General features: G+C 44.4%; 2 protein-coding genes and 1 non-coding gene across 3 annotated transcripts; all 3 read right to left on the bottom strand.

The window, feature by feature from the left end:
- Positions 1 to 6,996: 6,996 nt before the first annotated feature.
- Positions 6,997 to 53,084, bottom strand: DNAJB14 (DnaJ heat shock protein family (Hsp40) member B14). The gene is made up of 8 exons (XM_083179034.1): positions 52,776 to 53,084; positions 33,765 to 33,930; positions 28,087 to 28,232; positions 23,183 to 23,368; positions 21,179 to 21,273; positions 18,352 to 18,461; positions 14,670 to 14,842; positions 6,997 to 7,968 (listed from the first exon to the last, which is right to left on the bottom strand). The coding sequence occupies exons 1-8, from the start codon at positions 52,906 to 52,908 to the stop codon at positions 7,844 to 7,846; spliced, it is 1,134 nt and encodes a 377-aa protein (XP_083035160.1). The 5' UTR covers positions 52,909 to 53,084; the 3' UTR covers positions 6,997 to 7,843.
- A 10,587-nt stretch (positions 53,085 to 63,671) lies between these two features.
- H2AZ1 (H2A.Z variant histone 1) lies at positions 63,672 to 69,038 on the bottom strand. The gene is made up of 5 exons (XM_083179033.1): positions 68,889 to 69,038; positions 68,504 to 68,581; positions 67,824 to 67,937; positions 65,006 to 65,135; positions 63,672 to 63,966 (listed from the first exon to the last, which is right to left on the bottom strand). Exons 1-5 carry the CDS (start codon positions 68,889 to 68,891, stop codon positions 63,905 to 63,907), a joined length of 387 nt encoding a protein of 128 aa, XP_083035159.1. The 5' UTR covers positions 68,892 to 69,038; the 3' UTR covers positions 63,672 to 63,904.
- Positions 65,296 to 65,378, bottom strand: LOC146045573 (small Cajal body-specific RNA 18). Its single transcript, XR_014465477.1, has one exon.
- Positions 69,039 to 128,271: the final 59,233 nt, after the last annotated feature.

Genomic DNA, 128,271 nt, shown 5'->3' with positions numbered 1-128,271 from the left:
CTTGCAATAATCGCAAGATCTCGCACAAGCCCAGTGAGCCAGCTGGTGGTGGAAGAGACTGATGGAGCATGCGCCGATAAAGAAAGCCGAATAGGCAGAACATAACGACTCCCCTTATCGGCTGAAGGGGGTTAATACATCAGGGTGAAGAGGGTGCCTGCTTCTCCTCGTTATGCAGGAGAAGCATGAAATTAAAAATACAAAACTTAAAGACAGATTAGTAAATCTGCCCCACTAGCAGAGCGCACACCACATACACTTGTACATATAGCTATGCCCATGAACTGAAAGGTGTATTTACTTGCCAATCCAAAACATTTTCATAGCTCAGCGATGTTCTATCACTTTGTATATACTCTCCTAGGGAAAACATTATGTGCAAAAAAAAATTCCAGATATTTCATAGATAGATAGATATATCCAGTGGCGTAGCGACAATTTTTGCACCACCCCCCCCCCCCCCCCCCCGGAAAATATCGGCGCCAGCCCTCCCCCTAAATTTAACCCTGCGTCCCCCGCCCTGTCTTATAGTACCTGTCCCGGCCGTCACTCTGTGGCCGCCGGCCGGGAGCCACAGATCTACTAGCAGACCAGCGCTCCTCCTGGCTCCCTATGACAAAATGTCCATCACAAAATGGCCACCCCCTACAGCATCTTAAAAAATCTGTCTTCTTTAAGGGGGCAGCCATTTTGTGATGGACATTTTGTCATAAGGAGCCAGGAGGAGCGCCGGACTAGTAGATCTGCGTCTCCAGGCCGGCGCCCAGAGTGACGGCCGGGACAGGTACCCTGCAGGTAGTGATAGCGTAACAATAGCCCTGCAGACCTCGGTGCCCACACTTACTTGGCGCCTCCCCACCACCGTGGGGTTTGCAGTGCTATTGTTACGCCACTGGATAGATCATATCGCCTGGTAAAGAAAAAAAAACAAAAGATTTCCCAGATACAGACACAATATATGATAGAGGACCACAATTCTTGAATTAAGACTAGTTTGAAATTGAGATTTATTAGTCGGGGGGCGGGGACAAGGCTGCCGTATCAAAGCCCCGCCCCCGATCCACACAAACGCAATTCGCGGGTCCGCTAGGCTAAAATGATGCAAAATAATGCGATTTGTGTCATTTTAGTCCCACCCCCTCCCCCAGACCTGCGGTTTATGGCACGCCGGGGGTTCCACCCCCACACACACACAAAAACACATGAAAAGTTCACGGATTTGTGCATTAAGAGGATGGCAGCTCTGGTTAGACACCTAATTTTGGGATTATTTTCACCTATAAAAAAAAAAAAATCCTTGAAAACTACTGCCGACGGGCTCACTTTTGGGCTAATTGAATAGCTCAGGAGGATCAAATAGCTTGCAGTAAATAAATGTAGCAAACTGAACTCCCACATTTTTCTATCAATGTTTTTATTTAACTGGTTTTAAAATATATGTTATAGTATCCAATCCTTTGATACAGAATTAAAGCGGTTTAGACTTGCCTTACTAGCATGCTACTTGGCCTACTTTCTCTTCATTATGTACAGTATTATTTAGATCTCATGGTTAGTGAATAAGAAGGGGTTTTACTACCATACAACATTTTCATGGCTGTTGTAAGAGAGAAGGGTCCCAGTGTAGTCTTGGTGCAGCCACTAGGCCCTCATATATTGTGCTCTTAAGTCCCACACAATATGTTCAATACCACGACTGAAAATGACTATCATGGTGCACTCTTCATAGTGAAGCATACAATAGTTTAATGTAAGTAGTTGCCATAACGGATTGCTTTTTCATTTTCAAAAAGGCCTACAAAAAACCCAGAAGCTACACATTTTACATATCTTTGGCATGATGGTTATAAGCGAATTTCTTTGGTGCACAAAAAAAATCTTACACATCTATGCCCATGTAGAAAAGGACATACTGTAACACTCCTACTTAAGAGTTGGCGACGATGGAGGGGTGTGCAAGCACTGCGCAAGTACAGTAAAGGAATTTTCACACAAATGCATCCATTGCACACAACAGACACTTGCTCCTGTAAGAGGGAATATCACTTGTGGGTGCTCGACCCTCTGTGCAAACTAAGCATTGAATACAGTGATTAGCAGCTGCTACCGATTGGCTGATTGTATCTAGAGCCAATCAAGTGATATATTGCATTATTATTAGATATTTGTAATCAGTCCATAACACAAGAGCAAACGTGAATAGCAGCGACTATGAAAAGGCCAATTTGCCGGCGTTCACTTTTGGTGAACAGTGATAATTGAATATACGGCGAATGGCATTTTCAGGGGTAAAAAAATTTGCAGTTTCGGCAAAAAACGGCCCTGTTCACCGAAAATAAGCGGTGATTCAAGAGCATTGAATATGGCACTTTGCGTGGCTGTCCCCTTGAATCCCCCTCCTGTTTAAAAGGTACGGGCGATGTGGAACTGCCTGTCAGGCATACATCTACCGTTAAGCCGCTCGGTGGACTTCGCTAGCCCCAGGCCAGTGATGTCATATCCTTAAAGCAGGGGCAACACTGACCCTGCTGCTGGCTCTGGGCTGCTTATGAGATCTTGCAATAATCGCAAGATCTCGCACAAGCCCAGTGAGCCAGCTGGTGGTGGAAGAGACTGATGGAGCATGCGCCAATAAAGAAAGCCGAATAGGCAGAACATAACGGCTCCCCTTATCGGCTGAAGGGGGTTAATACATCAGGGTGAAGAGGGTGCCTGCTTCTCCTCGTTATGCAGGAGAAGCATGAAATTAAAAATACAAAACTTAAAGACAGATTAGTAAATCTGCCCCACTAGCAGAGCGCACACCACATACACTTGTACATATAGCTATGCCCATGAACTGAAAGGTGTATTTACTTGCCAATCCAAAACATTTTCATAGCTCAGCGATGTTCTATCACTTTGTATATACTCTCCTAGGGAAAACATTATGTGCAAAAAAAAATTCCAGATATTTCATAGATAGATAGATATATCCAGTGGCGTAGCGACAATTTTTGCACCACCCCCCCCCCCCCCCCCCCCCGGAAAATATCGGCGCCAGCCCTCCCCCTAAATTTAACCCTGCGTCCCCCGCCCTGTCTTATAGTACCTGTCCCGGCCGTCACTCTGTGGCCGCCGGCCGGGAGCCACAGATCTACTAGCAGACCAGCGCTCCTTGCTGGCTCCCTATGACAAAATGTCCATCACAAAATGGCCACCCCCTACAGCATCTTAAAAAAATCTGTCTTCTTTAAGGGGGCAGCCATTTTGTGATGGACATTTTGTCATAAGGAGCCAGGAGGAGCGCCGGACTAGTAGATCTGCGTCTCCAGGCCGGCGCCCAGAGTGACGGCCGGGACAGGTACCCTGCAGGTAGTGATAGCGTAACAATAGCCCTGCAGACCTCGGTGCCCACACTTACTTGGCGCCTCCTCACCACGTGGGGTTTGCAGTGCTATTGTTACGCCACTGGATAGATCATATCGCCTGGTAAAGAAAAAAAAATGCACAAAGGCCCAAAGGTTCAGTGAAACCTGTGAGTTTTCGCAGCTGCAGCCACGATTCTGCACGAAAATGCTGACAGGTAAACAGTAACCACTTTAATAATAAAGCTGTACCACAATGCTCTAAACACAGGGATGGCCAAAGCGTCGATCGCAATCTACCGGTCAATAAATTGCGCAGCTTCCACCGAAGAACGGAGGGGGGGGGGGGGTGGGGGGTGGTAGGTAATGGGATGGAGCTCCTTTGATGAAGTTTTGCTCCCCACCCCTCATGTTTAAATTAAAGTGTGTGTGGAATGTGTAATATATATATATATATTTTAAGGGGGCACAAAACTCCACGACAGGCAGCAACTTGTATTAACACATGTGAAGAGACTCCCACCCCCTGCATAACAGAATTTTGTGCCATTCTGTGTGGCATAACATTGATTTTGGCTCATTCCTTGTGGTGTAATGTGAATATAGGAGCATTCTCTGTAGCATAATGTGAATTTTGACGCATCCTGTGTGGTGTAATGTGAATTTCGGCACATTCTGTTTGGCATAATGTGAATTTCAGCACATTCCATGTGGAATAATGTGAATTTCGTCTCATTCCATGTGGCATGATGTGAATTTTAGCACATTCTGTGTAGCATAATGTGAATTTTTTGCTCGAACGGTGTCATATAATGTGAATTTTTGGCTTACACTGTGTGGCAGAATGTGAACTTTTTGCTCGTACTGTGTGGCAGAATGTAATGTGAATTTTGGCTCATTCCGTGTGGCCTAAGTGGTAAGGGGCGTATTGCACTGGAAGCGGAATATTTTGCATAGGGTGAGATGCCAGTAAATCACCGTTATGTAGTTGTACAAAAAGTAGATCCCGGGTTACAAAAGCCAGCCACCCCTGCTTTAACAGAACTCCTTTAAAGAAAATATATTGTTTTATTAAATATATTTATTACTCATTTACAGCTGTACTATGACCATCTGTTTCATGGTGTGTTTGCAAGTTAGTTAACGGTTATATTTTGGTCTGCATATCTGTTGGATTACTATACACACACACACACACACACACACACACACACACAGCTCCCAATGCAAATGCTGGCTCACTGGTGACCACTGAGGAATGGATTGGCATGGACCTCCCACCACTGGAAAAAAAAGGGGATTTAGTACAGGTTTTTTTATGGTACAAAGCTGTACGGATTCAATTTAGTCATTCCTTACATTAGTGATTTTTCCTATAGTTTTAGAACGTTGATCAGCTCACCGAAAGCTGCATCACAATCATCATTTACAAAAGTATAAAACAAACAGGACAGCCTTCATTTTTTTTCCCTTAAAGAACAAATGTATACATTATCAAACAGGATGGTACTGAAAGGATACTGGATATAGCTATACTTTATTTAACTTGTGGGTGAAAAGGTCCAGATGATGCTAGATAGAATGGTGTACACCTTAATCAGCAGGATTCTTTTTTTGACAAGTTTCAAAGTGATCATATGAATTTTATTTGCGTTATAAAAAGGGACAAAAAGAAAATAGCCAATTATAATACATAGATATCATACATTGCATCTATGAAGTTATTGCACATCTGTCTTTTAAAACAATTACGTCTAGTCCATTAAATTAAAAAGGACACAAGGAATCTTTAATCTTAAGTCACTACTGGCAAAAAGTTAATTACCTGAAAAAATTATGTTCTAAACGACGGAACGTGTTTAAAAAGCACATAGAATATCTCATGGAAATATTAAACAAGTAAAAGGCAAAGTGATGTATGAACAGAGAGGTAAATACACAGCGAGCGTTATTAGCCAACCTTGACCCAAAGGTGCCAATCTGTACTAAACCTTCATTTACCAATGGCTTTTGTGTAAGCATTGTCTACGTTCAGCAAAATAGGCAACAGCATATTTGAATCTTTCAGCAACATTTGAAAGGAACGTTCAGTATCTGTAAACTAATAGAATTTGTAGATAAAAAGGGTACGTATAGTGGAATGGCGCTATGACTTTATCAACAAGATGCAACATGTGAAAGAGTACTGTGGGGAATACTTAGCTCTGGGGATCTCTGAGGTCCTGGTGTTCCCTGGTGGTATTCCTACTCGTTGGTTCTCTTGTCCCAATTTATGGGTATATGAAAAAAGGATTTATAGGTGTATGAGATTCAAAGGTCAGATTACATCACTTTATAGAACATGCTATTGGTATCTTATATTCCTCACTTTACTAGAAAGTAGGAAAAACATATGATAACGCAGCTCTTCTGTAGCGCACCTAACTCACATCAAGTTAGGTCTAGGTTTCTTTTCAGTGAGTTCAAGTATAGGCGTACCGGTACTCACTGTATTTCATGTGATGCTCCCTCCCATCATGGTATCTTTAATACAGCTCGATCGGCTGTGAAAAGTACCAAGGTTTTCCAAAAAAAAGGGTGGTTGTTACCTTTCGGGATTCAAAGTTCCCTTTACCAAGGTTCACTTTATGGATTGCTTTGATAAAGGGAACTGATTCCCGAAACGCGTTGACCAAAGGGGACCACACAGAAAAAAAGAGGACACCTATTATCACAGGATCCTGGAGAGAAGGTAACATCCACCCTTTTTTGTGGAAAACCTTGGTACCTTTCACAGCCGGATCGACCAGGTTTTATTGATTGTTTGCCGGTTCCTCCAGGATAGCTGTGATCCTCTTTTATAAAATTTTACTTCATGTTTAAAAAATTTTTTTTAAATAAAATATATATTTTTTTATCTACACCAGATCCTATCGTCTGTATTAAAGATACCATGATGGGAGGAGCATCACATGAAATACAGTGAGTACCAGTATGCCAATACTTGACCTCACTGAAAAGAAACCTAGATGCACCTGGAAACAACTAACCTGATGTGAGTTAGGTGCGCTACAGAAGAGCTACCTTCTCATATGTTTTTCCTACTTTCTAGTAAAGTGAGGAATATAAGATACCAATAGCATGTTCTATAAAGTGATGTAATCTGACTTTTTGAATCTCATACACAAATCAATCCTTTTTCCACATACCCATAAATTGGGACGAGAGAACCAGTGAGGAGGAATACCGCCAGGGAACACCAGGTCCTCAGAGATCCCCAGACCTAAGAATTCCCCCACAGTACTTTCACATTTTGCATCTTGTTGATAAAGACGTAGTGCCATTCCACTATACGTACCCTTTTTATCTTTTTGATTCAACTTTGTGGGTGTAAGGGATTCTACCCACAGTATAGTGAGGCAGCTACCCCAAGTGAAGCGCCAAAGTGACCCCCACTACCATTTTTTCATAATAGAATTTGTAATTTAAAAGAAAGGACTTGTGTGGTAAAGCTAAAATCAGACAAGAAAGAACTTTGGGTGCAGTAGTTAAGCACATAACAATAATTGTTGTTACAGTGTATGCCATTGCCTGTTTCTACATATAGTAGCTATTGTGCTGACAAAGTACCAAACAACCCAACTTAAAAAGACTTCACAGATAAAAAATGTAAAATGTTTTTATATTACTTTTAATAAAAAGAACAAATAAAGGAATGTATAGAATTATGGGGTTATTGTCACAGTATATCTTTATCTAGAGACCAACAAATTACACCTAAACTTAGTAAATGTGTATTTTATCCAAATTTCAATCTAATAGGGCAACATCACCATTCAAGGTTTTACTTAGTTCTAGGACTTGGCTTGAGAAGTGAACTACAAATGACATCATGTATATAGAAAGGCAGAACTGCCCATACAGTGGCCATAGCCCATATAAACAATAATATAATATGTAATGGGGTGCAAGGGGACGTGTAGCACTGTAGAGGGGAACCAGCAGCATCATAGTGCTTGTGGGTGCCCTCCAAGATTTACCATGCCAATTATGACATCAATTAAAGTTAGAGACAAAGTAGTAATTAAGCTGCCAATTAGTTTGAAATGATTGAATAAAGTACTTTTATTTTGGTGTTTCTTTCCTATAAATTATGTTCCTAAAGTTAATGGAAGAAAAAGTGACAATTTACATATAAAGCTCTTATATACACAACAATTTTGTGAAAAATTTACATGACACATGAACCCCCAAAAAATCATGGTTCACGGTGCTATATGTACATTTTACACTCCCGCATTAAATTATCATTTAAATGGAATGAAGGCAAAACAAGCAGAAAAATAAATAAACTATAAACTGTGAACTTCAAGTTGCTGCAGGATGTTAATGAGGAGCCATATTAGCTCGAAGGATGATTCAGGTTTTGCACCCCTCATTGATGTTTATGAAAATATGAATAGTTCTTATATTACAGGGACTAAAGTATTTCAATTAAAAGTGAATGGTGTTGGTCATCATCCACCTCGATAGATTGACGTTAGTCGATGAAGTTCTCTGCAGTTTTCCATAGATACTCCCTCTGCTTTCTCTCTCAGTCTTTGATCCCGATACACTTTTGCTGCATGTATTAAATCGGCTTCTAAAAAGAAAATAAACTTTTCTTCAGAATAGTAAAATGCATATCTCTTTTTAGATGAACATTCTTTTCACCTCAAATCATACACAGTAAGACAAGAAAAACACTGCGTGGAGACAACATAAGGAGTTTTAGCAAAATGTATTTGTTTTATGGCTTTTTAGCACAGAAGATGTTACAAAGTATAAAACAATACCTCCTTTCAGGCTATGAGCAAACCAAAGAGAGTTGTGTCTGCCAGATGTTTAGTGGTAACATGGTAGTTTACGTTAAAAGAAGACTTACCGTCCAAAGTCATCCTTTTACAGGACCCGGTAGAAGGTGTTGTCTAGATATTAAATCCCCTTTTGAATTTGATTTCCCTTTGGGATAAACAATGTTTATGGTTTGTACCCCTGGATGTTTTTATCCAATAAATGCTTGTCCAACCTTAATTTAAATGTATTTATTGTATCTGCCGTCACCACTTCTTTTGAAAAAGAGTTCCATACTTTTACTGCTCGGACTGTAAAAATGTATTTCCTTTGGAGGGTAGGAAATCTTCTCTCCTCCAGTCTGAGCATATGCCCAAGTGTCCTAGTTTCTGACCTCAAAGTAAATAAGGTGTCTGACAGTTCATTACATTGCCTGCTGCTAAGCATGTATCCCCCTATAAAAAGACTCTTTTCCAGGGTAAAAATTCCTAATTCGGCTAATCTGTTCTCATAGCTTAATGACTCCAACCCTTTTATTAGCTTGGATGTCCCTAAATTATTAGGTTAGCTTGGCAAGAACAATTTTTTACAAATGATGCTGGTTTCTACAGATTATACTATGACTCCCTAAATAAATCAGGATACAAAAAAAATTCCCTCAAGTAATTTCCTTACTATTGATGTGTAGCTAACAGGTCTAAAATTCGCTGGGTCATCTTTTTTTCCTTTTTTGAATATTGGTACTATTTCCACTATTCTCCACAATTTTATGTTACTATATTTGGACAATATAACACTGCAGACTATGTGTAAAAATAGTATTAGTGTCTAATATATTAATTTTCATGGTATACTGCTACTCTAAAGGAAATGTGCTGGAAGCTCATTAATTATTAGTCATTTTGATTTATTTTATTGATTTTTTTTTAAATCTCACCTAAACTACTTGAATGAATACTAAGAGCCATTGCACTACTATAAAAAAAAAAGCCTATGAATATGGCCAACAATCATTAGCAGTGTATGCCACAGTACTCCATACTGGAATATGCATGATATTTGGAACATTATTTTAGATTTTACGGGACAGTATGGAATGGCAGGCCTTCACTGGCATCCATAACAACTAGGTTCCGGCTAACAGAGTGTGGCTAATCATAATAAAGGACGTTCCAGCAGACCCCGCAACACCATGAGCAATGACAAGATCGGTGGTGTGATAGACAAGGTTTCAGTTAACTTTTTTTTTCTTTTTTTTTTAAACACCATGTACAAATGAAAAGGCCTCAATAACATTGCGAGTCACATGATCAGGACAAAGCTCCTTCTGAATGGGCAGATTACTAATATAACCAACATTTATACTTTAATATGTCTATAGAAATACCTACTGTATAAAACAAAACATGTTCGGCAATCTCAACCTTCTCTGATCAGGTTACCCGGCAGCACCAGATCTGAAGATTTGCTTCTAGTAATGACAGTCATTCCCACACAAACCACTTATTTGCCAGCACAGATCCACAGTGGACACTGAACAGTGCACTATTGATTCCAGCACTGGACTACCATACTACGATAAACAACAATCACTAACACCACTGAACTGAATGTCCATATCTACACATAGAGGGCCTTATTTTGGTTCATTCTTTCTGACAAAATCCTTCTTAGATGGGCAAAACCATGTGCACTGCAGGTGGGGCAGGTGTTACTTGTGCAGAGAGAATTAGATTTGGGTGGGGTTTTACTTCAAAGTGAGATCTATATTGCAGTGTAAAAATAAAGCAGTCAGTATTTTCCCTGCACAGAAACAAAATTACTCACCCAAATCTAATTCTCTCTGCACATGTTACATCTGCCCCCCCCCCTGCAGTGCACATGGTTTTGTCCATCTAAGAAGGATTTTGTCAGAAAGAATGAACCAAAATAAGGCCCAGAGTGACCAGCTCCCTCATAGGAGATCCCAGGGAGATTTAGTAATAATTTCTCTAGAGACATGGTAAAATAACCACCCGTGTATGCACACACAACTGCTATAATCTGCAGTGCATCAGGAAAGTATTCACAGCGCTTCACTTTTTCCACATTGCTATGATACAGTCTTAGTCCAAAATGGAATAAAATTATTTTTTCCCCTCAAAATGTCAACATGAAAAAAATTCACTGGAGATTTTTGCAAATTAAAAATAAAAAACTAAGAAATCACATGTACATTAAGTAATCACAGCCTTTGCCACAATTCTCAGCACCCATGATGGCTCAGATTCCGATATATCTTATGTTCTGCAGGTCCGACGCCGTGATCCGATCCACGCGGGACCGCGCATCAGATCAGATGTCAAACACATGCGATTTTGGTCCGATTTCACCCAATTTATCGGCCCAAAGGGCCGAAATCGGATGAAATCGGCCGAAAATCGCATAGTGTATGGGGGCCTTTAGACATGATTGCATCCAGCCCATTATGCTTGATTGGCACTTATCTTAAATCCTATGTTCTGCTTAAGGGATCAGGGGAAGAATTTCACTAACCAGTCGCAAGAGTGTACACCCTTCTATATTGTTTGGGTGACTGGTGATCAAGTCTGCTGATTTATTGTTTATTTAATTTTTTTTCAGCAGATTTAAAAATCTTTTGACACACTCAGATAGCCAGGATGAAACCAGAGGTTCTGTTATGCTTTCTACTAATGTTGGACCAACTCGTAGATCGGAGGTCAAATTGGTTGAGAGTTGTACAATTGTGTACTGAACTTTAGGCTTGATAGATTACAGTCCTCACATTCTGTTTAGAGATTCACCTACAATGCATCCGGAAAGTATTCACAGCACTTCACTTTTTTTTCTTATTCTGTTATGTTCCAGCCTTATTCCAAAAGGGAATAAATTTATTTTTTTCCCTCCAAAGGTCTACACACACCCCACAATGGCAACATAAAAAACGTGAACGTGGTGTTCAGCAGTTTCCACGTCAGTTAATTACAATAGTGCCATTTGTCCAGTCATGATAGACCATCAGCACCAGATCATGTGAACAATTCAAACACCGCCCTATTTCTGAAATACTGCCATCCATGGCCTGAAATCATCCCTTTTAGCAACTGAAATAAACCACCCTTTTTACCCAGGACAGCAGCAAGAAACGTGTGCAGATAGCCTATCGCTTACTTTAAATACCCACCAAATCAGCACACGACACACGACCTTTGTTATGCGCTGCATAAGCGAAATGTAGGAGGTTGCACACTACAAACCATAGTAGTGATGCCATACTTCCCTACTTTCTGGCTGCCCTTTCTGGGAGAGGGCAGCCAGCTCAGGGGGGCAGAGCCACACGTGTGGCTACTTGTTTATGGGCGTGGTGAGAGCTTGTGCCTATGTGGGAGGGTTGCCCTTCTTTCCGGGGAGCCGGGAGGGGGAACCCGATTTCCAGGACCCTCCCGGCCATTCTGGGAGGGTAGGCAACCCTGGTGATGCATACCTTATTTGATATCCATAGAACTCTGCATTCTAAGAATTTTCTATTTTTGTTGAATCTTGGAAGTTCAGGTTAATTAAATCTTTTTTTTGGAGAAACCGTTATCATCCATGTACTCTATGAGGAGGATTACTCAGAAAATGAAGATTAACCCCTGAAGAAGTCTCTTGGAGACAAAATGCGTCAGTTTTTCACATCCACGGTTTTATATAACATGAACATTAACCATTCTGGATCAAAATGCTTATATTAACTTCAAAGCAAATACAAGATCTATTACTGTTTTTAATAAATATATTATGGTGATACGGTTTTGTTTTATTCTGAACTTTGCATAACACGGTCTATATCTCTAGGCACTAGTTCACTGTTGTTGAGATTATATATATATGATCAGTGCACATTAAGTAGTGATAAGATCACAATACCAGGTCCAGAAAAAAATTATAGAAGACCACTCCCCTTCTTTCAAAGGAAAAATAAAAACCACTCAGGTTTAGCAGTCTTAACTGGCAAAATAAGTCCATGGATAATTATTTTTGTCAACAGTAGTGGCCCAACGGGCATTTCAACCAATGATGACTTGTTAAACTGGCTGTTGTGCGACTCCTGCTGTCACTAGAAGGGAGAGAAGAAATAAGAGTGTCCCCACAGGATTGCTCATTTGAGGTAACGAGATTGGGGAGAGCTGTGCCAATCGCACAGAAATCACAAACTTATTATGCGGGTGGACCCTCTTTGTGCACTATTAGTATTCAATATTTCGATATGGGAGGGTGTGCTACCATAGACACAGAATGAATATATTGGGGAGGACAGAGAAAGGGTGTCTTTGGTTGGTGCACCAAAAGAGAATTTAATAATAAAACATGACTTTTATTGGTTTCATTAGAATAGTTGCGAAGATATAAAAAAACACGAAAAACACATAGGACAACATTGAGTGATTTAAAAAGGATATAATGTATCCTCACCTAGTGGGACCCCACTTCACACTGTCCCTGAATAATTTTATAAAGCACGGTGGTTGAAATTTAAGAGGTAACAAATTTGATATTTAACCAAAATTCCCAATCATAGTAAATATTTTTTACAGTAGTTTAGATGGGTTAGGTGGTGCTCCCAGAGTCAGAAATAAAAACATAACAAAAGAAGGAAGACGACCATTTTTTGGGGCACTACTTCATTAGTTATTCTTAGGAGAGTATAGGTTACAGATTATTGTTAATAAAACATTAGGTAATAAAGATAAGGTTTCCTATGAATAATTCAGTGTTCTGAAAAGCATACAAAACACATGAAAATGATAAAAGGTCCTTCTTTAATCAGCATCATTGAGTGGAGTCTCAAAAATATTCGAATTTATACAATTAGCCCAAATGATAAGGGTAAGTGTTATATAGCAGAAACTAGACAGTCTGGAAACTTACACGGCTGATACAGCTATATTGCTGAAAATGTTTTATGGTTTTAACTTAAATGATTAGCTAAATTGCTGATCTGATCAATTACTGGTCAATCCGTAGACAGATAGCAGCAATATTACATGCATAGGTCAGCTATGCTTTTTAGGAAGGATGTAGCACCAGAATGAAAATACCTTGCCGAGAGGGTATTGTCAATCCGCACAGTAAAGAGTATCTATAGTCCAGTAAGAGAGGAATTAAATAACAGCGCCTATGGATGTTTATGCTACACTAGTAAGCCCGCTCGAAGCAAAAGCTTTGAAAGCTAGTGTGCTACCTTCTGTGCTTGTGCATGTGTGAGAAAGATGTAATTTCACTCTCTGCCAGCAGATGGCAGGATTTCGGAGACTCACGGACACTATATATAAAATTTCCATGTATTGTACTGGCCTAAATAATATGCTCAAAATAAAGTAGCATACTATGTACAAATTACTTTAAAAATTATAATTAACCCACATGCCAGAAGCAATAACTCAATTAAATATTTAGCCAGTACCACAACGCAAGGAGAACAGGCAGAGTTTTCAATAGTATATGTGCACATAATTAGGACAGAGTTTACGATGACTGTGAAATAATCCATCTCCATGGGTATCTTGTGCTTCAGAAACAATAATTAACCCACTAATAGTTCAATTAGTCAGTACCATTTAACGGTCAGAAAAAAGGTATTTCAACAGAATATGTACATATAATTAGGACACCGTTTTTTCGATCAGACTGTTAAATAAAAAATCTCCATAATTGTAATATATGTATTGGAATAGCTTTAATTATTAGAATGAGATATGCAAGATGCCTGCCTGAATCCACATGCATCTACTTTCTTATAATCTTAAACAAGTCAGCAGATGACAGATGAGACTACAGGAAAGGAAAAAGAATGCCCTACAATTACTACTGCTGAGGTTTAAGAAGAGAAACCACCACCCCTGTTGTCCTGGGACATTGCAGGGATGTGGTCTCGTAATATGCCAGTGAGAGTGATTTGAAGTTCCTTTCTACCCCTGCTGCTGTCAGCATGTGTCCCTGCCTCTTAGCGGGACCGCTGAGACCCCGAAGGCAGACCGCCGGCTGCTTGCTGACAATATCAAAGTGCAAAGATCTGTCTGCCGTAGTAAGAGACCGAACTGTCAATATCGGAAAACACGTTTCGAACAGATGGGCTTAATCATTGCTACTTTTGTCACACAATGTGAATGTGCAGGGAAATCTGCATGCATTGTTAATATTCCTGGATGTGGCCACTGACAATATATTTTGCAAGATTGCACAATGAGTATGCTCAATACGGTTTGTCTGAGAGTTCAAGGGAAATCATGGACGACATTGCAAGTCGTCTTAACGTGTACCCAGCTTTAGATTCACTACCTATTATATTAAAATAAGAAGGCAATTAATTGCATAGTTACAAACACTTCTCATAGGAATCGAGAATAAGATGGCTGTATTAAAAATAAACTGGAATTAAAAATACACTAAAAAGGAGTACCTGGCGTTCTGGCAAACAGCCTACTACCAAACCTGTAATAATACGGTGCTGCAGAGTGATACACTTACTCTGTTGTTTCTCTCGCCAGCAGTTATTCCGCACATTAGCCACATAGTCCTCTTCTATGCTCTTTTCCAGCTTCTGCAGTGTCATACCACTATATTCAGATTTGAAGTCCTTGTTGACATAATAAGCTACCTGAAGGTTTTCTGTTACACGTTTTATAGTTTGACCTAAACTCCTGTGAAGAAAGAAACAATACAAACATGACTGACAACAAAGACTGCATTACTTCTTAACAGATACAGAAACACTACAATATCCTACTAAACAGAGACGTGCCTACATGCAGGGGTGTAACTCCCTGGAGGCTCCAGTCTCTGGGCTCCCAAGAAATATACAAAAAAATAGTAGCGCTAGGTCAATGTAAAACAGTATCACATTTAATATATAAAGTGCACAAGTAGGTTAAAAATAGACAAATTCATAAAAACAAATGCACCAGCACCTAGAGAAGTAATTGCCTGGGAGTAGGGTCCATTCCTATAAACGTCGCCTGTTTCCGGAGAGATAATAAGTCTCTTCACATGAAAGGATAAAGGTGATATTTACCGCTGGAATTCCCAAATGTGGTTCTTAATCCTTCTTAGGATGGCATTAGAGCAAAGTCCAACAGTTGGTTTTGAGGGTATCAGCCTCAGGACTCCATTTCAAACGGTCTGTTTGTGGGTGAAGTAATCCGGTGGCGACTGGTCTGGATCCCCAAATGGTGGTAGGTAGCAGAGATGGATTGGCAGTAGGTGGCTGGTGCAAGGTGTCTGACGCGTTTCGCTGCATGAGAGGTGAAGAGACTTATTATCTCTCCGGAAACAGGCGACGTTTATAGGAATGGACCCTACTCCCAGGCAATTACTTCTCTAGGTGCTGGTGCATTTGTTTTTATGAATTTGTCTATTTTTAACCTACTTGTGCACTTTATATATTAAATGTGATACTGTTTTACATTGACCTAGCGCTACTATTTTTTTGTATATTTCTTGTCTTTCCCAGGGGACTCTCAATCCCCCCCTTAGTAGCTGCTCCACATCACAACCCACAACAGCGCCCATTTCGGTTGGCATACAACCACCTGTGTTTCTGGGCTCCCAAGCCCTGAAGGGGCACCATGCATGTAAAGCAGCACCTGTGTGGCGCCCCTGTGGTTAATTGGAGCTGTGCTAACAGCTGCAATAGGGGACAGGGTAGCTCCAATCTGGTACCACTCAGGCTGCGCTGCAGCAAGCAATGCTGCTGGACTCAGATGATACGCACAGGTGAATGTTGACACCAACATATTTGGGGTGGGGGGCACCAGATTCCAAATTGCATCCGGGCGAATGAGATGAAGTTATGCTTTTCACAACTATTATATAAATAATTTCAGTAAAAGGAAAATTGAAACACTTGATGTTTCATTACAAAAGGTATATTGATGCAGTTTGTCATCTGTTACAATAATATTTTCTTGAGAAAAGGACATCATGTAGCAAATGTCTACAAAATAAAGAACATTTTGTAAAAAGTATAAATAGATCTGTAAGGCTGTGCCAGACCCAGGGCCTGATTCAGACCTGAAAATAGATTCCAATTATAAAGGAATCTACAGATCTGTGCATGTGCAGAACAGGCCAAGCGATTTTGTCTGCAATTCCTCTCAGCCGCTGCCTGATTCAAGACTGTTAACCCTTTGAGCAGCAAGTCAATTTGTCAAAACATGTGTAGTGGTCCATACACACTGGGCGATTATGCCCAGCATGTATAGACAGCGATCGTCGCTGTCATCGCTGGGGGAAAGCCACTCAGCTGTCAGCAGGGGGGAGGGGCGAACAGATTAGCATAGCGCAGCGCTATGCTGAGCCGTCCACAAAGCCACTCATCTGCTGGTAATACAAGCAGATGAGCAGCTTTCCCAGCAATGATGCGGGAGCGAGCATCACCGCTCATTCCCGGGCCGTACACACTGGGCGGCTTTGATCTGAAAGCCACTAAAACTTGGTGTTGTGAGCGCCTTTCAGCTCAAAATCGCCCAGTGTGTATGGGCCTGAAAAATTGCCAAGCACCCATTTTTAACTATTATAATGACCTGTAAGTTACCTTATTACCTTATATAGGAAATATAATCTTAAAAAAATATATATATATATATATATATATATATATATATATATATATATATATATATATATATATATATATATATATATATATATATATATATATATATATATATATATATATATATATATATATATATATCAAACAAGTGGGTCGGAGGAGCGCTCAGTTCTCTGCTTTACAGGAAGAAATTCTGAGTTTTAGTCTCTAGAATTAGCCCCTGCAATCCACGGGGTTGTGCACTAGACCTGTTGTTCTGGCCGCAGCTTCTCAAACAGAGGGAATCCCGGGAACCCACGGGATTAGAATTGATCTGGGTGAAGAGATGAAAAGAAGCGCTTCATAGTGCAAATATTGCTTTTTTATTCAAAGACATTCTGTCACTTTTAAAAATCAATAAAATGTACACTGCGTACCCTGCTTTTCAGCAGCGTGGGCTTATTACCACGTGATTTTAATCAATATCAGTGTTACCACGATCACAGTCAGGCACTCCACAGGTCAAGTATGGGGACGGCTGCCGCTTGTGGCGTCTGGCTGGTAGCCAAAGCTTGCTGGCGCACTCTCCTCCTTCCTGCTTTCCTGGTGTGTGTCGGGCACAAAGGGTTTGCGTCTGGTAGGACCCGCCCAGACGCGTTTCGTCGATGACGACGAAACGCGTCTGGGCGGGTCCTACCAGACGCAAACCCTTTGTGCCCGACACACACCAGGAAAGCAGGAAGGAGGAGAGTGCGCCAGCAAGCTTTGGCTACCAGCCAGACGCCACAAGCGGCAGCCGTCCCCATACTTGACCTGTGGAGTGCCTGACTGTGATCGTGGTAACACTGATATTGATTAAAATCACGTGGTAATAAGCCCACGCTGCTGAAAAGCAGGGTACGCAGTGTACATTTTATTGATTTTTAAAAGTGACAGAATGTCTTTGAATAAAAAAGCAATATTTGCACTATGAAGCGCTTCTTTTCATCTCTTCACCCAGATATATATATATATATATATATATATATATATATATATATATATATATATATTTGAATTTATGCAATAAATGTGAGTGACGCTGGAATTTTAGCGGCTATTTTGAACATCTCTCATTGAGATTTTGGCACTCAAAGGGTTAAACTGCAGACATCCCTTCCCCTGTCCAGAGCTAAATGTAAATTCAAACAGTTCTAAAGGAGAGCACACACGGGCTGGAGGATGGGCAATTTTGAGTAAGCATTTTGGCCGACATCCCCAGTAGCAGCCCGCATGTACAGCCGAATAGACACTGCAGGCCTAGTCAAAATATTCTTGCCTGTCTTGTCTTTTTGGTCAGGGGCGATAGAGATGCTGCACATAGATATCACCCGCTGTGTACACAGGGGGCGATTCAGGCAAACTTTGTAAGCGATTTTGATGCTGTAGTAAAAACTCACTTAGCAATGGCCCATGTGTACATGGCTTTAAACACCCTTCTAAATGAGAGTATGAATGAATGATAACAGATATGCAAATTTGTATATACAGTAAATACACCCACGTATAGTAATTAAGTATAGTAAACAATCCTATACATGCATTTAAGAGTTTTAAGGAAATAAATACTATACTTACGATCTGGGATACAAACTATATGGTAGGTTGGAAACCATTAATTGACTAAGCAAAGACACAAGTATCAATAAAATTATAGGCAGCAGTTGGATTAACATGGAGAAACCTCCCTGTGGGGGGAAAAAATAGAAATTACACACATCAATGTATTCCTTAGTCAAAATACTTTAGGGAGGAATTCTATGTAGGCCCAAATTGTAATTCAAATGTATGCTGATGTTTCCGACAGTCAGAAATATTCACTCTCCAACTGTCGGAAATAGTCCGATGGTCAGAAAAAACATGCATCAGAGGAAAACTCACAGATCCACTTTATTTTGCCAAAAATGGACGCAGATTCAACAGTTTAGTGGCCGTTTTCAACAATGCAGATTCAACTTTTTGCAAGTCAATCTAAATGTCAAATGTGGTCAGGTCAGTAAGACTATGGAACTCTCGTCAAGAAGAGGTGGTGAAGGCAGAAACATTGAACACATTTAAATTAAGAAACCCAAATTGGAGCCTAGGGTCACCCACGAGCACTGGTGTATTTATAATTAGGTAATAATTAAATATATTTTAGTAAAACTGTTTTTTATTTATTTTAGTTCAATCTTAATCCTTTGGGTAAACTGCCGCCTCCTATCAGAGGAATTGTGTACCTCTGTTGGTTATATACAATAGAGGGAATGGCAAGTTACTACAAGCTGTTTACCACAAAGACTAATTGGACCATGTATTGTGATATCACTTATTTAAAATATAAATATATCATTACAATGATATTAAAAAAGATACACAAGAAAAACATATAACATAAAAATGACATATTATGCAGAGGTACTGATTCTAATAATCTAATGAGGCTTTTTTAGATAACAATCAGTTCTTATATCAGAGGCATTTGGACATTATTACCAGTCCCATTAGGCTTTCAGCAGAACTCCTTTTATGGAGAATTCAGATGATAAATTGGTGACCTTTATCAGAGCAGTCTGTATGTGGTCCTTTTGTGCAGGGACCGGCTCCAGGTGTAAGTGTTCAATTATTTGTATCCTTATTGGTATCTGCAGAATTCTATCCCCAAGTTCCGGGGTTTAGCCCAACATCAATTGTGGCAGCTTAACAGGGTACTGGCTCCGGGCTGTAACGGGCTCGAAGACGCGTTTCTCCGCCTTGTTAGTAGTCGGCGGCGGCTTCCTCAGCTAGATCCAGCTGAGGAAGCTGCCGACTACTAATTAGATTATTAGAATCAGTACCCCTCTGCATAATATATGCCATTTTTATGTTATATGTCGTTTGTCTTGTGTGTCTTTTTTTAATATCATTGTAATGAATGTAATATGTTTTATATATTAAATAAGTGATATCACAATACATGATCCAATTAGTGTTTGTGGTAAGCAGCGCCACCTTGCGGTAGCTTACTTGTAGTAACTTACCATTCCCTCTATTACATTTAAAATTAAGGTTGGACAAACATTTATTGGAAAAAAAAAAAAACATTCTGGGGTACAACTGATAACCACTATTTAAAAAATGTTATAATAAAGTATATTTTGCAAAGCATCCACTGACAGCCATCAACAAATGGGTGTACACATGGGCTGTAACAGGGAGATTTTGACTAAAGATTTCTGCTTAGTCAAAATCTCCCTGCCACTGCCGGAGATAAGCCCGCTGCTATCTCAAGCAGCAGCCCGTGCGTACAGCCTAATAGACACTGCAGCGTCTAGCAAGAATGTTCTAACCTGCAGCGTCTATTTGGCCATGTGGTAGTGATACTGCTGGGCCACACATCACTACAACCTGCTCTGTACAAATGGGGCAATTCAGGGACACATTCTAAGCAATTTAGATATAAATATAAAAATATGAAAAAAGAAAGCTCAGAGTGCGCTCCAACTGTACCACCTAACATTAATTAGTATGTAACATGATCCCACAATCATTGATTTTCCGTAGTCAGTTAAAGATGTTCGGCAATAAGACGTAAACTTCGTTCAAATTGTATTCTCTTTATTAAAAAACCAACGCGTTTCGTCAACACGACTTCATCAGGGGCCACGCAAAAATATAAATTCAGATATCAGGTTTACAACAATGAGGCATTCCTTATGCCGAGTAAAAGTATATATTCCAGTTCACTAAATGGTGGTGAGGACAAACTCACTGAGGTAAGTTTAACTTCACTTTTGACGAGTAAAAAGAGGCCATATCGATACGGTTCACGCTCATAAGTGGAACCACCCTATTAAGTGTCCACTTTAGAATAATTGTCCCAGCTTGGTCTGAAATTTGATGAAACCACTTATTTAGGTGGTTCTATATATGAACTTTATCCACACGGGCGATTCCCTTATTCTGCTGGGACAATTATTCTAAAGTGGAGATTTTACTCATCTCTAGACATTAACATCAGAAGTCTTTGAATGAGTCATTGTTTTTTAGAATGGGGACTAATGGGACAAAATCTGATTATTCTGCATACTACTTGAAAAAATGTTCAGAGTACTGCAACGTTTATACTAACCAATAAAAGCATGGGGCGATTAATGTGGTGACTATAGCAATGGCAAGCATTTGTGTCCTCACAGTAAAGGGTAGGATCTGTCTCAATGATTAAAAGCTTCAATTATAAAATAATTAGAGGATGGTGATAATTTCTGTGATAAGATTCTTATCTCATTTCAAGTACTGCATGCATCAGACATCTGTTTTCACTATATTCTCTGGAAATGTAATATGGCTAAGTGGCTAGCTAGCTTTTCAATATGCGTTAAATACATAATAATCAGTTTAAACACGTGTTGCCAGAGTAACATTTACAATACAAAGCCATACTTACATCTCCCCTCTCTTCTTCCCTATCTTGATCACTAGGATGTTGGTGATGGTGATGACTGTGTGTAGCTCTTCCATTGGAAAATGTACGAACACTTGCTGGTAAAGAGAGAACACAAAGGTACTTGAAGTTAATATGAAGCACTGTGTGTCAAATCCATAGGCAAAGCCAATACAAGAAGAATCGCCTCATGTTGGTGAGAAGAGCACAGAATGTATAAAAAGGTGCCCATACACGCTACAATTATTGTATACAATATCGCATCTCATCGCATCTCTGTTTTGTGATGAGATGAGATCTAGTACAAAAAGTATGTGCTGCACATACTTTTTGTACTAGATCTCATCGCAAAACAGAGATGCAATGAGATGCGATTTTGTATACAATATCGTATACAATAATTGTAGCGTGCATGGGCACCTGAGACCCCAAAATGATACTATTATCTTTCTGTTGGATTATCTGTTGTCAGTCAGTCACTGAGCATCTGATAGAAGAACATCAAAAACATTCCTAGCAGGTATTGTATTCCACCTGTATTAACACTTAGGTACAATTCCTATTGAAAGAACACTTAAGGGAAAGTGCCAAGTTTATTCACATCTTGTATTTTATGTATTTGTCTATGTTTAGTGGTGAAAAAAACACTTAAGGTGGGCATACATCGAGCCGATTTGGACAGATTTCGGCCGATTGCGATCAATCGGCCCGATAAATCAGACCAAAATCGGTTCTTCATGACATGGGGTCGAGTCCGATGCACGGTCCCGTGCATATCGGACCCGGCCCCAGGGGTCGGACCGGCGGGACATACAATGTTTAATCAGATCAGTCGGGGCAGGCGGCGGTGACAGTCAGTCTTCACTGTCCATCGCCGTAGCGGTGAGAAGCAGTGGGGGCGGGCTGCTGGGGAGGAAGCAATGGGGCAGCAGCGTTACCAGATCAGTCAGGGCGGCGGTGACCATCAGTCTCCACTGTCCAGCACTGTAGCGGGCGGGCAGCCGCGGCAATTACAACTTTAAAATAACATGTCAAATGACTGCCCGGCTAATGATTGGCTGAGAGAGAGCACTCTCAGCCAATCAGTTGCCTCCCTCCGTGGCCGCTGATTGGCTGAGAGTGCCCTATCTCAGCCAATCAAAAGCCGAAGAGTCATTTGACACATTATTTTAAAGATGTAATAGCCGCCGCTGCCCGCTACGGTGCTGGACAGTGGAGACTGATGGTCACCACCGAACGCCCCGACTGATCTGGTACCGCTGCTGCCCCACTGCTTTCTCCTCAGCCGCCCGCCCCCACTGCTCCTCACCGCCCTGCAGCTCCCTGTTATTTTTTTTACATGTGATAAATCACATGCGATTTATCACATGTAAAAAAATGGCACATCAAAGTCCTAATCGTATGTGAGCCTCCCGGGGAGCTGCCGGGCAGCTCGGAGGAGAATTGGGTCCGACTAGTCCTTAGGACAAGTCGGCTCTATGTATGGGGGCCTTAAGTGTTTAGGTATGGCTGCACTTCCTGGTTGCTCTAGTTTTATATAACCTCTGTCTATTATAAATTATACCATCTCCCTTTTACGAATATAGCAGGGGAAACAGCGACCTGCATCACTCTTTCTCCTGCTTAACAGTTATCACACTTTCCTGCATGCATGCAGAGTCTATTAGTATTACTTTCAGTGTTGCACAATAAAAGTTATAATGTTGTGGGGTAACTTTCACCAGTCAACCAACTAAGAGGAATGTGCTCTGCAATGACAGCGATGTCTCATCCGTTTTGGTATGTTTAGAATTTATACAGGCCCCACACTTTGGCTAAACACTTTTTCCACTACGGCACAGGCCACCTCTCTGGGGACTAGTTTCCTACATAGGAAAATTCTAGGGTATGCTTCCCTTTGTTCAATTATCTGTCTGAGCATCGCTCTTTTTGTTGTAACCTGTAGCCTGCATGAGGACTGCTCATCCTCAGAAATATAATACAGACCAAAAATATAATCAACTATACCTGAGGGAAAACCCCCTCCAAAGAACATGTTAAACAGATCCTCAGGTGTTATATCTGCTTCAAATCCTCTGTGGAAGTCAAATCCACCATTTCTTTGTTTGTTCTGACCAGGGTCTTCGCATCCACTTAGGTCATATTGCTTGCGTTTTTCTGGATTACTCAATACTGCATATGCATTTCCGATCTCTGTAGAAAAGAGGAAATACTAAGTAGGTGCAAAGAAATTGAGACCTCTCCAATTAAGCAGCTGTATAATTTTGTAAAACCAATTAATTTGCCATGATGAAACAGCTATGTTAAGTCTAATCAAAACATTTGGTACAATGCTCTGCAAAGAGCATATAGCAATCCATCAAGGTTGTATAGGCAGATGTCCTTACTGTCTAGGATCCATCCCTCTAGATAAGGGGGTATCCAGTCACACATGATCAGGGTTTGATTTAAGTTTGAGCACACCCCACTTCTAAATACTGTAAATCTGGACCTATGTCACAGATTGTATGCAGGACCCGCTTAGCACTTTGCCAAATACATAGTCTTGTTTTATTACTATTTGCAGCAACGTAAGATGCTGGTGATATATAAATACATTTTAAGAAATATTACATTGCTTTGCATGATGCTATTGCCATTTGCCAACATAGCAGGCAGAATATATTACATTAACTTGCTAACCATGCTAACAATTGTATAAAGCCAAGGTCATAGCATACATTAAGCAATTAGACTTAAAATCCTGTGGTAAAAGAGGTACATGTAACTTAAAGACTAGTACATTTCATTGTATTGCCTTATTATATATGTGGGGGTGGGGTGTGCACAACCCAAACTGAAGAGTCTGTGGGCCGTATTCAATTAGAATATTCACGGCGTGCAGCAAATCCTGATTTGCTGCACAGTCGCCACTGCCCGCCGTGTTCCGGAGGCTTGCTGCCCCTGACGGCGAGTGTGAACCCCTGCTGCCTGAGGACAGTGGCAGGCAGGGAGATGGAAGTCTCCCTGCCTGCCCCAGAACGTATGTGGGGGGGAGGTGGGCTCTCCGGGAGCCAGGCAGCACAGGCTTCCCCCCGGGAGAGCCAACAGGGGACCGGGTATTCACTGTACCCGATCGTGCATATGTAATGATCGGGTGCAGTGAATATATGAATATCTAATGAGCGGCTCTCGGCCCCCTGCTGGCTTTTTTTTTTTATTAAATATATATTCATGTGCTATAAGCACGTGAATAAAAATAGCATGCCCCTTCTCAGAATAAAATTCCTGATTTTTTGACACAACAACAACTTTATTTTATTTTAAAAGTTCACTTTCCACTTCACCATGAAAAGATGGCGATTTGCTACACGGCGACACACGGCGAAAATCACTTAGAAAGACGGCGAGAAGTGCACGTTGAATATGGTGATTTGCTTTCTGACACAAAAAAAAAAAAAAATCACCTTCCAACACGAAAATAGCACAAATTTGCGGTGAAATAGGGCGAATTATCCTCATTGAATACTGCCCAATGAATAGAAAGTATTGCTGTTGGTAAACAGATTTGTGGAGACTCTATCCAGTACAGCTCTTTAATGCCTCAGGCATGGACATTCTAACCAGTGTGAAGCTCTCTAACTGGTAAACACCATGTTGAGAGGCACCATTTATTACGCTGTGCATTTTATTTGATGCAAGATCATCAATTGTGGCATAACAATGCATGGAACTCTATTTAATCTTGTTAGTGTAATCTAGCTTTTATAAATTTTAGGAATAAGCAAGTTGAATGTAAAACATGTCATTTCAGTGAAACAGATTGCTATTCTGATGAAACCAAAAAGTCATAAACAATTGTTTCCTACATACTCAAATGAGAATTTGTAAAAAACAACAAGGCAATCATGGCTGGATAAATAGAATGCCAAGGAGAAAAAAATAAAACGAGCTTGTACCACTACAGATAAAGGAGCATGCTTTTGCATTTTCTCAGGGACAGGGTTGGTACTAAAGCAGGGCTGGGCAATTGCGGCCCTCCAGATGTTGATTAACTACACATCCCAACATGCCTTGCATCAGTTTCAGCATGGCCACATAGCAAAACTAATGCAAAGCATCCTGGGATGTGTAGTTCATCAACATCTGGAGGGCCGCAATTGCCCAGCCCTGTACTAAAGCCTTTGCAGGGGTTATGGCAGTATTAGGACATGACAACATGGGCCTATCCACTTCTCTGCACTCTTCTGTGCATACATAGGGGCCAGGATATTGGCAGCGATACCCTGTTGGTTTTGAGACCTGCTCCTGTCCACACAGGCAGGGAATCACTGCACATGTTCCAGTCTATGCTCTAGCTAGGAAGCAGTGATAGCCTCTGGTGGAAATGGTACAAGTACAGAGAGATACAAATTCAATGTAGGAAGCTCCTAAAAAGGAGATCAACATTTTTTTAATGATTGTACCTAGATGCAACATTTGCCTCAATTCTACTAATGGGCTTAATTAAAAAAACAAACAAACAAAAAAAACAGCAGTTTAAACTAAAATGTAGACTAACGGAGATTTTGAATTTTTTTTTGGTTTTAAACAAGTTATATTTCATTAATGTTTTAATGAAAAAAAAAAAATACCATTATACATTAGAAACATTTATCAAGAATGCTTTCAGAGGCATTGGCGCAATTTCCTACGCTGATACCTCTTCTCCCATACAGTATGTATGAACGAGGAAAAGCGTGCTTAGTGACAGGGGTATTGCGGACCGTTCCAACATATGCACATACACTAACAGAGGGACAGAGATGTCCCTGGCTGCTGCAATTGCTGGCTCTGGGGGCTCTACAGAAGATCTTGTACATGACCAGTGATTCAGCCGGAGGGGGGACACAGCACATCAGCACTAACCTGACACACTCTTAGGGCCTAGTAGCAACTGCCAAAGGGGGGAGGTTATAATCCCCGCGATTCATCATCTCAGATGCTAATACATCTTGGCACTGGAGCTAAATGCTTCACCTCAGTAAAGAGGGGAAGCAGGAGATTTTATACTTGTATGCAGGTCCATTTATCAAGCAATATTTACATCTATGTCCCTGAAAACACCCATTTAGAGATTTTAGCCACAAGTATTAAGTATCCCCCATTTATATGATGGAAGCATATGTATTTCATATATTGGTCCCAGCAGCTGACTATGGGCTACAGATTGGGGAACCATGACAAAAATACCTCCCCAATCACTCAACCCAGGATTAAAGAGAACAAACAATAAAATGCACTTAACAGGTAGAACACACAAAGAAAACATAGAAAACACATTTATCAATGAGGTAGACTGTGCCGGTAATGTCTGGGTTTACATAACCAAGAAAAAAGGAAACATTAACAATGGAGTTTAATTAACCAGCGCAATCCATTACACCACAAAAAGCAGTCTTTAAATGGACTATTATACCATCTAACCACGGTACTTGTTTCCTAGCACGGCCACACCGATTTACATCGGGGTGGTCGTGTCGGAAAAATCGGGTCGATCGCATCGCATGCGATTTGGTCGCATGCGATGCGATCGACGCGACCGACCGATTTTAGACCCGATTTTTTGATTGAATGAAATGTAAATCGGGTCCCTGGGACCCGATTTTACATTGGATTCAATGTAAAATATTCCCAACCCCCCCAAATTTAACGGCGTACACCCCACCCCACGATAGACGCCAACCCGAAGCGTGGCGAGCGCAGCGAGCCCGCGAGGGGCGGCGGTGCGCGTCCTCCGACCTTTTCATTCTCCTACTATCCACGTCGGCGTGGAGTTGAGAATAGAATAGTGTGGCGAGCGCAGCGAGCCACCGAGCCCGAAGCGTGGCGAGCGCAGCGAGCCCCGCGAGGGGACGCGTATACCTGTGAAGTTATACGCGTCCCCTCGCCACGCTTCGGGCTCGGTGGCTCGCTGCGCTCGCCACACTATTCTATTCTCAACTCCACGCCGACGTGGATAGTAGGGGAATGAAAAGGTCAGAGGACACGCACCGCCGCCGCTCGCCACGCTTCGGGTTGGCGTCTATCGTGGGGTGACGACAGGGACATCTATAATGTGAAATGGGTCATATTGGCCCATTTCACATTTTTCACATTTTTTCACGATTTCAATGTTAAAAAATATTTTAACATTGAAGCCTATGGAAAAATCGGGGGCATCGCGTCGGGACCAATGTTAATGGTCCCGACCGACGCGATGCCCCCGATATTTTACCTTTCCCGACACGATTTCAATGTTAAAATATTTTTTAACATTGAAGCCTATGGAAATATCGGGGGCATCGCGTCGGTCGCGTCGGGACCAATGTTAATGGTCCCGACCGACGCGATGCCCCCGATATTGTGTCCTAGCCGGCAAAATGGACCTGATTTCAAAGGAAATCGGGTCCATCGTATGGATCGTGTACCTTAACTTAAAGGTACACGATCCATAAGATTGTGGCCGTGCTAGGAAACAAGTACCCTAACCACTTTTCCGGTGCATACAGTATATTAAAGGTAATAAAGGCATATTCCACTCACGTTAAAACCACAATTAAAGTAAAATACTGCTAAATTAGCTGTTTGTACATCAAATTAGACACAAAACTTTACTTTCTCAGTTGGATTAAGATTTTCAAGTCTCATACATACTAGCACAAATTAAGCCCTAAATTCCCTAAATATTCAGATGTGTCCATTTTCCACGGATAGTATTGCCTCGAAAGTCCTTGAAACCAGCCTGTGCAGAATGCCTGCAAATAATATAATACGTTATTTTAAGATCTTGCTGCTAGGGAGAATTTGATGCTCTTGCAGTAGTTCTGCACTGCAGATTTCTCCAAAAATGAATCCTGTGACCTATCACATGACGACGCCTTAACAGACTGGCAACATGTAACTGCACTTACTCTTAAATGCATCTGTGGCCCCAGGAGTATGGTTTTTATCTGGATGAAACTTTAGCGCAAGTTTCCGATAGGCCTTCTTTAAGTCTTCCTCTCCCACATCATTACTCACTCCAAGTACCTCATAAAATGTTTTGCAGTTCTTTAGCCTGCAAATCAAACACACGACAAACATTTTACATATGAGCACAACATTGTAAACATACACATAACACATCTGCAGAATGTTTATGGAGCCCTGTGAACACACTAGAACTGTAAGTCGCTTTTGGAACTTAAATTAACCAATATGTTTAGGTCTTCCGGAGTGCCAACAACTCCTTATTTTAGATTACCCTTTTTTTGTATCACACTTTAAATTTGTGTATACTTTTATCTACAGTACAGCACCCACCTACCCACATTTAAAAAAAGTGTGCTGGAACTCACCTAAAGCTACAAGTTGATCTACTATTTGTACTATAGTAATACCAGCACATTCAAAAAGCAAAAGGCTAGATAATACATACATAAATACAAACCTTTATACACACAAAAAGGTGAGATAAGGGCATTCACAATACTTGGATGGATGAATGGACAAATACTGTGTTGACACTAGAGCAGGGATGGGAAACCCTTGGACCTCCAGCTGTTGAACTACATATCCCAGCATGCCCTGCAACAGTTGTAGCATGGCTACATAGTAAAACTGTAGCAGGGCATGCTAGAATGTGTAGTTCCACAACAGCTGGAGGACCGAAGGTTCCCCATCCCTGCACTAGGGAGCAAGAAATAGGGCATACACACTGACCAATATCATTCATGATATCAGTCATTAACCTTGGGATTAGAGGCTTTGGATAAATGCTGCTTCTTACACATTACTTACTCTGTAATATACAAAATCTTATGTAGGGTACACACCAGGACGACCCGCTCACGATGCATATCGTGAGCGGGTCGTCAGTGTCTCGTCCGACCCGCTCACGGTGACGCGGGGGGGCACGACCCGCTCACGATGTGCACCGTGAGCGGGTCCGATCCGATGGCGACCCGCACCCGGCTGTATGGTTGTCATTGAGATCCTACCTGCAGCAGGTAGGATCTCAATAACAACCGACCCGCGGGACCGCGCATCGGATCGGTATTGGTCCACACCAGGTCAGAAAAGGGCCCAATCAGCACACAATCTACATCCAATTGATCGGAATTGGATCTAGATTGTGGGGATCGGGCCCTAGTCGTCCTGGTGTGTACCCAGCATAAAACTGGGTATACATTTGGAAAATGAAAGGACCATTCATGTGAATGGACTTTTTATTTGTCATATGTCTGACATGTCTGAACGGCATCTGCAGATATATCAGCGCATCTGGCTGTGTGCGTGAGGCGGCGCAATACAAATACCTGTCAGGCTGTGATAGGAGGACTTAGATTTGAAGCGGCCAATTGATGTGTATAGCTTACGTAAATTGCCAGTTAAGCGTAGCATGTCTTTGTCGTTGTAGTACGTGTAGTTTTGATAAAAACAAGCAGAGTACTTTCATTCATCTTCGAAAGCATGACTTCATACAGGCTTACACTGTATAGCATTGTGGTTTCAGCAAATCTTCCCTGTAGCACATCCCTCATCACCAAGTGAAAGCATGTGCAATGCATCTGAAATTCTGCATATTTCTCGCATACTACAATTATTACACCGTTCTTTGTATTTCATATGTGTGAAATGAATAAATCATGGGCAAATCACACCCCAAAAAATAGTAGTCAAAGTTCACATGAAACAACAAGTTAGTAATAAATCTTTTTTTTTGGTTGCAGTTTTTAACAGTGGGTAATTTTACAGATTATAGTGATACATTTACTAAAATGTACTATTAAGAGGTGATTTTGGCCATAGCAACCAATCCGAATCGGTCCATAATTTTTTTTTAACTGCCTTCTAGAAAATGATAGACAGAATCTGAATGGTTGCTATGACCTCTTTAGTAAACTTACTCCTTATTTTTTGTGAACTTTTTTGCCGCATAATTCTCTTAAAACTTTCCTCTGCTTAATCCACTTTAGACTAATATCGCTTTCACAGCAACCAAATTTCCTAGACTATCACTGGGTTAGTGTAAACGGGCCCCTCAAAAATAACCCGAGTCCAAACACCTAGCAATCCAACCTGGGAAGCGGGGCTCCCAGCCGGCGGACTCCCAACGCTTGGAGATGCCATCTCCAAGCGCCAGCATTGAAGACACTGCACCAGTGTGCGGTGTGAATGGTGCCTGGCTTGGCAACACAGTATAAAACGTGGAGAAATCCGGATCTTACCCAGATTGGAGTAGTGTTCCAAACGCCGGGTCAGATCTGACATTTTGTAGTAAAAGGGGTATACATGTCATTAGCGTTTACTTGTTGTTTAAAATCAATTACACAAATATTATTTTCAAGGCTCTATACCTACATTACTATCCCTAGCTTTATAATAATTGTGTGAAGATCTTCACAATGCCTCCCCAAAGCCTACAGTAGGGAGTACATATAAAAAGATCACATTTAATTTAATAATGGAAGTCAAATGTAATGTCATACAGATCACTTCATATGGAATAGCATGAAATATTACAAATATCATACATATTAAGTCAGTCCACTGGAGAAGATCATATAAAAAAAAAAATTACAAATAGGACTTGGCAGAGGCTTCCAATAATTATTGTCATGCTGAGAATTTACATCACGTACTAGAAATATATTTTTCCATACCTAGCTTGGATGTTTGACATCAACCATAGAACAGCAGTTACAACCCAAATTTCACAGCCAAGTGAATAAGTGGAAGGAATTAGCTAGACCTGGAGTGGCACAAGAATCGGGAAGTACTGTAGATGAGCTCTGGAACTGCAAACTATTATTCTGGAGTAGTTCCTCTTTAACGCAGGACGTATAAATTTACCAGCTAAATAATATACCATTTTTTGCTATTATGTTTTCCCTATTAATATTCTCTATTCATTGTATATTAGCACGGAATATTAAGTCACCAATCTGCAGATTTGGGACCTTATTCGGGTCCGTTTGCACGGGGGAGCGATGCTTGGGGTCTGCGCATGTGCAGACGATGGGTGCAGCCGGAGTGTGGCCGGATGGACCAGCCCATGGCAACGCCCAGCATTTCATGGGTGTTCCCATGAAAATGCTGGGCGTACCCATGGAAATGAGGTAGTGACATAGCTGCCGGTGGCGGGCAGCTGACATTACTGGATGTCAGCTGCCAGCCCTGTCCATGCACAGGGTGCACACAAAGTTAAAACACCTAAGAGTGTTAGTTTTGCATGCTCGTTTCACATCAGTCGACGACCATCGATCGTTTCACATCAGTCGACGACCATCGAATGATGTGTTCCCTGCCCACAAGGCTGTGAATGGATGTTTATGCAAAACATCATTTTGCAGCTGTGTGGGCAAATTCGGCAAGCGGGGTGGGGGGGGGGGGTTTACAACCCAGCAATGCGGCCGGCAATGCGAACGGCATTAAAAAAATCACACACAGGGGTGCGAACTTTGCAGTGATGTGTGTGAACCAGAATAACCTCCTTGGCCCAAAGCGCGTCGAGTGCAGCGAGGGGACGCAGAAAACTATCCCAAAGTGTGGCGAGAGCAGCGATCCCCGTGAGGGGACACAAGTATTCCACATCCCCTCGCCACACTTTATAAAATCAACTAGATAGCGGGGTATGAACAAGTCGGGAGGACGCGTACCGCGTCCGCTCGCCACGCTTCGGGCTGACTTGGATAGTGGGGGTGTGCAAGGATGGAATAGCATGCAAATCAGCAGAAAATCGTGGAAAATAGGCCACTAAATCGCATCCGATTTGCGGCCGCTGTGAGAATACACAAGTACCAAATATACATCTTCAACTGCATTTAAAGCAGAAGTATGCACTTGACTTAAGATTTAGTGACACAAGTCACACCAGAGTATACTTGCCTAGTCTACCAGGACAGTACACCAGCTTCCCAGATCCTGCCCACTTCCCCTGTGAAGCGAGCTAATCTTGAGCTAATCATTTAAAAAATACAGTTTTGAAGACTTGCTCCTGATCATTATTGTAAACCCAATGTGCTGTTTGTCGTAATTCTTTAACACTTCCCTACTTGTGAGTTTTATATTGTTTACAGTATAAACTGCTTATGTTTGGAAATACTACACCATAGTGCACCTCAATTTATTTTATCAATTTCAGAATGGGCAGAGGGAAGAGTCCAAAATAAGACCTGGAAACTGACAAGCATTGACTTTTACACCCGAAGGTCGTAGTCATCATCCCCGACACCATAGCATCTTTATTCTTTGCGCTTAACTTGTATCAGAGCATACTGCAACATTGTACTAAAAATACAGAGGAGATTCAGTGCTTTCCACGATACAGGCATTTTTTTGGTTCCAGAAACGAGAACAAATCGGTGAAATCATTTCAGAAATGAATAGGTACTCTTTACCTAGAACGGCGCCCGTCGTGCTGATCGCGGGTACATTTATGTGCGTCCGCGACGCGACCGACGCGATGCCCGCGATTTCCCATTGAAACCAATGTTAAACTTTGAAATCGTGTCGGTCGCGTCGCGGCCGCACATAAATGTACCCGCGATGCCCGCGACGCGATGCTCACGATTTCCCATAGGAATCAATGTTAAAAGGCGCGATGGACCCGATTTTACTGTTAAATGGCTCAATCCACCCGATTTGGCCATAGGAATCAATGTTAAATGGGCCACAGAGCCCATTAACCCTTAAATGCCCCCCCAAATTTTTAACGCCACCCCACGATCCACGCCAACCCGAAGCGTGGCGAGCGCAGCGAGCCCGCGAGGGGCGGCGGTACGCGTCCTCCGACCTTTTCATGCCCTACTATCCACTAGGGCGTGGTGTGAGAATATAATAGTGTGGCGAGCGCAGCGAGCCACCGAGCCCGAAGCGTGGCGAGCGCAGCGAGCCCCGCGAGGGGACGCGGATACCTTCACAGTTATGCGCGTCCCCTCGCGGGCTTCACAGGTGTCCGTGGCGACGCGGACACCTGTGAAGCCCGCGAGGGGACGCGTCTACCTGTGAAGGTATCCGCGTGCGCTCGCCACGCTTCGGGCTCGGTGGCTCGCTGCGCTCGCCACACTATTATATTCTCACACCACGCCCTAGTGGATAGTAGGGCATGAAAAGGTCGGAGGACGCGTACCGCCGACCCTCGCGGGCTCGCTGCGCTCGCCACGCTTCGGGTTGGCGTGGATCGTGGGGTGGCGTTAAAAATTGGGGGGGACATTTAACGGTTAATTGGCCCTATTTGGGCTGTGTGGCCCATTTTACATTGATTTCTATGCCCAAATCGGGTCCATTGAGGCATTTAAGTGTAAAATCGCGGTCAATCAGGCTTTTTAACATTGTTCCCTATGGGAAAATCGCGGTCATCGCGGTCATCCCGATTTACCCGCGATTACCGCGATTTTTACCCACGACGACCGCGATTTCAATCGCTGGCGCCGTTCTAGGTAAAGAGTACCAATGAATAAAATAACTATTCATACTTTTCTAGAGTGTGAAAGCTAATGGAAATATTGCATCAGCTTATAATTATAGGCGATTACCAGCACCGCTTTATCATAATTCACTTAGAAAAAATATTACTTTTTAAAGTAAAATCGTTCAATAAATATACCTTTGTACATCTTCCATCTGTTCTTTAGTAAAACTTTTGTCACCGTCTCCAGAGTCTGTCTCTTTTTTCGCACTAGCCTTATTTCGCTCCATCCCGTTTGACAATTTAGCATTCTGTGGTCCATTTCCTGTTGTGCTCTCATCTTTTTCAAGTGTATCTAACAGCTCTTAAGAAAAATAAAGACAACTAAATCATAAAACATCATCAATGCTTTGAATAAAGGTTACCCAAAAAAACAGCCTTTTTTTGTGTACATAAGTACAGGTTGAGTTTCCCGTATCCGTATATCCGTTATCCGAATTGTTCCGAAAACCATACATTCCACAAAGTGAAAAAAAAAAACGTATTTGCTAAAAACTCACTGGGGACATTTGTAACAGTACTACTGATGACATGATATGTAACTGGCACTATATATGTACAAGAAAATTATTGCTTGGCATTCAAATTCAATATCTGAGATAGTACACAAATTTTGTTTCATGTTTTGAAACCTTGTTTTTTGAACAAATAAAATATATTTGTGTGCATTTCATGTGGTTGATGTGTTTATACAGCATAAATGCAAGATACTTCAAAATACATCATTAAAATATTAAAATATTCCGAAATACGGAATAATCCGTTATCCAAAATTCTCCTGGTCCATAGCATTTTGGATAAGGGATACTCAACCTGTATTGTATACTACTTATCAATCATAATGAAAACAGAAGATCATGTACCAGTGCTATAAGTGCTATGTATACTTCTAAAAGATTATTTTTTTTCTTTAGAGACTGAATAGTTAGAATTTAATAACCAAAAACACAAAAGGTGCAGTCAAGTCCAATGGATAAGCATTTGGTGTAAAAGGGGTAGAAGTGTTTACCCTGGTTGCCTCAGAAGGGGCAGGATTAGAATAACCAACAGGGGAAAACACATGTGGACACCACTGCCTGTGGATCCAGCTCCTCCTCTAGGGATCAGGTTCCAGACTGTGAACATGATACATGTTGCCTCATACTACACAGGGCTATGGTGTATTTTCTACAGTGCATAGCAGTTATTACTCTGGCACTGTACATTATCATACATGTATCAGTGACCCGGTTGGTGGATTTTTGATTGGCTCCAATCAAATATCAATGACATTTTGTTTTCGGAGACACACGATAAGCGTTACCAGAATCTTTGTTAACACTCTCGGTAAGGCCCAAACGGGAGACATGTAAACTGGTAATGGTCTCTTCCCACGTAGAACCTTAAATATCTTCTGTCTCTGATAGGGATATAAAAAAAAATAAGCATCCTTGAGATCTATGGACACCAAGAAATAGTTAAATCCAGCTGGTATCACGTGGTGACTACCTCCAGGACACACTTGTCCAGGATAGTCTGCACCCAAACACTTGCAAACTTCAACAGCCTTCCTGCCACGGGTGCTGGAGGACTGACCGGCAGTCGGTATTCTGCCAGTGATTATCCCGACTGCTAAAAGCCGGACACACGGGCAGCGGCTATACTCCCTCGTGGGTGTCCACAACTCCATAGAGTGAGAAGAAAATAGGTCACGAGTGTGGCGAGCCACTGTGCATGCAGCGTGGCGAGCCGGCAAGGGGCTTTGTTGTGCTCCCCCTGCTGTCTGAGTCCCCGCAGTCGGTATTCCGACGTTGGGCTAATGACTGTCAGAATCCTGACTGTCGGGGTGTTATACCACAACACTGCCACTGGGGTAGACACCACAGGACCCAAACAGTCACTGTCTTTGTGTACCTCTTCTAATGGATTAACGAAAAAAACGCCCTGGATGTACCAGATGCATGTCTTCCTCTATAAGGCCAACCTGGCCTATATGATGTTCTTGCCTGCCTGAGACATACCCCCAATATACAGAGAAGCCTTGACATGGCTTGGGGCATATCATACACCTGCACAGGTATATGTAATCAATATCTCTGAATTGTATCATCATGTAGTGTTCAAGATTGGTTACCAATACTACTCAGTGAGTTGGGGGAAAAAATGTCTTGTATCAAGTCAGTATTAACCCCTCCCTCATGCACCAGAGTAATATTACTGAACTAATTGAGCATCTACCACTATCTGTATGTCTGCCTGAGATATTGTCTTGAAGAATGGCTTCCAAATTTTCCCTTCTTATCTTGCGGCAGTCTAATGCTGGGTACACACCAAAACGATTTGGGCACAATCCCATCAATCTGGATCCAATTCAGACTGATTGGTTGGATCCGATTCCGATCCTACCTGCTGCAGGTAGGATCTGTATAAGATCCATTCATCTGAATACAGATGGGATCGGATCGTATGTAAATCATATGCAAATCGGATTGCATGATTTGCATCCAATCCAAATCGTTTTGGTGTGTACCCAGCATAACAGACTTGCCCCAGACAGCCTCTCGATCACTGAATCCAGCTTTCTCCCAAAAAGGAAGGAGCCTTCATATGACAAAGTAGCAAACCTATTTTTTCGGTGAGAATCAGCCGCCCAAGACCTAAGCCATAAAGCTCTTTTGGCTACTACCCCTGTGGTAATGGACTTAGCTAACTTAGCTGAGAAATCTAGGATATCTAAGAAAGCTTCACAAATATAATCAATGGCCATTTGGATATGAGAAAGGCTTTTATTAATTTGTTCCCTAGAGGTCTTTTCCTGCAAATCTTCCTGCAGTGCAACATAATCTTAATGTCCTGGATACTTAGGCTACGGCAACCCCTGACCTCAGTCACAGATTTGGATAAATGCAACCTCTTAAAAGCGCTCTCCATCTTTTTCTCCATAGAATCCTTAAGTGTAGCCCTATCCTCTAGGGCAGTGGTTCCCCAACTTTTTTGAATCACGGCACCCTAGGAGTATCAGAATTTTTGGTACTTATGTACTAACTGGGCTGCCGATTTTGAAATCGGGTCCATCGCATCGCATCCGACCATATCGCATGCGATGCGATGGACCCGATTTTTCCATAGGATTCAATGTTAAAATGGACTGAGTACATTTTAACATGGAATTCAATGGGAAAAGGGGTCCTTTTCATACCCCTACTATCCAAGTGGGCATGGAGTTGGATATAAACCTGTGGCGAGCGTAGCGAGCCACCGAGCCCGAAGCGTGGCGAGCCCCGCGAGGGGACACAGAATACCGTTCGCTCGCCACAGGTTTATATCCAACTCCATGCCCACTTGGATAGTAGGGGTATGAAAAGGACCCCTTTTTCCCATTGAATTCCATGTTAAAATGGACTCAGTCCATTTTAACATTGAATCCTATGGAAAAATCAGGTCATCGCATCGCATCTGATTGTATGCCTTAAGTTAAGGCATACAATCAAAAAATCGGCAGCCCAGATAATACATAAGTACCGAATTTTTTTTTATGGCACACTTAGGCCATAAGTTTGTTACTGAGAATTTCAGAAAAAAATATTCAATTAAATAAGTTACACTTGTAGGTCATCCTTAGGTCCAGTTATGTGATAAGGAATAGGAGTCATTTCTGTTTATCCACATATGTCATAATTGGAAGTCACAAGCACTAATTTTCCTTATTACATTGACCATAAATAATTTTAATTGCTCCTTCACCACCAACCCAGGGCACAGTTTGGGAACCACTGCTGTAGGGGAATAGTTGTTCTATTCGTAAATTCGGCAACAGTCGCATCTACCTTGGGAATGCCACACCATTTCAAGTGCCACACCATTTCAAGAATTCCTCATCATCAATAGGGTACATGCTGTCTATTCTTTTGAAAGTACCCACCCCCTTATCTGTGTTAAGCCCCTCTTTAAGAAAAATTTATTTTACCACCTTGTGGACCAGGAAACATCTGCCTTTTTTGGACCTGTCCTCAAACAATGAATCGTATTCAGACTTTGAAATTTATATACATTTTTCAAAATCAATTCAACTAACTTCAAATTAAATAAACGCTAGTCCCCAATTAATTCTCCAGACGCTGTGCTTGAGAGAAAAGAGCCTTAATCCTCAGAAAAAATACCCTGAGATCCCACATCTAAATCATAATCAAGACTTGTTTGAGACCTAGCCCTGTTGTTACTAAGAAACTCTTTCTTAGAAATAAAGGTCTTTTTTTATCCAATTCATTAAGTCACTTTTTTTTTTTTTTTTTTAAATGTGTTCTTTATTTGATTTTACACAACAAGTAAACATAGGGATTCATGTCTTAGGAATAAATAACATTTCATGACTTGATACTATTCCAATAATTACCATAACATGAATAAATAATAAATACATACATATATCCCACCCATCCCCCCCCTACCTAGAGTATCCTCCTAGTTACTTATATTGTGATCTACATTTTATTTTGCCTCCCCTTTTAATGTAGCCATTAAGGCTTTATTCGCTGGGTGTTCCTAAGGCCCTACCGTACCTGCCTATTTCTCACCTTAGCCACAAGATATATAGTCCCCTCCCAGTCCCCTTTTTTTTTTTTTTTTTTTCCCCTCCCTCCTCCCCTATTTTGCTAATATTAAATCAATGAATCAATAATATTACCACCCAATATTCCAAGTACAGTAGTTTAATTTCTAATGCTACAATAACCCAATAGTAATTTGTGAGACAGTGCATTATATATTCTTACTTTTGTGTATTTTTTTTTTTTTTTAAACTAGTTTATCTTAATGAATTTTTTACCGTGAACTGGTGGCTTGGTTTACCTCAGTGCTACCGCCCCTTCATCAGTGCTTACCACCCCTTCTATTTTCAACTTTAATATCAATATTAGTGAATTCTATCAACAATATCTTAGTGCGTGTTTCTCCCAAAAATTCTACCAAAGGTCGGGAGAGCTTCTATATGTGTATGCCTACTGCGCTGCCTCATAAATTTTAACAGTAATAAAGGGCATAGTGGTAAGGGATCTTAGCCACTACTTTAATCAGAAAGGAGGGTGGGGAAAATGGGACAGGGGAAATGGGAGGTAGGCAAAAGGGGGGGGTATGGGGAAGGGGGGGGAAGGAGAGGATCTATAGATCACCTCCAAAATGTTCTATCCAGCGGTGCCAATTTTTTTTATACTTATACAGGGCATTCCTGTTAAAATAGAGCTGTTTTTCTTGCCTCGCAGTATAGTTCACTAACTGCTTCCAGCACATCGGATTGGGAGCTTTTTTTGCTAACCAACTTCTGGCTATTATAATCTTTGCCAATGAGCACGTATTCTTGACATATTGTCGGTCTCCTATTTCTGTTTGTCTAGTATCAGAGATGTTAAGGAGGCAGCTTCTATCCGTCAGGAATTCCCTCGGAATGCCAGTATCTACCAATATTTGTATAATTTCCTCCCAAAATTTGGTCACTGACTGACATTGCCAGAGAAGATGGAAGAAGGTGCCTTCATGAATGTTACATTTGGGACATAGGGCATTAGTACGACTCTTAAATCTGACAAGACGGGTGGTAGATAGATACGCTCTGTGTATAATAAAAAACTGCACCTGTTGCACCCTAAGTGAATTAGTGGAGGTACTGACTGAGTTCAGTGCATTGCGCCATTCTTCCTCATCTATGGATCCTAAATCTTGTTCCCACTTCTTCCTTAGTATGTCCATTACATCCTTCCCTTTATCTCGATTTAGTTGCTTATATAGTCGACTTGTCAAGTTATTTTTCCCTCCAGTCCTCATTACTGTTCTAAGCGGGGATTCCTGTATAATAGGCTGCCCCCCCCATAAACTGGGTGTCGAGGGCGGCCTTCAGCTGAAAATATCTAAAAAGGTAGGTACTAGGCAATCCGAATTCGGCTTTGAGTTCTAGAAAAGTTTTAATACGTCCTTTGGAGTATATCTGCCCAATAGTTGTAATAGAATATCTATTCCACACCTCCCTAACCTGTATTGCCCCGAGTTCGTTAAAGATCAATGTATCACCTATGGGATGCATAGGATCCAGCCCCCTCATGCCTACCATCCTGTCTGCCTCCTGCCAAACTTTAATGGCCTGCCGTACCAAAGGGATGTCCTTCGGGTGAATAGAGGTTTGCAGGATTCTGCTAGCTGGTGTGCAGAAGGGCATGGTCAGGGCGACCACCGCCTGGGCCATATCATTATCCTGGTCCTCGAAAAACCAAGAACGGACTTGCGCTAATTGAGCAGCCAAGTAATAAAGGCGAAAGTCTGGGAGCCCCATACCCCCTGCCTTCCTATCCATCATTAATTTATTGAGCTGTACTTTGGGCCGTTTATTATGCCAAATGAACGAAGACAATTTACTATTTAACTTCCGAAATATTATTTTAGGAATAAAAATAGGGGAGTGTTGAATTATGTATAATAACTGTGGGAGTACCGTCATTTTAATTAAATTAATCCGACCGGTAACTGTGAGAGGTAACCTACTCCAGGTTTTAAATTTGTTTTCCAGTTTAACTAATAATGGGACCAGGTTATATATAATAAAATCCTCTGTGTTTCTGGTGATCTGGATTCCGAGGTATTTAAATTTAGTGGACCAGACTAGGGGCGTAGGTGAGGGAAGTGAATGTGTGGGTGTATTCCCCAGGTATAAAATATTCGATTTGCTCCAATTAATTTGAAGACTTGAAAACTTTCCAAAACTAGAAATTAATTCTATAGTGGCAGGAAGTGATTTCCGGTAGTCAAAAAGGTAGATTAACATATCATCAGCGTATAATGAAATTACGTCAGATTCATTGGCCATACGTAGTCCCATTATCATGCTATGTGTTCTAAATAGGCATGCAAGAGGCTCGATTGCCAAAGAGAACAGCAGGGGAGAAAGGGGGCACCCCTGTCTAGTTCCCCTGGCTAGGCTAAAAGCCGCAGAGGTCCAACCATTCAGAGAGACCCTGGCTATGGGTCCATCATATAGTAGTTTTACCCACTTAATGTACTTGGGCCCAAAGCCATAGGCCTCCAGAACTGCCCAGAGATATGGCCACTCCACCATATCAAATGCTTTCGTGGCATCAAGGGACAGGATAGCAGGTTGGCTGTCTGGCTCGAGAGGAAGTTGTAGATGTGTATGTAGCCTGCGTATATTCATCGAGGTAGATTTTCCTGGCATAAAGCCGGACTGGTTGGGGTGTATTATTTGAAGGATACATTTTTTTAACCTATTAGCCAAGATTTTTGCCAAAATCTTGGCTTCATTTGACAGTAAGGAAATTGGGCGGTATGAATCAAGGGCACTAGGCTCCTTACCTGGCTTAAGTATGAGCACCAATTTAGCCTCAACCATTGATCTAGGGATCTCTCCCTCCTCAAAGCAATTGATTAGGGAAGTGTGGAATAGCGGGGCTAGAGTATCAACATATTTCTTAAAGACCTTGACGGGGATACCGTCAAGACCGGGGGCCTTATTGCTAGGAAGATCCTTTATTGCCTGAACCACCTCTTCAAGTTCAATTGGTCTGTCAAGCTGTTGACATTCCAACCGAGAGAGTAGGGGGAGGTTGACTTGATTAACAAAAGCACGGTCTTCTTCCGGGGTAGTTTTGAGTTCCGAGGTATATAAGTCTTTAAAATAATTACAGAACATCTTCCCTATCAAGGGGGTATCATATATCAACTGACCCAGTGGGTCTTTTATGGGGCCAATGCAAGAAGAGGGAGTTTCAGCCCTTGCCAAAAAGGCGAGGAATCTCCCTGCCTTATCGGCAGTCTGGTACATTTTATTGGTTCGATGGCTCAGCATTTTAATATTTTCTTCCTGAATTGCCCTCAGCCAAGATTGTTGGGCTGCCTGCCATTTGTCTTGTGATGCTGCCAACTTATCTTTAAGATATTTTAACTCCAGAGCCATACATTCGTCTTCCTTCTCCTGTAGCTTAACCTTGCCGGCCTTCTTTATTTCAGAGATTTGTTTTTTGAATGTACCGCGCATAAAAGCTTTAAATGCGTCCCATTCTATCGCAGCATTGGCCGAACCCTGATTAGTTGCCCAGAACTCCTCCCAAAGTAGTTTGGTGTTTATTTCTGGAGCAACATAATTCAACCACGATGGGTTCATCTTCCAGAAACCGTGCCCCCGCTCGATCACATCTGACATTTCCATCAGTAAGGGGGAATGATCAGAAATCCCACGGGGTTTATACTCAACCCCCCTCACCGAGGGCAGAAGAGAACTTGACACGAACATCATGTCGATTCTGGAAAATGTCTGATATGCAGGGGAGAAGCACGAGAACTGTAAATCTTTCGGGTGTCTAACCCGCCAAACATCAATCCACCCTAGATTTTGCATGAAGCTTGAGAAGGCAGTGCTACCACTAACTGTGGCGGCCGTGCCTCCCTTCCATCTATCCATTTCCGCATCAAGAATATTATTAAAATCCCCGAGACATATTATAGGTGCCACAGGATTCTGGGCTGAAAATGCAATAGCTTTGATCAAAATCTCATAAGCAAAAGGGGGAGGGATATATACTGCAAGAATTAGGATTGGAGAGGAGTCAACTATACAGTCCAGGAAGACATATCTGCCCCCAGGGTCTATCTCAACACGATTATTTATAAAATTGACGGTTTTCTTAATTAATATTGATACCCCTCTGGAGAGATTTGTGAACGAGGAATGGAAGGCCCAACCAACCCACCTTTGTTTTAATGCCATTAACTTCCCACCAACCATATGTGTCTCATTAAGGCATATTATATCTGCCCCATAGGACCGAATTTGGTTCATAACTAATGAGCGCTTAATCTTATTATTTAAGCCTCTGGTGTTCCAAGTCAATAACTTAACCATTCCTTAAGCTGATAATTTGGACCCATATGAAAACTCCAAGACATATAAACGGTTAACTGAATAAAGGGAGGCATATCGTAGGTCAGAGCCTACAACATAGTTAAATAGATATACTTTCTTATCACAATAATACTGTTTTTTACTCTTCAGGCGGATACTTCCCTCCCCCCACCCTCCCACCCCCCACCCTGTATAACCTTCCCCCTTAGGTATACCTGTCCCCCTCCCCCCCATAGACAAAAAGTTACAAAAAAGACAGGAAAAATACAAAAAATCCACAAAAAATAAGAAATAACTGACAAAAAGGTGTAGAAAACATAGAAAAAAGGAAGAAAACATGTGGGGGCTAAAAAAAAAAAGTCTAGAGTCACCCCTGGGCGGGGGAGCTCCCCAGCATGATTGATCTCTCAAAAGAGGGAGAAAAAAAACCAAAAGATCAGTGTCAATGTGTCTCCCATTCAGTATGTTTTTATGCCGGCGCCAGTTGTGTAGTGCCTGGGAATCTTAAGTCTAGCCACTGAGCAGCATCTTTAGGGTTTGAGAAAAAAAGTGTTTGACTGTTATCCAACACTCGCAGTTTGGACGGAAAGATCATCGAATAACTGATATTTTGATCACGTAGTCTACTTTTAACCTCGCCGTATTTCGCCCTTTCTCGTTGTACATCCAATGCCAGGTCAGGGAATACTGAAACCTTGTTTCCATTATATATTAATGGACCCTTGGTGCGTAGTGAGCGCATAATCATATCTCTGTCAATAAAATTCAAAAATTTTACTATGAATGTTCGTGGAGGAGCCCCGGGAGGCGGTGGTTTAAAGGGTACTCTGTGGGCACGTTCTGCCACGAATTGTGACGAGAAAGAGGTATCACCAAGCGCATCCTTTAACAATTTTTCAATGAATTTCGGGGGATCAGGTCCCTCTGCATGTTCTGGTAGGCCTACAAATCTGAGGTTGTTACGCCTCATTCTGCCCTCCATCTCTGTTAGTCTGGATTTTAACTCTGAGTTCTGCTGAGTATAGCTTTTCATTTTTTGAAGCCATTGGGCATTTGTATCCTCAAGAAGCGATATTCGCTGTTCAGCCTCGCTCATACGGGCATTTACTGCTTTAAGATCAGTTTTCATTGCTATGACTTCGCCCTGAAGATCTTTAATCTGCACTGATAAACGTGCTTCTGAGCTAGAGATAGCGTCCAGAATCTGCTGCAGGGTAGGGCCTGCTGCTTGCTCTGGACTCTTATGCTTCGTAGGGGTGGACTGAGGGGTAGAGGTCGGAGTCTGGGGAGGGTTAGCAGTTTGTGCTCTTGCAAACCGTTCCAGACGGGCAGAGGTAGTGGCGTTACCAGTTTTCCCCATTTTAAGACGGTCAGAGGAGTTTAAGTACGAGTAGATAACAGTGAACTGGACTTGGTCCACTATATATTTATGCAACAGCCTCCGGGCCCAATGCTTATTTAGCAAACGAAATGTCCACACCACTATGCAGAGTATAGGGTTAACATATGACTTCGGGAAAAACAATAAAAAAATAGTTGTTTTTATACTGCACCCGATCTCAACTGGTTCACCGCTCTGCGGATGTCTGCAGCCCTTCAGTTAACCCCTGTAGCTCAGGTTCGGTGAGTCAGGCGTTTTTCATCAATCTCACCCGGGAATGAAGCTGGTGCTTGGCGCCTCTGGTAGCAGTGATCCGTTGTATAACGACTAGTTCAGGGTGGGGATGCAGCTTGAAAGTTTCTATAATCAATGAGGGGGGTACTCAGAACGCACAAGCTGGGACCTCCTTCCTCAATACACGTGCTGGCTTTTCCCGGAGTCAGCGTTTGCGGCTGATGTTCACATCCGCGGCAGCCTCTCACCACTGCCCCGGACGTTCAACCGCGGGTTCAGGTAGGAAAAATGACCTCTGTGGGGATAAGAATCCTCAAACGCCGGCAAAGCTGCTTGACTCCCGTGGAGGGTTGTGCGGCGTGTCAGCTGCTTACCGCGTTCACCCCGGACCCTTGCTTCCGGCTACCTCACACGTCACTCCCAGTGGCGCTGACGTTCTTGCCGGCTGCACGCCGCTCTATGGTTCTAGATGCCGGCATCAGGTAGATTTGTGTGTGGAGGGGAGAGACGAAGTATCCTCTACATGCTGGGGAGCTCAAACACCACCTCACTCCTCACTCCCGCTCCGTCATGACTCCGCCCCCAATTCATTAAGTCACTTAACTGAGAAGATGTATCCTTAGAACAGTTCACACATATAAAGCGGTACTTGTGTAATATCTGGGCGCCCGATTATTTGATTGTATGCCTTAACTTAAGGCATACAATCAAATGCGATGCGACACGATTTTGCGGTAAAATCGCGTAGATCGCATCACAACCAAATCGCATGCGATTTTCCATAGGATTCAATGTTAAAATGGTCCTGTTCATTTCCCCACTATCCAAGTGGGCATAGAGTTGATTTTATATAGCGTGGCGAGCCCCGTGAGGGGACGTGGAATACTTAAAATCTATTCCGCGTGCGCTCGCCACGCTATATAAAATCAACTCTCTGCCCACTTGGATAGTGGGAAAATGAACAGGACCATTTTAACATTGAAACCTATGGAAAATCGCGTTAATCGCATGCGATTTTTTCCGACCCGATCTCAAAATCGGGTGCCCAGTTATTACACAAGTACCCATAAAGCTTCTTCAGCACTCCCCATAAATTAACTGTGACATGATGGACAAAGCTTAGTAGTATGTTTCTTCTTACAAATCTTTTTTGGTGCAGAAGGCACACTAAAAGGGAAGAAGAAAGAAAACAAACTAACAAGTCCTCTGCGAGGACCTACCTGGGCAGCGACAATGCCGTTTTTTTGAGAGACCTCTCCATGTCACAATCGGACGCAGCATGCCAGATTCAATTCCCCTGCCTCGCACTCTGGACGACGCAGGCAAACAAACACAGTGTCTGTCTCACATCAGCAGCATCTGGTGCAGGAAATTACCTGGCCGGAAGTACGTTGGCATGTCAGTGGAGGGCAGGACTTTGCTGTGTAATGCATGTCCGCCCTCCAATTCAGTGACCAGGTTCTCAAACTGACACGGCCGGAAGAGGTTTGCAGATGGCAAGACGCCGCTGTGGAATGCAGAGCCCATCCTGTATTTCCTGCCGTGGCTGACCGGAATCTGTCACTGGAGGGCAAGACACCGCTGTGGATTGCAGCACACCCCCCATCCCTGCAGCAGCCAGAGAGCACACCAGTGGAGCGGACTACTGGAGCATGAAGGTGGGATATACATGACAAGCAACAGGCCCAAAGCTCCCGCAACATGGGCGCGTTTATCGCTGACTGCCTCAGGTCCATACCGTTGTCCGGAACAGAAATGAGGGAAAAGGCACTGCCAGCCCCATGCCACCTAGGAACCGCAGCATAACCAGCCTACCGTGTGAGCAAAAAAAATGAAACTAAAAACCTATGCTACCTGACTAAACATAAGGAGACAGGAAGCCTAAAGCTGTGTACACACGGGCAAAAATCACTGGCAATATGGTCGCTGAGCGACCATATTGCCATCGATTGGAGTGTACACCAGTGATAAATCGCTGGGTGCGCGTACCCATTTTCAGCCCCCTAATGGTCGCTGGTCGGAGGAGCATGCTCCTCCAACCAGCGACATCCCCTGCCTCTCCTCCCAGCAGTGTGTCATTTTCATCAGCGACCATCACTGGTCACTGATGAAAACGAGACACTGAGCAATATATTGCTAGCAATATATTGCCAGCGATCATATTTCTCTGTGTGTACACATCTTAAGGGAATGAGGGGAGGAGCAGACTTATATAGATGAAGGAGGAAGAGGATCCTAGGGGGAATACTTGTTTAGAGTTTGGGGGAAGAAGGGGTTAACCCATTGTAAAGGCTGCAATGAAGTAGGAAGAAGAAAAACATTTCTTTTGAAATGTGCAAAATTTTCCAAAATTCAGGAGCCAATAATGTTGGGCATACTTTACACAATTATCTGGCCAATCCACCAGATTAGCCAGATAACTGCATGGTGTATTTGAATGGTTTACCTCAAACTATTAGGATTTTAATGTTCAAGAACAACTATTTGAAAAGGCAGCAGTCAACCAATCAACACAAATAAAAATGCTTCAGCCTGTCATTGGAAGCAAATACATCCAGTTAGCAGTTAGGATGCCTGCGTTCAATATATAGATGCCATCACTGGAATCACAATGCAGATGCCAGTATGCAGACAGCCGGCATCCAGATTAGTAAGTAGTATGTGAGGAGCGGTAGAAGGTGGCCGGGGAAGGGGGGCGTAACGGTTAAGCTGCAGGGCGGGGAAGGCTACGGTTAGGGGGTGTGGTATGAATAACCGACAGTCGGGATCCCGACAGTCATTATGCCGACTGCCTGGTCTCAGACAGCGTGGCCAGCGCAACAAAGCCCCTTGCGAGCTCGCCACGCTGCGGGCACGGTGGCGAGCTACGCTTGCCACCTATTCTATTCTCCCTCTATGGGGGTCGTGGACCCCAACGAGGGAAAATAGCCGACGACCGTCTGCGTTTTAACAGTCGGGATCCCGACGTCGGGTTAATGACTGTCGGAATCCCGACTGTCGGGACCCCGTCTGGCACCCACAGTTAGGGTTAGGGTCAGGCTATTGGGGCGGAGGGAAAAGATTTAGTATTTGTACACACCAGGACAAGTTGGACTACAATCCCCCAATTTCAACACGTCGTACAACCGAATGTATGTAAAAAGAGCAGAATCGTACCTGTTTTCACTATGATTCTGATTTAATAGTAAAGATTTGTCAATCTACCTTTGATTGGGTACCTATCGTGCGTTTGTATACTCCAATCCATTGTGCGATTGCAAAGGAAATCGTTTCACGATCGTCGCATGATAGTGGTTGTTCTGGTGTGTATCCAGCATTAGGATGCTGCAAGTTAGATTGCTTACAGAGCCGCTGCCAGGATATGGTATGTATCCAACCTACAGGACTCTGGAATTGAGAAAGCCGCCCTGGGAGCAAAAAAAACGTGTTTTCCAAAGGAGTCTGTCTTCCGACAGCAGGCCACCCGCACCCGCATTACCGCAAGTGACTCTAGTGGTGACCAACACACCTGCACTGTAGGAGCTGTGGCAGAGCTCCAGTCAGTGCTACTACATCACGTGAGTCCAGCGGGAACGGGGGATAGCGGCGCATACTGCTCTCACCTGTAGGAGCCCCTTCTCCTCCACAATCAAGCAGACACCTATGCTGCCTTAGACTGGTGATTGACTCTTGAAACCTCCGGAGGTAATATACCATTCTTATTGTTCTTGGAGATACCATTTCCACTGGTCTGCTGGGCAAAATGTATTTGACTGCTGGATGATATGCAGTATACATCACAGCTGAATCCTAACCTCACAAATTGAGCAGAATTTTTAATTATTAGCCCTATAGCCCATTTGACACTTGCTTAAATGGACCAACACAATTAGTCCAGCCAATGGTGCTTACATTGACTTTCTAAGAGCAACTAAGCTTGTATGCATATTGAGTTTTATCTTATCATTTTTATACTCTAATTTATTGTCTTGTTTGTGCATTTAATACATTTTATTCATTATTACTGTGTACCTTTTGAGCGCCCCATGCTTTTTTCTTCCCATCTACAGTAATGTTTCCTTTCCTTTGGTATATATTTGAGCTCCGCACTAAAATACAATATGCAACCTCTGCAATGGAACATGATATCTATACCCAGAACAAACACATTCATTACTACGAGCACGTCCGGTATAAAAAGACGCAATCATTCCTAATCTGTTAAGAGATTCAATACTTCTGTATTAATCTATAAAATAAAGGAATCCCGTATCAGTAAATGTTATCTATCTGCAACAGAAGTGACTCAATCTGCTAAAGGGTATGTATAATTAAACTGCACATCAACTATGTACATAGATATTTCTGCTGACCAGAAGACTGCATCTAGTCCAGAATGTGGTAGAACTGGAGAAGGAATAGATAGGAGAATCTAGGGAGGATGCTCAGAACATGTCAGCGAGAGTATGTCTTTTCAAATACAGTATCTTGGGCAGCGCATCCGTATATTCAAAGAGATAACATCTGCTACATAGTGACTGGAATTGTCCCACAAACATTAAGTATAGAACAATTAATTTTGCAAATAATATACTACTCCAAAAATAACCAATTTAATATTTTGTCTCAACAGGTGACTGCATTGCATATATCTGCATTGGTATGCAGTCACTAGATCTACAGTGTCTGGGTAGACAGGGTCAAAAGGTCAACATTAGTTAAAAAAAATTAATAATAATTGAGCCGCCAGGTGGCATTTCATACCCTACCATGCACTACGGAGTGGTGGGAAAATATAAAAGAGAGTGCCGGGCTCAGCAGGGCACCGTGCCCGAAGCATGGCGAGCGTAGCCCGCCATGCGAGGGGACGCAGTACACTTTGAAAATAGGGACAGTACAAGCCGAAGGCACACGCCAAAAGATTTACACTGTAATACCTGTTACACATGTACACACACCCATTACACTACATGCCATAGTGCACATTACGCCACAAACACCGTAATGCCCATTACACATTATGCCACACACTAATACCAATTACATATTATAGCACACACTGTAATGCCGATTACATATTATGCCATATAAACTTCGGCTTTCCTAAATATTCGTTGCTATGGGTTTCATGCTCTTTTCCAGGAGTTACATGCTCTGACAGGGGGTTAACAGTCTGCCAGGGGTAAATTGCTTATTGCCATGGGGTTAACCTGCTCTGCCAGGGGTAAATGCTCAATTCCATGGGGTTAACCTGGTCTGCCAGGGGTAAAATGCTTGCTGCCCAGGGGTTAACCTAGTCTGCCAGGGATACATGCTCGCTGCCCAGGGGTTAACCTGGCAGCCTCCTCCTCCACCCTGTTACCACCATATGCGCTTGTGGCGGTAACAGCCCGGCAGAGCAGTAGTCAACTCTACCCCCTGGCTATACAAGAGCCACCGCAGCACGACTATTTCAAAACTCGCGCCAGATCGAGAGTCGTTTGGAGCTCAGTCCGACAGCCAATCAGGGGCCGAGCTGCCACTGCCGTTCCTGCTTGGCGCGCGATGCCGGCTCCAGTTGTTTCAAAATAGCTGCGCCGTGGCGGACCAGCTCTTGTAGAGCCAGGGGAGAGAGTTGGCTGTGCCTTCCCGCAAGCCACAACCAGATTCTGCATCCTCCCCAAAAAAAATCCGGTCGCCGTGCCGACCGGGGTTTGTCGAGCCCTGACTTAGAAGGTGCCCATATCGACATAGACACCAAAAAAAAACATTAAAAATTTATGTCGACCTTTTTAATATTGACATTTTGACCCAGTCGACCAATAGTGGTCGACCTTATGACTGTAGATCTAGACATTGTAGATCTAATATACCACAACCACCTGCATTCTTCCCCCTGAATATGCTGTTCAGCTGATTACTGCGACTTCACTGAATGATATCGCTTAACAATATTGCTCAGTGCATATCAGTCCATCCGCGGTCAATATTGATAACTAGATTGACCACGGTGTGGGTCATCTAGTGTGTATGGGTCTTCTAGAGCCTCAATATCAACATTGCCAATTTATCCTTACAACAGAGTTGAGTTAGGCATTACAGGTAATATGCAGCTGCAGCTATAGAAACACAGAATTTGACGGCAGATAAGAACCACTTGGCCAATCTAGTCCGCCCCTTTTTTTAAACAGGTTACCTCAAACCATATTTGATCCTTATTCTTTTGTAAGGATATCAATATGCTTATCCCAAGCATGTTTAAATTCTTCTACTGTATTTGCCTCCACCACTTAGAAGGTGTCCATACCGACATGGACACCAATAAAACTAATGTCAACCTTTTGACCCGGTTGACCTTATGACTGTAGATCTAGACATTGTAGATCTAATATACCATAACCCAAGCATGTCCACACTATGGCCCTCCAGCCGTTGTGAAACTACAAGTCCTATCATACCTTGTAACCAGCGGTGTAGCTAGGTGCCACGGTGCCCGGAGCAAGGGCATGTTTCGCGCCCCCCCCCCCGATTTGTAGTAGGCGGGGCTCTTGCGTGGCAAAAAGGGGACGCGGCCTAACATTATACCACACACAGTAATGCCCATTGCACATAAAGCAACATGCTGTATTGCCAATTACACATAAGGTCACACTTGATGCCCATTACATACTATATAACAAACCGTAATGCCTATTAAACGTCACACAGACATTACATAGTATACCACATGCCATAATGCCCATTATACATGTTGCCACACATAATGCGTATTACACGCTGCGCCTCACACTGTGATGCCAATTACACGTTGCGCCTTACACCTTGATGCCCATTACACATTATGCCTCACACCGTGATGCCCATTAGATGTTGCGCCTCACACATTACGCCTCAGACCATGATGCCCATTATACAACACATGGTGATGCCCATTACATATGCCACACACTGTGGTGCCCATTACACATTATTTGACACACATGATGCACATTACACATTATTTGACACACTGTAATGCCCATTACATATTATACGGCACAGGACAGACAGGGGGGGGGGGGGGGGGGCAAAGATGGACAGATAGAACAACATAGATAGAAAGATGGACGAGGGGAGGGGGAGCACAGATGGATGGAGGGGCAGCATAGACAGAGGGAAGAGTTGGGGGGGGGGGGGGCAAAGACAAACAGATGCTGGGATGCTCACCATTACTTTCTCTCCTTCATCACACAATGGCAGCGGCTCCTCCTCTCTGTGCGGAGCATTTCTGTCCAGCAAAGGCGTCAGCAGTGGGTCCTCTCCCTTTTCTACACCCTTCATGGTGAGGCTCTGGGCTGCAGCAAGTCAGTCCCCGTCCTCTCCCCCTCCCCCCCCCCCCCCCCAGCTCCGGGCTCGATGACAGGAGCGGAGATAAGGTTAAAAGCCAGTGTTAGTCAGTCCCCGTCCTCTCCCCCTCCCCCCCCCCCCCAGCTCCGGGCTCGATGACAGGAGCGGAGATAAGGTTAAAAGCCAGTGTTAGTCAGTCCCCGTCCTCTCCCTCTCCCCTCTCCCCCCCCAGCTCCGGGCTCGATGACAGGAGCGGAGATAAGGTTAAAAGCCAGTGTTAGTCAGTCCCCGTCCTCTCCCTCTCCCCTCTCCCCCCCCAGCTCCGGGCTCGATGACAGGAGCGGAGATAAGGTTGAAAGCCAGTGCCCTGGCTGCAATCGTGTGGGGGGGGGGTGCAACCCCGGCAACCCCCGTGCGCACGCCTATGCGCTGGGACGGAGACATGCACTGCTATTTAAAATTCACATCTCCCGCTGGACCGCGCTGGCCAATGGGCGCTCGCGGTCCAACAGCCCCCAGTTGATTGGCTGCTGGACCGCAAGCGCCTATTGGCTAGCGCGGTCCAGCGGGAGACGTGAATTTTAAATAGCACCGCGACCGCGTCTCCCGGACACAGCGGGGAGCCGGGAGCTAGCGGGGCAGATGGCGGCGTGGCGCGGCATAGAGAGCGCAGGGGAGCGGGCGAGCTGGCGGTGCCGGCACAGCTCCGGCGCCATGATAGTCCCCTGCGCCCGGAGCTGGTGCTCCACCGGCACCGCCCTCGCTACGCCTCTGCTTGTAACAGTTTTTCTATTAGGAAATGCTAAAACAATAGCAAGGCATGCTGGGATGTGTAGTTTCACAACAGCTGAAGGGCCACAGTTTGGACATGCTGCCCTGCCATAACCATCTATCTACTGAATACAATCCATCATTTGAAACAGGCTCTCTGTTGTCAGACCTGGCATTGGCAATTGTGTGTGTTTTTGCTGCATATCCGGTCCTGTCGGCAGGAATTCTGTAATGTGTAACCAAGCTTATGTAAAGGGTCCCCAAACTCGGTAGTCAGGACCCATCACAGTCCATGTCACATGTCAACCTTTGCAACGTGGTAGTTGCCACGGCCAACTACACCTGTGCTCCGATGGTGTCACCTGAAATTTGGTCTGTTTGGGGTCTTGAGGACCAGGGAGAACCACTGATATAACATTGACCCGCGAGGAAGGGCCTGTGGTGATGCCAGCCAGGTACCCGAATGACGCTACTTCCTCCTACACATACCCGAGCCAGCTGTGTCCTCTATACACACACATTACATACAAACTCCGGGAGACGAGCTGCAACCGCTGCTAGTAAGGCAGCATAGCAAATAGGCCACCCTCCCCGTCCTCACCCTGGGCCTCGCTGCTCGGGTACAGTCTCTGCGCCTTGCTCAGGAATTTCCGTGCTTTCTCCCGGTCCCCGCCCAGAAGCGCCAGCTGAGCGATGCGTAGACACCGGTTTGACTCGTCCTTGTTGCTCTCCATGGTCCCGGGGCTCCTCTCCTCCTCCTGCCCCGGCTGTGCGTGAGGCGGCGGTGGCTATGCTCAGCTGATGAGTCTGACTGGAGCGTAGCCGTAGACAGGGAAGGAGCGATGCTCAGCGGCTCCTCCTCTCACCAACGCCGCTGATGCTGCATCGCCGCCATCTTGCTACACCCGTTGCTTCCGCCGGCACGGGAGGGGAGGCTATGTGCAGTGCACCGAGAGGGCTATTTCACACACGCAAAAAGCCGGACAGTAGTGCATGTAAAAATGCATCGTTTTTTTTTGCTGGATTTAATAGTGTTAAAAAAAGTATAAACTTAAAAATACAGTATGAAAATATAATTCAATACATTTATTACCATTTGATCAAGAGTAAATTCGGTACTTGTGGAGTATCACGGCTCCCATCGTATGGCATCGTATGCCATATGTAGTGGCATACGATGCAATACGATTTTTACCGATTTTTGAGCATTTTTGCTCAAAAATCGTATGCGATCGCATCGGATGCCATACGATGGCACCCGATTTTGCCCTGAAATGCATCAAAATGCATTGAAATGTGTATTAAACTTGTGAAATGCCCCCAAATGCCATTTTTCATAGTGCACCACCCCCACTATCAACGCCAACCCGAAGCGTGGCCAGCGCAGCGAGCCCGCGAGGGGCGGCGGTACGCGTCCTATGACCTTTTCATACCCCCACTATCCACGTTGGCGTGGAGTTGAGAATAGAAAGTGTGGCGAGCGCAGCGAGCCACCGAGCCCGAAGTGTGGCGAGCGCAGTGAGCCCCGCGAGGGGACGCGGATACCTGTGAAGCCCGCGAGGGGACGCGTATAGCTGTGAAGGTATCCGCGTCCCCTCGCCACGCTTCGGGCTCGCTGCGCTCGCCACACTTTCTATTCTCAACTCCACGCCGACGTGGATAGTGGGGGTATGAAAAGGTCGTAGGACGCGTCCCGCCGCCCCTCGCGGGCTCGCTGCGCTCGCCACGCTTCGGGTTGACGTTGATAGTGGGGGTGGTGCACTATGAAAAATGGCATTTGGGGGCATTTCACAAGTTTAATACACATTTCAATGCATTCTGATGCATTTCAGTGCAAAATCGGGTGCGATCGCATGCGATTTGATCGGATGCGATGCGATTTTTAGCATACGATCTGCATACGATGCAGGTCGTGGGAGCCGTGATACTCCACAAGTACCGTAAATTCATATGTATAAATTAAAAAATAGCAATTGCAAGCAATAAAAGCACATGGTTAAAACTGCAGCACTGTCCTCACTGTCAGTTCCTATTTAGACCTGGAAAAATATGAACCGTCTCAGGGTGGTTGTGTGTGTTTACCATGTGTATAAATACCATCCGCCTGTGAGGATGCAGGACTCAGGTTCTTTACAGGTAGTTGGAAAATCCCCTTCATGAATGAGAAGCATGGTGCAGAGTCAGTTTTGTAATCCAAGTGGCAATGAGGTGTGGAGAAAAGCTGCTTCTTGCGGGCCTGAGAAGAAATTCTGGGTGTCCGGTCTGTCCAGGATGATTCGGGCAGTGAATTCAAAGCATTCAAACAGCGTTCTCAAAGGGTACTTTTTATGATTATTATAATATATGTGTGAAGTCAATCCAACCGTTTCAGAGTTTTTTTTTTTTTGCGCTGCTATTTTTCTTATTGTCCAAGCAGTGTACACACACTTCGATTGTGACAGGTTTTCGATTTGATTTTGCTTATAGAAGCAAAATCGAATCTAAATCAAATGGTTTTTAAGATGCATTCGATTCGATGCACACTCCCGTTTTCTCTATATCGAAGGGGGGTGGTGACCAGTGTTCTGGTTGGGTGGTCTGCTCATGGGTGTGTCTCTATTTGTGTAAGTACTTTCAACTAATTATTTATATATCTGACGAATATATATATATATATATATATATTACAAATTTCCGACACTCACAGAATGCAGGGAGATATATTGCCGGGTGCCCTCCAAAGGTGCACCCGCAGGACACCAAAGTCCTAAGATACTAGCGGGGTGAGGCAGCATTCCAGTTCATAAAAAAATACTGAAAGCCAAAACTTGGTATACAACATTTCAGCACCTTTTATGTGGTCACCTAAATTTACCACACCATATACCCCTTAGACAAATCAGGCAACACAATAGTAACCCCCTAATACTGTACTTGCCTCTTACACATTATGCCCCATGGAATGAGCCAAAATTCACATTATAGCACATAGATTGAGTCAAAATTCTGGTTATGCCACACAGTTTAAGGCAAAATGCACATTTTGCCACATGGATTGAGCCAAAATACACACTATACCAAATGGATTGTGCCAAAATTCACAATATGCTTCACAAGCAGGGACATTGCACGCCAAAGACGCACATTCAAAATTTACACCATAATGCCCATTACATGTTAAGCCACACACCATTATTTTCATTATGTATTATGCCAAACACCATAATGCCAATTAAAAATTATGCTACATAAGTGCTGCTTGCCTATGTGCTCATTGCCAGGGGTTCCATGCTCATTGCCAGGGGTTCCATGCTCATTGCCAAGGGGGAATGAGGGGGACAGCCTCCGCCGGGCAGAAGTTACACTTTTCATCAGCCCGATGCCCACCGCCCAGGGGCATCGGGGACAGCCCTGGACTTTCAGCATGGGCTGGTAAGTCCTGGAGGGGGGGGACCCCCACTTCCCCTGCCCATTCTGACCAGCCACGGGACCTTATATAATAAGTGTCCCCCGGCTGTGGCATTACCCTGCTGGCTGGTTGGGTCTGGTGCTGGTTCTTAAAATACAGAGGAGCCCTAATCATTTTGTCCCCCGTATTTTTGGAACCAGCGCTGGACCTTGAGCCTGGTGCTGGTTTCATTAAATCAAGGGAACCCCTATTTGTTTGTCCCTCTGATTTTATGATACCAGCACCGGCTTTTTGAGCCCGGGCTGGATATGCTTAGGAGGGGGGACCGCACGCCGTTTTTTTTTTCTTTTTTTTTTTAATTCTTTTTATTCAATTTCATTTGCAATATAAAACAACATATACAAAGACACACAAAAACAATTCGCACAGCTGCGTCATTTACATTTGATCGTGCAGATTTATACAGGCATCATCGTAATACATATATTCGTACTCTTTTATCCTTCTTTCCCACTGATACTTGACGCCACGCTGCCCGCGACACAGGACCAAGACATAACCAGACTAGACAAAACACTACCCACCCCTTGTTGCCCCACCCCTATCCCTTTTCATCTCTGTTTAACCCTTCTTTTTTTTTGTTTTAACAATTTTTTTACAACAGAACCATGCACAGATCTCAATGATCTGTGTATGTTTCTGATAAAATCGCCAGTCAGAACCTGGTCTATTTTTTTTGCGATTTTTAGTAACCTTTACTAAAAATCGCAACCCATTAAATATGCGAGTTCTATACTTTTTAATGGGAAAACATCTGGATGCGATTTTTAGTCTAACTAAAAATCGCAACTTTAAAAAATGCGATTTTTGCCGCAAATTGCACCCTATAAAATATGCGATTTTCGGGAAATGCCCGAAAACTGCATATTTTGCGGAAAAAAACCGCCAGCCCTGGCGCGGTGACTGAAATAGTCTATCACAGGGGTAGCCAACTCCAGTCCTACCAACAGTTCACGTTTTCCAGCTCACCTCACAGGTACACAGGTGCACTCATTGCTGACTGACACATTTTAAAAGATCCACAGTTGGAGCTAAATACTTCAACTGTGATTCTGTGAGGAGACATGGAAAACGTTAACTGTTGGTAGCTCTCGAGGACTGGAGTTGGCTACCCCTGGTCTATCAATTCCAACTTCCCCCTGCATGCAGACCATAGGTCTGCTCAGTGGTGGGCTGAGCAGGGTGTCATGTGCCCCCCAGGCCAATGCAGTTCTGCAGCATTGGAGCCACTGCTGTACTGTGTATATAGATCTGACAGAAGGGATGCTTCGCCTGCCCCCTTGCCATTAGGTTCAGGCTGCAGATGTTGCAGCTGAACAGTCACTGAATGCTGTGAGGCTGCTGTGTCCCTCAGCAGATACAAAACAACGGTCTCTGAAGAGGCAGGGCTTAGCGGGCCGTGAGGGGGTGGGGGTTGAGCACTGCCTGGCTGTTCGGTGCACTACAGACAGAACTTGAAAGCCTATCCACAGTTCTTTCCCCCTCCTCCCCTTCGTTTCCACACCATGTAGAAGTAAGCTCCACCCCCAAACACAGAGGAGCTGTTGCTTATGTAGCATATTAGTGGAAAGGAAAGAGGTGGGCAGTGTTCCCTTCATCCTCTCACTTGTTGTTGTTTCATACTTAATTGGATTACTCAATCAACCTGATTTTACCCACTGGTCTCCTCTCTGACAGTAGTTCCTTGCCTGTTACCTTCTCTCTCACTCTGTTTTCTACCAAATTTACTACAGACGCTGTCTGTCCTCCCAAATCCCTCTGTCTGCTTTCACTAACCTACCCTCTCACCTTCGGTTCCTCATGGCTGTTAATCTCTCAACTTCACTTTCTCCAACTGCTCCTCCCCCCTCCCATCCCATACCTATCCTGACCACTCGCCCCCGCACCCCCACCCTCCCAATGACCCCCCCTCGCTTCTGCAATCCCAAAAACCTTATCCACATAAATACACAACCCACCCCCCCTCTTTCCTGTGCACTATGGAACGCCAGATCCATCTGCAACAAACTCCCTGCCATCCATGACCTATTCATCTCTAGAGCATTCCACCTCCTTGCTATCACCGAGACCTGGCTCTCCACCTCTGATTCTGTCTCTCCAGCTGCTCTCTCCCACGGTGGCCTCTCTTTCTCTCACACTCCCAGGCCTGACGGTCGCCAAGGTGGCGGTGTGGGTTTTCTCCTCTCAGCCTCATGCACCCACAGTGTCATTCACCCTGAACCCTCTCTCCTTTTCTCCTCCTTTGAGTCTCACTCTATCCGTCTATACTACCCCTACCACCTCCGTGTCGCTGTAATCTACCGCCCCCCTGGCCCTATCTCCCAATTTCTTGACAACTTCGCCGCCTGGCTTCCACACTTCCTCTCCTCTGACCTGCCATCTGTCATTCTTGGTGACTTTAACATCCCCTTGGATAACCCCGCTGATCCTGGCACCTCCAAACTCCTCTCTCTCTGCTCCTCTCTTGGCCTATCTCAGTGGACTACCTCTCCCACCCACATCCAAGGACACTCCCTCGATCTCGTCTTCTCTCGCTCTTGTTCCCTTACTGACTACACTATCTCAGCTTTTCCTCTTTCTGACCATCACCTCATCTCCTTCTCCCTCACTGCTTCCCCCTCTCCCACCCCCCCTCCCAAGCGCATTGTCTCACGGCATAACGTCAACACACTTGATCTTGCTGCCTTCTCAAACACGCTGTGTCCTCTTCTCGCCCCAATCGCCCTCATGTCCTGCCCGAACCTCGCTGCCTCCCTCTATAATGACACCCTATCTTCGGCATTGGACTCTGCCTGCCCTCCCTCCTCTATCCCCCTTCGATGCTCCAACCCCCAACCGTGGCACTCACCTATCACCCGATTCCTTAAAAAGTGCTCTCGCACTGCTGAGCGCTTCTGGAAGAAATCACGCTCCCTTGCGGATTATCTCCATTTCAAATTCATTCTTTCCTCCTTCAGCTCTGCCCTTGCTCTGGCCAAGGAATCCTACTTTAAGTCCCTCATCCTTTCCCAATCATCCAATCCCCGCAGGCTCTTCGCCACCTTCAACTCCTTGCTCTCCCCCCCTCCTCCAGCTCTTCCGTCCTCCATCGTAGCCGCTGATTTTGCTACCTACTTTTCAACCAAAATCTCCTCTCTCAGGACTGCCATCACTGCTGCCATGACCTCACCCTCTCCCTCCTCCCCTCCTACATCTCCACTCCCCTCCTTCCAACCCCTGTCCTCATTTTACCCCACCACTGCTGCTGAAGTCCACTCTATCCTTCAATCCGCTTCTCCCTCCACCTGCCCGCTTGATCCTATCCCCTCCAATATTATCCGTCGTCTCAGTCCATCAGTCTGCTCTCACCTGGCTCACCTCTTTAATCTTTCCCTATCCTCTGGATCTTCCCTTCCTCCTTCAAACACGCTCTTGTCTCCCCAATTCTCAAAAAAACAAATCTGGACCCCAACTCTCCATCCAACTACAGGCCCATCTCCCTCCTCCCTTTTGCCTCCAAACTCCTAGAACGTCTGACCTATAATCGTCTCCTAAGCCACCTTACTGCTAACTCCATTCTAGACCCCCTCCAATCCGGGTTCCGCCCTTTACATTCCACTGAAACTGCCCTGACCAAAGTCACTAACGATCTACTATCGGCTAAATCCAAAGGCCTCTTCTCTATCCTCATCCAGCTTGATCTGTCGGCTGCCTTTGACACTGTTGACCACCCTCTCCTGCTCAACACCCTCCGCTCCTTTGGCATCACTGGCACGGTCTTCTCCTGGTTCACCTCATACCTCTCCGATCGCTCCTTCTCCGTCTCCACTCCGAGCTCCTCCTCTCCTACTACCCCCCAGCCAGTCGGTGTTCCCCAAGGGTCAGTCCTTGGCCCTCTCCTCTTCTCCCTCTACACCACCTCTCTGGGCACCCTCATCAGCTCCTATGGTTTTCATTACCACCTTTATGCTGATGATACCCTAATCTATCTCTCCTCCCCCGACTTATCCCCATCACTTCTGTCCAAGGTCTCCGAATGCCTCACGGCCATCTCAGCCTGGATGACCCAACGCTTCCTGAAACTAAACATGGCTAAAACTGAACTTCTAATCTTCCATCCCCCGAACATCCCCTCTTCTCCCACTATCTCCATCAGCATTGGTGAAACCGAGATCACGTCCACCGACCAAACGCGCTGCCTCGGTGTCATCATTGACTCCTCCCTCTCTTTCACCCCCCACATTCGTGCTCTCTCACAGTCTTGCCGCTTTCACCTACGCAACATCTCACGCATCAGACCATTCCTCTCCACTGACGCGACCAAAATTCTCATTCACTCTCTTGTCATCTCCCGCCTTGACTACTGCAACATCCTTCTCTCTGGGCTACCTCTCACCCGCCTCGCACCTCTCCAATCCATTCTTAACGCTGCTGCTAGGCTCATCTTCCTCTCCCGCCGCTCTACCTCCGCCTCCCCCCTCTGTTTATCTCTTCACTGGCTCCCCATTCCTTTCCGAGTTCTCTTTAAACTCCTCACCACCACCTACAAGGCTCTCTCCTCCTCCACAGCTCCCTACCTCTCTTCACTGATCTCTATCCACACTCCCTCCCGTCCTCTTCGCTCCATCGCTGACCGCCGACTGACCTCTCACCTAATCACCTCCTCCCACTCCCGTGTCCAAGATTTCTCTCGCGCTGCCCCCCTGCACTGGAACAACCTCCCGCCACCCATCAGGCTATCTGATTCCCTTACCTCCTTCAAGCGCTCCCTCAAAACCCACTTTTTTCGACTAGCCTATCCCTCCTCCTAACCTCTTTTGATCCTCCTATCCTGCCTCCGTTCCCCTCCGTTCCTACTTATCCTATTGTATTTCGTTCGTCCACCCACCTATTTTTAGTATGTTAACTCTTATGAGCAGGGCCCTCCTTCCTCACGTACTCACCCTACCTCATTACCTCACCTGTGCTCCTGTCCTGTTCTTCCCTTCCTCTACTTCATCTTCGGTCTCCTTGACTATTTTGACACCTACTTCTGAACTGATGCTGATTTTAGTTCTACCAGCTATACCCCTATTTATACTGTATCTTTCTACACACCCTGTACGTTACCTTGTAATTTTTTTTTTTTTTTTGTTTGCTATGTACGGTGCTGCGGACACTTTGTGGCGCCTTCTAAATAAACGTACTACTACTACTACTAGTGATAGAGTGCATGCAGCTGTACCCTGCCACAGTAAGATACTGTTTTTTTTTTTCCACTTAAGTCATCCCCTATGTCTTCTCCTTACCCTGCATGTGTGTCTACCCCCCCTCACCCTCCCCTATCCCACCTGTCTGCATGCATAGTTGACAGGTGCTAGAGGCTTCCTGCATCTCTACCGCCTGTCAGGGCGCCCAGCGCTACCTGAAAGTGTGGATTCCGGTAGCGCTGACACACTGTGCATAGGCACAGGCCTATTGGCGGCAAGGTACCCCCACCCCTTCACGGGTTGCGATTCGTTAGAGGGGGGGGTCACGGCGGTGCTGCAGCTCACAGGTGAGCTGCCTGACCATGAGAAGCAGCAGTGGGACAGACTAGTAGCAGCACTGCAGGCTTGGTGATGACAGGATCAGGGGGCTAGAGTAGCTATCACCTGCACCATGAGTATAATTTGTGTGCAGTGCTGCCTGTCACCTGTGGCCCACCCCCTTGTTGTGTTGACCGGTGACAGCTGTTGAATGACAGCTGAGGCAGGGAGGAACAGTGGGTCGGTATCCAGCACAGCAGCAGAGGTGAAGGGCCCCACAGCTGGTAGGAGTGAGTGGTTGTAGTTGGTACTGTACTTTCAACTGACCCAGAAGTGTGAAGAGGCAGGAGACTGCCTGATACACTCTGCTCCGGGTTGGTGTCCCTCCAGTCACCACCACTGCTATACCTCTCCCTACCATTGCCATGCACCCACCAGGGGTACACCCAGAATTTTACACTTCTGCCGCTGGACTGCTGCCAAACTATTCTCCCTGGCACCCGCCTGGGGTGCAGTTGGCTCTCATCCCTGCGCAATTGGACCTTTTCCTCCCTCTCAGTGTGGCTAGTCAGAATGACAGTAGCTGGTTCCTCCTAAGGAAGTTTTCTACCCACATGCTGTCAGCCAGAAGAAAGGAGATTTGTGTCCAAGCCCCCTGCCAAGTTGATTTATACTTGCCCTGGCTGTCTTATGTCCTCACCTTTCATCCCTCGCTAGAATGAGGGAGGGGGGGGGGGGGGGGGGAGCAACAATGTGGTGCCTATGAGTGGGCTGACATTTAAGTCAGGCCCTGTGTAATCCCTGGCAAGGAGCATGTACTTTAGCAAAGCGGCACTTGTGGAATATGTGATTAGCATTATGGTGTGTGGCATAGTGTGAAATGGAAATTACGGTGTGTGGTATAATGTGGATGTCAGCATTCAGGATACTTGCCCTGGACTCCTGTGATAGGAGACACTTCCTTTTCAAGATTTCAGCCTATAAACCCTTTTAAGATTGTGGCCGCCATTACAGGGAGTCCGTCCCCCACGATTCCCCCAAGCAGGGAGCTGCTTCAGGACACCCCCGGGTCTGTGAAGGAGGTTAAGCACTGTGCAGAGGGAGCAGACACGTCACTCTGCACTCAGAGAGCTGACAGGACACACTCCTGTCAGCTTCTGCTGTGCTCTGTGTGAACTTCTTGTAGAACACTAAAACCTGCCTAACTAGTGAAATTTAAAGAACAGAAAAAGCAAAAAAAAAAAGCTATTCTACTCCAAAAACTGCTGCAGCCCACAGCACCCACTCTGGTGGGCACCTAAAATGTACTGAGGAACTCGAGCCTGCTCTCAAAAGTTGTCAGCATAGGTGCCTTGCTCATGCAGACCCTCCTACATCCCATGGTTGAGCTGTGTCGCCAGGATGGACGAAAGAAATCCCCGCATGCGTGCGAATGGATGTTCAGCATAAACATCCATTTGCAGCTTGCATGCAGGGATGAAGGCATTCAATGGTCACCAACCAAGTGATTTCTACAGTGCTCACAGATCTGAGACACCTCTCTGGTGTCTTGCATCTACAAGCTCCCTGTGTGGGAAGCAGGCGGGCAGCTAACATCCGCTGCCCGCCCCCCACACCAGGCTATTTGCATGGGAATGCCCATGAAATGCTGGGTGTTCCCATGTGCTCTGCTAGGTACGAGCGGGATGGCGAACAGGCAGTTTGCCGTGCCCACTCACAAGGCATATGCACATACTATAAAAGCTTAAATCAGAAGTACTCCCATTATTCCAGGTGGAAGTCTGGTCTGGTGGAAGCTGCAGCGAGGGGGTGGTTAAGGAAGCAGACTCCGATAAAAGGGACAGTGCCAGGTAAAGGGGTAGTAGCAGAAGTCCTGATAGAATCTGACAACCTCACAGCAGGGCTTGGTGGAATACAGTGGCAGCAGAGAGCAGCACTCGTCTCAAGGAGCATCACTAAAAACAGCAACCAGCTCTTGGAGCCTTCTCCTGGCAGCCATGAGCCAGCTGCTGTCACAGGAGGCTGACCAGCCAGCATTCCCTGCCCCACAGGAGAACAGGTTGCAGTAGGCACCAGTGGAGTCAGCAAAGTATGAGGAGTGCAGGAAGCAGGAGACCCGGCATGAAGGCAGCAGGGGTCCTGGTATGCAAGCCATGGGGATCAAGTGGCTGGTACCCGGAAAACAGATCGGGTGCTCAGACCTCACATGCAGCGGTGAATAGCAGGAGCTTAGTGGAAACAAGTCTTCTCTGCATGCTGATTAGGCCATGTCCCCACCAGCTGGAGTTTTGTAATAGCCACAGTGCTCTCATACAGCTAGGTGAGTGGTCCACCGCTCTGCCCGGCTGTTACCGCAAACGTACCCTGTCCTGACCAGATCCTGCTTCCTCCCCCCAAAAAACTGATCACCAGGAAGCAGGTTGCTGTGGCAGAGTTTCGAGCCATGTGCTACATCTTGTAACTTTGTGGAAACATGTTATGACACAGAAATACAAACCCAAATCTAAATATTGGCACAATATAATTTAGCAAAATGAAGCTATACAAAAATAAACCATGAGAATATTGTTGTTTGTAACTTTATTCAATAGATTACCTAAAAATAACAAAACCATTACAAAAATCAATGCATACAAGTATAGACAATTTAAAAAACCTTAAAAACCTAACTGACCATGCAAATCTGGCTTCTTTGAAGCCAAAACTTTATTGGTTACAGTTAGATTCCAGCTGTCTTGTAACACCAATGACAAGTAAATCTCAAGTCCATAACCATGTTACTAAGGAATTGTAGTTCTAAACTGTTTTCTGTTGTCCTTTCTTGCCAATGAGAGATTTGTGAATGTGAGGAATGACACCTGAAACAAGATTAGATTTTTAGAACACCATGAGCACGTTATCATACACATTTAACTTATTTGAATCATTTTACTCTTCAAACACATCTATTAACACTGCAGGCACTCTAGTTAGCAAGCACATTCATTTCTACCCAAATCTCAGATCCAAACTGGCATTTGGAACACTGGTCCAGAGGTTGGGCTTCCCCCACTGACGCAAGACCGGAGCTGGGTCGGATGACCCGGCATACCCATTCAAACTACGCTCTACCCAGATCCTGCCTATGTTCTACCCTGGTCAGGACCTGGGTAGAAGTCCTGCGTAAAGAGACACAGATTAACCACTTTTACACGGCTGCTGACCTGGGTCCACAAAGGGAAAAAAACACAGGTTTTTGCAGTGGTTTAAAAGGGGGAATAAATAAGGCAGAAATACTAATTTATGCATAATTAAGTTACTTTTGCTATTTAGCCATTTGCTCTGACATTATTGTCCTTTAGGAGAGCAAGTCATTGCTTGCCACAGCACCAACATTCTCCTGCTATTCATGTAAAAGCTGACTTTACATGATGCCATCTCAGAATGGCAAAGAAAAATCCTTTAAAGTAGATATTTTTTATTTAGGGACAGCAAACTATACGCAGCTGTCCCTGAAAAAGCAGAATGTTTCAATGCTGTCAAATATTCAGAATACCAGCAAGCACTTGTTTACAAGAGCAATGACCATTAAGTGAAAAAATGGTTTGAACATTAAGTACCAAATAGGCACTAAAATAAAGTGTTAACTTGAACTATTAAGTTAACATTCAGTCTGATAGATGAAGTCAATTACAGTTACACATTCCCAGTGAAGCTGGATGCAAGCAGATGCATCGTACCAAATCATTCCCTATGAAAGAATGCTGAAGCATCAGTGCGATTCCCAAACAATCCATGAGATTATGTTTTTGGGATGGTAAATCTTTTCTACAAATGATCATGTATTTAGCTAAAAAGCTACTACCCGTTTACTACGTATTACTACCCAGCAAATAAGTACTTGAACTATTAACTTACCGCCACCAGCAATTGTAGCTTTAATAAGGGCATCCAACTCTTCATCACCTCTGATGGCAAGCTGCAAGTGGCGTGGTGATATACGCTTGACCTTCAGATCTTTAGATGCATTGCCTGCCAATTCAAGAACCTAAAAAAAAAAAAAAAAAAAAAAAAAAAAGGCATTTCAAATCTGTAACATCTGACTGTAGTAAGGTATTGACAGGTAAATTCACAAGCCTATCACAAGTTAAATGTCAACAGGGCCTTTCTAGTAAATTTGAGCATTTCTAGTTTACATCCTTAAATACTGGTCTCAGAAGCATGTACAGCACATTTTCTATCATTGTTCTTATGAACTAAGATTGCGCAGTGGGCTAGTCATCACGGACCAGTTCTCAGTTTTACAAGCTCTGTTGTTCAGACAACATGTCAGGCAAGGCACCTCACAAAGGGTTGGGGTCATTTGGTCTACAGCATGATGGGCGACAGTCATTAGGTCGACATAGGAAAAAGGTCGACATGGTTATAGGTCGAAAGGTCGTTAGTTTGACAATGTCTAGGTCGACAGTCCAAAGGTCGAACTAAGGACCTTCCGACCTAGAACCACATCGACCTAACGACCGCACCCCCTCACAAGCCCTATTTTAGTAGCAAGCAAACACACTACAAACACATTATGGCTCATGTGGACCTCACCACAAACACTGTACAAAGTGGCCATTACACAAATCTTTCATGCAATAGCATTACTGTATGCTCAGTAATAACTAGAGACAGGATTATATGCATTTGCATATGCATTTGCATATTTTGCCCATTCTCACTGGTTATTGCATATTTTACCAAAAATCTAGTGATGGTGCATATTTTAGGCCCTGCCCCCTTCCCACCCGCGAGTCACAGCACTGCTTTGCCCTGCTGCTGGCCAGGTAGTGCTAGAGTGTGCAGGTTGGGGCAATATGTGCGCAGTGTGGGGAACCTTGGATGTACGATATGTCTGACACTGCTCTAGGCTGCCGATTCATGTTGATAAAAGTCAGTTGGGGCGGATGCCATTACGAAGCTTCTGAACCTTTGCCTGCTCCTGGCCTGGGACTTTACACCAAGAGACAGACTTCTGCAGCAGAGGAGGCGGGCAGAAGGGTTGTGACATCATGCGGCTCGGAGGAAATGCCGTGTCAGTGAGTATGCGGCGCAGGGAGGAAGCCCTCCACTGCGCTGCCCTCACACGGTATGCTGACATTTGATCCATCAGCACTGGAGATGAGGGTCCGTGTAGTTGATGCCAGAAGAGCCTAGGATGCTGGAGTATGCTGTAGCAGCCAGGAAGAAAAAAAATCCTGTGTACAGCACTAGACATCTGCAGATGCTGTGGGCCTATTTTTGAGGTTTATTTGCAACTAATTTTATGCTGATTTTTAAATAAATAAGTTAAAAATTACTCTTTTATTATTTAATGTAGCATATTTTAACACTTTTCATGCATATTTTAAGTATTTTACATGCATATTTCAAGCTTTTTATGTTGCATATAATCCTGTCTCTAGTAATTACAATGCTAAAAGCCCATATACACTGAGCTGAAACCAGAAAGTTTGAGATGCTTTTAGCTCAAAGCTGCTCAGTGTGTATGGCCCAACAATGATCTTTATCAAATAGTTAATGGAAAAGCTTCGAGAGGACCGTGAAAGCCCCCATCCCTTCGTGAGATATGGGAACTATTCATGCAATTCTGATGCATTGCATGAAAAGTGTCATATTGTATGTCTTTCCTGCAATTGCGATGCATGCTCCAGTGCACCTAGCATTGTAGTCACAGATAAGACAGGATGCCATGAATATGTACTGCAGCCCTTGTATCTGACACATTGTATGCAAAAGGACACCATACAATGTATCATATGATCCAGCCACACAGGAACTGCTATGTGAGTTGTGGGGTATTGCATGTAAAGTACCTCACAATAGTGGATTGGGGGCATTTTACACTTCAGTTATCAATCATATCAAGCAATTGCAGAGCAGTCTGCACCACCTGAAGACCTGCTGCAAAGTAAAAGTGCATCCTAAGTTGGCTGCCACCTAGTCACAGGGTTACTTATATGTTAGTTGGGCGCCCACTATAGTTAGTACGCTCATACCCCCACTACCTATGTCCGCATGGAGTTTATCTTATATAGTGGCGAGTGCAGCGAGCCAGAAGCATGGCAAACCCCACGAGGGGATGCGCAAAACTAAGCAAATAGCTTAGTGGGCGCCCAACTAACATAAGTACCATCACAGGTGACCAAAACATAAGAAGTTTAACTAGCTAACAGTAAGCATATTTGAAGCGTAACATACTTTGGTGGTAGTTTGGCAGTCTAGAAACAAAGCATTTGTGATACAGCATTTTATACCAGGGCCGCCAGGATCTGGGTGGGCACCAGCAAGTACCCCTATCAAATTGAAGGCGGTCTATGGGAAGGCACACTTTTCTTGCAGCTGCGGATGCCACCTTTTCAGAGGATGAAGTGGGCATTGGCGGACGTAGATTGGAGTTTTGATTAACCCTTATTGACGCATTGATGTGAAATGTGCAAGATATCTGCTAAAAATGCCAGTCAGACTGTTCTTTTCTGGTGCAATGTTTAAGAAAACTTAAATGAATTGACTCCCGATCATTTACCAGCAATAACTAAAGTGGCTCATACTTCGACTGTGGCATTTTTAGCAGATATTTTGACCATCTCACAGCAACATTGGCACTCAAAGCGTTGAGAATCTTTATACCAACCATTTCATACCCTACACTGAATCAAATTGTCAAACATTACAATAGTGACATGTTCAGTACCTCAGCAGTAAGATACTCCAGGATAGCTGCTGTGTACACTGCAGCTGTTCCACCAACACGACCATGACTTGTAGTTCTGTTCTTCATAAGCCGATGGATACGACCCACTGGAAACTAGAAACATTTAGAGAAGACCATGTTATGCTTGAGTAGATAAACCTCAAAACTCCAAATCAGTACTAAGGAACTAGTGCAGGGGGCATGCTTACATAGCTGCTGCAGAGGCTGTCACAACGCATAACCCAAGTCATTATAACCAGACTCAGCCCAATATTTAAGAAACTTTGAAGCCATATGTAGCAAGACAAGTTTGTGATGACTACAGTTCACTAGCAGTGGAACTACCAAAACCAGGAGGTAGCCATTTGCCAGGATGCCACATGATTTTAAATACCAATGATCAGAAAAATAGGGTCACAGTGAATGAGTAAGAGCTCAGGGAACCCCAATTAAATAAAAATTCAGGTGCAAGAGACTCAGAAGAACATTCCCTGTTACTGCAGCAGAAGAATACAGCTACAAAATATGCAGAGCTATTAAGCCCTAAGGAAAGTGAGCGCTGAATGTATGCATGAAGGGAGGGGGAGGAGGGAAGGGAGGGGGTGGGTGAGGAGACCAATAGAATACGGCTCAAACCATTAACACCCTTCACTGATATTTTATTTGTCCCATCTCCTTACCTGAAGTCCAGCTCTGGATGATCGGGTAACAGAAGATGCCTTGGACTTGCCAGAGTCTTTGCCAGCCTTTCCTCCAGCCTGGTGAGGAGAAGCAGAATGAGTGACCGGGCAGAGGACATCGGTGGTTACAGTACAGGGAGCAATCACTTCCAAATTAAGTCCGATTATTAAATGAAACCCCGCCGGCCGCGGCGAGCACGGAGAGCCCATAGAACGGATTAGGGCTCAGCAGGTGCCGGCTACACCCGCAGCTTCCCGGGGCTCTTACGTGCGGCCACACACGGCACAGCAGTGACGGCGGCGTGATAACAAGGACCCCCCTCATCAGCGCGGCAGTGCGCCATTTACACCCTACATCCCGCACAGCACCCGCGCACACACTCACCATGATGAATACACGCTCACACCTCGGTCCGACACGAACGGCAGAAACACGGTGAAAAAGCACGCGCCACTACGGCCACTATTTATAAGGACCTGGTAACATCCGGGCACTGGCGCTTGAAAACGGACCAATAGCGTGTGGCCACTGAACCTGGAGGCGGAGATTGAATAGAACAAGGGAGAATGGGCGGGGCTAACCTCAGCCCTCATTCGCCGATGTGGGGTTGTTCATGTTTTTAAAGCGCGAAACGTGTTGGCGCCGGGCGGCGTCACTGGCACAGTAAAATAACAATAGCGCCATCCTCCTCAGTGCCACTGCCAGCCCAGTGGTGCTACTAGCAGGCGAGGTGATGAGCGCGACGTACCCTGATGTTATCGGCGGCTGTTCCCAATTACAGAGCGTCTGCTGAAGCCGTTTGGAAATCGCTATGAACAAAGCCTTCCAGCTATCTCTTCGTCCACCAATGGGAGGAACCCTGGAATGGCCATAGGAAATCAGTGGTTCCTAATGATCGATGCAATTATATTTCAATGGAGCTGCTTATTCAGTTCAGTTCTGTGTAGGAGGGTGGTCGTGGCAGCTGCACGTGCCTGCAAGCACATCATCGATGGTTAAAATCATAAATAAATGGTCAAAAAGCGATGGCATGTAACTTGTGGTACCAACATAGAACAAAGCACTGCGCCGTCCCTCCTATGGCCATACGTACTTAGTAAAACCATAAAATTAATGTCATTTCTCTTTTTTTCCTGATCCTTATTAAGCTCAATTGTGCTCCCCAGCTCTGTATGATAGTCCTGTATGTGTCCATAAATAAATAAAATAAACTTTTCTTCCTGATATCAACCAGTATCATAAGGAGCTTCTTTATAAAATAATATTTGCTGGATATCTCCAAAAGCACCCCCAATATTGTGTATCACCAGTACTATTTTTCCAGAAAAATAAGTCCAGGGATAGGGATAGGGATTCACATCGGAAGCCCACCATCAAATGATGGCTGAGCTTCCGCCATCAAATCTTTTGATGCGATAGTCACTGACCATTGCATCACACATGCGCAACCATCTTCAGCCCAGCCACGCATGTGTAGAAGCACTGCAGTGTGGCTGGCTGGTGGTGGGACCATCGGAACACCATAGAATGTTTCCCATTCAATGGCGGAAAGCATCTGAATGCAGCCTTCGAATGGTAAAAACACTACCATTGTAAAAAAAACATTTATGGTAGTGAAACATAGCGATGCCACCCCTAGTCCAGGAACTCCAGATCTGGGGGGGGGGGGGGGCATTGTGTATCACCCCACTGACCCATGGAGGTACTGCTGCAAATATAAGTTTCTATGGCGGTTGTGAAGCTGTCATATTTACCAAGCTCTGGAATTTAGATGGTGTTAACTAGTTATGGCTTATGGGTAACACGCTGGGGTTCAGAGCTCAAGTCTGGAATGATTTCCGCTATAACATACCTCACAACTGTCCTGATTTTCACGGTACATTCCTGTTTTTGGTACTGTCTAGTCGAGATCGACCATCAATGATTTTAAATCATCGAAGGTTTATGGGTGATGTTGAATACTTTTGCCATCGATGTGGGAGAACCAGTGTTTCTTTATTTTTTTTTCTACAGTGCCGGGACCCGAAGCATAGCTCCGCACCCCCAACACCCGGAAGCCCTGCCCCCATGTTCTGATTGGCCCACGGGCCATTCAGTCAAAGATAATGGATGATCTTATAGTTAAAACTATCACATAGTTTATGACTATCAATGGCCTGTTGCAGTATTGCCATTGGTTGCAACCATCAATGGCGACTGCACCGATGGCCATCCCTACCATCTAGCAGTCCCACCCACAGCAGAGTCCTGTGGTGGTGTGTGTGTGTGTGTGGGGGGGGGGGGGGGGTTCGGGGGCAGCTGTGAGTCCTCCTGTCACTCACTGCTCTGCTTAGCATCTATTCACTGGGGGCATGCCAGCAGCTCACAGAGCACTGACCATGCCTCCATATACCCCTTTTCCACTGGCATAAATATCCTGGTTTTGTGCACATCACGCAGTCACCTCCCGCTGACCACCTCCTGCTTTCTGGCCGTTGGTTACCTGCCCGCCCGCCGCTAACTACCCGCTGACCCTCCTGCCCGCTGCTGACTGACTGCCCACCAACCAGTGCCTGTCCACTTCCCTGCTTTTCTGGGTTTCCAGTTTCAGTGGAAATGGTTTGAAACTGGGATAACAGGGACATGCTAGTGAAGACCGCCAATATCCTGAGTATGATCTGGGACTTTGGTGGAAAAGGGATAATAGTGATGGAAAACAGGAGCGTGGTTCGCGGCAACCCCAGTAAGGACCCACCCCCTTCAGCAGAAACCACATTGATGAAACCACGGTCATGGCTCATATTTCATTGACTGTGCGTCCCTTATTACATTGTATACATTTTGCATGCTATCAGTCTTGCATTTATTTGTACCACACCACACACTGATTTTTACCAGATAAGATTCTTATTTTATATGCAGTTTATCATGTGTTACATTTAACAATGCCTTCAAATTAATAGTCACTGCATATTTAAGCCATTAAATAATATAGCTGGTAGTGGGGCAATTGGTTTATACAATTGCTTGTGCTTACATGCTTAAATCTATCAATTGTATATTGTTTATGTGTTATTATTAAATGGCTTAACAGATGTGATTATTATCTAATTTACCTGGATACATAATTTCATATACAGCATGTAAATATTTGTAATATATTAGTATATTTAGTTTTGGCAAATCTATTATACATTACAGTGGCACACGCGGGGGGGGGGGGGGGGGGGGGGTTCTGAGTACCCAGAAATCCCCCCCCCCCCAGGAGTCTAAGGGTCCTAGGCTGAAAGCCGGGGGTCCCCTATTTCCATGGGTACAAGAATTTAAAAAAACGCCCCTTGGGAACCGGAGATATTTGCCTTCAAAGCAGTGGTCCCCATCCAAACCTGTTAATTGCTCTTCCCAGTCAGGTATCTCAGGTTCTGTCTAACTTACAGTTTTTCTGAGTATATTTTCCAAAAGCTGGGACTCTCCCCCTTTGATGGACACTAGTAGCTTGTCTCTACTGTTCCCAGAACCAGAGATATCAGCCTACCAGCAGCTGGTTACTGCTCCAGCTCCACACACCTGGTATGCAGTTTTATATTCTCGTTGGCAGATTGCTCTGCCTCCTGAACTCTGATCCCCTAGACCCCATTACTATTTGGTAGGTGGGATTCTCTTGTTTTTAATTCCATTAAAAGCGAAGAAATCTATTTCCGGGAAATGAAGATATCTGCAGTCAAGCAAGCTGTCCTCCCACCAGAAAATGATGAATAATAAACCCACTCCACTATACACCCCTCCTCTGCGTATTAAACACCCTCTACCACCCTGGAAGTTATGTATCAGGGCCCCTTCATTCAGCCCAATGCCCCCTTTTCCCACCCCATCTCCCACCATCTGTGCAGAAATTACTGATCCAGGGCCTTCATGCTGAGCGGTTGATATAATACCCCCTACCACCCGCGGGACATCAAAGCCTCCCCCACCCCTACCGCTGGAGGATCGGTAGGGGCCCCAATACATTGCTATGCCCAGGGGTCTACACTGCTGTTGACACCCCTGTATATATATATATATATATATATATATATATATATATATGTATATATATATATATATATAATTTATTTATATACATTTGGTCTATCTAAAATACTTTAACTGACCCGGCATATACTGGGTCACCTATACCACTTTTACACCAGAATACCGGATAGGACCCGGGAAATCGAACACAGGAAATTGCCAGGGCATGCCCTGCCTCAGACCCCATTTACACTGCACTTCAATCCAGGTTATTCCCGGGTAAGGCCCTTTCACACTGAAAACGGATCAGCCCTGTCTTTCCTTGCTGGTGTCATTAAAAATGGACCTTTGGGCTGTTTGAGATGAGGTCACAAGAAAGGGAAAAGGGAGGGGGTGGGTTCTGCTCCCAGCATTGCAGCAAAGATGGCAGACGGAGTAGCTGTGTTGCAGTTGCAGACATGATGGTGCAGATCAGGTTTGGGGTCAGCCAAAGTGGAACACACTGCGTGACAGCCAGTGTGTGCTGCAGCAGATGAGGCTGTAAACACAGTGTGGAGTGTGCTTGCAGCACAGAGCGTGTTAACGCTGCTGCTGCGCTGCTACATGCGCCCTGTGCGGTCTCCAGCAGATTACTTCATCTGCCAGAGCTGCAGAAGCACCAATCAGCTCTTTGCGCCCCTCTACCCACCAAATAACCCGGATAATGGCCATTTACACCACCCTGAGCCCCGGATAAGCCCCGTGTCCGACCCTGAACATTTGCCGGGTCAGATTCCCGGGGAACAGTACCCGTGTTATTTTTTTTAAGCCCATTTACACCATGCCCTGCCCCGGACTGGAGCGGCAATATCCCGGGTCCAAACTCTGGTGTAAAAGGGGTATTAGGTGTCCATCATCGTGCTTTGCTCGGCCCCTCTGGAAACCCCCTTCTGAAAATCCTGCATTTGCCCCTGAATTATTTTGTATTACTGAATCTGCGTGTAGCCTTTGGATGCATGTATCAATTTACAAAAGCAATTCAGTGACTCTGGGGTCCAGTTTAAAAAAAAAATAATATTAGTAGATTATTGACAATTCTATGTACCAGAGGCAGATTTAGACCTTATGGGGCCCTAGGCAATATACCGTTTTGGGGCCCTCCTCAAACAATCCATAGCACTATGTATTTGCTGCTGATTGCAGGTGGCAGCGATAGAGTACCTTGGGGCATGCGCAGTCTAACGATAAGTGCTCAGCTGCATGAACATCCGCATTATGTAAACATCTCGATCGGGCTCTAGGACCTTTGAAAGTAGGCTATCAAAGTAACCTGTGTTACATTTATAGTAAACTGACTGCCCATATAGAGTGGATGAAACCATTTTGTGTATCCAAATATTTTTTTAGCCAATCAAAGAACATCAAAAGGACTTTGGAAGTGTGGGCAGGTCAGTGTGATGTCAGGAAAGAAAGAAGTAATAATGCCATTGTATAAGCAGGGCCATCTTAATGTATGGGCTTACTAGGCAGCTGGCCAAGAGCCCCACAATTCGAGCAGGAGTTTGCTGGTGCCTCCAAAGTTTTGCATGAGGCTGGTAGAAATTGCTGTTTTGATTGTGAATTACACAAAATCAGAGCTGCTGGCAGTGGCATAACTTGAAATTGTGTACCTTCCCAGCCAAAAATCTCACTGGCACCCCCCCCCCCCCTTCGAAGGGGTTGTTGCTCATTGCTAGGGGTTACAATTACATGCTTGTTGCCAGGGGTTTCGGCTGGAGGTTAGGTGGAGATTCGACTGCAAGATGGTGTGGTACAGGCTGCCTCCCACCTCCTTCCTTCTTCCCCTGCTCGCCTGCCTCTGGCAAGCCAGCAGGAGATAGAAACCAGTCACATGCTAGGGCTTCCACCTCCTTCCTGCCTCCCCATATCGCTAGTTCCTTGCTCTTAACTCACCTGCAGTGTTGTCCAGGCTCACATCCGCCCTGCCTCCAGAAGATAACAAGCAGGGACAGAGCTGCCGGGAGGATCAAGGCAGAGCTCTTCAGAATGTGGCTGCCAGTACCTGCTGCTTATACAGCTTCAGCGGCTGAGCAGGAAATAGCTTCAGCCACAGCACCTGAATGAGCTTAGCTGTGGGCAGCAGAGGCAGAGCACACGCAACGGCTGGTCTCCTGCTCCCAGACTCTGGCCATCCATGCTGCGCAAACTCAGCAGCTCCTGCCGACTTAGCCATGCTGCAGATCAACATGGCTTTCTCATATTCGGCTGCTGTTTAGGTACCTGGCTGCAATTTAACAGTTACCAATAAAACCTGCCTCCGGCTCCCACAGGTCACTGCACCATGTCCCTGCACCCCTGTGGTTCTGGCTCCCCCCGCCATCGCTAGGGCTTCGGAGCCCTAGTTATGCCACTGGCTGCTGGGAAACATTCTCTACCAGACTGCAGCCAAGCAGTTAATGGCTGTAAGCATGCTAATTGCTGGCTAGCTGATGGCAAATGGAGAGACACTGTGGGAAGTTATGATTTTTTTTTTAAACTTAAGCAGAGGGCCCAGTGCATTGCTTTGCCTAGGGCCCACAATGTCATTAAGGCAGCCCTGTGTATAGGGCATTGGTACTACCTCATCTAGGGTACTGTGTTCAGTTCTGGAGGCCATATCTCCAGAAGGATATAAATACATTAGAGACTGTATGAAGAAGGGCAACTAAAATGATGCATGGCCTACATCACAAAACCTACCCAGCAAGACTAAAAAAGTTCAATATGTATAGTTTAGAGCAGAGAAGGGAAAGGGGGGACATGATAGAAACTTTCCAATATATCAAGGGTTTTAACAAGGTACAGGAGGGAAACATTCACAGAAAGAGGAGCAATAGAACACGTGTGTCAGGAATCACAGTGTGTGTCCACATCCACATCTCTTACCTGCACACTGGTGTGCCTTGCATTGCAGATCTGTGAGTGGCGCTGTCCTCGGGTGTAGTCCATGGTGGGATGTCTCTTGCAGTCTCCATGGGCTTGGTCGTCGTCCCACGCCGATTCCACGCTGATTTCCTGTTGCATGGCTGACGCCATGACACCAGCTGGCAGTTTTGCTCCAATGTGCTAGCTGACCTCTGACCTGTGCACTCGATCACATGCTGAAGGTGTGCACAGGTACTTCCCAGGGGGCACGGGGGATATAAGTCAGGCCCCCATCACTATTTAATGACCTTTTCTGTTCCCTGTGTTACTCTCCAGAGTTAGCGTCCAAGGCTCCCAGGCTTCAAGGATATTTTTCCCGGTAATACCGGTGCACCTGTGCTGATGCTAGTAAACCACCATGTTAGCTCTGCCTGCCAGACACTCTGCTGTTTACCACCATCAGCTCCCGAGTAGTAGTCTGTGCGTGCCAGGTCTCTGCTAGCAGGCATCACCATCGGCTCCTAAGCTGCATCACCATCGTCGGTACTTATTTCCTAGCACGGCGCCCATCGCATAGATTGTATGCCTTACTTAAGGCATACAATCAATACAATTGAAACGATTGTTTAATTGTATGGATCTCATCTTATGCATCTCATGGATGTTGTGCATCCATAAGATGCATAAGATCCATGAGATCCATAAGATGCTATAAGATAAAAATCGTGAGCCCCCAATAACCATTGTTAACGCCACCAGCACTATCAATGCCAACCCGAAGCGTGGCGAGTGCAGCGAGCCCGCGAGGGGCGGGCGGTACGCGTCCTCCGACCTTTTCATACCCCCACTATCCACGTTGGCGTGGAGTTGATTTTACATAGCCGAGCCCGAAGCGTGACGAGCACAGCGAGCCCCGCGAGGGGACGCGGACTACTTCACATGTATTCCGCGTCCCCTCGCCACGCTTCCCCCCACGATAGTGGGGGTATGAAAAGGTCGGAGAACGCGTACCGCCGCCCCTCGCGGGCTCGCCACGCTTCGGGTTGGCGTCAATAGTGGAGTGGCGTTAACAATGGGGGGGCCATTTCACCCATGAGGGGGGGTTAGCAATTAAAATTGGGGTTTTGGGGGCTTTTTACATTGGAATAAATGTTAAATTGGGTCTCAGGGACCATTTCACATTGATTTCAATGTAAAAATCTCATCGATTGCGTCGATTGTATCATCGCATGCATATTATGCCGCACAAACACATAAGATGCATGCAATGCTTGAGATATCAGCCCCACACATACAATCTAGATCGTGGGCGCCGTGCTAGGAAATAAGTACCCCATCGTCTTCTAAGCTGCATCACCAGTGGCTTCTAAGCGGTATCATCCTCGGCTCCTAAGCTGCATCACCATCAGCTCCTAAGCCGCATCATCATTGGTTCCCAGGCTGCATTACCATATTACCTTTGTCTACATTATCATCAATGGTGACTTCGGTCAGACCAGGGCCAAATAAAGCAGCCAGTATTTACTCTGCACAGAAATAAAATAAAATAACTCAAATGTAACTCTCTTTGCACATGTTACATCTGCCCCACCTGCAGTGCACATGGTTTGGTCAATTAAAGAAGGAGTTTGCTTTTGCAAACCAACCAGAATCACCCCCTGGATCCCTTACTTAAGTAAGAAAAATAAATCATAGTTTCCTCATATCCAATTGTAAAGCGCAGCAGAATATGCTGCGCTATATAAGAAACTGTAAATAAATAAATATCGGCCATCTAGCAATTAGTTTGCTTACAGCCAATGTGCGGGATGCTCTAAAGCAAAAATGCAGTAAAAACCCTGTTATCGCGTTTTTTACCGCATTCTTGTGCATGGAGGGGGGGGGGGTACCCCATAGAAGCCTACGGGCTTCTCTTCATGACCCTCCCCCCCTCACCTGTATCTGGGAAGCCTCCTGATGTGCTGCTCGGACCAGTGACCTCCTCCCTAGCCCCGTACTTCCCCTTCCAGGTGCAGGGAGAAGGAGGAGAGCCCTGCAGCAACAGCCGGCACAGCAGGAGGTAGAAGAGAGCCACTGTGGACACTCTGTCAAGTCGACGGCTGCTTTGCGTAGGGCAGCAAGAGCTTCCCGTTGTGATAATAATCGCATATGTTAGTGCATATTCGATTATTATCCATGCGGTAGCCAGCGATGTGCAGTGAAGTGGGCCGTCTGATGATTCCCCCAATAACTGTTTGGCTGCAGGCCGGTAGAGAATGTTTCCCGTCAGCTCTGATTTTGTGTAATTCACAATCAAAGCAACCGGGCAGCCATCTCTGCTAGACTCATAAGAAACTCCAGAGGCACCAGCAAACCCCTGCTCGGAGGCCTGTAGAATTGTAGAATTGTTTTTAGGCCAAAAGGTTGCACCAATGTAGATGGAAGACTATGCACAGCGACACAAATGGGTGGCAAAATCAATGGACTGATATTGCACACTTATACCCCTTTCAGACAGAAAAATCCCAAAAACCCAGGTATTTCCCGGATACAAAAACCCGGGTACAACTAGACAGCAAGGGGCTGACCCCCTTTCACACAGGAGCAAAAACCCGGGTATTTCCCGTGTCGACCCCTTTCACACAGAAGCCGGATTTTTCCTGCAAAACTCTGTGTGTCATAAGAAAAGGACAGTTTTAAAGGCACACAGAGATGAGGTCATGAAAAGTGGGAGGTGTCTGCTCACTGCATTGCATTAAAAATGGCTGACAAGTTGCAGAACACCCTCTCTATTAACCTAAATACTATGACACAGTAGAAGTACAAGGACACATTGGTTGTATGTTTGAAAGAACTTGTTTTATTTTTCACAAAATATGTTTTATGCAGTTCACTTTAAATATAAAATGTTTTCAAATATAAATCTTTAGTGGTCATAAATACCCTTTCAACACTGAAACAACATTGAACTATTGCAACACGAGGTAGAATATGTATTTAGCATAGGTCTACTATCAGTGGTGGGTGAATAGGTTGTGCTGCCATCCAAGCTGGTATTGTATAGGGGAGACACACACCTAGTCTGACTGTCCAGCAGCCACACATTTTCATCCGGCACTGTATATATAGATAAAAACTTGTATTTGCAATTTTTGGTACCTGTAGGGCACAGGTCTTCAACCTGTGGCCCTTCAGATGTTGTGGAACTACATGTCCCCGCATGCCCTGAGTTTTTTTTGCCATCCTACTATAGGAAAAAATGTGGCAATGCATGGTGGGACATGTAGTTTCACAACATCTGGAGGGTCACAGGTTGAAGACCTGTGCTGTAGGGCAATTCGAAACACTCTGGCTCCTGCCGGGCAGTGAAAACCCGCACGGCCAGGAATCTGTGCCGCACACAGCAGTTTACAATGATGGGATCCGGCTGAAACCAGGCGGCCTGGGTGAATGGTCACATCTGTGCCCATTATTAACTACGGTGTGTGGCACGGCTTCCTGGCCGTGCGGGGTTTCGCCATCCGACAGGAGTCGGAGTATGTGAAATAGCCCTTAGTACACCCCAAAAAAATATAAATATATAAATATAAGCCCCAAACAGGGATTTTTTTTATTGCCTTAAAGATAAAGAAGAAGGCATACTGTGTACACATTATAGATTATGTTCAGCCACATATCTAGAGTATACTCTATTTGTACACATTTAAATAAAAAAAAGTTTGAGAACTTTGATTCAGCTCCAAACTGAAGAACCAAATGAACTTTTTTCAGGCTCATAAACTAAAGAACCACAATACTCTACTGTGTACATTAAAATGGAACACAGCATTTAACGGGCCTTGTAAGTGCCACTTTTTAAGCAAGAAAAATTGAACGAGCCCAGAAAAAATATAAAAAGAACAACCATATAGCAACATTACTACAAATGCCTGTAGGCAGTGCTGATTACAGTGCTAACCGGAGTGTTATGATTAGTGCCATTCACTGAATCATCGGCATAATTTTTCACATTGCTATATTGCCTACTATATCCTGTGCCATTGACAGTATCATGCACTGTCTCCTGTGGACTGGTATTGGCATGTGGCCTACTTGGCTGTGTGGCATGTGAAAAATTATTGGCCATGTTTTCAGTATAACTACGCCCTTGGCCCTGCACAGTAGTTTGGCTTGAATTTGAAGGCATAAATGTATGGCCTCTGTGTGGAGGATTACAATAATCACCCTCAGCGTACGGACTACACAGCTTGTAAGGGTGCGGATTCTGTAATGTAGACACCATATTGGTAAGGAAGGTCATCTGTGCATCTCGATTTTCACGCGCTATGCGTTCGTGCAGACCCACCAACTGTGTGAGAAAGGAATCTTGCAACTGTCTCTCGTTGTCAAAGAAGCGCTGCAGTCGGGCATCCTCTTGAGTTTGAAATTCAAGATTGGACTCTCGGAGATGATCTACCAGGATTCTTGACATTGAGCGCGTAGCAAGCTCCATCTTTGACGGGTTTTTCTTCCTTGCAGGTACATCAAATACTAAAAATAAAGGAAAAATCATTACAATCCAATAGCGCCATGCCAGTGTATATATAGAGAGAGAGAGAGAGAGAGAGAGAGAGAGAGAGAGAGAGAGAGAGAGAGAGAGACACTACTACTACTGGTTCCCACAATACCCCTCTCCAGGGCACACGTGTGCTGTAGTAGTGGGTGCGGAGTTGTTACCTGTGTTACAGTGGGACTACAGGTCCCAGCAAGCCTGCAACACATGCTGATACTTGGGAGAACCACAGGTACCAGCATGTGTGGCATTAAAGGCCTGCTGATACCTATAGCCCCCTGTACATCTATTAAAATAGATACACAAACAATACTTGAAAAACTTACTGTTACGACGCAACGTTGGGGTCTCAGTCTGTGCAGGAGTGGGTGTCCCAGATGGAGTAATGGTGCTGGCTCCACTGTCCTCAACCTCAGCCTCTATTGGATCAATTGTGTCCTCCATGGCAGCAATAGGATCAGGGATGCTGTTGTCTATGCTGTCTTCCAACTCCATTATAGGTGGGCAAGATGGGCTGCATTCTGGAGTTATGCTCCGTGATGAAGCTGCACTGGATGATGATATGGCAACAGGGTTCACCAGGGCAGAATTGCCAAAGACCTCGTTACATTGGTCGAAGTAAACCCATTCTATCCTCCCAGCACCACTTTTCCTCCTGTTGTTGTCACAAACTTTGTTGTAGTACCTGCGCAGAGCTTTTAGTTTGTTGACCACCTGTTGCTGGGTACGCACAATGCCCCTTGAAGTGAGGACCTTGGCAATATTGGTGTAGACTACAGCGTCCTTCACTGTGCCAGTAATCTGTTTGCGGATTTCTTCCTCCCCTCTGACATTGAGCAGCTCACGGATCTCCTCATCTTTCCAATGCGCCATGGCCATTTACTGCTGCGCTGCACGCCTCTGCCACGTGCGCTCAGCCAATCAGGGAAGCTGTAAAGATCAGCCAATCACGCAGCGCCATGCTGCACAGCCAATCAGCATGATTTTTCAATAGTCGGGAGAAAAACACGGGTCGGGCCCTTTCACACAGCCGCAAACACGTGTCTGACACGGGAAAATCCCAGGTAAATACCTGGGTCGAAGTCCCGGAACTTTAGACCCGTGTTGACCCTTTCAGACAGAAGAAAAACCCGTGTCGACACGGCAAGAGCAGGGAAATTACCGGGTCTTTTTTTCTGTCTGAAAGGGGTATTAGTACACTCTTCTTTTAATAAAAAAAGGACAGCACCCCTGGACTGATATGGCAGATATTAGCAGCACCCAATGAATTATATGGTACATTTGGCTCACTCCTGGAATTATACATAACACATGGCGGCACTCCTGGAATTATACAGCATACATGGCAGCGTGCTGTATAATTTCAAGGGTGCCCATGTGTGCTGTATCAGTCCAGTGGGGCAGACACCTGGACTGATATGGTACACATGGGGCACCTCATGAATTATATGGTACACTTGGCTCACTACTGGAATTATACATGACACATGGTGGCACTCCTGAAATTATACAGCGGACATGGCAGTGTGCTGTATAATTTCAGGAGTGCCCCATGTGTGCTGTATCAGTCCAGGTGGCTGCACCTCTGGACTGATATGGTACACATGGGGCACCCCTGGAATTATACATGACACATGACATAAAAAAGAAGGGAGGTATGTAGAGTGTAGGTAGTTTGGAATGCCACCCATTTGCTACAGATTCTGGCGCTTAAGTAGGAGAAAATGTATCATCAATTAGGAAAAGGATGGATATAGTATCTCAATCAACTGCTGCTGCAGGTGTTTGTATGAACTGGCTTGAACTCACAATAGAAAGACACAAGATTCTGGGATTAATGATGTAACGTGCAGAGAGAGTTAGATTTGGGTGCGGTTTGGGTACTTGTTTACTAGCACGGCGCCTGCGATTTTGATTGTATCCATCGGGTCCAAAAAAATCGCGTCCATCGCATGCAACCAAATCGCATGTGATGCGATCGACGCGATCAATGCGATTTTTTCATCGGAATCAATGTAAAATGGTCCCTGAGACCTCGATTTTACATTGGGCCCAATGTTAAATGCCCCCCAGACCCCAATTTTTATTGTATACCCACCCTGATGGGTCAAATGCCCCCCCATTGTTAACGCCACCCCACGATGAACGCCAACCCGAAGCATAGCGAGCGGAGCGAGCCCGCGAGGGGTGGCGGTACGTGTCCTCCGACCTTTTCATACCCTCACTATCAACGTCGGTGTGGAGTTGATTTTATATAGTGTGGCGATCGTAGCGAGCCACCGAGCCCGAAGCGTGGTGAGCGCATTACTTCACAGGTGTTACGCGTCTCCTCGCGGGGCTCGCTGCGCTCGCCACGCTTCGGGCTCGGTGGCTCTCTGAGCTCGCCACACTATATAAAATCAACTCGGCGCCGACGTGGATAGTGGGGGTATGAAAAGGTCGGAGGACGCGTACCCCCGCCCCTCACGGACTCGCTGCACTCACCGCGCTTCAGGTTGGCGTTCATCGTGGGGTGGCGTTAACAATGGGGGGGGGGGGGGATTTCACATGTAAAATACCCATAAGGGTGGGTATACAATGAAAAATCGGGTCCATTGGCCCATTTAACATTGTTCCCTATGTAAAATCGCGTCCATCGCATCGGACACATCGCATGCCTTAACTTATGACATGCGATGGACGCAATTTTTTTATTGTCGGGGAAAATGCTAAAAATAGCCCTGAAATCGCGTGGGTCGCTTCCATCGCATACCTTAAGTTAAGGTATGCGATCACCTGCGATGGGCGCCATGCTAGGAAACAAGTACCGGGGTTTGTACTTCAAACTGATATCTATATTGCAGTGTAAAAATAAAGTAGCCAGTATTTACCCAGCACAGAAACAATAAAACACCCACATCTAACTCTCTCTGCACGTTACATCAGCCTCTGCCGAGGGCCGGCTCTGATCAAAACAAAACTAGTTTCAGGGAGATTATAGTTGGTAGTAGAATTCTGCACAGTGCCCCATTGAGGGGGCGTGTCATGCTCCACCCAATAGGCGTTTCTAGCTCCATATATGGAAAGATTGAGAAAATAGATTGTGAACGTGGCACCTAGACGTGTGGGTGTGTACGGCTACATCTGAGAGGAATCTTGTAAAATGACTTATATACAAATGTAGATGAGCCCCAATGCAGTTAGTAAGAAATACTGTACTCTTGGTAAATGCTGCCAAATGGTGCTGATGATTCAATGTAACTGTATATATCTCTCATTCCTTTTTTCACAAAAATAAATAACAGTGTAATGTGGGCTAGGTGACATGAGGGAGATTGCTAGACTAATGAGGGAGCAAGGGAGATTGCTGCTATTTCACGGAGTCTCCTGCAGAATGCAGGAGGGTAGGCAGCTAGGGATCAAATCAACATTTATTTTCACACTTGTTCTCTGCTTACAGCTACTACTGTAGTCGTGAAATACAATATTATTCAATGACCAACAAAGTGTTACTATAAAGAGAGGAATTTCTACTTCTCTTTTCGGTTTTTTTTTGTTTTTTCCCTTTTTTTCCCTGTTTTAGTTTAGTTCATATTTATTTTTATTACTATTTTTATTTTTATGAAAAGTATTTTATGTATACACAGAATGGATATATGAAATATAATCTCCTTATTTGTGTAATCAATAATCCATATTTGAGGAATCGTTGACTTATTTACCGATCTATTCATTACTGTACTTTACCAGTGTCTATGTACACTCCCCCCATAAATATATATATGGCTGGAGTGGGTAGTCTATATAGATTGACCTATCTTTATGCTAAACATCGTTATTTGGAACCTATTAGATGAAATTGATGTACTGTCATATCTCGCTCTATTTATAAAGTGACTAAGTGATGTCTTAATATGTCTTGTTCTTTTTTTTAAATAAATGTTATATGTTATGTGTTAAATGTGAAACTCCCCATCACGAATGGACTGATTGGTGATTCAGATAATAAATAGTATGTCTGCGGTATATATCTCCTATAAAACGGAGAATACACCCACCTGCCGAGACTGCAATGAAATACAAACAGATCCTGTTACCGTGGTAACCACGGGATTACAGGAGAATAAACACTGCGTACAAAGGGTGGTTACGTGTGCCGTGCTATAGCCGTGATGACGCGACCGGAAATGACGCGGCGCTGTCTAGCTGGGAGTAACGCGGCAATAAGGACCAAACTGAAACAGAGGCTTGACGCGCATGGCGGGCGCATGCGCAGATCACGACAATCCACCATAAAAGGCGGAAGTCACCTAACAGTACTATTCCACTCCTGAGGAAGCCGCTGACACGGTTATCGAGGCGGAGAAACGCGTAGAGGATAAAGGGGACATCTTCTTGGCTACAATCAGACACCAGCTTACTGTTCTTTGATATGACCATAGGACTGCACCAACGGTCGGAGACAAGCATCGTGGTTTCTACTAAAGCCTGAAGGAAACACCCCATCCCTGCCTCAATACTGGTGACAAACCTAAGTATACCATATATATTTTCTTTTGCATATGCATAACAAAAATTAATCCTCAAGCTGAAATCAATCTAAACTTTGGATATATAACTAACAAAACGCTTGCATGCATGCAGTAAACTACTAACCAGTTTTGGTTGAGATGGGAATGGACTAACAATTCCATATGTGTTGTGAGTCTTGTTTGTCTATTGTGGCCATGAAATTGTATAATTTTTAAATATATATTTTTTAATAAATTACATTTATATTCAACACAGCGCTGTACCATATTCCTTTTTAATTATTGGCAAGGCATGACATTTTCTTTTGCATATATGATACTTATTGACAATATTACAGTATATTATGTAGAAATAGGGTAACTGGATTTTAGTTATTAACACTGTGAATTCAAATCTGTTTGAGATGTGTGCTAAGCGATTTAGCCTAGGTGATTTCCCTTGAACTTCCCGGTGTGTAGATCCCCCATACAGATACTGATGTGTGCTAAGCGATCTGTGCCAACCATGCACTTGTAGGCGAGCTATATAGATTTTGCCTGCATGCACTAAAGATGTGATCTGGCAATGGCGGTGTACAGATGGAGAGATTTGTGCTTAATTTCTAAGCGATCTAGAAAGATCACGTAGAAAATAGGCAAAAATCGACCCTTGTGTATGCCCCTTTTCCTTGGGGGTGATTATACATACTTGTTACCACAAGGTGTGATTTAAACTAGGGGCCTGATCCTGGCTCAATCGCAAAAGCAAACTCCTTGTTTAATAGACAAAACCATGTGCACTGCAGGTGGGGCAGATGTAACATATGCAGAGAGAGTTACATTTGGGTGGGGTGTGTTCAAACTGAAATCTAAATTGCAGTGTAAAAATAAAGCAGCCAGTATTTACCCTGCACAGAAACAAAATAACTCACCCAAAATGTAACTCTCTCTGCACGTGTTACATCTGCCCCACCTGAGAATAGTGGGATTTATTTTCCCAGTGCAGGGAGATCTGACATTTTGGGTGACATTTAATAGGATGCGATTTTTAGTAACATTTTGAAATTGAACCTTATCGCACTTTTTAAAATCGCATTATTTGCATCAAATTCGCATATTTAATGAGGTGCATATTCCAAGCAAAAACGCGCAATAACGTGCGATTTTTAGGCATGAAAATGTGCGATTTTTAGGCATGAAAATGTGCGAATTTGAGGAAATGTGTAAATTTGTGTTAAAATTTTATTTTTTTAAATTGGCGTGAGTTCCCCCTCCTGAGCATAACCAGCCCCAGGCTCATTGAGCCAGACCTGTTTCCAAAAATACGGGGGACAAAAAGCATAGGGGTCCCCCGTATTTCTGAAACCAGACCCGGACTCTTGGACCTGTCATGCCACAGCCGGGGGGACACTTTTTGCATAAGGTCCCCCGGCCGTAACATGAGCACCGTGGCTAGTCAGCGCTACAGAAGCTGGTATCTGCACCAGAGAAAGCCGGCTCATCCCGCTGTCAGTGCGGGGTGAGCTGGCTCTGCAGAAGGGCGGACAGCGCTGGACCCTGGTGCGGTCAGTATGTTGGTGTAAAAGTGAGGTGTGTGTGTAAAAAAGTTATACTTTTCTGTGTGTGTCTCTTTTATTTTAACATTCTTTTTACAGGTGGACTTCAAGTCCCAGCGGATGAAGCCGGGGTGGGGGGGTGGGGGGGGGAGGGGTGGCTTTTATTGGGGGGGGTCCCCACTCCCCCAGATACCCTGTCCAAGGCTACGGTGCTCATGTTTTTAAGACAGGACCATGCACAGATCTCAATGATCTGTGCAGGGTTCTGGCCAATTTGCCTGTCAGAACCTGGTCTGTGTATGTGGCGATTTTTTAGACACATTTTCCCGAATTCGCATCTCATTAAATATGCGAATTGTATACTTTTCAATGGGAAAACATCTGGATGCAAGTTCCGGCGCAGCTAAAAATCGCACTTTCGGAATGTGCGATTTTGCCATTTTCGCATCTCATTAAATATACAAATTCGGGGAAAAGTGCAATTTCGGACGTTTTTTGCATAAAATTCCCACAAATCACATTTTCACATCTCATTATATGTCACCCTTTATATCATTGCAGTAGTTGACCAGCCCATCCTCTATGTATTAGATTTCAGGTTGTGCACTCAAATTATACATGATTGTTCTGTTAGAGATTTAAGGCCTGATTCTGTGTTGATCACTGATGTGTGGATTCGCCGATCAAGTGATTATCGAATGACTGAAAGTGCATATATTAAAAAGTGCATACTTTTACAACATTATTATTACACATCATATACTTCATTGTGGGTGTGTGTGATGTACTGGGTGTATAGGGTCGGCACAGTGTTGACATTGTCTACGTTTGTGAGTGGTGTGGCACAGTAATATGTCCTGGGGATGGTAAGAAGACTAGGGATATGTGGAGCAAAGCTGCATGGGGAGTCCTCCCGTGGAGTGTATCTGCTGGACTCGTGGTACAATGTCGAGTCGTCTGGGGTGCATGGCCCTTTGCCCTGGGTGGGGGCATACATGGGGCTATTTGTCTAATATGTAAGGGAAGGCAAACACACTGGGGTCATGTTTGTAAGTCTCTGAATCTATGTGATCCGTGCGGCGCGGCACTCCATGGGTGGCTACTGTTTACGTATACGAGGAAAAGAAAGGGATAGCAAGAGTAGTAGCCAGAGAAGAAAAAAAGCACACATGGGGCATGTTAGAGTGTCCCTCTAGGGGCATGTTAGAATGTCCCTCTGGGTGTATAACGCATTTTATGTTGCATTACAGTGGTGGCTACTGCCATACATGTTAAGGAAAATAAAGGGATAGCGAGAGTAACAGCCGGAGAAGAAAGAAAGCACACTAGGGGCATGTTACGATGTCCCTTGATATGTGTAATGTATATCACGCAGTATCTCAAACGTGATAATTACCAACATTTGAAGGAAAAAAAAGGGATAGCGAGAGTAATAGCCAGAGAAGAAAGAAAAGCACACTATGGGCATGTTGTAATGTCCCCTATTTTTGACGTGTGATGCGTCAGCTGGAACTGGGTCTATGTCCTGGGCAGAATATGTCTCTACTGTGTTGTCAGTAGGGTTACTGTCTGTGTGCCATGTCCCTAGGGGGATAGGATTAGCTCTGCTGAAGGAGGTCCAGTCACGTAGGTCCTTGTCTTAGTGGTGAGTATGTCCTGGCTATGTGTCTAGAATGTGGTCTACAGAAAGATAAAGGGATAGCAAGAGGTTAAGCCGGAGATGAAAATAAAGCACACACGATGATGACTGTTTTGGATATGCAGTCCTAGATAAATAGATTATACGGTATTCTATCATTGAGTCCGACAGGTTTGATAGAGTCCAGTTTGTGGATCCATCTAGTCTAGGAACCTCACTATTGGAGATTTTTGGGGACACATCTACCTTCTGTGTTTATTTGTACGATTGCTGCCAAACTGTCTACACACATTGGTGTGTCGACAGGTTGATTATACCCTGTTACTTAGCGGCTATCAATATTGTCATCAATCATTTTGCTGTAATAAAAAAGACCACATTGTTAGATATTAGGTTGGACTGCCTGTCTTACTGGTGTATTTTCTGCCGACCCAACCATACATATTGGTGTCGACAGATTAACGTTACTCTGCTAATTGATAGTTATTTCTATTTTTATTATTCAGCTCTGTGTCTGATTTATTTTGATCAGCAGATTAATGCAGCAAGAGATTTGTCTCTGAAGGTGTTTAAATATCGCAGCCTAAATACCCACACTTATTTCCCCCTTATTTTAAATAAATTAAAAAACAAAAAAACAATAATTTTTTCCATTTTTTCTTGCCTCTAAAATATAACATATATATATTTATTTTCATTTAATTTTCTCTCTCTATCTTTCCGTGTAGGTGAGACTTTCTGGTGGCGCATTTCCTCCCTGCAATGCTTAGGTATCAGGGCGGACCTAACAAAACTTACAGAAGTGTCCTCTTTTCATTTGCTTCTTTTCCATCAGTGCATCAACCTCTTCTCTCACCCTCTGTCCGCTCCTATTTGTAAAGACATTGGGCAGCAGAAAGAGTTGAATCTAATCCACTGTACTTCTATTTCTCCAATCTCTAAAGGATACCTGATATACTAATGATGCTAGCATTTATGCTCATATATTAATACCATCCCTTACCATCAACGGGTATTTCTGTGATTAAGTGTTTGTACCTGGTTAACTAATCTTCATCTAAAAATGATTCTTTGATAACACAAGAGATACCAGCAGTATAGACCTCTCACAGACGCTGGACGCGTCATCAGCCGGGCCTATTAAGGACCCCAACAAATCATTTATTAACAATATATGATTATTTATTAACACCACTAACGGCCACTTTATCGACAATATTACATGGCAAACTGCCTCTGTATCAACCAAAATACATTGTAAACGTTCAGTGGCCTGTCTTTGTCTCTGTTTTAGTTTTTTCACGAAAAATTATATAATTTTTTTTTTTTTTTTTTTTACCCATTTAACTCTTTATGGTAAATTATGCAACATATGTAATTATAGAGTTGACAATTTTTAAAAAAAATATTTGGAAATAAAAGCTAAGTTTTACCTCACTCATTTAACACCATCTTCATCTACTCAAAAGTGTGCCTCCAAAAAGGAATCATTTCTGTGAACGGTGGCCCTCTATCTATGGACCACTGTTTCCCTTTTTTTCTAAGTATACTAGTACTTGATTCCTGGGGGCACCTCCAACACCAAATATTTTCTGTATGTGTACGGACATAATAGTGTATAAGTTGGTTTAATGACTACTAAGTAACCTAATTCTTGTCCTGTGCAGGATACTACTCCTGTTTGCTACTATTTAATAAAATATACAGATATATAAAAAAACTGTAATCAGGTAATATACAGATACATGTGATGAACAATGAATACAGCTCTTATTAGTTGTTCAGTTCATATGATGACAGGGCCCAACGCGTTTCGTCATAATCATGACTTCATCAGGGGCGAGAAATGAAATCGGATATCACTGTAGATCACAATAATAAATTATCATATTACAAAAACATTTGAACAGGAGGATGGAAATACAATGAGTATGAAGGATGTGAGAACAGAATCGGAGATGGAGGAGGAGAACAAAGACCAAAGTGGATACATCACCATTAGTACAAATAGCACGGGTTTTCCCAGAGACACCATTTTGTGGTATAATATAGAACAAATACCTATGGTTGTCCTATACCGTGGTATCCACAGATGAACAATTCTAGATAATATTCGGGAATATCCCAATCTCTCTATATATAAATTTAATACACATCAGAATCTGAACCATTTTACAACCATAATGTTGCTTCATACAAAGATACAATTGTTTTACATACCGAGACAGAAAAAGTTTTTCTCAAAGTCAATGAGGTTGTTTTTAGGGACTTTTGTTGGAAGAAAATTTCCACAATCTAATAATAAAATATAACCATGTCTTAGCAGATCATAGCAACACAAGGAGATTTTATGCAAGTTCAGTCAAACATATAAATCCATGGGTGTAATTCCAAATAAGAAGAGAGGAAGAAAGTACTTACAATGGGCTCAGGAGCAGTAGCATGCAGCTGTAATTCACCACAGTGAATGACTGCACTGCCTGATCAACCTGTTTATATAGCCCAGACCTATATGACATCACTTCCGGGTTTAATGATTCCCTAATTAGCCTATAAGTGAATAAATTAAGCCCTTAAAGGCATATACTCAATATTGTTAACTCTAAATATACTTGTGGGTCTAATTAATTAGAATAAGTGATATTTACTATAACGTCATAATCGTTAATGGGTGCTTAAAAATTGTCCTATTTTGCATTCGATATTGACATGTGTCAAAAAAATTAAACCCAATCCACATATGGATTGCTATCTAAGTTAATCTAAATTATAGGACATGGCGGTGTATAATTAAGTGTAGCTATAAAATATGTGAATGATATAGAACCTGTCTTTTTTTTTTTTTTATAATTTTAAAGGTGTGAGGAATATAGAAGAAATAGAAAAAATGAGTACATACTTCAGAAAAAATGGGTACATACTTCAGAAAAAATGGGTACATACTTCAAAAAAAAGGGGACCAAGGATGTATAATTCATGACTGAACCCACATTTACAACGAGTTTTAAAAAAAAGAGACATGGATTGTTTGTATCATATATAACAATAGAAAAAATAACATCTCCAAAAAAATATTAATACAACATTCAAGAGAACCTGTAGACCCAATGGTCGGCCATAAAGAGTATAGAGCAAGAAGAGAACAGAGAGGGGGTTTGGGTATCAGGGTGTGGTAAAGATCATATAAATGCCACTACATCTATTCCTTCATTGAGGCCTTTTGGTGTTAAGGTGTCCATTGTATAGATCCAGAAGCTTTCCCTTTTGATCAATTCTTGTCCCCTATTGCCTCCTCTTGGGTTCGGAGAAATCTTCTCTAGAATTGTGAATGAGAAATTCTCTTTAGTCACTAACGAATTGTGCTTCTCCAGAAAGTGCCTGGGGAGACTATGTATTTTCACCTTGTTCTTTATATTTCGCATATGCTCCTGTATGAGAATTTTTACCTGCCTGATGGTCTTTCCGATATATTTGAGGCCGCAGCCACAGGTGATCATGTAAACAATGTGGTCAGTGTTGCAGGTCACTGCATCCTTGATGGAGTATACTCTTCCATCATCCAAAGTGGGGTGAAAAGGGGTTTTATCAAGAAATTTGCAGCAAATGCATTTGTTGCAGGTCGTGACTCCTGCTTTTTTAACTAAAAAAAGTTTCTTTAGTTGCGGCGTTGGATATTGCATTGTCGATTAACTCTTTTTTGTAGCCCCTCTCCAGGAATCTTGTATAGAGGAGTTCAGATTGCAACCAATAGTCTTCTATGGTGCTGCAATTTCGCCTGATCCTTAGAAATTGTGCGTAGGGGATGCCGTTTTTCCAACTTTCAGCTGGAATAAAACTATTCGCGTCCACAGTTTTGAAATGAGTTCTCGTCATTATTTCATTACCGGGGATGCCCTCCAATTCCAGATCCAAGAATTCAATTTTTCTAGAGTCAGATTTATATGTAAATTTTAGGTTAAAATCATTCACGTGGATGTAGGACATAAAATTGGCTATACTTGTCTCATCTCCCTGCCAGATGAGGAGGAGATCGTCAATGTATCTTCCGTACATAACGATGTTTTCTTGAAATGTTGAGCCGAACACGTGCTGATCTTCCCATGCCCTCATATGCAAATTGGCATAGGCATTGGCAAACTTTGTCCCCATTGCCGTACCTTGTTGCTGGAGGAAAAATTCCCCATTAAATTCGAAGAAGTTATGACTCAGTATGAACCTGATACTGCTGGTTAGAAAAGAAACGTCTGCACTACTCATATTGGGATCTGTTTTTAAGATGTTGTCGATTGACTCAAGACCTTTGGTATGGGGTATTGACGAATAAAGTCCTTGGACATCGATAGTAAGCCAACTATAATTTTAAGACCAAATTTTCCCTTTAAGGAGCTGAAGAACTGCAGTGCTATCCTTTAGATGGGAGCGATTTTGTAAAACATATGGTTGCAAACGTATATCCAGATAATGTGAGAGGTTTGCAGTTAGAGAATTAACACCTGCGATTATAGGTCGACCTGGAGGTTGCTGCTGATTTTTGTGCACCTTCGGGATATGATAAAAAATTGGTACGGTTGGGAATTTCACCATCAAATAATCAAATTCTTCTTTGCAAATAACACCTTTTTGAAGGCCCATTTGGAGGTGGCTATCCAGTTCGGCTTGAAAATCTTTAGTTGGATTGCTGGAAAGTTTCAGGTATGTGGTCTCATCATTCAGGATGTTGTTGGCTTCGGTTAGATATTTGGTTCTATCTTGCAGGACCACGGCCCCCCCTTTGTCCGCACATCTAATTATGGTTCCTGTGTCTTTTTTTAAGTTTTCAAGGCTTTGTTCTCTTGAGAATTGAGATTTTTCAAGGCGAATTTACTTGGTTTAATTTTTCTAAAATCCTCCCTCACAGCTTCATAGAAGATGTCTCAATGACTACCCCTCGACTCCACTGGGTAAAAGTGGGAAGGTAAGGAAACAAGAGGTTTATCACCGGTCTCCAGATTTGAGCTTGGTTGGTTTTTTAAGAAATGTCTTTGGACAGTGAGATTGCGGATGTATTTGTTTAGGTCTATGAACAGATCAAATGAATTGCGATGACTATCGGGTGCAAATTTGAGCCCTCTGTTCAATATCGCGGTCTCGGCTGTAGATAGTTTTTTCTCGGAAATATTGATGATTCCTGATCCAGAAGCAATGGTTGGGGTAATTTTATCTTTTTTGGAGATTTGTTTCCCACCTCTTGCTCCTCGAGCTCTCCGTTGAAACGTCATTTTTGTCCATGAGGAGAGTCTATACGGGTATACAGTTCTTCTCTCGTTGACCGGTGTGGGGGGTCTAAATTTCGTCTCTCGTCTAAAAAATGGCGTTGAGTCCTATGGGGGGAGGGTGACCGATATGAATCATATTTATTCCTATGATGGTAGTCTTGATAGGAGGGTACTCTCCTTCTCTGATTCCCCCACTCTTGGGGTTGGTAACTATCCTTTCGGCTTCTTGGTTCGTATCTTCTATACTGGTCATAGTGCCCATATGGTTTTCTTATCTCATCGTTGGGTCGATATATATTTGGCCTCGGATTATCATATGGTCGAAACTTTTCCTTATTGTAATGCCTGTAAGGCTCTGCATATGTTTCATAGGTTGGAGCGTGATTCCTTGACTCGTTGGGCCAGATATGAATTTGGCCACTTATATAGTCCTTTTTGTCACGGGAGAACTTTTTTTGTTTCCTTTGTATGATTTATTTTTCTAGATGATCCATTTTTGACTGGAGGTCCACAATATCCATTTTAAATTCTTCACTCCCATCAAATTTGGTGAGGGAGGATTCAATTTTGCCTATTTCGTTCTCTATATTCAGCAGATCTTTTTTCCTTTCGTTGATTATTAGGCTGATCAATTTATTGGAACAGTCATCCAAAGTTGCATTCCATAATTTTAGGAAATTTGCATTGTCATTACCATAAATTGGGGTTTTTTGTAGTCGGAGACCTCGAGGGATTCTTCCTACTTCGAGGTATTTTTCAAGTGTGACAATATTGTACCACCCCTTAAGTTCTTTGGTGGCTAATTTTTCCAGAGAATTCAGATGGCCATAGTAGTCATTTTCATTGTCCTCCATCTCAAATACTTGTTCTTCATCCGTAAATATATTCTTAGCATTTTGAGTCCTTTTGGTCCTATCCTTCAATAAGGGCATACTGAAATGGCAGCGGGAAGGGGAAGACTAACAGAGAAACAGATAATAAGCAATGGGGGATCCCCTTCCTGCATTTAGAGTGTACGAGCAGCTCCTCTGAGGGGTCCTCTGTTAGACAGGACCCGAAAGATAGGTATGTAAAGAAAAGGAGTTTCAGAGAGCGCTTCAGAATATAAGACAATTTAAAATAATTGATATTTAATAAAATATACAGATATATAAAAAACCTGGGTACTTGTGTATTTTGGCGGCGCCCATCGCATCGCATACCATAACACATACGATGGTATGCGATGCGACGCGATATCGTACGATAGTGCACGATGGCATACAATTTTGAAATTGTATGCCATTGTACATGGCATACAATGCCATACGATGCGATGCGATGCGATTAAACATTGTATAAGCACCCTAATGGGTGCTTATACAATGTTAAGCACCCAAATGGGTGCTTACAATGTTAAATGCACCCCCACGCCACCCCCCCACTATAAACGTGAACCCGAAGCGTGGCAAGCGCAGCGAGCCCGCGAGGGGCGGCGGTACGCGTCCTACGACCTTTTCATACCCCCACTATCCACGTCGGCGTGGAGTTGAGAATAGAATAGTGTGGCGAGCGCAGCGAGCCACCGAGCCCGAAGCGTGGCGAGCGCAGCGAGCCCCGCGAGGGGACGCGGATACCTGTGAAGGTATCCGCGTCCCCTCGCGGGGCTCGCTGCGCTCGCCACGCTTCGGGCTCGGTGGCTCGCTGCGCTCGCCACACTATTCTATTCTCAACTCCACGCCGACGTGGATAGTGGGGGTATAAAAAGGTCGTAGGACGCGTACCGCCGCCCCTCGCGGGCTCGCAGCGCTCGCCACGCTTCGGGTTCACGTTTATAGTGGGGGGGTGGCGTGGGGGTGCATTTAACATTGTAAGCACCCATTTGGGTGCTCAAAAGCACCCTTTAGGGTGCTTATACGATTTTTGGTCGTATAGGGGGTCAAAATCGCGTCGCATCGCATCGTATGCCATCGGGTGCATGGCATGCGATGCGATGCGATCTGATCGTCGTACGACGGACATCGGGGGCGCCGCCAAAATACACAAGTACCAAAACCTGTAATCAGGTAATATACAGATACATGTGATGAACAATGAATACAGCTCTTATTAGTTGTTCAGTTCATATGATGACAGGGCCCAACGCATTTCATCATAATCATGACTTCATCAGGGGTGAGAAATGAAATCGGATATCACTGTAGATCACAATAATAAATGATCATATTACAAAAACATTTGAACAGGAGGATGGAAATACAATGAGTATGAAGGATGTGAGAACAGAATCGGAGATGGAGGAGGAGAACAAAGACAAAAGTGGATACATCACCATTAGTACAAATAGCCCGGGTTTTCCCAGAGACACCATTTTGTGGTATAATATAGAACACATACCTATGGTTGTCCTATACCGTGGTATCCACAGATGAACAATTCTAGATAATATTCGGGAATATCCCAATCTCTCTATATATAAATTTAATACACATCAGAATCTGAACCATTTTACATCCATAATGTCAATGAGGTTGTTTTTAGGGACTTTTGTTGGAAGAGAATTTCCACAATCTAATAATAAAATATAACCATGTCTTAGCAGATCATAGCAACACAAGGAGATTTTATGCAAGTTCAGTCAAACATATAAATCCATGGGTGTAATTCCAAATAAGAAGAGAGGAAGAAAGTACTAACAATGGGCTCAGGAGCAGTAGCATGCAGCTGGAGTTCACCACGGTGAATGATATATATATATATATGTATATATATATATATATATATATATATATATATATAGAAAAAGAAATAACCCTTTCACTGCGCTGAAATGGTAGGCAGCACCTCTACAAGTCCCCCCTGTTAGTGGGGGAAGAAGAACGGAAAATGCAACAAAGATATAGAGTGCGCCTTTGTGTGTGTCACCACCACCACCATAAAACAGGTGTATATTTGACACTTTTTCGTAATTTATACAATTTATTAAAAATAAATAAAACAATTTTTCAGCAATATTTCATTCTTAAGTAGTCATATTTTCATCATTCCAATGATCCAACGCGTTTCGTCGCTAGGACTTCATCAGGGGTACAAAAAATGACTCTAGGTGGTAAGAAACAAGAATTGACTTAAATATCTAGTACTATTGTCACGTTTAAAATTCTTTTGTTATGTGTGTAATGGTATACATACCAATAGAAATAAGCTTTCAGCTCAACAAAGGAGACTTCCTTAGATCTTGAACCAATTTGGGTAGTTTAAAATATCTGCAATAATTATATAGTAACATATTTACATAATTAGGAGGTGAGCTCTTAGATAATTAATGTATAATATTAGTAATAATTATACAGAAAAGGAGGTACAGGTACATACCCGCAGTGATGTTGAATGGGGCAAAATGAGGTAATGTATGGAGAGGTAAATTCATCTGTCCTCTCTAAAATATAATATGGGTTTATGTGACCAACATATTTGTATCAGGAAAAACAAACATTCTCTGGGTACAACTATCTTCCATTATACCACACAAATATATAATATAATAAAAAATGGCCTGAAACCATATATAAGTAGGCTCAGGAACAAGCTTAATTATAAACCTGTTATGCGACAAACTTCAATAATAGGGAACTCCTAAGCCGTACAAACGTATCATATAATGTTCACATTGTTAGATAATGAAACCATATGCATTTCCATTGCAGCAATGCATTAGTATAATGTTACATACTGATTCTTATGGGAAGCCACAGGTCATAATCCACTTTATACATAGTATCATTTAAACAGGGGCACTTTGCTACAATTGGCAATCGTTCAAATGCAAACAAAAAACCTGCGATTTTCAGAGGGCACATGCAAGTCCCATAATAACATTCCATAAAATTATATGGAGGCATCCCAATCAAAGTACAAAATTCAAATGGGTAGCTTACCACAACAATGTGTCTCTCCTATCGCACCACTCCAATGCCTGCATAAGTTCTCTATGGAGGGATGATAGGTATAAATAGTGGTGACGTTAATACGTCTCTTCCGGTGAAGCGATATTGTCTCCGCGTTCTTTTATCATATTTAGGGCTATTTAATAGCCTTGATATTGTCTGTGGGGAGCGGTATATTAGAGGGGAAGCCGGGGATCCCTCCGACAGACAGTATATTTCTGCAGTGTAGTGGCGCATCGCCGTAGTCCTGGCGTGCGTTCCAAATGCGTTCCACAGTGTACTTCCACCCGGAAGTCACTGTGTTTCTGGCCGTGTGTAGTGATTGTGCGCTCCGTTCAGACGGAAAACAGAGCCTGTGAATTAAGGTTCCTAGTACCTATTAGGACTATCTCTATTCTAAAGTGTGAACAGGTATTTCAAATAGGTGACTAAGTGAAGTTCATACATTTAATGGGTGACTGGTATACTTCATCTGGAATGCCTTCATATTTACAATAATGTGAATACAATACATTATAATATTTTATATATATATTTTTTTTATATGAGATATAGGAATAAAAGAAAAGAAAAAGAGGTTTTAGCTATAGGAACTAATGTTCCTTATACACCATTGTGAATAGTGATTTTTAGATGTGATATTATCCTAAGAAGGAAACTATGTCCACGTTCTCATTAAGTCCTTTTGGGACTAAAGTGTCCAATGAATATATCCAAAAGGTCTCCCTTTTGGATAGTTTCAGATCTTTGTCTCCTCCTCTTGGATCCATAAGAATTTGTTCTAGAACTGTGAATTTAAAATTATTGTTATCAATTTGTGAATTGTGTTTTTCTAAGAAATGCCTTGGTAGGCTGTGCGTAGTAATTTTGTTTTTTATGTTTCGCATGTGCTCCTGTATTCGCAGCTTGACAAGTCGTTTGGTTTTTCCAATGTATACTAATCCACACTTGCATGTAATCCGATAGATTACATATGTGGAAGTGCAGGTGATCGGTGCGTTTAAAGTATATTTTTTATTTTCAATTGTGCATGAAAAGGTGGTCTTGCACAATTGAAAATAAAAAATATACTTTAAACGCACCGATCACCTGCACTTCCACATATGTAATCTATCGGATTACATGCAAGTGTGTATTAGTATACATTGGAAAAACCAAACGACTTGTCAAGCTGCGAATACAGGAGCACATGCGAAACATAAAAAACAAAATTACTACGCACAGCCTACCAAGGCATTTCTTAGAAAAACACAATTCACAAATTGATAACAATAATTTTAAATTCACAGTTCTAGAACAAATTCTTATGGATCCAAGAGGAGGAGACAAAGATCTGAAACTATCCAAAAGGGAGACCTTTTGGATATATTCATTGGACACTTTAGTCCCAAAAGGACTTAATGAGAACGTGGACATAGTTTCCTTCTTAGGATAATATCACATCTAAAAATCACTATTCACAATGGTGTATAAGGAACATTAGTTCCTATAGCTAAAACCTCTTTTTCTTTTCTTTTCTTTTATTCCTATATCTCATATAAAAAAAATATATATATAAAATATTATAATGTATTGTATTCACATTATTGTAAATATGAAGGCATTCCAGATGAAGTATACCAGTCACCCATTAAATGTATGAACTTCACTTAGTCACCTATTTAAAATACCTGTTCACACTTTAGAATAGAGATAGTCCTAATAGGTACTAGGAACCTTAATTCACAGGCTCTGTTTTCCGTCTGAACGGAGCGCACAATCACTACACACGGCCAGAAACACAGTGACTTCCGGGTGGAAGTACACTGTGGAACGCATTTGGAACGCACGCCAGGACTACGGCGATGTGCCACTACACTGCAGAAATATACTGTGTGTCGGAGGGATCCCCGGCTTCCCCTCTAATATACCGCTCCCCACAGACAATATCAAGGCTATTAAATAGCCCTAAATATGATAAAAGAACGCGGAGACAATATCGCTTCACCGGAAGTGACGTATTAACGTCACCACTATTTATACCTATCATCCCTCCATAGAGAACTTATGCAGGCATTGGAGTGGTGCGATAGGAGAGACACATTGTTGTGGTAAGCTACCCATTTGAATTTTGTACTTTGATTGGGATGCCTCCATATAATTTTATGGAATGTTATTATGGGACTTGCATGTGCCCTCTGAAAATCGCAGGTTTTTTGTTTGCATTTGAACGATTGCCAATTGTAGCAAAGTGCCCCTGTTTAAATGATACTATGTATAAAGTGGATTATGACCTGTGGCTTCCCATAAGAATCAGTATGTAACATTATACTAATGCATTGCTGCAATGGAAATGCATATGGTTTCATTATCTAACAATGTGAACATTATATGATACGTTTGTACGGCTTAGGAGTTCCCTATTATTGAAGTTTGTCGCATAACAGGTTTATAATTAAGCTTGTTCCTGAGCCTACTTATATATGGTTTCAGGCCATTTTTTATTATATTATATATTTGTGTGGTATAATGGAAGATAGTTGTACCCAGAGAATGTTTGTTTTTCCTGATACAAATATGTTGGTCACATAAACCCATATTATATTTTAGAGAGGACAGATGAATTTACCTCTCCATACATTACCTCATTTTGCCCCATTCAACATCACTGCGGGTATGTACCTGTACCTTCTTTTCTGTATAATTATTACTAATATTATACATTAATTATCTAAGAGCTCACCTCCTAATTATGTAAATATGTTACTATATAATTATTGCAGATATTTTAAACTACCCAAATTGGTTCAAGATCTAAGGAAGTCTCCTTTGTTGAGCTGAAAGCTTATTTCTATTGGTATGTATACCATTACACACATAACAAAAGAATTTTAAACGTGACAATAGTACTAGATATTTAAGTCAATTCTTGTTTCTTACCACCTAGAGTCATTTTTTGTACCCCTGATGAAGTCCTAGCGACGAAACGCGTTGGGTCATTGGAATGATGAAAATATGACTACTTAAGAATGAAATATTGCTGAAAAATTGTTTTATTTATTTTTAATAAATTGTATAAATTACGAAAAAGTGTCAAATATACACCTGTTTTATGGTGGTGGTGGTGACACACACAAAGGCGCACTCTATATCTTTGTTGCATATATATATATATAGAGTTTTGTGGAACCGGCACACTCAATCCTCATGAAACAACTGCTGGGGTGCCAAACTCAGGCTACAGTCCAGGAGGGGGTACAGCCACAATATATATCAGTATAGAGAGCACTCACCAGTCTTCAGATAAGATGCAAATAAAAGGCTTTTAATACATCACCAAGGTTTCATGTAAATAGTCGACGTTTCGTGCGCCGCCGGCAGCCAGGCCTGCTATCCACAATTTGGTGGCATATTAGCTGATGTAAGTATATTTTTATTCACAAATATGTATGCGTTTGTTAGCAAGGTCTGATTTTGTGTGTAGCATACTTATTCTTTAGCATGAGAAATGTATTAAATATATGAAAAATGTTCATTTGTAATGTTATGAGCATGACTAATGTGAGTTTTTCTTTCCCCCATTTTCATGATCCGCAACCTTCAAATTCAATACCATCACCATGAACATTTCAGCACGCGCCAGGGCACGCATGACGGCCAGGGAAGAGGCCCAGCGGCAGGAGGCTGAGTGGCAGGAGGCCCAACGCCAGGAGGCTGAGAGGCAGGAGGCCGAGAGGCAGGAGGCCCAACGCCAGGAGGCCGAGAGGCAGGAGGCCCAGCTCCTGGAGGAAGAGGAGGAGAGCACCTTGGGGCCCGCTGGTTCCCACGCCATATCCACCTCACCTTCCACCAGCCGTGCAATGGGTATTACGGTGTGTTATATAGTATGTAATGGGCATTACAGTGTGTTATATAGTATGTCATGGGCATTGCGGAGTGTTATATAGTATGTCATGGGCATTGCGGTGTGTTATATAATATGTCATGGACATTGCAGAGTGTTATATAGTATGTCATGGGCATTGCGGAGTGTTATATAGTATGTCATGGGCATTGCGGTGTGTTATATAGTATGTAATGGGCATTACGGTTTGTTATATAGTATGTGATGGGCATTGCGGTGTGCTATATAGTATGTCATGGGCATTGCAGAGTGTTATATAGTATGTCATGGGCATTGCAGAGTGTTATATGGTATGTCATGGGCATTGCAGTGTGTTATATAGTTTGTCATGGGAATTGCAGAGTGTTATTTAGTATGTCATGGGCATTACGGTGTGTTATATAGTATGTCATGGGCATTGCAGAGTGTTATATAGTATGTCATGGGCATTGCGGTGTGTTATATAATATGTCATGGACATTGCAGAGTGTTATATAGTATGTCATGGGCATTGCGGAGTGTTATATAGTATGTCATGGGCATTGCGGTGTGTTATATAGTATGTAATGGGCATTACGGTTTGTTATATAGTATGTGATGGGCATTGCGGTGTGCTATATAGTATGTCATGGGCATTGCAGAGTGTTATATAGTATGTCATGGGCATTGCAGAGTGTTATATGGTATGTCATGGGCATTGCAGTGTGTTATATAGTTTGTCATGGGAATTGCAGAGTGTTATTTAGTATGTCATGGGCATTACGGTGTGTTATATAGTATGTCATGGGCATTGCAGAGTGTTATATAGTATGTCATGGGCATTGCGGAGTGTTATATAGTAAGTAATGGGCATTACGGTGTGTTATATAGTATGTGATGGGCATTGCAGAGTGTTATATAGTATGTCATGGGCATTGCAGAGTGTTATATGGTATGTCATGGGCATTGCAGAGTGTTATATAGTATGTCATGGGCATTGCGGAGTGTTATATAGTATGTCATGGGCATTGCGGAGTGTTATATAGTATGTCATGGGCATTGCGGAGTGTTATATAGTATGTCATGGGCATTGCGGAGTGTTATATAGTATGTCATGGGCATTGCGGAGTGTTATATAGTATGTCATGGACATTGCGGAGTGGTATATAGTATGTCATGGGCATTAGGGTGTGTTATATAGTATGTCATGGGCATTGCGGAGTGTTATATAGCATGTCATGGGCATTGCGGAGTGTTATATAGTATGTCATGGACATTGCGGAGTGTTATATAGTATGTCATGGACATTGCGGAGTGTTATATAATATGTCATGGGCATTGCGGAGTGTTATATAGTATGTCATAGGCAATGCGGAGTGTTATATAGTATGTCATGGGCATTGCGGAGTGTTATATGGTATGTCATGGGCATTGCGGAGTGTTATATGGTATGTCATGGGCATTACGGAGTGTTATATAATATGTCATGGGCATTGCGGAGTGTTATATAGTATGTCATAGGCAATGCGGAGTGTTATATAGTATGTCATGGGCATTGCGGAGTGTTATATGGTATGTCATGGGCATTGCGGAGTGTTATATAGTATGTCATGGGCATTGCGGAGAGTTATTTAGTATGTCATGGGCATTGCAGAGTGTTATATAGTATGTCATGGGCATTGCAGAGTGTTATATGGTATGTCATGGGCATTACGGAGTGTTATATAGTATGTCATGGGCATTGCGGTGTGTTATATAGTATGCAATGGGCATCATGTGTGGGCTTATGTGTAATTGGAATTACAAAGTTCACTAAAATGTGCAATGGGCATTACGGTGTGTGGTATAATGTTGGTTCGTGCCCACTTTTCACTGCGCAGGAGCCTCACCTACTACATATTGGGGGAGAGGGGGGTGTGCGAATCATGCCCTTCTCCCGGGCGCCGTGGCACCTAGCTACACCACTGCTGGTGGGAACAAAAAACTGGAAATGTATGGGAGCATATGAAAATCAAAAATTTCCACCCAAATTCAGAAAAACAGAAAAAAATATATATGCTCTGATAAATTTGTTATCTCAGAATGATTTAAACAATTTGTCTGACTGATCACTGTCTGTTTTCAAGTGATTGGGAACAATGGGGCAGATGTATTAAGCCTTAACAAGAGAGAAATGCTAGGGTGATAAACAGAGATAAACGTCCAGCCAATCACCTGCTAACTGCCATGTTACAGGCTGTGTTTGAAAAAAGTCAGTAAGGCGCTGATTGGCTGGACGTTTATCACTCCTTATCACCCTTGCATTTATTTCTTGTTAAGGCTTAATACATCTGCCCCAATGGGCCTTATTCTGGTCGATGCGGTCCCTTCCAAATTCTTTCGGAGGGCGCTTTTTAGCCGTCTGCGCATGTGTAGGCAACGCTATGCACATGTGCCACGCATGGTCTCCGTACTCGTTTTTACTAATACCGTACAGAAATGTCCACCGAATTGACTCTGGAAATATGGGTGTAATATGGGCGTCATTCGGACTTACACAAGGGCGTGGTTTCAAAGTGGGAAAAACTGGGTGTAAATATGGGCGTATACGAGGGAGTGCACTAACTGTGGTAGGCGTGCATTCGGACAGCACACCAACTGCAAACGAACCAACACGCATGAAATATGCGGTCTTCATAAGCAAGTTTCACTTTGCGGAGACCACTTGTTCATGTGCTAGGCATTCGGTTCGCCCAATTAGTACGCCCGCACCTGAAGCACTGTCAGCTGAACACAATACAATCCACTCCTCTACTCATTTGTCATTAATTCCACTCTTTTCATTGCTTCAATTGGAAGCATTGCTGCCTAAATGGAGCATTACTAAATACACAAATATAAGCTAAAACACCACTGCATGTTTGCTATTTTACCCACATTTACACTGCAAGCAATGGTCAGAAATTGGTACCAATAATATAATTTTACATGTCACTTTTACATTCAGCAATAACAGCACACATTTGGGGGTAAAAAGAACATTTATTAAATTGGTGGAAAACATATGAATTTTCTTGCATGTTATTTGGCACATGCCAAAAAAGAAAGGTAACATACAAATAATTGTCAAAAAAAAAAAAAAAATGTATAAAATTTTTGCCATTTCATACATAGCCACAGCAGAATCATTAGGAACACATCAGGTGGCTTCACAACAAAAGTATATGACCAACACTTCAAGAACAGCACACAGTAATGGTAGCAGAAAGAGGGCAACAGGGGAACCAACCAAAACATTCCAACCGACGGAACCACAAATTAGTGTACCCTTTGCATGGGATTGGGTTGCACACATGAGGTTGACACACACAGCAAAATGAAAGATTTGGGAAGACATAAGGGTGGAGATTAATGCGGAGGCCACTTCACTTTCGTGACCGTTTGACCCTGGTAGGGGCCTTGCCACGTGCAGCAGCTCCTTGGCCACGGCCACGTTGTGATGGTGGGTCAGGTGGAGCAGATGATGTGGAAGGGGGTGATGATGTTCCCCTTCCACCAGCAGGGAGTGCTGGTGTTGGGAATGCACCAGAAACGGCTGACAATAGGGCCCTATTGGTGTTAAGTAGGTCCGCCACAAGCTCATTATGGCGGAGGAGGAGGTCATTTTGGCGCAGGGCTTGATCTGCCAACACCTGCAGGCTGCCAGCTATGGCCTGCTGGGTGGCAGCCATGGCCTGCTGGGTGGCAGCGATTGTCTGCTGGCTCCCAGCTATTGCCTGCTGGGTGCTGACAATACCCTGCATGACCTCCTCGGTCCTAATCAGCCACTCTGATGCTAACTCTCCCTGCTGGTGAATGTGGCTAAGCATCTGCAACCACCTGTCCACATCCTGTGTGGCCGTTGGCTGCTGCTGCTGCACATGGCTGCCACTGGTGGCAGGTGGCACTGTCTCCTCCTCCTCCTCAAGAGTATCACTCCCGCACGTTGGAGATGGTGCTGAAAGAGAAATGTACAATTACAACACATTCCTTGAAAATTATTACAAACTACTTTTGCCATGTTAACAAATTACCGTCTAGTTCAGCCGCAAAAACTTCCACTGGGGCCTCACTGTCCATGTTGCTCAACCCCCGGACCTCCTCAATAGCTATACAGTCCACAGCCAACTCCTCCAGGGGGGTGAGCTTCAGTCGCCCTGGCATGGGGCCAGCCCCAGTGGAGTGGCTGTGTTACCAACGTGCGTAAATTTTCTTCTTGAGGTTGGATTTGAAGTCATGCCACCTGCAACCAAAGTGTAAATATTATTACATGTCACCCCTGACGTTTGAATTCGCATGCATTGTTATCTGCTACAGATTTTTAAGTCTGCTTCATTCCACATAACTTACATTACTTTAAAGTTTCAAATAATCACCTTGAACATACATTCACACTCACCATATAATATATATTGAATAAGTGACATGGCAATCATGTCTGTTGCTCCTAGCAACGTGACCGGCCATTTAACAATTGCATCTACCTTCTAATACACACATTACTGGTATTGGTGAACTGTCATTTCAAACACTTGAACTTGCCTTTTTTTCACGTGCTCTGCCTCACGAACTTGTGGAGCCACCGCATTAATCTCCACAGTTATGTCCTCCCAAATCCTCCATTTCATTGTGGGTGTCAACCTCGCCTGTGTCAACTCAATCAAATACCGTGCATGGGGTACAAGAATTTGCAGTTCCTCCGGTTGGAATGCCTTGTTCTTGGTGGTTGGTTCCTCTGTTGGCCTCTTCCGGCCACGCCCTCGCCCATGGCTACCTGTTGCTGTACTTGAAGTGCTGGCCAGGCTACTCTCTTGTGAAGCCACCTGCTGTGTTCCCAATGATTCTGCTGAGGCAGAAGATGGCCCAGCTGTAGATGGCCCAGCTGTAGATGGCCCAGCTGTAGATAGGCCTGCTGTAGATTGCCCAGCTGTAGATGGCCCAGCTGTAGATAGGCCTGCAGCCTGTTCATCTCTCAATGGCTGGTTTGTGCTCAGGTGCACATTGGAGGTGATGGAGTCCAGCTGAGCTAGGAGGAGCTGATGCTCCTGTTCTCCCTCAGATTGTGTCCCAGACATGTTTGCAGCACAATGTAGTCTTTCTTGCACACCTATATATACACATTGATGTAATTGGCGTACATCAGCCCCAGCCTGCGTTCTGTGCGGCAGCATAACGTACGGCGACGTACACCGTGGTGTTTGTGCGGCGCTTACACCACGCCCATACCAGCGGAAAATCAAATGTACAAAACCAGCCATTCATTCCAAGTGTGATTTTGTACTCATTGGCAGATTTTAACACCAATGAATACCTAAAACTTTAGCCAGACATAAATTATATATGTGAATGTTCATTTGTACTGTGCACTTATTTGGTATGTACAACAAATGTAACTAACCCATTCCATATGTTAATCCAGTCCACAACTCATGCAATAGTAATCACTGAAAAAACAAAGGAATACAGCGCTTAGGTTTTCTTGAAAAAATGATTACCTACATTAGGCTGTAAAGAACATTTATTACATGTAAAACAATACATACAACAACATTTAGAGAATTCTCTAAGTAAAAAAGGGGGAATGAGATGGGGGTATGTTTTAAAAAAATGATGAGAAAAATAGGTGTTTTTAAAAATCATTCATTGTATGCAATCATGCTCCAGTGTGGAATAGTTCGTGGATGCCCAAGTGGTTGTTATATTTACCAGCGGTGATGTTCCACATGATTGTGGCAGTTACTAGAAGGTGATGATCAGCTGAAAGTCTCCTGCTAGAGGGATGTATTTCATATGGTCCCGGTTGGGTGTCCGATATTTTGGATCCAATTTGGCTGAACAACAGCTGGCGGACTGGGATGTAAAAGGCTGCCTTGGACCGTTGGTAGACAGAAGCTGGGATGTTCGAATCAGGTGAAAAATAAAGGCAGGTCCGGGAACGCTGATACACCGTGGTACAAGGATGGAACAAGATGTGGGTAAGAGCTCTACGCGTTTCGACGTATCAACACATCTTCATCAGGAGCAGTGGTGTCTGAAGGGCTCCAGGAGGAGATATATATATACCCCTTGGTTCAATTAGGGGAGTGTTCACAGTGGTCACATACACACATTGTGATCATATAAGTTTATTCTTGTTTTTTCTTGTCTTTGATCATTCAAGGAGCCTTACACACTCCTTTATACAGCAGCTGTAGCTGTACCTGATGTTCACAGTTCTCCTTATATCTTCAAAAGTAATCACTGCTTGCATCCAAATCACATGTGATAGGCCTCTCAATACTGCCTTGATGCTAGGTACATTTGAATCCACATCTCTAGTGTGGGCTGGTATAAGGAAAGTGTTTACATGGCACCATGGCCTAATAATGGGAAAAGGTATTGCACTATTTTGTATGTTTGTGGTGTATTGGTTTCACACCAATAAGGCTGTCTAATTTATTACCTTGTAGAGTTATGTGTAACTGTATATTGTTGCACACTATTTCACCTGTTGTTTTCAGCCATGTTTGGTGAGTATAGTGGTTTCCCAACTTCTTTCACCCTGTCTGTTTTGTATATACTAAGTAATGCCAAGGTCAGCTGAGCGATGCCAAGCTATAGCAAGTGTTGTTTTGCGATGCGATGTTTTAGCCGTTTGTTGTGGCGCATACACGCTGTTCATGTAAAAATGTTAATAAAGTTATTACCAAATATCACTGTTAACAACCAATTACAGGACATGATTGCTTGTAATGCGCCATTGCTAAGATGGCAGCCTATGGGAGAGCAGCCCCATTCTCTCCAGCGGAGCTCAGGGCACTGGTCTCCGTAATGGAGAGTAGGCTGGGCCGTGCGGGGCCTTTTATCACCAACAGGCAAAAGCGCCAAGCTTATGTAGCTGTCCGGCGCCGTATTTACGCACGCACCCAGCTGGAGAGGCGATAGTCGGACCTCCGGAGGCGACAGCCAGAACTGCTCCAGCGAATAAGGCGCCGAATAGCTCGATGTGAGTGTTTACGCAATAAATAAATATTTTTCATTGAATGGTTAAATTAACTTTTTAAAGTCAATGAGGTAAAATGGCTGATCATGAGTTTGAAATGGCATACACTATATATGTGTGTTACTTCCTCTTTGACATGCAGTCATGTGGATATGATATGTAATTCTATATGATTATTGATTGTGATTCATACACTAATGAACCTTAATTGACACTAATTGTTTTTTTTTTTAAACACAGCACGGGAACGAGCAAGACAGGCCCGGGAGGAGGCGGAGGAGGAGCAGGCCCGGGAGGAGGTGGCGGAGGAGGAGGTGGTGGTGAAGGTGGCGGAGGAGGAGGTGGCGGAGGAGGAGGTGGCGGAGGAGGTGGCGGTGGAGAAGGTGGCGGAGGAGGTGGCGGTGGAGGTGGCAGAGGAGGAGGCCCGGGAGGAAGTGGATGAGGTCGACCTGGAGGAGGAGGTGGCGGAGGAGGAGGTGGCGGAGGAGGAGATGGTGGAAAAGGAGGGGGTGGAGGAGGTGGCGGAGGAGGAGGTGGCGGTGGAGGTGGCGGAGTAGGAAGTGGTGGTGAAGGTGGCGGAGGAGGAGGTGGCGGAGGAGGAGGTGGCGGAGGAGGTGGTGGTGGAGAAGGTGGCGGAGGAGGTGGCGGTGGAGGTGGCAGAGGAGGAGGCCCGGGAGGAAGTGGATGAGGTCGACCTGGAGGAGGAGGAGGCCTGTGAGGTGGTGGAGGTCAAGCTGGAGGAGGCCCGTCAGGAGGTGGAGGTAGCTGAAAGTGGTATGTATACATAATGCATCATTAATAACTTGTTTGCCTACTATTTGTTATGTAGCACTGCTGAATCAATTGTGTTTTACAATAGTAAAAAGTAATAAAACAAAGTGGGTAACAACAGATACACTTAGGGGTTAGATAGGGTGACCAAGTCATCCCTTTCATCCGGGACACATCTTAATTACACAGGTTCTGGGGATGGCTTTCACCTCGATTTTAACTGACACAGAACCTGTGTAGTTAATCTGTATCCTGGATTAAAGGGATGACTTGGTCACTTTAGGGTTACAGGCCCCTGCTGCAAGCGTACAATCTGTAACCTCATATAGGTGATTAGAGTTTATATTTGATTTTTATTTCTAAACAAGATAAAGTATGGCATAAATGGAGTATGGGCAGGCCTGGCTTATAATGGAGTCACAAGTGGTCAGTGCCCCTGGGCCCTCCTCTAGCTAGGGTCCCCCTGTGGTTGGCATGTATTTTTGATTAAATAAATGTTGGTTGATTTTGATTTAATAATGTTTTTGTGCATGGGAGTGGGTTAGTGCTGCAGCTTCACCTAACTGGCAATATGACAATGATTAATGGAGCAGAACATCAGCAGCCAAGCCATCCGTGATTGCACAAGTGTACTGTGCATTCCTGAGAGTTGACTAAGTCCCATGACACGTTGCAGCAGATAACAGAGGCAGAGAGGTTTTTGATGAGTTGTGATTGGTGGAGCTCATTACATGCTTCTCATGTCCAAGGACAAAAGCAGCAGCAGCTTAGTCATGGGTGGGTTTGGATTCAGAGGGAGCACTATGACTGTGAGGTCTCCTACAGAGTAAAGGGTAGAGGGACAAAAACAGGCTTTTCATGTGGTATGTACAGTATGCATGTATGTATTTATTTATGTGTGTGTCATATATATCTATCTATATCTATATATACATATATATATCTATATATACAGATATATATATATATATATATATATGTGTGTATATATATATATATATATATATCTATATATATATAGATATATATATATCTATATATATATCTATATATATATATAGATGTAACCTTGAATTTATTGGATTTATGTATCACTATGTTAAATGTATTCATGAATAGCAATAGTAATTTTGTACCCCCTTTAACATGCCCACAGATTACCCTAGCCAAGTAGATGAGGGAGTCCGTGGGGCCCTCCTACGAATGAGGGAGCACCTGCAGCTCTTGGCGGGCGACCTGCAGGATCTAACAGACCTGCTCCTTTAATTTTTTTTGTATTTTTTTTTACATTTTCATATTAAATTGTTGTTTAAATAAATTGATGGTGACAGTTATGCCCCTTTCCCACTGCAGCCTTAAAACGGTATTTTGCCGATTTTTGAGGGCAAAATACCGTTTAAGGCTGCAGTGGGAAAGCGCCAGAGTTGAAATACCGTTTAAAGTTAAACGGTATTTCAACCCGTTTTCAGAGCAGGGTTTTGCACGGTAATCTACCGTTTAAGATGCAATGGGAATGCATCTTTAAACGGTAGAGATGATTGCTGATTTTTTTCAGCAATCATCTCCGTGTGTGTACGCTGCCGGGCTGAAAGATTAACCACTTTCAGCCCGGCGGTACGCCCCGCTGCCCCCCCCCGCCCCCCCCCCTCCCCTCTCCTGTCATACTCACTTGTCCACGGCGCGCTGCCCCGCTGTGTCCGGCTGGCTGCTGCTGCGGCTGGATGCCGTTAGCGACGCTGGCCGGGTCCAGCCACATGCCCCGCCTCCCTCCGTCCTGCTCCACACGGAGCAGCACTGGCCACCAATGTCTGATTTTGTAAGCCAGTAATATATAGATTGCTGGCACATGCCAGCAATCTATATATTTCTGGAACCACTGGGCACCAATGAAAATCCTAAGCCAGTAATATATAGATTGCTGGCACATGCCAGCAATCTATATATTTCTGGATCCACTGGGCACCAATGAAAATCCTAAGCCAGTAATATATAGATTGCTGGCACATGCCAGCAATCTATATATTTCTGGATCCACTGGGCACCAATGAAAATCCTAAGCCAGTAATATATAGATTGCTGGCACATGCCAGCAATCTATATATTTCTGGATCCACTGGGCACCAATGAAAATCCTAAGCCAGTAATATATAGATTGCTGGCACATGCCAGCAATCTATATATTTCTGGATCCACTGGGCACCAATGAGAATCGTAAGCCAGTAATATATAGATTGCTGGCACATGCCAGCAATCTATATATTTCTGGAACCACTGGGCACCAATGAGAATCATAAGCCAGAAATATATAGATTGCTGGCACATGCCAGCAATCTATATATTTCTGGATCCACTGGGCACCAATGAGAATCGTAAGCCAGTAATATATAGATTGCTGGCACATGCCAGCAATCTATATATTTCTGGAACCACTGGGCACCAATGAGAATCATAAGCCAGAAATATATAGATTGCTGGCACATGCCAGCAATCTATTTAGCACCACTGGGCACCAATGATGCTATGGGAATGCATCCTTACTGTTAACAGGCAACAATTCCACTGATTGGTTGTTGCCTGTGTAGTGTCATTTGTGCTGTAAAAACGTTTTGAAGAGCTAAAACGTTTTACCTGCAATGGGAATGGTACTTAAATGGCATTTGAAACTGTAATCTGCTGCAGTGGGAATGCTAAATACCATTTAAGATTACCTGTAAACTTAAACGGGTCTGCAGTGGGAAAGCAGCATTAGAAGTTGTCTGTGTGTTTTTGTGACATTGAACAGTATATGTGTAAATTGTTTACAATATTTTTCACTTGCAAAAGGTAAATACTGTATATAGATGTATGTTATTGTAGTGTGCACATCCTTGCAATACACAAATGTACTATAATTGTAGACCAAATAACAATATCCAAAAAACAAAACACACACACACACACACACACACACACACACACACACACACACACACACACACACACACACACACACACTGTGTTTATAACTGTTGGTAAGTTTGCTTTAGTATGTGTTAGTAATCATTAGCACATTGTAGAATATTGCATTTCACGTCCAATTATTATATAATATGCATACATAAAACATAGGTAAAGGGGCAACAATGAATGAATATCACTTCACATGATGTAAGGGTTAATGTAAAGTGGTAGTAATGTGTTTAAGTATCAATTAGGATTTAATTGATTACAATTACAAACAAACCCTTTTTTATGAAGTTGCCTAATTGCATAAGTGTGTCATGTGACAGATGTATGAGTTCAGATAACAGTCGTGATTTTTGCGGAAATACCCCGCATCGGTGCGTACGGGCAGCTTCCCGTCCGTTCTGACGCTGTAAGACAGTGCAGAATCTTTGTGTGGCCACCGCTCACGCACGGTTTGGATGTAGTCCGAAGACACACCCTCTTCGTAGAGAGTGAGTCCGTCCGATTGCGAAGGACCTGTGGGCGTTTGTTCTTACAATGTCCGCACAGCGTGGCGTTCGGTCAGCTCCAAAATAATTCGGAACGGACCGCACCAAACAGAATAACCTCCAATGTTCAGTTCCATACATTTCCAGGTTTTTGTTCCCACCATATAGATCAGACAGAAAATTCTGTATGTTTGTACGCACCTTTAGAAATTATCCCTCTGTGTGAATTGCGACCTGCGATGGCGGTGCACGGTCCCACGTGCCGCTATCACCTGACTAGATTTATACTGCATGCAGTATATAGCCCAATGCACACGTGGCGACCCGGCCTCCGCGCTGAGCGACGGGTTTAAGCACGATCGCTCAGCACACATCGCTGTACACCCGTGATGCACTCTGCAATGTGTGCTGAGCGCTCTGTGCAGCGCAGGTCTTTGCCTATTTTTTATAGGCAAAGCCCCAAAATCTAGCTGTTGCCTGGATCCATGCCTCCCGACATGACCCTCTCCAGGAGGGACACACTGCTCTGCTCCTGGACTTTCTTCTTAATGTATGATTACCCTCATCTGTGTTGAAACAGTTAAATTGCTAAGAAAGGCGCTTCAACACAGGTGATGGCAATTATAAATTAAGAGGAAAGTGCAGGAGCAGAGAAGTGTGTCCCTCCTGGAGAGGGTCATGTTGGAAGGTATGTGGATCTATATACACAGGAGGTCATTTTGGTTCACTCGCAAAAGCTGTGAGATTTTGCAGCTTTGCGTGAGCTTTAAACGCCACCCGCCACCCGAACGATTGCCCACCCGCCGCACCCACCGTGAATGTCCCCGCATGTAAACGAGTGGATATGTTTCATAAATATACATTCACAGCTTGCGTAAACATGCATTCGCAGATGGTCGCCGTCCATCAAATGATTTCTACAGTGCATACAGATCTAAGTCACTCTCTGGTGTCTTCCGCTGGCAGCAGCTGCCTGCCCCCCGCACCCGCGTCATCGTCGAATTGCCATGGGAAAGCCAAGCATTTTCATGGGAACGCCCATGAAACGCTGGGCGTTCCCATGGGCGCACCCCCTCACTGTCGCCCCACACCCCTTTATTGCTTCTTTACTAACCTTTGTATCAAGACCACTAACATTTTGGCATCTGATTAGTATGGGTTTTGGATGGATATAAGCTACCAGCAGTTTGTGCGCGACTACTCAGTGGCACTCTAAAAATGATTTTTGGATTCAATTGGGTGTTTTATATTATTAGATTGATACCACCTGGTGCACATATTATAATATAATGTGGTTTTATTTGCTTTTTAAATATAATTTGTAATGAAAAATTAAAGACTTATTCAGCAGCGCTGTCTTGTATAATTTGTATGCTAGTAGTAGTAGTAAGCACCAGTGGTGGCTCCAGAGGTGGGGCTGCAGAACAGGCCAAAATTAAAATAAGTGAACCACACCAACTGCCACTCCAACCGCTGCCAAACAATGCTGTCGGGACTCACTGGCAGCTGGAGTAACTCCTTTACTTGAATTTTGGAGTGTGCTGCAGCCCAATGCATGGGCACATCTGGCATGCCTAGTCGCACCTGCTGGACTGCAACTACTGTATATCCGGCTAATGTAAACTTAATAGACTAGAATAGAGTCAACTTTATTGGCCATGTATGCTTGCGAACACTAATTTTTTGTGGATTACAGTGCAGCATCAAACAGGGGTAAGGGGGGGTGGAGAAGAGACATAACATACATTACATTAGTACATTACATGCATTCCATTTATAGCTACGACTATGGTGGTCAGGTCGCTAAGTAGGGGCACGTTGTTTGGCTGTTGATAATGGGATTGCATTTGCTTTGATTGGATTGTTCAGGTGATGGACAGCTAACAGAAAGAAGCTTCTTGCGGATCTGGACGTTTTGGCGGGGACAGACCTGAACCGTCTTCTGGTTGGTAGGATATTGAACAGGTTGTGACTGGGATGCAGCTTGTCCTTCGCGATCTTCTCAGCATGATTCCTTACCCTGGATGAGAACAGATCCCTTATTGGGGGGAGGTCGGTCCCTATGATCCTTTCCCTCTGCAGTTTTTGTTTGTCGTTCTCGCTTGCGCCACCGTACTAGATTGTGATCGAGGAACATAAGACAGACTCCACGATGGCGGTGTAGAATACGCACAGCAGCTCCTTTGGGATGTTGAATTTCCTGAGTTGCCTCAGGAAGAACAGGCGCTGTTGGGCCTTTTTGATATTTGTGGTTATGTTTAATGGCCATGGGTGCAAGAAAGATGCATGCGCATTCCTCCATGCGGGTGCAACACAGCACACATGTCGCACTCATGCCTAATCACAGCCACGATGAGCGTGGCTACATCTGTACATCTGAACTATTTTCCATCATCACCTTGAAATAGTATGGTGACAACAAAATTGTTAGATGTTTACTTATTTTTGTCTATGTTGTCTGATTTTATAAATGCAGAGGATCATTGGAAGTGGTAAATAGCACTGGTTATAGCACATTTGTCACTTACCACCTCTTCTTACACCTCCCCCAACGAGAAAGACTACAGAGAATATAGGGGCAGCAAGAAACTGATGGGAAAAAGTAGACAGTGAGAAAAACTTTCGGAGATATGGGAAAGTAGGAGAGACTGCAGGGGAAAAGGGCCTGATATATATATATTGTACAGTGGGCCTGAAATATATATATATATATATATATATATATATATATTGTACAGGATTGTTACGATTTAGTTCAGATGCTGCTCCTAGGCTGACCAAATCCCCAATGGATGCAGGAAGGGAGGAGAGAAGACCGCAAGAGGGGTTTGGGGTGTGGCTACAAGGAAGGAAATTTTTCTTGATTTGGTGGAGGAGCTTAAGGGGGGCACCTGTCTGTAAAAGGCTTTTTCAGAATTGGTTACTCAACATACTATTGATCTCAGCCACTGCTTTACCAAAAATAGTTTATAGTCAGGATCAGTGGAGATACCCAAGCCCCAATGTGTACCACCTGTATCCCCCTGATGGCGGCCCTGTCTGTATATGCCGGTCCAACCCCTTCTTATGCTAGGTGTCTGCCAGACACCAGTGTGCAGCAGCAGTACACTGACATCCAGGAGGCTGACAGAGGATCCTTCCTGACTGTAAAACATTTGCATACACAGTGCAGCAGCAGCTCTAGTGTTTCAGAAGTGTATCAGCCCAGAGGACACATGGCATATTGTTTGTCTCCAGACCAGCTCACCACCAATTATAAAAATAAAATATGCAAAGAAAAGGGAGACGGCAGACCCTTTGTCTAGACGTTGTAGGACCAAACAGAAACTTTGAGAATTTTTTAATATTTTCCCTGATGCGAACAGAGGAGGCAGAGGACACTAAGTACAGTAAATATGTTGCCAGGTTTCCTCTGCTTCCTGCTCCCACACAGCAGCATGTATTTCCTTGGGAGAAGCAATGAATCAGTGTACAAAGTAAACAATGAGGCCAAGTTGCTGCCTCCCAAGGTCTTGTTGGTACATGTTCAAGTGCAAATGAAGTTACCAAGGTTCAACAAATGCACAGTCTACATGGATATAAATGTAAATAACAATTTCAAAGTGTGCAATTGAAAACCACTGACTGACCCCTACACACAATTTGTTCTGCTGCTGTGGAGAGCTTTTATGGATGAAATGTACCTTAGATAATGGTGTGTGGACATATTGTAGCAATAGGTCACATACATATGCAACTTCCATGATGTAATCACCACCTCATGCACCAAGGGCCTTACTAAGACCTGATCGTCGCTGTGTGAATCCACACAGAGGCCGATTATCGATAGGGATTCGATCCTATTAGGTCCGAAGGGTGCGAGGTGCCATTCGGGTGCCGTTTTATGCATTTAAAAGCTGCAAACGGCACCCGATTCAGCCCGATCTCACACCCTTCACTGGGCTGAATTAGCCTAAATTGCTCACACCCCTATGGAGGTGCAAGCGCTTTTAAGCGAATTCAGCCCCCCATCATCCGTACCCAATAGGATCGACCCCATGACTGTGTAGGCATCTGGGCCCCAATACGCAGGTGCAACGCTGTCCAGTGATGGCATCTTGCTACTTTTTTATTCGCTAGCTGCTCGCAAGGTGATTGACAGGAAACTGGCGTTTGGGTGTGGTAACCGACCATTTTGTGGGCTAAAAAAAACGCAGACCTGGCAGAAAAAACACAGACATAACTAGGAAAAACGTAGGCATGCCAAAGAATTTTAGGGTGTGTGACATCAGCTCCGGCCATGGTCAGGCTGGTTTTATCGCAGCCGCTGATTAAGTTCAGGGCTACGCACAGCCTGCGATCAGTGCTGACCAGTGGGGAAGTCATTCAACAGTGATTGGCTTACAAATGGTTTTGGACATATTCGTACAGACATTTATTCCCAAAGCGCGTACATTAATTTGTAGGTCGGGATTTCATTATGTCAGGGCGGCATTTACTTGATCGCTGGCCGCTGCAAATTAGCAGCTGTGTGATCAAGTCTGAATCAGGAGCCCAGCACTAGGTAGGACCTTCTTCCTTTTACAGCAGAACAGTCTGAAGTATTTGAAGAATAGATTCAACAATCTGGTCATAATATACTTTAAAGATTCTGTTCCATGTTGGTATGATTAATGGTGGCAGATTTTTTTTATTATTATTATCCTTTAACTATATGGCACCACAAGAGACCTTCAGCACCCAATTACAGAGTACATAAACAAATAAGCAAAACAATGACTTACAGTTGAATATAGTAGAGGACAAGTACAGGGAACATAAACATAGCTGCATCTGCAGAGGACACTGGAATAAGTATCAGCGTGGTAGAAAGCCACAGGATTTGGTGCCATCAAAGATGGTTTAAGTAAGAGAAGGAAAAGCACATGAGGGAAGAGGGCTCTGATCTTGAGACAGGGGTGACACAGGGCAGTATTCAATGAGAAAAATTCGCCCTGTTTTATGGCGAATTTGTGCTTTTTTCGCCTTGGACGGAGCATTTTGCTCTCCAAAAGCGAGCAAGCCTATTCAATGTGAAATATTCGTCTTTTTAAGTGATTTTCGCCGTCTCTCTCCGTGTAGCAATTCTCCATCTTTTAATGGAGAGCTGGAATGTGAACTTTTTAACTAAAAGGTTTTTTTTTAAATTTTGGTCTAAAAAAATCAGGATTTTTTTTCTGTGAAGGGGCATGTTATTTTTATTCATGTGCACATGAATATATATTTAATTTAAAAAAAATATATATATTTTTTTTTTTTTTTTTTTTTACACAAAGCAGCTAGCAGGGGGTCGGAGCGCTCGAGCCGCTCATTAGATATTCATATATTCACTGCATCCGATCATTACATATGCACGATCGGGTGCAGTGAATACTGGGTCCCCCGCTGGCTATAGGGGGGGGGGGGGGCAGCTTGTGCTGCCTGGGTCTCGGGGAGCCCACCTCCCCTCCACATATGTTCTAGGGCAGCCAGGGAGACTTTAATCTCACTGGCTGCCACCGTCCCCCAGCTCCCTGCTAGCTCCCTGCTAGCTCCCTGCCGCGGACGCTCGTCCGCTGCAGGGGTTAAGACTCGCCGCGAGTGGCGGTGAGTCTTAACCACATTGAATAGAGGGAGCAGGAGTGGCAGCGAGCCCTCCGGAACAGGGCGAGTGCATGGCGATAGAAAAAATCTCTCGCCATGCACAGCGAATTTTTTTCATTGAATACTGCCCACAGATTGGGTAGACAGAAGCATGGAAAAGGGGGTTACGGCGAGAATTGCCTGGGTTTGGTGAAGTAGGTCAGTTTTCAGTTTTGTAGAGAGGTGAAGAGTCTGAGGGAGAGAGGTAGAAGATTCCAGAGGTAGGGAGAAGCAGTTGATAAGTTTGGAGGTAAGAATGGAAGGAAGTAATCCATTGGCAGGAGAGGCGGCATGCAGTAGCAGAAACAAGAGGACAGGCTCTAGTGTAGAGTAAGATCAGGTCAGATATGTAAATGGGAGAGGAGTGGGTGGGAGCTTTAAGTGAATGTGAGAAGCTTGATATGGATTCTGAAAGGGAAGGGAAGCCAGTGAAGTGCTTGTAGAAGAGGGGAGGTGGATGGTGAGGAAGATGAGCTGCGCTGCTGCATTGATGATAGAGTGTGGTGGAGAGAGACATTCATCAGGCATTCTACATAGGAGATTACACTAGTCCAGTTTGGAGATGACCAGAGAGTGGATAAGGATCTTGGTGGCACCCTGGGTGAGAAATGGTCTAATCCTGGAAAATGTTGCAGCTGAGATGAAAATTGCAGCTGAATGTTTAGCTGAAGAATTATGTTGCAAATCTAACGTTCCACTAACTCCAATAGGTGCGCCATTAGCAGGGCCGGTGCAAGGCACCAGAGCGCCCCAGGCAAGTCGGGGTGGGGGCGCCCCGGTGTCTGCCGCTCGGGTACCTTCCTGCGGCGCTGTAAAGCTGGCGGCGGCGGCAGCGGGGGGTCCCTGCAGTCAATAAGAAATAACGAGCGCTATCCGCTGGGCTATGCGGAAGCGCTTCTGTTTTGGATACACTGGCCGCACGGCGCACGCTGATTGGCTGAATCTCAGCCAATCAGCATACGGCCAGTGTTTCCAAAACAGAAGCGCTTCCGCATAGCCCGGCGGATAGCGATCGTTATTTCTTATTGACTGCAGGGACCCCCCGCTGCCGCCGCCGCCAGCTTTTACGCACATATACGCCGCAGGACAGGTACCCGGGCGGCAAGGGGGGCGCGAAATACCGCCCTCCAGTGGCCGGCGCCCTAGGCAAATGCCTAGATTTGCCTAGTGGTGGCGCCGGTCCTGGCCATTCGATTGAGATTTGTTGACTCTGATGACCATTGTATTAAAAATGTGTGACAAGAAAACATTCCACCTTTACACCATCATTACCACTCTAAACCAGTGATACTGGGCAGGATGATTTGAATTTTAATCCTAACATCTGCCTGGCAGCACAATGGTACAGTGATGATTATTTCTATCTGTGCAGGGTTTTTATATTCTCTGTGTTAGTGTGGGTACAGTATAACAGTTTTCTTCTCCTGTTTGTGTGCTAGGCAATATAGGGGGGGGAGGTATCAACGCTTGTAGAGAGATAAAGTGCCAACCAATCAGTTTTTCACAGTTTATATGCTGTTTTTAAATAATGACAAGAGCTAATTGGTTGTATCTTAATCAAGCTATGACAAACTGCCCCATATATTTATTTTATTATTGATTTATTAACAGCTTCTTATATAGTGCACACATATTCCGCAGCTAAATACAGAGAATATTTGAACATTCACTTCACTCCCTGCCCCAGTGGAGCTTACAATCTATGGGGTAGATTTATTATAACACCTCCTGCTTTGCCTCAGTAGCAAGGCGAAGCAGGAGGGGACAGCGACAAGATCTACTAAGATCTTGCCGCTGAAGCGGGGAAGCGCTAACTCCCCCCTCCGGCGATGCCTCCTCCAGCTCCTCCTCCTTAACACTGACACGCTGTCTGCTTCTCCCCGGCCAGGTGGACTGCGCATGCGTGGGATCTCGCTACTCACGCAAGATCCCCAGCGCAGCTCAGAGCCAGCATCAGGGACAGCGCTGTCCCTGCTGTAGGCATAGGGCATCGCCGTCTGCAGCTGTCAAAGTCGATAGCTGCAGGCGGCGGAACGGTCAGCGATGCTGACCGTTCATAAATCAGGCAGGAGGCAGGCGCGTAATACAAAATATTGTAGCTGCGCTATGCCTTCTGCCCCACATCGCCGCATGTAAGACACCCGCTCAGCGGGTGTCATAGATCAGGGGAAGCGCTATCCCCTGCCATAAGGCACGGGGATATTGCATATTCCCCTGATAGTCAGTTATTAAATCTACCCCTATATTCCCTACCACATACACACACACATTCTAGGGTTAGTTTGTTGGGAGCCAATTATCCTACCAGTATATTTTTGGATTATGGGAGGAAACTGAAGTACCAGGAGGAAACCCACGCAAGTACAGGGCGAATATACTCATTCCACACAGTTAGGGCCATGATGGTGGGAATAGACCTCAGTGCTGTGAGGCAGTAGTGCTAACCATTACACCTTCCGTGCCGTTTGTAAACTCCCCTGGAGCAGACTCATGAAAATTACTTAGGGGTCTATGCAGGGCCGGTGCTAGGGTGTCCGGCGCCCTCCTGCAAACCATACATTTTGCGCCCTTTCACATTCCCATTGCAACTAGCTGCAGACCAATGGTGGGAGTGTATGCAACATGCGATCCTATGGAGGATCTCGGGTGCATGTACATGTATGCATACACCATCTCAGTGCTGTGTCCGCAAAATGTTGCAGGCAGTAAAGGTGCCCATACACGCTGCGAGAATCGCATACGTTATGGGCTAGATCGCATTGCACGGCATGCATGCAATGTGTGTGCGATGCGATCCGAAAGCAGTACAAAAAGTATGTGCAGCACTTGTGACTGAGGGGAGAAAAGGAGGAGATGGAAGAAGAGGGGAGGAGATAGAGGGGCGGAGTGTTGAGGACTGGCAGTGGCACTGGCACAGCACACTGAGAAGAGGGAAGGAAGGGGAGGCGGCGCTGCTGCCTGTTCGTCATTTGATTGACAGCTGACAGGCGCAGGGAGCAATGGGTAGGGGGCGGATCCGGACATGACATGTCATCCAGGCATTCACAGACAACGCTACATGCCTCAGCGCAAGTGTCCGTGAGGAAGAGGGGGCAGGTCGCAGGAGGAGGACAGTGAGTGCGTGGTGCAGGGAGCTGCTCAGCCTCTCCATACTGCCGCCCGCTGTCAGACAGGCGCTTCGGGCGGCTTGCAGGCTGTGTGCACTCGCAGTGCAGGGAGCAGCTCTTTATACTGCCGCCCGCCCGCTGTCAGACAGGAGGCAGTGACAGTGAGGGCTGAGGCAGCTTTAGCAGAGCAGGGAGGGAGACAGCGCCTTTTCAGCATGGCGCCTCCCTGCTTTGCAGGAGCTGCTGAGTGGGTAGCGCCGGCCCTGGGTCTATGGGGTCTATGTACTAAGCCTTGAGGAGAGATAAGTGGACAGAGATACATCACCAACTAACCATCTCCTAACTGCAATGTTACAGGCTGTGTTTGAAAATTGACAGGAGCTGGTTAGCTGGTACTTTATCTCCACACACTTTATCTCTCTCCATTCACCCCTGTGTACAAGTGCTGCCTGAAAAATAATCATACTGTTTTTCTGTCCCATAAGTAGATATGACAATGCTTTGCTGGTTTTTGTGAAGCTCATACATTGATGTGTCTGAACATGCAATGAGACTGCTGTAGTATACTTTATTTGGTCAAAGCCACTGGAAGATTTTCATACGTTTCTGCATGGCGGATGAGGAAGGTGTGTCTGTGAGATGAAGTCAGAGATGTGTGATTGATTTTTAAAAGCAGAAATAAAAACTCATGAAATGTTATGGCAAGCATACGGTGGAGAAATGTAAAACCCCACTGGCACTAGGTATGAATACCTGCAGTCACTCTGTATAGTGCATCACACTTACTTTCCTCTGGCTGGTCATGGGTAAGGCACAGGTACCAGGGAGTCCCCTGAATAATCAGGAGTTTAATTATGGTTGCATTGTGGGAGTGGACTACAGGTGTCAGTGCAGCGCAGAAAGAATTGGGCGCCAGGCCATCTCATAAAACAGCAATAAGCAGTTTATTTAACATATAGCAGGGATGAAGCAGGGAAACTTCTGAACACTCTCCTCCAGCACAAAGCATAATGGTTACATCAGGTTACTTATCATGCCATCTCCTCCAGCTAGGGTTACCACCTTTTGTGTTGTGAGATTCCCGGACAATGCCCCACCCCTTGACACACCTCCAGCCCGCCCATTGACCCGACCCCAGCCCCGCCCCTTGATCCACCTTATCGTGGCTTTTTTTTAACCTTTGCTTCAATTCTATTCTTAATTTTGCACACCGTAATGCCACTTACACGTTACATCACACACTGTAGTGACCATTACACGTTATGCCACACATGATACCCATTACATGTTACGCCAGCCACCCCGATGCCCATTACATGTTACGCGATACACTGTGATGCCCATTACACATTATGCCATATACCGTGATGCCCATTACACATTATGCCATACACCAGGATGGCCATTACACATTATGCCAGGACTCAACAATTTTACTTTAAATAGGGGCAATATGGACAGTGCGCTCCAAAAATTGACACCATAATGCCTATTACACGTCACATGCCCATTACATATTATACCACTTGCCATAATGTCCATTACACGTTATGCCAGGGCTTGACAATTTCTTTTTCTAAATAGGGACAACAGGGACAGTGTGCGCCGGCGGCGCGTGGCAACATTTTTTACACCGTAATGCCTATTACATGTCACACAACCATTACATATTACACCACATACCACGCCGTAATGCCCATTATATGTTATCCCAAACACTGTAATGCCCACTGCACATTACACCACCGTGATGCCCATTACATGTTATGCCTCACATGATCCCCATTACATCACACACACTGTAATATATACTGTAAATAAAGAAAACTACTATAAATAGCTAAACACTATAAAAAAAATACTGTTTTTAAATAAATATTATTGTAAATAAATAAGAGCGTCAGACTCCTGAGTGGAACAAGATAAGAGTCCCGAAGTCCCTGATCTGTCTCCCAGTCGCTGCCAGCTGTGTCAGTAAGCAGTCAGTAAGAGCAAAGGCACAGCAATAGCATTATTCACCCATGCCTGTCAGTCCAGGTGAGAAGCCACCAGCCCCCCAGTGTCCCCGAGTTACTCACATGCCATATGGCGAAGAAGATGAGGGCAGCGCAGAGGACCAGGGACAACATGTAGCAGAAGGCAGCGAAAGTAAATGCCATAGCGAGCGGCGAGCCCAGCCCGGCCAGCAGCACCAGTCCTCAGGTGGCCGGAGAGCCCAGCGCAGCCACCAGCCTCGGTGCGCTCTGCGACATTGCTGCTCCCAGGCGCATTGGATGCGCGCAGCAGAGCCACCTCCAGACTAGCCCAGCAGGCGACGCCTCATGTCCGGCACAGGGCTCAGTCGGGGCCCGGGCAGTAGTTCCGCCCCTGAGTCCTGGCATTTCAAATCTTGCGCCGCCTGCGGTCCGGGGAAGGAGAGACGCTGCCACACCACCACTGCTGGTTTTGATTGGTTGTCTGGACCGCGAGCTCCTATTGGCTCGCGGTCCGGGCAACCAATCAGGACCAGCAGTGGTGGCGTGGCAGCATCTCTCCTTCCCCGGACCACATAGGATTGGCGCAAGATTTGTGTTACAGGTCCCGACTCCCGCGCTACAGCTTTAAGTTCTCACACACCAAGTTGCGGCGCGGTTCCCGGACAATGTATAGTCCGGGAACACCACCCGTCCGGACTCCTGACACCGGGCTTAATTACCAGACTGTCCGGAGTAATCCCGGACGGGTGGTAACCCTACCTCCAGCAACATTAATCATATCGGTTACATCAAGGCACCTCCTCCAGCACATCACTTAATTGCAGCTGCATAAATATGGCGAACAGCAGTTCATACCAGGGCATACTGGGACCAGTAGTGCTACACATCACAGGTTACTGTCTCTCTCTCATACATAACAAGGACTCTTGTCAATGGGGGGCTACTCAGCATGCCGCGTGGCTTCGACCACTCACCCAGATACGTCCTCTCATGAGACTCACACCTGGCACTCTTCTAGGGCACCTCTACAGGTGGGCATCACCCTATCACTGGACTCCATACCTCCCAACTGTCACGATTACAGCGGGACAGTCCCGATTTTCGGGTCCTGTCCCGCTGTCCCACCCGCGGCAGGCATTGTCCCGCTGCGGGGGGTGGCAGTTGGGAGACACAGGGGGACATTTACCAAAATGGATTCGTAGAAAAAAGGTGTATTCGTAGGGAGAAATACACCTTTTTTTTACGAATTTGTATTTTCGGGATTTACAATCCCAAAAATACAACAATTTGTAGTCCTAAAGATGGAACATTCGTATTTGTAGTTACAAATACGAATGCCCTACACCATCGATAGGATACGACAGAAATCACCATTCAAAAGAATGGTGGTTTCTGATTTACTAAGCAGCCGTACTGACAATACGGCTGCTAAGTGGTGTGAAACACCCACGCAAATACGACAGGAAAATAGAACACCATTTTCCTGTTCTATTTGCGTTTTAGCCTGCACGGATCAGTCAGATCCGTGCAGGCTACAGTGTAAAAAAAATAGAAAAATAAATAAATTAAAAAAAAAACGGCGTGGGGTCCCCCCCACAGCCGAAACCAGCACCAGGCTAAAGGAGCCGGGGCCGGTAATTAAAAATCAGGGAACCCGACAAATAGGGGTTCCCCGATTTTTAACAACCAGCCCCAGGCTCCAGGTCCGGGGCTGGTTCTCAAAATACGGGGGACAAAATGAGTAGGGGTCCCCCGTATTTTAAGAACCAGCCCCAGGCACAACCAGCCGGCAGGGTAATGTCACAGCCGGGGGACACTTATAATATAAGGTCCCGCGGCCAAAACATTCTCCCTACCGACCAGTCAGCCTGGCCAGGGGCCCTGGGGGAGTGGGGACCCCCCCCAATGAAGGGGTCCCCCCCCTCCAGGACTTACCTGACCAGGCTGAAGCCTGGTGCTGTCCTCGATGCCCCTGGGCGGTGGGCATCGAGCTGATAAATGGTGTAAAAAAAAGATGAACCTATTGTTTTTTACTGTGGCACTACAAGTGCCAGCAAGCCTCCCCAGCAAGCTCCTGATTGGCCGCTAGGCCGCAAGGCGGCCAATAGCGGCATTCGGGAGGCGGAGCCGCACGATGTAAACAAACACACGTGCGTCTCCGTCAGTCCGGTCTGGTTTCGGGGTGTTCGTTTTGTTTTTTTGCAAAGACCCTTACCTGGACTACGTCGCGCTGGGACAGGTGAGTATGGTTTCCTTCCACAGCTTCCCAAATGGATTTCGTCGGATCCGGACGGCGACAGCGACGGTCGACATGGAGGAAGAAGACGACACAGGACCAGAAGACGCCGACACAGGACCAGGGCGACCTATGGGAAGAAGATAGGTAAGTATTAGTATGTGTGGGCTTTGTGTGTAATAAAGTTTTATTTTAAAAGTGTGTCAGTGTGTTTTGTGCACTATTTTTTTAACTGTAGAACTACAAGTGCCAGCGGGCCCTTTAATGCCCAGCAGGCTGGGACTTGTGGTTCTCCAAGTCCCAGCTTGCTGGGGAGGCTTGCTGGCACTTGTAGTGCCACAGTAAAAAACAATAGGTTCATCTTTTTTTTACACCATTTATCAGCTCGATGCCCACCGCCCAGGGGCATCGAGGACAGCACCAGGCTTCAGCCTGGTCAGGTAAGTCCTGGAGGGGGGGGACCCCTTCATTGGGGGGGTCCCCACTCCCCCAGGGCCCCTGGCCAGGCTGACTGGTCGGTAGGGAGAATGTTTTGGCCGCGGGACCTTATATTATAAGTGTCCCCCGGCTGTGACATTACCCTGCCGGCTGGTTGTGCCTGGGGCTGGTTCTTAAAATACGGGGGACCCCTACTCATTTTGTCCCCCGTATTTTGGGAACCAGCCCCGGACCTGGAGCCTGGGGCTGGTTGTTAAAAATCGGGGAACCCCTATTTGTCGGGTTCCCTGATTTTTAATTACCGGCCCCGGCTCCTTTAGCCTGGTGCTGGTTTCGGCTGTGGGGCGGACCCCACGCCGGTTTTTTTTTTATTTATTTATTTTTTCTATTTTTTTTTACACCATGCAGCCTGCACGGATCTGACTGATCCGTGCAGACTGCTAGAAATAATTAGTATTAGCGGCCGTATATACGGCCGCTAATACGAATCGTTACACCATCGGAGGGTTACAAAGCAGTCGTATATGACTGCTTTGTAACTGATCCTCCGGAACACGACTTTGCATACGACTTAAACAGTCGTATGCAGTCGTAGGGAAAATACCAATACGAAAAACTAGGTTTTTCATATTGGTAAATTTCCCCCACAGCGTCTATTCTCGTATGAAAATGAGGTTGCAGCTAATTAGCATAAGCCGCGCGAGTGTCCCTAATTCCCCAACACAGAAGTTGGGAGGTATGGGACTCTGTGTACTGCTGCTCTCATACTGCGATCTCTCTCTGTATCTGTCAGGTGCCTTGCTGGGACTGGCAGCACTCCCCACATGTGCTGTGAGGGGCTGCATTCTCCTCATGTTACTCTGCAGAAAAGCACCCACAGGTGCTGCTGCTCTCTCCATAGAAGGGGTGCAACTCATGACTGCTGTTTCCAAAGCTGGGAACCATGGAAATGACAGTTAGCCATTCCATGGCCCCAGGGGCGCTGGAACGTTTTTAGGTTGGGGGATAGTTAATACATACATATATATTACACATATACTTCTTTAAAATGTATTTATATCATTGCAAGTCAAAACACACCTCTGCTTTTACAATGCTGCTGCCTGAATTTCTGGGTCGACTGTCTGGGACACTGCAACTGCAAGGCAACCTGCCTCCCTCCCTGCTCAGCTTCCTGGGCTCCTCTGTCTGGCCGCAGCGTGGCCTCTCCGGCGTGTGACGTCATCACGTCACACGCATAGGAGAAGCTGAGGCAGAGTAACCAGCAGTCACTGCTGCTTACCCTGTCACTCAGACTCCCAGGCCCCTCCCCTGCCCGCCCTCTCATTCCCCAGCCAATTCCCCAGCCACGCACGGCGCAACCATCCCTCATTGGACAGCCGCCCGCCCCGCAATGTGACTGACTGACAGCAGCCAGTCTGTCATGGCTGCTCCCGTGCTGCCCACGGCCGACTCGCCTGTGCGGCAGCGGCAGGCGGTGTGCCAGCAGGCGCACGCAGCAGTGCACTGACTGCGGAATGTAAGTTAAAAAAAAAAAATACTGCCCCCTCGCCCCCCCCGTTCCGGCGCCACTGCATGGCCCCAGCAACCATCCATGCACCTTCTCCTTCACTCCAAACTTGTGCTGAATCTGCTACCTTCTAACTTAAACTTCCTGTCTTCCCCCCTCTGCAGGAGGCTTGCATGTAATCACTGCCTGATCCCCAAACTTCTCCCAATCAGTGCACAGGAAATAGCCCTAGCTATCAGAGGCGTAACTAGAATGATGTGGGCCCCATAGCAAAATCTTGGACGGGGCCCCCCCTTATTGCACTACAATGACCGGGGGGGGGGGGGCTTGCACCAGAAGAAACAGTGGGTTTCAGGAGAGAAACAGTGTCGGGGGGGGGAGAGAGAGAGAGGGGAGGGGGGAGAGAGAGAGGGGAGAGAGATGGGGGGGAGAGAGAGGAGGGGGGAGAGAGGGGGGAGAGAGGGTGGAGAGAAAGGAGGGGGGAGAGAGGGGGGAGAGAGAGGAGGGGGGAGGGGGGGAGAGGGGGGAGAGATAGAGAGGGGGGTGAGAGAACAGGTAAAAGAGGGGTTGGAGACTGCTACCTCATTAACTACAGGTGCCCCTGTGTGATTACAACCCCCCCCCCCCCAGAATAAAGTAAAGGTGCCGCTGTGTAAAGCCCTCAGATACCTCTGGCAGCAGTCTTCACCCTGCCGGGTCTCTGCACTGTCAGGGCTCCACAGCACGCCACCTGATCTCCACCGCGCCGGGTGTCTGCATCATGAGCCGGGAGATGCACCCGCGCTGCTTCTCCTGCGCCTTGTCTCCGGACTGCACATCAGTGCCGGAAACTGCACAGACGGCTGGGTCTCCCGAGTCCTCATCACCGCGCCGGTCTGCACACCGGCGCACATCAGTGCCACTGCCGGAAACTGTGCACAGGCGCTTTTATATGTCGCGCTGGGGCTGGTCACTACTAGAGAGTGACGTTGAGCCCCAGGACCGACTAGGAATCTGGACTACCGCTTTCACAGTGCTGCGCTGTCCCTGGGACACGGGACAGCGGCGCTGTCAGCCTGCCACTGCCCGCAGCATTACTTCAAAATTAAAAGGGTGCAGGGGATGTTTGCTTGGCGCCAGGCCCCCCCAGCTGCCGGGCCCCATAGCAACTGCATCCCCTGCACCCTCTATTGTTACGCCACTGCTAGCTATGCATGATAAAACTAAATAGTATTAACTCTTGCAGTACCAGGGTATTACAAAAACAGTTATCCATGCTGCTTCCTCTTCCTCTATGATCCCCATTTGCCTTTGTACTGTATGTTACACTGTTCGAACCATTTAATAAAAGCCGGAGTGAATGGGTGAATTGGATGCAGCTGCTCCGGATCACCTGCCAGTTTGTGAGTTGCAACTGGCTCATGTCCGGCACCAAATTTTAAACGCTGCAGCAGCTCCTCCATTGGCTCTAGAATCCAATTCCCAGTCTCAGCAGATGTTTTCCCAGTGGGAAACATATACACCCTTGTGCCGCTCTTGCTCTGCCCAGCCTGCTCTGAGCACAC

Source organism: Crinia signifera, chromosome 1 (genome assembly GCF_055691185.1).
Source record: "Crinia signifera chromosome 1, ASM5569118v1, whole genome shotgun sequence".
NCBI lineage: Eukaryota > Metazoa > Chordata > Amphibia > Anura > Myobatrachidae > Crinia > Crinia signifera.
This window is presented reverse-complemented; position numbering and strand designations above follow the sequence as displayed.

Coding starts and splice junctions, on each gene's coding strand:
- DNAJB14 (XM_083179034.1), bottom strand. CDS start 52,908: ATGGAGAGCAACAAGGACGAGTCAAACCGGTGTCTACGCATCGCTCAG. Junction 23,369..28,086: donor GGCCACAGATGCATTTAAGA/GTAAGTGCAGTT, acceptor TCTTTTCTACAG/AGATCGGAAATGCATATGCA. Junction 21,274..23,182: donor TGGAGGGGGTTTTCCCTCAG/GTATAGTTGATT, acceptor TCTCTTTACCAG/CAAGTGTTCGTACATTTTCC.
- H2AZ1 (XM_083179033.1), bottom strand. Junction 65,136..67,823: donor TGGAGTATCTTACTGCTGAG/GTACTGAACATG, acceptor TTTTTTTTTTAG/GTTCTTGAATTGGCAGGCAA. Junction 63,967..65,005: donor AGCTACAATTGCTGGTGGCG/GTAAGTTAATAG, acceptor ATCTTGTTTCAG/GTGTCATTCCTCACATTCAC.